Source organism: Centroberyx affinis, unplaced genomic scaffold, assembly GCF_046629955.1.
Source record: "Centroberyx affinis isolate AG114_WGS23_722 - 3 ecotype Tasmania unplaced genomic scaffold, CSIRO-AGI_Caff_v1 ptg003032l_1, whole genome shotgun sequence".
Lineage (NCBI taxonomy): Eukaryota > Metazoa > Chordata > Actinopteri > Beryciformes > Berycidae > Centroberyx > Centroberyx affinis.
In genome coordinates, this window is record NW_027281125.1 from 245,111 (window position 1) to 368,947 (window position 123,837).

Below are 123,837 nucleotides of genomic sequence, written 5' to 3' on the forward strand. Positions count from 1 at the left end.
AAAATACCAAAGCTATGCCTCTGCATATCCATGAACCTGGTCCAGATACCTTTCCCCTCTGCTGCTCTTTTAAAATAAAAGTACTTTGTGGAGCAGCTGGAATGAACAACGAACGTGTTTAGTTGAATTTGAGGGTAAGGGAACCTTTATTGTTACTGTTTAGTCGATCCTGTTCCTATCATCCAGAGTTTTTCTGCTGTAGGCTACATCCTGTCTTTGCAAAGTACACAACACTTCAGCTTCAGGAATCAAGGCTAGGCCTACAGTGTCCATGCTCTACAATTCTCTGAATTTACTGTACTGCTTTTCCATCCAACTCTATCTACCTGCCAGTATGTACGCTACATGTACTGAATACCATATGAGCCAACTAGGAGTGTAATGGTTCAGAAAACTCATAGTCCGGTTCATATCATGGTTTGGGGGTCACGGTTTTGGTTCAGTTCAGTATACACTGTATATCTGGTGCACTGGGGAGGGGAAATACAATTGCAAATTCCAATTTACACAATGTATTTATTTAAAAAATCTTAAGTTTTCCTGAATGAAAACTGTTTTCACTGAAAATTAAAGTCCAGTATAAATAAATCAACAGAAAGTAACTACTCCTCTTTGTTATTTTAACATAAAATATCCCTGCATTGTAGGCAATGTAGGCCAACATCAACATCAATTGCAACATAAAATGCAACCTTCAGAGGCTTTACTCCAGGGCATCAACATAAAATGCAACTTAAATCATGTACTGAAATCTTCCACTACTGAACAGGGCTACAAATCTTTCACCATGAACACCCCAAGTAGTGATGCGCGGGTCAATCCGAAACCCACGGGTCCCGCAGGTTTATCCGCAGGAGGGGCGAGTTGGGTCGATTGAAGATAATATTGAGAACGAACAGGCGGGTTCGGATGTTGATGTGTCGGATCGGGCGGTCGTGGGTTAAAAAAACCTGACCCGCACATCACTACCGCACATGTTTTGGTTCCTGCTCTGCACCTGTCTGAACTCGCACTGAGAGATCGCTTAAAAGCTGCGGGAAGAGCAAGTTGTTTTGGTCCTACCGGCTCGCCTCCTCTCCTGGTGCTGCCAGTGTGATTGCAGAGTGACGTGGTTGGTCAATGTATAGAAATTGATCCAAATCCATCTCTAATGCGCCGATGTGCGTGTAACGCTATGTCTGTCATTTGGCAACTCACAGACCAGCAGAGCCTGAAAGTGAAACTTAAAATTACACAATTTGCTCCATCCTCATGTGTTAGTAATCCAGCTGTGAAGTCATCGTAGATTGACATGCAATTCTGACTAGGGCTGCAACTAACGATTATTTTCATTGTCGATTAATCTGTCAATTATTTTCTCGATTAATCGATTAGTTGTTTGGTCTATAAAATGTCAGAAAAAGGTGAAAAATGTCGATCAGTGTTTCCCAAAGCCCAAGATGACGTCCTCAAATGTCTTGTTTTGTCCACAACCCAAAGATATTCAGTTTACTGTCATAGAGGAGTACAGAACCCAGAAAATATTCACATTTAAGAAGCTGGAATCAGAGAATTTTGAATTATTTTTCTTAAAAAATTACTCAAACCGATTAATCGATAATCAAAATAGTTGACAACTAATCGATTAATTGTTGCAGCTCTAATTCTGACAACTGATTGGACAGATACTCTCCAGGGAGGTCGCACCCATGTGGGGGGGACACAGAACCGAATGAACCGTGACACGCATGTGCGGCCCAAACCGTGGGTGGCGAACCGAATGGTTCGGATTTTTTTCAGATCCGTTTCACCCCTAGAGCCAAGACACATTCCTGTATATTTATTATACTTGACAAATAACTGATTCTCGTTTTATTCTGAAAACATCTTATTGATGGAAGAGGTTTTTTTTTCACTGTTTTCTCAGTGTGACCAAATCCTTCTCTCTGTCATTATTTACATCTTCCTTTCTTTATTCTCATTCTGTTGACATTTTTCACCTTTTGAAACAACCCCGCCCCCCATCCACACACACACACACACACACACACACAAACACACACACACAGACGCATGCACACAAACACCATCCCTCTAATTTTCAACCCTGACCAAGAAATACACAAAAACATCCTTCAAAGTATCAATGCTCACCTGTCTGTATCTCTATCTCTATGTTTATTTTATACTGCATTTCTCTTTGACGTATTCAGCCTCCCACCAGCCAGCCTTCAAAGCAGTGGAGACTGGAGAAGATTGCAGAGCAGCTGCAAGCAAAGTCAAGAGGAGGTGGAGGTAAAAGACAGCAGACAGGAGATGAAGATGGAGGTAGAGATGGCAGGAGCTGAACATTTAAAGTCACACTTAAAGTTTCTCTTTTTTAAATTTACGGTCAGTATCACATGCATTCAGAATATGGTTACATGTCATAATGGAAAGGCTATAAAAATAAAACATTTAATATATAGATAGTTTAAACAGACACTCAGTGGAGATTCTGTACATAGTTCCAAATGGGAGATCATATCTGCCAGAATTTGTGATTTGAGATTTCTGGTGCATGTCATATGTTAAGTTTTCAAGTCAAAGTAATGTTGAAAGATCCATTGAGTAAAAGATGGAATCTAAGGAGTTGACCAAAGAATTCCTATTTTCAACATACTATTAAATCCATTTATTCTCTTGAAATAATAAAGTTTTATGCCACTTAGGCCTATATCAGACTGAAAATGTATCTGATTAATTTATTTAATAAAGATTCATATCCACTTCAAAAAGGGAGTAAACTCTGTTTCATAAATATCAGGCTTATATAAGCGTTTTATTGAAAATCAGATAGTCATCTAGCTCTGGTATGATGGAGGTTTTTTTTTTTTTATTAATTCTTCATTTAAAAAGGCAGTAATGTATCCCAGAGTTTCCCTACCATTGAATAGGTGTGGTTGGTCTGTCTGCCTTAAAGACCTGCCATTCCTAAAAGCATTTCATTAGTCTGGATTTCAATGGAGAGTTTTAGTGTCCCATGGTCTAAATGCTGTTTCAGAGGCTTTTCCATCCTGACAAGAATAAAACTATAGTAGGAAACACTGAAAACTTGCCAATTTCCCCTCGGGGATCAATAAAGTATTTCTGATTCTGATTCTGATTTTTTTGGGATGAAAATGGTCAAGTTTGCCTATTCTTAGGATGACGTCTTTGAAAAGCACCACTCCGCTCCTGTTTCCCTGCGATATGCTGCACGCTGCACGCTGCACCCTTCCCACATAGAGCCCTGAAGCAACCCATACTGTGAAGCTTCAGGGTGAAGGCTTGCATAATGTGTGCTCAGTATGTTACATCATTGTGTTGGCGGAAAGATAAATAGATGCTGCTATAGGTTTCGGTAGTAATTGTTCTTCTTATGTGTGTGTGAGCAGGGCAGAGTGCACCACGGAGGAGGCGGAGAGGGTGGCAACCAGCTGACATCTTGACAGAAGATTTTCACACCAAGAGAAAATAAGGTTGCACAGTGGCAGGGTGATGAATGTAGGCGTAAATAGATGCTGCGCTCACACAGCATTTACATTTACTCTAGCATACCTGTAGGTGCAGGAACACTGGGGAGTACACACAGTTATGCACACAGAGATACAAAAACACACACACATACACACAAGCACACATACCGTAGAGCTGAAACCGAGACAATCTCACCCAGTGCCATGACAAATCGACACCTAAATGAGGCTTAATGTATGCCACAAGAATTGCTACAAAATACTGTAGTACTGTAATGTAAGAGAAAATGAATGAGTTTCAGAGTTAGCTTTCTCTGGACGTTTACTCAAAATGTTAGTAAATACTGGGTTAGATCAATATTTTGGTTTGCCAATCATGGCCGATATTGGACATGTGCTGTCCACCTCTGATATGATGGTGAGGATGTGATTTTACACAACACTGAATGTCTACATTATGGTCAATTTCTCCATCAAGATAAAAAAAAAAAAAAGTTACGCCCGACACCAAAATGAATCTTTTAGTTTGATAACATTGATTGATGTTGCACAGTCAAGAATAACAGGTCATTGATTAGGCCTATTCATCAAAATCCTTACATCCTTAATGACGGCACAATCTAACAAAGCAGTGGCCTACTTTAATGTTGTTATTTTTAGTTTACATAAAAAAAAGAATGTGCAATGACTTCACATGAACATCCCAAATTTGATATATTATCATCAGAATCTCTTTCCAGCTTCTTTGCTCATTCAGTTTATCTGTCTGACAATTCAGCTGTGACTGTGCTTAGCTTAAATTACTCCAAGGCACTGTGTAATACATGGATGGTGAAAATGAGTAATAAACTTTGACTTATCAAGGCCAAAACTTCAACATTGGCTTGTGCAAATAATGCAGTTTTTGTCATTACAAATGTTCCCATAGAATTTAATAGAAGTATTTGCAGGGAGAAAAAAGTGCTATACTTACAGATGCTAATACTGTAGCTCTGTGCCAGGAGCAAGATGATTTTAATATGGTTTGATAGACTCTGTTTTACTTGTTTTCATTTACTCCAATCGTGTATTGTATACTTTCTTACAGCAACTTGCAGCCAAGCACAGTCACAGTCACTGCCATCCTAGGTGAACCACACCATCTGTAGAAACTTAAGAAGGCACCTTCCCAGTCCCTCCTGGAAAAATATGATGACAAGGAGGAAATGCACATGGCAGGCGGGCAGAGAGAAAAGGAACTGAAGAAGAATGTCCAGAAACTTGAGGGAAGAGTTGAAGAAAAGGAGGGCACTGAGTCCAGATCAGTCTTGGTTTCCAGAGTTTGCTGCTAAAGTGGGCGGAACTCTAAATATCTTTAGAGATCTGCCTTGTCGCTTATGGTTTACCTCTGGTAGCTCTTAGGCAAAGATAGCTGTGCATTGTTAGACAACCAACCTCCAAAAAGCCAATTTAATAGAATAATGAGACTGTTTTTGTTAATGAGTCTTGTAGCATAACTTTATCCTTAATCAAATGTTACAATTTAAGACAGCATGGAGGGGATCCTTTGACTCGGAAGGGATGAACTCTAAAGCAACTAATATTGCATTTTGTTAGGTTGACCACCATGCATTTTATAATTTATCCAAAGGGTTTTGAACAGGTTTCATAAGACTAATTGTGGTAGAATTTTCTCACCACACGGTAACTAATCTTGCAATTGAGAGAAAAACACGAAAATCACCAAAATTGGAGCCACAACATGACAACAGCGATATATCACTGAGCAGGTGCATGTATATGAACCAGGACAGAAATGGATTGTCTGTTTTCCATTGCATAGTAAGCTCTGATGGTGCAGGCGTCTCTGCGCACAGGACAGAAATAGGTTAGGCTACTGTATGTGGTGATGGAAAATGACAAAATGTTACAGAAGTAGGTTAGCTCATAGCAGTAACACTGCTCATTATAAAATACCACCAGGCCATACGGGCTGGAGTTCAACCAGTCTGAGTTATTGAAGCCTTTCTAGTACAGATATTCCTGGAAACCTTACTCGATGTATCATCAGTAGCTGATATTGTGTGCCAGTATTCAATATCTTTAAATTTGATTTGATGACAAGAATGACAAGATTTGATTTTCATGCCAAAACACTCAAAGAAATAACAATTACTCAGTGTTTGTCCCAGACGTATTTTTGTCAGGGAGGAAAAGACTCTGAAACTACATTAACAACAGAATGTCCGACTTTATAACACATCTGGAAAGCAGTACAAGACCAATTTCACACGTGAAAGCATGAGAATGAAAACAACTGTAGACCTATGACAATCTGCATGACTGGACTGATTTCAGCGCACCAAGAAAACACTTTAAGTCCTCTAAAACCTAAAATACTTCATTCAACTGTATTCCAAACATTTTAAGGCCTTGAATGTAGATATGAAAAGCAAACTGACTATAGGTTGAATCACTATGTTATATCAATTGTCGATAGAGAGCAGCAAAACAGACACTTATTTATATGAAAATGTCACAGATTATTACTCTAAGTATTGGTCAGGACTTGCAGAAACCCTGTCCCTTTGCTAGCATCCCTGTTTCTACCTGTCACTGTGTATCTGCCTCTGTCCAGACTCAGGCCATTCAGTGTGTCTTTGCCAAGTTCCCATAAACAACCAGCTTGTGTTGTCAACCTCACTTTCCAGTTAGCTTGTAAGGGGTCGTGGGCCTCTGCCAAAATCAATGGCGATTGTTGCAGGAAGGTGAGAGAGCTAACCACCAGCCTTATGTCCATAATGGAGACTAGAGGCGATTCTTTTATTACACAAAGGACCCTGCTTGCCCTCATCAAAGCACCTGATTGTTGGTAACCAACCCAGCAGGACTTGAGATGAATGCAAATCATCGGTTTCTCAAATTCACACACTCCCGCTCTCTTATTCCTCTGATCCTCTCTCTCCCCGTCTTCAATCCCTCCCAGCTACTGGCAAGCTGCTGATACTCATCACCATTCACCCCAGTGGCAGGTCTCCATTGTCAGGTATGTAGATGCTTTTGTGCTCATTATCCTCTGGTATTTAAATCCACCTGCCAACTAAAAGCCTCGGGCGGATCGTCTGGAAAATAGTGTAGAGATTTCTCTCTCTTTTCCTGTTTGGGAAGTCGGTCCACATATTTCATCTTGTTTTCCTTTTGCAGAGGAGAATATGTATGACTATGTGTATGTGTGAGAACAATTTAGTGCCATGGATAGATTTGTGTTCATGTGTGTTTTTGTGGGGTGAATGTGTGTTTGCATATGCAGTTTGTCCCTCTGTGTCTTATTACTTTGGCTTTAAACAGTTTTTTGGCAGAGTGGGAGGAGGAGGTACTGTATATTGCAGGTGTAGCACGAGGTTTACTCTAAAACCAGACAGATTTCAGCCAAAGCTCAGCTTGAGACATTAATCTATGACCTTAGAAACAGGTAATTGCGAGGCAGATCTTTGCTTTGGAGGGTGAAAACTCAAAAACAAAACTCTGTGATGTTGCTGTGTTCTGCTCAAATATTGACCCTATGTTAAGACAGAACATAAACAAGCATGTCATTTGTGATAGGCTGCGACCAGATTAGTGCAGGTTTTCTTATTGGAGCTGACGTTGTGACAAGTGGTAGCTTAATGGATATAATCCTAATGTGTCCAAATACTTCCTGAAATGTTGAATGAAACTATTCATTCAACATAACTGAAACCTCCCCTCAAATTAAATCTGACAGTCTGCAATTAATTCACGGTCACCAAAGTAAAATCCAAAGTTAAAAGATCATGGACCCAAAAAGGTCAAACAAGGTGTCACTGCCCATCTATGGAGCCAACTCTGTGTGTGTGTGTGTGTGTGTGTGTGTACGTGTGAGTGTGTGTGTCTGTGTTCAACAGTCCCCCCCACACATTACTACCACTGTGCCACCTTATGTTAATGTCATTTCAACCTTTGTTGCACTTGCTGAATATCAGTGTAAAAACACCTTTGGCAGTTTTGGGGGAATACGCTCCATCTCTTTCGCCTCGTCCTCTCACAATTTTCTACAGCGATCAACAGCAATACATTCCATTTTTGCCTTTTTATATTTTGGCCAGGCTTTCTGTAAAATATGGGAGATTATTATTTTTCAAGAACTGACTGTAATAAAAAACATTTCCAAGGAGAAATGAAAATATTTCAATGCAAGCTCACAAGACTGAAAGAAACATAGGTAGTAGTGCACATCAGTATCAAACATGTTCATCATTTTTCAAGTGGTCGACCATGAAAAATTTGACATCTGGACACTTGCTGATTTAATGCTGAACGTATCCTTGCGGGATGTGTGTAACAGCACTTATTTTTTTAAGGGTGGGATGACAGATTTTACTTTATTTTCTTATCCTATGACACATCCTTGTTGAAGGTCATTCACCTGACATGGCCAATCAGCACTGTTTAGCTACACTGCTGCAGAAGCTGTGAATAATGAAATTTGGTAATATTTGCAGATCCAGAACCTTGAAAAAATTCAAGGTTCTCCAAATCACTTTTCACTTGAGAGAATCATTCAGATGGCCGCACAGATATTCCATCTTCAAACTTGTTTTCTTCCCATACTATCAATTATCAACTGAGACCAACTTTCATGGAACAATCACATCAAATTGGTGCATGTGTGTGTATCATACATACACACATCATACAGGCTACATCACATGTATAATACTCATATTAAGAGTTACCTCAATAGTCTCAAAATGTCCCTCCTTTACTGAATTCCTTCTGAATTTCTAACTTCTTGTTGCTGTCCTCGTGAGGGAGTCCAGATGTGCATTAGTCAGTCTGTTTCTTCGTTTTTGTTTGATAATGTTCATAGTGGAAAATGTCACTTCAGATGAGTAAGTACTGAGAAAAAAGGATGTCACCTTTTGCGCACACACTGCTTCAGACGTGTGTCCGACACCAGGATCCAGAAATGGGCAACACCTCATCTTAGTTCACCTTGCAATGTGTCCATATGCCTGCAGCTCCACTATCTCACTCTCCACACGGTCAGGACAGAGGGCAGCGATGATGACTGGGGTCAGAGACGACACTGGCACATGAAAGGGCTTCTCAGTGAAGTTGAAAAACTCTTTGTACTCCATTATATCCTTGAATCTCGACTCAAAACTCCAGCTTCAACTGTTCCAACACACCCACAAATGCATCATAGCCGAAATGTTGCAGTATGTCTGGATGGGCTGTGGTGATTGCTCTGTTTTGGGGGGAAATGAACAAACTGTCAGGTATGAACAGTGCGGTGATTTTGTTTTGGAATGCTGTGACCACACGCTGCATGTTGCCGGGAGCTTTTGCTTCTCCCTCGGAGCTGCAGAGTCGCTGTGTTCAGGTGGCAGGTGATGTCGGTTAAAGAAGCCAGCTTTAATATCCACTGCGGCTCCTCCGGCTCTGCCTCATCTCTCCCCTTGCTTGCAAGAAATTCACAGATTTGAGGGAGGAGACGGAGAAATCTCTCCAGAACAGCCGTCTCACTTTTGTGCAATATCAAGCGGCTGCATTCTGTCTCGTATTCCTCCGGTAAGTCGCAAAACAGCCGGTGATTCGGTGTCCTCGCAATAATGAAGTTAACCAAGCGTACGACTTGCTGCATCTGTAAATCACAGTCTTTGAGTTTAGCTACAAGTGCTTCCTGATGAATGATACCATGAAAAGAAACAAAGTCAGGAATATCCTTTCTCTCTTTCTCATCAGGTCTAACCAGTCCCTTCTCCTTCCCTTGCATGTTTTTTGATGTCAGATTTGACCAGTCCATATTATTCTCGGCACAAAAGTTCACAAGTGCTTTCAGAATATCCTCTCCTTGTAAAAATATAAAAGCTCCTCTCTGAACAACTCGTTTTGAGGGAAGCAGACCCAAACAAATAATTGGGCAATGTCACTAACATCAGTGCTTTTGTCAAGCGCAATACTAAAACGATGTCTTTTATGTGCTTTCGTATGGTCGAGTCTAAGAGTTGTAGTCGTTTAATTTGCTTTAACATATCTTCCTATTTGTTAAAGTCAGCATTCAATAGCAGAGGCCAAAAAACATTCTTTGACAAGCTCTGCATCTGTGAAGGCCTTCTTCTTTCACGCGAGCATCCAAGCAATCTCACGTCGCCTCTGTCGTTTTCTCCGCCACAGTGCTAGATCTGTCCATCCTTTTTTTTTGTTGTCCTTTTGAGTTACACTGTTTTATTCTTTCTGCGGGGGGCTCTGGCTGTGGCGGATACATTTTGTCAAAGTGGGCATGGTGGGCCTGGAAATGCCGCTCTGAATTTACTCGTTTAAAAAACAACTGACCGACTGTCTTCTGGCAAACAAGACAAAGTGAGGTAGTCCCCATGAAGCACAAAAACAAATCTGTCTGTCCATTTCTCCAATTTTCTGTGCTCGTCCTGAATCAACCTCATCTTTCTCTTAGCCACCGGAGCCTGTTCTTCATTAGCTTGCTGTCTTTCTCTGCCATCCCCCTGATTTTCCTGGTTCTGCTGTGGCTGTTCGTTCATATCTGTCACATTTCTTTCCAGTTCTTCCCCTCCATCTTCACCGTCAACAGATTTACGATTTCTCTTTATCAATAAATCGATCCATGTCGATCAGACTGCAAAACTAGCTCGCTGTAGCAAACTGATGTAGCTAGCAAGGTGTCGGTCTTTGGTCTACTTTGGTCTTTCTGTTCATGCTGCAGCTCAACAGCTGTTATACTGCCACCTACTGGACAGTCTAGTGATTCAGGCGTGATGACCACATTAAACACACTGAATTTAAACTGTATGATTGTACTGCATTATGAATGGAAAATAGGATTATCATCATGAGCCAGAAATTAAGGGCTCTTGGGGGCCGCGCAGTGAGTACCACGGCTATAATGGATACGCACACAAACACCTCTTTTCATGACACAGAAAAGCCTTTACAGGCCATTAACACAAGGTTGCCACTTTACCGACCCATCCAATACATTCCTCTACAATCCCATATCACAACCACACAAGGCCTAAACTCACAGCTCCAGTCATAAACATGCTTGGCTTTTTTCTACCTGGGTGGGTAGGTTCAGAAAGGCAATGCAAAGGAAAAAAAAAATCCTTTCTAGTCAAACAGTGGCTCCAGTAGGGCTGGGCGATAATTCAATATTATCGTTTATCGTCTTTCAGTGGAATCATATCGTGATGATATGAAGATATTTTGATATCGTGACACACATTTCTGCTGTCTAAATTGAAGATGACAAGCAAATTTTACTTAAAAACTCTGATAAAATGAGGTATGGTAGGAATATTATTTGAAAATTTCAGTTTTGTTTGACATCACACCTAACATTACCATTCGGATCAATGAGATGAACATTCATTTGATTTTTTACGTGATTTTGCATAAATGAACCATATCGTGATATATATTGATATCGAGAAAAATCCTTATGATTATCATGATATTGAGTTCAACCATATCGCCCAGCCCTAGGCTCCAGTATGATGACTACAGAAGTATAACAGCACAGTCTCTGAGCGCATTGTGCACAGGCACACAAACATTGCTCACCTGACCAATAGGTGAAATATCAATATACAATGTGCTGTTGCCCACCCTACAAGTTATCATGAATTAGGGCTGCAACTAACGATTACTTTCATTGTCGATTATTTTCTCGATTAATCGATTAGTTGTTTGGTCTATAAAATGTCAGAAAAAGGTGAAAAATGTGGATCAGTGTTTCCCAAAGCCCAAGATGACGTCCTCAAATGTTTTGTTTTGTCCACAACCCAAAGATATTCAGTTTACTGTCATAGAGGAGTAAAGAAACCAGAAAATATTCACATTTAAGAAGCTGGAATCTGACATGGAATTTTGACTTATTTTTCTTAAAAAATTACTCAAACCGATTAATCGATTATCAAAATAGTTGGTGATTAATTTAATAGTTGACAACTAATCGATTAATCGTTGCAGCTCTATCATGAATGTCATTTTTCAAACTCACAGCATTGCCAATTCCTGGCTACACACCACAAACATGATTTTGACAATTACACTCATTCTGCACGGCGGCAGCAATAACCAAATAATAAATAAATGTCTTACCTGCTATTTGAAGACTCCAAACGAGGCCTTTCGTTCAGGTGTGTTGCTGATGAATCCGGTCAGGAGTGGCTCAATATCCAACCGGTCAAGAGTGTCACTGTATGTGCAGTAGACAGAGCCAGGTGTGTCCGTCGTAAAGTTCACGTCTTGCCACGTCTTGAGGCGGTGAAGGACAGAGAATGGTCGCTCAGAAGAAGATGGACACTGGCAGACATAAATAAATTCCAATTAACTTTGCAGCCATTTCCATTCGGTAAACCGGCTCTTCTGAAACGACCTCTCGGAAAAAGTATGTTGGGTTGACACAGCTCATCAAATCCCGTTCACGTCGTGGCAGTGGAAGCTGGGTCGGTCTGCTGCTCCGGCTCCGGTGTGTTAGCCGCCGACCCGCCACCTCTTTCGGCCGTGGAGCAGGTGGCGCTAACGTTACTGCTGCTAGCAACCGAAGCTTGGTCTCTACCGGCAAAAGAAACTGTTATAGGCCTATCACCACTTGTAGCACCTTTGTTGTCCGAGGTGCTTCACATTTTTTATTTCCTTTGGGGAAAACAGAATAAATGCGTTTTTGTGCCATTGTGATTATTTGCAGGAATGAGGTAAGCTAGCTAACCGTAGCTAACTAGCCATGTCTGGACCGTGTGCACAACCACAGACTTCTGACTGCATCCCATGTCATGTGACAAGAATTTAAGATTAGGCCTACTAAAACAAACAAACTTTTGATATCTATGTTCTTCTCCAAAGCAAAAGTATTGTATTGATGTAATAATAATTTGTTTTCTTTCGGTTAATTAAAAACGCTAAAGTAATTTAATTTTCAATGCACTCCTCCTGTCCGCCACTAGAGGGTGCTGCAGCATCCTCAGCACCCTGCTTCCTGCGCCACTGCTGCTCAGGCACATGAAAGAAATACTGTAGTTATGTTAGGCACATAACAGAATTTAGTAAAGGTATGGGTTAAATTTAGGATTATGGTTAAAGTGAGGATTAGGTTTAAATTTAAGCACATAAAAAATAATTGTTGATTAGCACTTGAGATGCTCCTTATAGTCTACTAGTGGTTGGTTGAGAGACAAATCTTGTTGACATGGTGCCAAATTTTGGTCTAATCAAGTGTTTTTAATTCATAGTAAAAAAAAACTTTTCTATCAGTTTTATTTTAGTGAGCTTGTAAGGGCAAATACTACACAAAACAACAGAAGTTTGACTGTCCCCTCTTCAGCTGCCCTGTCATTTTTCAAGATCTGTGTAAAGTTGGATTGGACTGGGCTGTCAAATCTAATGTGAGGATGATGTACACTGCTCCCATCTAAAAACTGAACAAACATAGCCATAACTCTGTTATCAATCACTGTTACAAATCTTATCTGTGGAAGTAAAAGCCATGATAATACTTCAGATATGCGCTGAAAGTGTAAAATATTAAGGACATCTTGCATTCTATGATCTACACAGAGCAGGCTGAAGCTATCTTTATGTTAAAGGAGATATCCCGCTAATATATGGAAAACCTGTGTACATGTGGAGCATATTACTAATTCATTGATGACAAAACTGGTACGTTTTTTTTTTTGTATTGTTTTCAAAAGGAAACTGTAGAGATTCACTCTTGAGGCATTTTCAAATACACTGAAAGGTAAATGAGAAATGACTTACAATCTCATTATGTAAACGTACCCATCCCTGGATGGAAGTTGTTGAAAGTATATGAAAACAGCAGCTAACCAGTCTCTCACACATGGGCGAGCACAAGCATACACACACACACCATATGGCACAATAACCAGGTGCCTGACAAAATAATGGAAACTCCACGTTTATTGTGCAACTGCAATTTCAAAATACATTTATCTGGGGGGGTTTTGTCTGAGTTCTATGCAAAGTCCTCTATCAAAGTGAGAATGAAATTATGTAGATTTGTGTGAAAGTTTAAATTGTTCAAATTGTTGTTTGCATAATTTACATTCTCTTTAAAACTTAAAGGATTGGACTCAAAAGCCGTGCATAAGAACACCATTACTCTGTATTCTGATGGATACACTCTGAAATCCCATTAAGTCCCGTTAAGACGTACTGATGCGACCTGATCTCAGCTTTGTTGGCAAGAAAGACAGAATTAAAACTTTTTTTTTTAATGAAAAATATCCAGAACAAAACATAAATACAATAGGAGAGGACATCTGAGTCACATATGCTTTTGTAAGTGCAGCAAATGAAGCAAAGGGGGTGAATACTTATGCAAACTACAGTTCTCTGTTATTTTAATTTAATACTTTCACGAAAATGTATTTAATTTCTTTTTAACTTTGATAGAGTAGAACTCAGACGAAAAAAAAATAAAAGTAAAATGCTGTATATATCTCCTATATATCACCAAAGCAATGCCATTGTGGACAGATTCTAAGAGGTCACTTTAATTTTTCAGTGGCCAGAAGGAAAGACAACAGACACCAGACTGAGGACAGAAACCAGAAAACAGCATACGGTAAGGACAGAAAAAGTGTAGATAAGAGAAACAACTGCTGGATACAAAAGTTAGGAAAAGCATATTGGGGGGCAGCCATATTACGCTAAAACCAACCACATTTAAGAGCTTGCAAATTGCAGGGAATTGTCTTAAAATTGCATCTGGAAATAAAGTTAGGCGCCTCTCCGCACACGCACAGTCCTACTGGCACTTAAAGTCAGTAAAGAGTAAAATATGAGAGAGAATTATGCAGAGAGCTGGGTGAAAGTTTCAGGACAACAATCTAATTAAGCAGCAGCTGGAAGTAGCTTTTAATTAACAGAATCTTAAAATTCACTTCACTGGCTCTTTTTTCCCTCTCTGCTGGAATGAAAATAAGTCCGAATGAATCTCTTCCAATTACAGAGCGATCATTACTCACGGCTTTGTGTATCAAACGTTGAGCATCCTGCTGTGTTTTTCAGTCCACATCCTTCATTGAAGGTGGAATTAGTATTGGGTTACAGGCTGAGGACCAGCAGATACGGGCTGGTTTAGTGCTGAATACCACATTAAACCCTTAAGTAAGGATTTGTAATTTAGATTTTGGGTTTACTATGGAAATCAGTGGAGAAATTGGACAGAAAAAGGTCACAGAAATCCTACGCGTTTTAAATAAATGCATTGTTTGTAAAAATAAATTGCATGAAGTTAGAGCAGAGTGATTGAATTCAGTTGATTAATTTGATTGGTTAAAATGCAACATAAAGCATGCAGTATAATAACTATCAGGATGGCAAGGATGGAAGCAGCTAATTACATTTTCTCATGTTACTGTAATTGAGTAGCTTCTTGTGTACTTGTACTTTTTTGAGTATTTTTCAAAGTCTTTACTTAAGTACATTTTTACTTAAGTATTGTACTTAATTACATTTTAAATCACATCCATTACAGAGTACATATTTTGTGGCACTCCATAAGCAACAGAAACTGGACCAATGTAAATTTTCAAATTGTGGAGCCATTCACAGTGAGAAGAGTAATCTGGCTTTACTTTGTTGTGCACTTTATTTTGAAATTTAAACATTTTTTCAGTTAAAAGAATTTAGTTTAAACTCTGTTTAGAATTGCTTGGAAAAGTTCACATCTAACAACATTCTATTTTCTAAGAAGTCATTCAGTAATTTTTATTCTGAGTACATTATAAATGAGCTACTTTTTACTTTAGTAGATTTTTACACCAGACCTTTTACTTCTGTTTAAGTAAAATATCAGCAAAGTAACAGTACTTCTAATTGAGTAGGAAATTCTAGTATTCTTTCCCCCCAATGCAGGATGCCATAATAAAGTCATTTGCCCTATTTCCATTAAATCAAGTGGTGATTTAACACTTATCAACATGATATATCCAATACCTCACTTCACTATACTGATGGAGAGTCCAAACTAAACCCTAAAATCCCACATGAAGAGGAACTTTGACTTTTGAAGTGAGGTTCCTGACCATGTACTTCTCTCAGGAGAAGATACCAGCCAAAACAATTCACAAAAATCTCAAAAAAGCCCGTAATTATTTGTCTTCATTCTGCAGTAAAGGCTCCATGAAGGGTGGCCGACTCAACCTGCTCTCTGGGGCGTAATATGTGGGGGCTTCCTCTCAAGGTTACATGTATACAGTGTTCATCTCCACCACAGATTAGCATGCGAGGGCACTCAACAAGGCACAAGATCCTATTAAGTTACAGCAAGTGTGGAGATCAAATCAGTTTATCACGGTTTCCTTGTTTTAATTGCTTCCTGCTCAAATTCAGTGTAATGAGTTGCTGAACCCAGAGCAGTTAACACAATTCAACAATGAGATGCAGTATTTCTGTTTTATCAGGGGAAATAGTCATGAAATGAGCGGAGTCCCATTACAGTACATTGAAGGGTGCCGGTCTCTGCTTTGTTGCCAAGACAAGACAGAATTTAAACAGTTTTGAAGGGAAAATGTTGTGCAACACCCATTCAGTCTGAATGATCTAAGTAATGCATGATATGAAATAAACATTTTTGCCAGTGGCACTTCAGCCCACATGAGGCAGAGGAGGTAAATACTTTAATTTTTTACTAGAATTTTATATTTTCAAATTAATTTCTACAGTTGGCTTCTCAAGTTCATAAAACAAAGTACACAGATCTCAGGCTGTTGTCAGGCTGCTCAGGGGTTGAATACTTTTCCCAGTCCACTGCAGATACTGCATACACACACACACACACACACACACACACACACAGCTAATGCCCCTGTCCTCCTCTGTTGCTCGGGGCCATCGCTTTGGTCCTCCTGCCTCCTGACACACTTATTGAAGATAAAACCATCATTGCAGTTGGGGCCTGCTGCTTCTGTCTCCACCCATTTTCTGCTTCACATCTACAGGGGTGGCAGAAAATCAATAATACCCTTCACTGCTGTTTTTTCAAAGTTGAAGCATGCCATTTTTTCCCAGAGTGATCCATTGAAATAGGAGATTCAATGTGTGGACACTTAAGAACAGGGCATGACACGAAGTCCAGAAAAGGAGCACTAGACCAGTTGGCCAGTGAGAATGGGCAGCAACCTAGCACAGCCAACACATTTAGGCCCTGTATCTCATAGCACTTATAAACTGACCATAGCAGGCTGGTGAATGCACAGCTACTCGTTCTCTACTTGGGTTCAGATGCTCTGAAACAAATGCTATTTTTAGGGCTTTGCCAATTCCCAGTTTAGTCCATATAGGCATTTTAGCATGTGGAGCTGTGGAACTATTGAACATGTTTGTGAAGTACAATGAGATTTGATCTTTTACCTAAAAATAAATGGTGCAAAGTGTAATGGTTTCTTGGTCTGATTACATGGAGATGAAGCAGTATTTGGCGTGGGGCCATCAGATGAACCGGCATGTGCAGCCAAGACAGATGGACACATTTTTATGTGAAAACCTCATAACCCCGATTTGGGTGATTTTCATGTTTTAACTTTAATTGAAGGTCTACTTGCTCCTCTATGGGCTCAGAAAATTCTGTAACTCTTGGGTTTATGAAACATTTTCAAAACTAATTCAAAAATGCATGATCGTCAAGCCAAAAACAAGGTAGGTTTTCTTAGTGACTGTAAAGCTGACATTTTGGAGATACAAGTTTCACCTGACAACAGCGATTAGCATGGAGCACCGGAGCAAATGATCTACCGGGGACACATGGATGATTTTGGTCTTTATATTCTCATCTCGTAACGGCTAAGTTGACCAACAGGTCAACTTTAGCAAGGTGACTTTAAAGGGAAAAAAATAATTTAGCCTGAACTCTCCCCTTCATCCATATTCCTGTATGCGGGCGTGTGATAGAACAGAAGTTCCACACGACTCAGGTAGGTATTGAGCAGGTAGACACACAATCCATCTCTCTCTCTCTCTCTCACACACACACACAGAGGGAAATAATTATTACAACCATTTAATTCACTTTGGATTTGTGGAGAGTCAGTCGGTCTAGTCAGGTCAGCAAATGAAAGGCTCAGGAGCCGCAGTAAAAAGTATTGTGCAGAGGCATTACAACAGGACAAACAGACACACAGAAGGAGGATTATGTCATTAATCATACTGCGCCGCTGCATAATGAGGTTTCAACAGCCGCTTTTTAATCTCCGGGAAATTAATCATCTAAAATTAAACAATTTTAAATTGTCTTCCAGAAGTTTCAGTTTGAATCCCAGAGAACCTGGATCGTATTCTCAGCTCCGTCTGCCACAGCCAATCAGAATACAAAACCTTTTGTTCAACAGCAAGTAGGGAAGGTCAAGGCGTAGACATTATCTCATTTTATTTGCACTTGGCTATCAGTGTTCACAGAGAGATGTCAGAAAGTGCAAGAAAAACAATCAAAAGTTGTGTGAAATTGATAACTTCCAAAGCAGAAGAAAATGTGGACTTCCCTCAACCATAACATACATCACTCAAAGTTTTTAAGACAATCTGAGGCACCATGTGACAGTTATATATGTATATAATACATTATCATAACAGGAAATAAAGAACTGTTTTGTGAATATCTCAATAGGAACTCACCATCATTTACAGTGCACTGGTTAAAACAAGAAACCACCTCGAGGATAATTCAATTTATTAGATCTAAATAAAGTCTTGAATATATTTGAAATTAGCCATCTGTGTTAAAAGCATTTCAAAACATTATCAATTACGCATACACTCGCAAGCTGGAGCGGCCATTTTTAGTCGAGAGCCTAAAGAAATAAATAAGATAAAAAGTATTTGTGCAAGTTGGAGAGCGGGGATCGATTCACCATCACTTCACAAAGGCGTAATTCGATGTGCTGTCATAAATGGAAAAAGGCAACGTACGCAGAAAGCACCAAACCAAACGCAAAAGATAATCTCTTTTTCAGAATACAGCCTAAATAAATGTAAATCGGCTCAGTTGACAGTGAGGATATTATCCAGTAATATTTATTTTATGATGAACAAAAACACTATTAAAAAAAACGAAACTTTTTGTCGGTCATGAAATAAATCTTGCTTAAAAATATCCTGGCTGTCAATGGTAACGCTATTCTTTGATAGGTGTGCAAATGACCTGACCGCTCCTACAAACTAGAAGCGGGCTGCAGTCAGTCCAGAGTCTAGTCCTTCAGTAAAAGAAGGTGCCGAAGTCGCCCCTGCCGTTCCGTCTGAACTGGTTTCCCTGGATGGAGACGAACATCTGCTCGTCCACCGGGCCCTCCACGGCTCGGCTCAAGGACGACTCCTTGTTTCTGCTCAGCTGGCGACAGAGACGCCACTTCCTGGCCGAGGTGGCGGCTACGTCTCCGTCCGGACCGCCGCCACCGCCGTTGCCGCCGTCCTCCGTCAGCTCGGCCCGAACGCCGGCCGTCGGGGTCGCCGATGTCGGGGAGAGACGGCCGCCGGTGGAGGTAAACTCATCTGCTGCGGTGACGTGAGGATCTGCAACACCTCCCTCCTGTTTCTCCTCAGCTGTCTGTCCTCTCTCTTCCTCTGCAGGCCCTGGAAGAGATTCTGTACAGCACCAGAATGCCTAAATAATAATAACAAAAACAGTAATACTAACTAATAAGATTGTGCATTCTGACTCCTAACCTCCGGCTTTGTCCTGAGGCGCTTGGTCTTTCTGGTCTTCTTCCCCGTCGCTGGGTTTGACCAGGATCACCCCGTAGCCCTCGTTGTTGTGGATCACGTTGTTCTCCATGGTGATGGATGGCATCACGTCCAGCTCATCAGCAAAGTCCTAGAGAGGAAGAAAGCACAGCAGATTTGAACACACTCATCTATTCTGGAGTGCAGCATATAATACATCGGAGACAATCATTCATTTGAATTTCAAGATCAAACAAGTAAAAAAAAAAAAAAAGGGGTTAGACCAATATAACGGCGTTATGAATATAGTCCATCTCAGATACGATGGAGGTTCCTCCCTGACCACAACTACAATAAAAAGTCTGTAAAACCTGCAATGAAATTTTAGATTCTTTGTACATTTCTTCATTTTATATACAATAATTATGTTTTTCTGTCAATTCATTATTAATTTAAAAGGCAGTAATATATTCCAGAGTTTTTCTTCCATTGACCCTAAAAAGCTGCAAAGTCTAAAAGAATCATCATGGTTTTCATGGCGGTCAAGTGCCTAGAATTAAGTGGAATATTGCTTTTAGTGGATTAACTGGGGGAAACCCTGAATAGTTGCAATTGTTTGGCCTGAAAATGGTTAATATTGGCACAAAATACCATCTGACAGCCTTCAAAAACCCATTATCAATCGAACCCTAGTAATTTGTAGAGTTCACATGGGCTGGTAAGCTCTATGGGAAACTGTTCCAGGAGGCATGCGGTCTTCTTTTACCTTGATGAGGATCCCATCCTTACAGTGGTGGATGCCATTGCCTACCAGACTGCAAACGCTGCCGGGGTAAATCTCCACACCGGCCCCCTGCACACAACAACACACCGCAACATCACCAACCACATACACAACCACATAGTACATCTTTTCCTGCACCTCCAGCCCTAATATCCATGCACGCATCCCTCACACTATACCATAAGCTCACATTATAATCAGAATATTAGGTAAGGTTTAGGGCTTGAAGATTCCCGTTTAGTGGAAATCGCAATCAGAAATTATAGCTGCTGCGCAGCAGTGTCGGGGCCGGGCATTTTGAGAAGCAGAAGAAGAAGAGGAGAAAGAGGAAGAAGAGGAGGAGGAGGAAGAAGAGGAGGACGAATGAGAAATACATGAGGGTCCATCAGCAGAACTGCCCGGACCATAATTATCATTAAAACATCTTTGAAATCATGCCTCTCTAATCCACACAGCACAATGCCTGAGTAGGCATTAACATGTTTATTCTGCAGCACCCGGGGCTCGAACTCACAACCTTTGACACCAATGGCAAGTCTTGATCGAGTTGAGCTGCCTGAGAAGTGGGATAATTAGAGGAGGCTTCACAGTAGAACTTAGCCAACCACCAGGGTGCATGATAACAGCTGTCCATGCATTTACAGGCAGATTTCAAACTGGTGTCAAATATTCAGTATTCAAGACAAAATTCTGAGAATTTGCATACTTCATCTAGACAACATAGAGATGTCTGTAAGTTATTTCAACAAAGATTGATTGCTCCATAAGCCAAAAACTGATGTTTGAAGATGCTCTATTTCCATTGACTGCAATAGTTTACATGAGGGCACAATTCAAAATACTGTCAAAAATTTAGTTTTTGAGATAGAATTCTGAAATTTAATACACTTCATCTACCATGACTGGAAAATGGTGTCATTTATTTTCATGAACATTGGATATTAATTTAGTGAGAATTTGCAGTAGATGTTTACAGTACCATTTAAAGTAAAACATTTTTTGCAGTGTAGCAAGTTTGGTGTAAGTTGAGCAAAAAAGGAGAGGAGAGAGGTTTAATTAGTTTTACAGTTTTTGATAAAAATAGAGTGATGGACTTCATAATTTGCACTAGGTTGAAGTTTACAAAAGTTTCTTCACACTTGGGCCTACATGGAGGTTTAAGTTGCAAAGCTGTAGCACATATGGCTGATTTTCAAAGAATTTTCAAAGTTTAGAACTTTAGTGGCTGTAGCACCACCATCAGGACTATTGGCCCCCAATTCAATGTTTATTTTCATGCATGGGAAGACAGACAGATGGAAGAAGAAGAAGAAGCATAATAATAATCATAATAATAATAATAATTATAATGACATTGGCAAATACAAGAGGGACCGGCAGCAGAGCTGCCCGGCCACTAATAAGTTTAAAAATCGAATTGAGACATGAACGGGGAATACCACAGAATTGCACCGTTTTGAGGAAACAAAACATTTTAATGTAACGTGATTTTGAGCAGTTTGTCACTAAAGACAAAAAGCATTTTAATTGGAGTTAGATTGATACATCAGGCAACACTGGCCTTTTATTAAAAAAAAAACCCAGCAAGCCCTTCCCTTAATATGGAAAGCCCGTACCCTGAATTGATGCTAATGAAGCGTTTTGATTCCACGCATGTATAAGCATGAATATTTTATGCGTGAATAAGTTTTCATGCTTGTGGAATGAAAAATGGGTCAAATTTAGGCACTGAATATCATTGTAAAGTATTGGCTAGCAGCAGCTTCAATCCAAAAATATCGGTACTGGTCTTCAAAAACCCATATCAGTCAAACTCTAATGTCAAAAATCTAACTGTTTACTAAAAATTTACCAAAGTACATGAAGGTGCGGTCACTTTAAAGCTGTCCAACAATACTGTGACCAGCTCTGAGCAGTGTTGTGTGCTGGAAGCTTGGGCGTATAGTGTGTGTTTATGTGTGTGTGAGTTTGTAATCTATACCCAGGCCGGTTCGGGGTCTGATTCTTTCATCACTCCCTCGGGCTTGATGGGGTCGGGGTCGGGCTGTAGCATTAGGACTGCAGACAGACTGACAGGCGCTCAAGCTCCACTGCAGTAAATCTGAGGTCGTGTTGATCTTTAAAAGGTGGCCTTATTTGTGCCTTAAATTTAATACAGCAGTATTTTTTTTCTCAAAACTTGTATGCTTGTAGTTTTACTCCAGTATTTTGTGATGATTTATGATTTCAGCCTGGGCATCAGCCTTCAGGACAGATGGTGACGGTCGCAGGGTGTACACATTTAAAATAAATAAATAAATAAATGAATAAAAATCTGGTCTGGCTCGGGCTCTCAAAACACTGCTAATGCTCAGGCTGGACCAATGAGGGCTAAGGTCGGTCTGGGCTTGAATTTTTGGGCCCAATTCAAGCTTGTGTGTGTGTGTGTGTGTGTGTGTGTGTGTGTGTGTGTGTGTGTGTGTGTGTGTGTGTGATCATCCAACAGAGTTTTGTCTAAATGCTACCTCTACACAAATGTTTTGGTGTATGATTAGAACCACCAAAAAAGGTGTAGCTACTGCCGACACATTCACACGAGCCCTTCATCACCCTCATCCTCACCTTGGAGCCGTAGAGGTCACACATGTTCATGGTGAGCTGGGCGGACGTTCGGACGATCACGCCGGTGGTTTCACACTGCAGCACGCAGTTCTCCATCTTCAGATTCCCCTGACGCACACCTGAGCACCAGACAGAAAAATACAGCAAAGAGTGAGAGTGAGTTCACAGAGCTCCACGGCTGTGCCCAGTACTGATCCAGGAACAGTTTGGCCTCTGAGGTGATGAATAAATAGTGAATAGTAGTGTGAATTGAATTTAAGACCAGTTTAATACCAAAAATAAAGAAACAAAGCTGTCAACACCAGCCTATTTCTGATTGAAGCTATGAGCAGTATAAGAAAAAGGACACCAAGAAATTAATTCCAGGTGTTATTTTGTGTTGCACTTCATTTTTTTGGTGTACCCACTTTCCCTCAACCTGCTTTGTTTGCTTCTACTTTTCTTCCAACGTTTCCCAAAATGCCTCTCGACAACCCCCAGAGACGGGGTGCGAGCTTGTTGCTTTCGATCAAACATGAGTGTGTGGGGAATAACTCTAGCTTGCTGGCCTGCTAATTTGCGAACACTGGGGCATGTTTCTGATCGCAGCTGCGCCCTTTACTCACAACGCAACATGTCCTGTGGCTGCATTGCATTCTGGTCCATTGAGGCTACTGTCAGTGGAGAAATTGGGTCTCTTTGCCTCTTCTACGATGGATTTCTCCCTGTACAATTGTTGAAGATTGGAGCAAAATGTTGAGTCTGGAAAGAAGTCCCTTGCTCTTCGATTCTGGGGAACTGATATCAAAACCTGACATTTACTGTTGATGTTTTACATAGCCGAAACATTTTCTGCTATTAAACTCCATTCTAACGCCCCGCATGCATAGGGAAGCAGCCACATTTCAGATTAAAGGACAGTAAACAGAGTCAGCGGGTGTAGTGGGGCGGGCTGAACTGAAACCCAGGTGACAGTCAGGGCAAAACCCTAAGACTCCATAGGCGACATCTCCAAGCTCAATATTATGTTTGGCCATAGTTACTCCATCCCACCATTTTCAGCCACTGATGTATGACTGTTGGCCACTTTTAGCTCAAGCCTTCAGCGGATCCTGAAATTATTGATGATGGCCGATGAATGGGCAGCAAGGACGGCAGAGGGGCCAGGGAGGATAAAGGCTATCAGCCGAGGACACTGAAGTCACTGAATATCAAATGTCTTCTTACAGAACTTACAAAACACTCTTTTGTCTTTTAGCAGTCCTCGACAACCAACTTCTGTATTTATCCCGCGCAGATTTACGTTATTTGTGAGTATTACAGAGCATGCGCGCCCCTTATGAGTGATAGTTACCAGGCAAATAACCTACAGTCTTTCAGCAAACTCCAACATCCTCCGTCAATGCTACTGCCGCCTGGATCGATGGCATGCGATTCATAAATTATAAATCCTTTGCGTAGTAGACGTATTGCGGAAACTGACAGGAATGAATCGCCGCCTCAGTAATTTATGGGAGTAATAAAGTATTACATAAAGCTGTCCGGATTGTTCATTGGAATCACTGACGTGCAATGCACTAAATTACATTACCAACGTTGTCCTGCAATACTAATCCTGCAATACGCCCTGACAGGGCTTATGCCAGCTCTCCGCAAATTTACAGTTTCCTATAGCTTCAATGTCAGGTTCATGTGCATAGCCGTGTATGCTAGACTCAAATGGACTCACAACAGCTCCATCTTCTTCGCTTCCCCTCTGGGTTTTGTCTATGGAGACATGAGTTTCCCCCCATACTTTTACATACCAGTTTCCCATAATTTCCATACAAATTCAGACCTGGAAATTATGAAAATCATTTTCAGTGCATTTCCTTACATTCCAAACCTATGCAAGACCCTTGCAGAAATAACTCATAAGTCATGTCTCTAGTCATGTCCTAAAGGGCGATGTAGCAGCCATACTCACACAGAATGCCTTCAATAGCATCATGCTGAATGAACTTGACGTTGGAGATTTTGACGACGGCTCCTGTGGACTCGACAAACGAGTCACCCTTGTTTTTCTTCTCAATCACCACCTCATCAGGAGGCCCGAAGCCTGGCCAGACAGAGGACACATTAGAACCAAACACAGCAGGAAACAGGGAAATATACACTGAACAAGGTACAAGGAATAAGTTAAGTCAGTCAGGGTATCTGCAGGTTTCAAAAGCCAAATTTAAGACTACCACACCTAACTTTGTTCTGTATCCAAGAGTTGATGTGCAATGCAAAAAATGTGTCACTGCATGGTGAAACAAATCTCCAATAACTGTATTTAAGACATTTTAATATTGCTGAGGCCTTAAATTTAAATAATGTATTTTATATATAATAATATAATAGCTTATTTAAGCAAGCTTTTAAAAAGTTAATTCTGGTGTTGAGAACTGTCCACATGCCATGTAACTGTAGATCAGAAACAGTAGTTGTGCACCCATGGGTGCAGAAAGTGTGGGAGAGAGAAATGGGACAGTGGTACTGACAACCAGTGTATGACAAATGGTTGTGATGACAGTACAGCCATAGTGACAATCATGCGGTTAACCCAAAACACAGAAAAAGTAATTTTTCCCTAAATGTGTGCTTGCAATTGGCAAGCCTGTGCTGATTTAATGAGTAAACTAGGGTTGAAGGGCACAGTTCAGCGTACACACACACACAGCCTTTGCTGTTCTTTTGATAAACTCCTCCATCTTCCTGACAGTGTAGTTCAACTATCTCAGAAAAATTTCCCCTAAACTCCTACTGATTCTGATGAAAAGAACACACAAATATCCTCAGCTTTGATATAGCTAACAATATTCTTCCAGAAAGCAGAGTGTGTGTGTATGTGTGTGTGCATGCAGTGGTGCTGCTGCTGTAGCTAGTAAAGCTAGACCAATATATCATGCCAATATTGGCCTTTTATTAAAAATGTGGTATGGCCCAGTCAGTGGTGTCCACTTCTCAAATGATGGATATGATGCAATTTGTTGTAAAACTAGTGCAGTGCCTGCTCAAAACATGCCTGTTCGGAACGGGCCGATTTCTTGGCCTCCAGGATTGCTGCTTGCAGCTTTCTCGAGAACCGCTCATCCAAACAACATCACACTCAACACTGCACGTCCTTGGGTCCCCAGCAATACACCTGCCAAGTGTGAAGTAGATCGGACGAACGGTTCTCAAGATATGCGAAGGACACACATACACACAGAGATTCCTTGCTTTATCCTACTATAAAACGAGGAAAACTCTATCTGCATCCATTTTGCTCCTCAATGGGTGGGCCAATCAATCTGAAACTGCACATGGGCATTGAGCATTGGCATAGGCTGACGAAGCTGATTTTTCCATTTTCCCAAATTTACGCTGTTTATGTGCATTGTTGAGTCTGCACATAGTTGTGGCGCGCGCATCCCCGGGTATGGACTAGTAGTATGATGATTGATGCAATACTACACTGGTTGTCTATAGAAAGCCCTAAACCAATTGATTCTATTTGAACATTTTGATCAGATTCCACTATGTAATATTCATTTTATTATTATCTGGGTTTCAATGGAGATTTTTAGTGTCCCATGGCCTAAATGCTGTTTCAGAGGCTTTTCTACCCTGCCAAGAGTAAAATTTTTTTGCAAATCTGTGGCTTGAAAATGGTCAGATTTAAAGATATTAAATATTGGTGCAAAGTATCTGCAATCAGTATCAGCAATCAGCAGCTTCAATTTGAAAATTATTCAAAATTATTCAAAAATCCACATTGGTCGAACCACCAGTTTGCACACACCACTGCGTGTCTGTGTGGATGCAGTGGTGCTGCCAACTGTAGCTGGAGTGTTTTTTGGTAGAGGGGAGAACTGTATTATGGTAATCTTGGCAGTGAAGCCTTAATTGAGCTGCTCCTCTCCTGTCTGACTGAACCGGCTCTTTATCTCAGCTCCCAAGGCTTCCCTCATATCATACTTATTCATATGAGGGAGAAAGACAGAGGCAAAGAAGTAGAGGAGGAAATAGGGGGACTGCATCAAAGAGCATGAGAGAAACAAAGCGATAGATGTTATGCATGTTAGTCATATGTGAGTCTGTAGGCAGCGTGTGACTTAATTACTAAAGTAACTAAATATTAAAGTCATATTCGGCAACATTTTATATAAATAGATGTCCTTTCTGCTTCTCTCCATCGCCGATCAATTAAACACTTAACTTGGTTCAAGAAAGCTTTTACATTTGCTGTTCTTAACACCACTGCATTTTAAATTCCTGCTTTATTTGAAATAAATAGAAGTAGAAGTGGATACTTGGTATGAGCAGCGATAGCAGAACAGACCAAAAAAAAAAAAAAAAAGACACACAAGGATTCCAAGGACTACCACTTTAAACATGTCTCCCTGTCATGACTCATTATCGTTACCAGGCATTTATTGTTCCATCAAGTGTAATTTGCTGCCCGAGGGATTTTCTTTACCATACATCCCTCTCTCTCCCACTCTGCCCAGCCTGCCTCCATCCATCTCCAGTGTTTTACAGAGGTGATGGATGTACTTTGAAATGGAAATGAGACATATCGGTGCCCCGGTGGCTGGCCGGCTCACGAGCAGACTTGCCTGAAGACTCATGCTAGGTTCCAGTGGATACGGGATTTTTGCATTGATAAATATGAATACATAAAATTGTGATGGCAAAATGTTGTGTTGGTCAATTTGATTGTTAAAACAACCATCGAGCTTGTCGATTAATAATTTAGGAATTATAAAAAGTACAAGCATAAAAATATAAACCGTTGATTAAGGTGATATAACATTTTAGGCAAAAATCAGCCAGCACTGCGTCTTGATATATCTACATGGCACCAATTCATGTTATTGTCTCAATCCATGTCCAGCAGGGTCAGGGCTCTATTTTTTTTCTCCAAACCAAGATTGTGTCTGGTTTTATCAGCAAAGGTCTCAGGTTTATCTCAGTGGCCTCAAGTTCTGGACAGAGAAGTCTCTAGTTTATCACACAGACCAATTCCTTGTTCAAATTGAAACATTCAATTCTGATATTTTTTGATTGAAGCTGCCGATAAGCCAAAATTTTGCGCCAATATTCAATATATTTAAAGTGGCACAATAATAATCATGCATAATTGTGTGGAAACTGCTCAAAATGTCTCATTAGGATCAATTCATGTTCAGGGCTTCCCATGGACACGCAGCATTATACCTTCTACAGTGATGGAGTCTGGCAGGAAGATGGAGCTGGTGACGCTGTAGTGTCCCGGGAGAACAATGACCGTGTCGTCCTGATAGCACGAACCCACCGCCAACACCGGGTCACTGTGGAACTAGACACACACACACACACACACACAAAATAAAGGACAGACACAAGAAACACCTCAAGTCAGTGGAGCACCTCACACCTAGGCTTTTCTGGAACCAAGACCATTATTCACTAAACTTTACTTTGTTTAGTTTGTCGATGACATTAATGGCATTAGTATGTATTGCTGTCCCTCAAGGTGTTTTTCTGATTATTGTAACCAAAAATGTTTGCACAATTCACAATTAATAATAATCACAATTATTGAAAAAAAAAAATCTGAGTTTTGGGTGTTTTTTGGAGTAAAATTGTGAGAATTGGCAAAAATTACAAGGAAAAAATGGTATTAAAGTGATACCAAAAAAAACTTTTTATAACTATCCCGCATTAAAAAAAGAATGACGTATATAATTGCTTCCTGTGATAAGACGCATCCTGCATATCACAGAAACACTTTAAATAATATTAAATAGTTTAGTGCTCATCCTTTTTATTTTCTTAAGTTACAACAAAGGAAAGTTACAACAAAGGAAAATAAGTTTATTTAATAAGGCTTTCAGCCTTATTAAATAAACCTTCAACTCTACATCAGCACAGTTAGCACCAAATAAAATCAGTCCATACAAACGAAAAGTTCAGGATAGATTATAAAACTATAATAATGCAGGTTAGATGAAAGACAAAGTGACTCAAATTCTTCCCATGTGTATGTTAAATAAAAAAAAACTCTTATTAGTATTAATATTATTTTAAAAGAACAATTCATAATGTACGCATCCTCCTCCATCTTCCCCCACTTTTAAGCTCCATTGAGTTGTTGGTTGTAGTAGAAGACGACAAAGGTAAGCAAGTGATTTGATTGGACCGTTTTATGTGGAAAAAGTGTGATGATTGGCCAAAATTACAAGTGCTCTGTTGAATTGGCCATTTCATGCAGAAAAGTGTGCAAATTCACAAGTTTTTGTAAATATTGTATTGATTGCATGAATCTGCATTATTACGCTCTTAAAATCTTAAAATTGAAGGGTTTCATAGTAAGATTATCTTGGGCAAAATGATCTCGATATACGTTTGCATTTGTTGTTCAGCATCCCAACAAGTCGCGGTTGTCCCGGTACTACAAATTAAGGGTGGTGTGATAATCCCTACTTGAAGGTGGAGGTATTGATTAAAAAGCTCTTTTTAGAGGAAATCTATTGGCGTGAGAACAATTGTCAAAAGTACAGAGGATGTCCCAGTTTCCCCTTTCCGTCCCTTCCCTTCCCCTCCAACCTTGTGTCCTGGTAGTGCGGGAGGGGATGAAAGGAGCGGTAGCAAAAAGTTTCGGGATGCACCCTTTAATTCCCTAGTGTGAGCGGAGAACATCAAGGGCAAAAAGCAGGCCGAGCGAGATGAAAAGGACAGAAACACAAAATCCCTGAACCATAGGGTAAACCATGAAAAAAAGTGTCTGACTCACAAACACACGAGTGCTCCTGATGTCTCCTGAAATACTGTGATTCATGGTGAACACAAATCTAACATGAAGGGGGTTTTTTTTCCCGTTCTAACATCTTGTCTGGTAGATTTCACACAGTTAACACGTGCACACACACACACACACACACACACACACTTCCAAGAGACAACAGTACACAGCAACACAGGGGACTGAAACCCAAGAAAGAATAGACGCCTAAACAAACTCCTTACAAATCCCTGATCATGAAATCAGCAGTGCTGTAGCTAAAAGCCTGCATGGGGCAGACTTTTTCTTTAGTTTTATGTTTGTGATATCCTTTCAAGAGATCGGAAGCATTCATTTTAATGCGAAAAGGTAAAGATACCCATTTCTACCCTGAAGGGAAATTCTTCAAAACACTTCAAATCATCTTGTAATAAACAGTACAAAGGAACAGTGTGAGCCGACTTGACTGGAGTGCGGTTGTTGGCTACTTGGAGTGAAAATGCATATGGATACAGCGGCTCCTCCAAAAAGGCAGGGGTGAGCTTCAATATTTCAAAACTTGAAGGAATTCACTTAGAAACATTTTCAACATCAAATGGGTGGTTTTCAGCCCCCCCTTTCAGCCCAGCAGGGTGGGGTGGCAACGCTGAGCACTAAAGTTAAGTTGGGAAGCACAGCATGCATCACACACGATAGTAGAAAAGAGGAGGAAAGTCTTTCACCTAAAAAATTTATGATGCAGTTTGTTCAGTTTGGTAAAGGAATGCTGAAATTCTAAAAGGGGCCTTTCGTTCAGAAGTTCTTAAAATGTTATTCAGTCAGAGTGGTGAAGAACATGCATTCAAATCATCCTTGTTGCCGACTTGCCGGCTTCATCAAATTAGGACATGAATGGGAAAATATTTCAATTTATTTTACTGTTGCCAGTAAAAGGAATGTAGTCATCGGACATTGTTTAAAACATTTAAAAAGTAACTGTAATAACTAAAATGAACTAATATGAGCGGGTCCTACCTGGACTTCGGTGTCCTCAGCAGAGCACAGAGGCAGCAGTCTGTCGTTGAGGAGGGACTGGAGCTGGCTGGCAGTGGTGGAGGCTGAGACCACATGGACCACCCTGATCCCTGATGGCCTGGGACCCCGAGCCTGGACGCACTGCTGCCTGGCATTGCCCCTGTAGCCAAGGACATACCTGGTGGTGGAATAAAGGAGAAAATGGTAGAAGTGGTGAGGGTGGAAGAGGAAGGGGTGGTGATGGTGTTGGAGGTGATGGTGAAGGACACAAACACAAAACTATCTCTGTCAAGGAGTTCTTTTGTTTGCTATAGAGAAAAACAGGGACAAAGCTCCTCATCTCTTCATGTTTGTTCAGTATAAAAACAATGTTCTCCAGCTGAATACTCTGGAATAGGGCTGGGCAATAATTCAATATTATCATTTATCATCTTTCAGTGGATATTGTGATATCGTGACACACATTTCTGCTGTCTAAATTGATCATGACAAGCAAATTTTACTTAAAAACTCTGATAAAATGAGGTATGGTAGGAATATTATTTGAAAATTTCAGTTTTGTTTGACACCACACCTAACATTACCATTTGGTTCAATGAGATGAACATTCATTTGATTATTTAACGTGATTTTGCATACGTGAACCATATCGTGATATATATTGATATCGAGAAAAATCCTTATGATTATCATGATATTGATTTCAACCATATTGCCCAGCCCTACTCTGGAAACATTTTAATATCAGTGTTGAAGGTAAAGGTCCCTAAAGTTTTGAAAGGGCAAAGAAATACAGACACCGAATTCCTTAGGACTACAATGAAAATATTTTTCCATTAATACTGCCTTTAAATAAGGCATTTATTAATTTTTCAGCTTTTTCTTTTTTCTTTCTTTATTTTTCAAAGAATATAGTTGAAGAATATAGTAGAAATATAGAGTTCCTACCTTAACAAGGGGTTCTCAATGATGCGCAGCTTGCGCCTGAGTGTTTCCAGCTGTTCGTAGAGCTTCAGGCCCTCCACCATGGACACGTTGTCCAGCTCCGAGTCCGAGTCGCTGCTGAGGCCGCTGCGTAGCAAGGAGAACTGGTGGAAGCACTCGGAGCAGCGGACCAGTAAGGACTGGTACTCTGCCACCAGGCCCGCTGGGACTCGGTCCTCCAAGATGTCGTAGTAGCTGGAGTTGGGGATGAAGCGGAGGAGTGGAGGAAGAGGAGCGAGGGAGCAAAGGTGGGAGCAGTGGGGAAATGAGGAGGGAAAATGTGAAATAAACAGAAGTGCAGAGGCGTGAGATAGAGGAGCAAAGGAGAGAAATCAAAAGTAATGAAAAGAAAAGCAGGAGAAGGTCATTAGTAGCGGATGAGATAAGAGGCAGCAATACTGAAAGAATACAGATCCTCACAATTTCATTGTCTGGAACATACAGATCAGATATGAAACGTGTTTGGGTTTTGGGATACAACAAAATAACAGTGAGCATTGAGTGAGCATTCAGGTTCTCCATCGCCATCACTCCTTACCCAGCAGTAACATCAATTTAAAGATCTGTAGCTGCGGCATTGCCATATTATGATCTCCTAGTGCATAGTGTCATCTTGTGGTGAAAATAACAACTGCACTTTTACTGCATAAAAACATTTGGCTTGTTTATGTACAGCTTGTCAGCTCATACAATTGATCCAGAGTGTTCTGATGTGTGGATGAATGATTTGCCACACTCCAGTTTCCTGCTCCATGTGGATAGTTTGATGACATAATTTGGATTTATGGGGCTGCTGGACCAAGCCATGTCATTGCCAGATCAACACCAAAACACAAAGCTGCACTCACAGTCTGAGACGAGGCTCCACGCAACGAACAAAATAGTCAAAATCATCATCGTCATCTTCCTCATCCCACTTCCTCCAGATGTGCTGGTAGAAAAACCTGTAAACAGAGGAGGGAACAGAGAAGGGGGTCGAAGAGAGGAAACAAGAGGGGCAGGATATTTTCTCAAACGGTGAAGAAAAACTTCAGAAAGTAGGCTTTCAGAAAACTGAAGGCCAACTGATACTGGTTGGCTGGTGTTTATTCACTAGAGTGATTATTCATGCACAAAGGACAGTTCATTACATACTGGCCTATATTAACACAGGGGCCTTCAGGACTGAAGCTGCAGGGCGACACCTGCTAAGGATTCACAAGGCTCCCTGCTCCAGTCTGCACTTTGGTTTGACAGACATAGTGGGAAGGCAAATCAATTAATTTGAGTGTGCATAATTCCTAAATGTCATTTTTTTTTTTTTAAAATAACATTAAAAAGATCATTGTGAACTTAGTGTTATGTCATCTGAATATACCAAGCTCCTGCCTAACATTAGCTGGCAAAGGCATTGAAAACAAAATGCGAACGTGGCCAAAAACTAAACATTAAAAGGATTTGATTTCAGTGATTCTTTTGGAGACTTTGCTCTAAAATCAAGAAGGAAAACCTTGTTAGTAAAACTGCTCTGTGGGCCTAAGCCTTGGCTGGAAAGTACAGTGGCTATAAGAAGGGAACATTTTCCTCTGGCATAGTCATGGTAACAGATGTTGGTAGTCATACACTATTCTCAGCTCTTTCTCAGCGTTATTGTGTTACATAGTTAAGCTTACCATTTGCTGACACAATTGTGGGTCTGAACTGCTGCTAGCTAATTTGGCCACTGTGCTGTATTTAGTTTAGTTTTTATTAAATGAACTTCTTTGTTAAGAAATTGTATTAATTCTGCATCTAGCTGCACCTATGACAGGTGGATGTAACAAAAAAATAGGCTAAATGATAAAAATAGATGTGATGAAAATGCATGTGAACTGAAAACAAGAGTGACGAAAATTGAGTGAGAATTTGTCAAGTTTGATAGATCTTTGATAAATCCAAAGACGATTTGATTGAAGTGGAGGTGATTAGATAAAAACAGAGCCATTTTCATTATTTATCATCACTTACTATCATTCATTATTTAAACAACAAAATTGCCATTTATTGTTTAAGGTATGCCCTAGAAGGGTGGAACTAACAAAAATCACCTGATTCATTTATAAGTGATGAAAATGAATGTGAATTGAAAAACAGTGTGATGAAATTGCATACAAATTTTAAAATAGTGATAAATTACCAAGTGACTTGATAAATTGAAAGGCAATGATTAAATAACTGGTGATTTTACTTTCATTTATCACTCGTACTCAAAATTGGCACTTATCATTTAACGTGGCCTCAAGGTTGTTTGACATTTAGGTATGAGAGTGGAAGTAACAAATACTACTCTCACTAAATGATAATCAAAATTTAGGGTATCACAGTGGCAGTACTAAAAATTACTCCCGCCTAACAATAAACAACTTTAATGGAAATTTTGCAGTGCGAGTGAAAGGAAAATTTGACGTCACCAGTTATTTAATCAAATCGCCTTTGAATTCATCAAGTCACCTCACAATTGATCGCTCTTGTTCAATTCACATGCATTTTCATTATGCTGTTGTTTTAGTCATTTCTACACCTGGGGTTCTGTAGAAATTAATTTGACAATGATTTAACAGATGTGCTCCTCTGACTTTGCTAGAGGGACACTTACTGCTGGCAATAGAATATAAGAAAATTAATAACTGCTGCTGAGCCTCTTTGACTACACTTGCATGCAGGCTGAATTTGTATTATGTACCCAAATGAAATGTCCCCCTGTTGCACTGACTGTATGAGTGAGTGAATGCCAACTGCTTTGAGGTAGGGCTGCACATAAAAAAAAACATGTAATAAAAGATAATTTAGCTACAGGTAAACATAGCCAGTTTAAGTTGTTTTGATGCTGATGGGTGAGAGCTGTTGATTACAATGCTCTTAAGGTACTCTGCTGTTGTCATTTGCAAAATCTTAGTCTATATCTGACTACTAACCTCTCATCCCATTATATGAATCACAGCATTACAATATCGTTACTTTGCAGAACAATGAGAATGAGTGCATGCATGCATACATATACTGTGGACATACAGTATGTATAGCTAAGTGTTTAGATGAGGTGGGGTCAGGGAGGTAGCAGACCATGAAAAGGCCGACTCGGTAATTGTTGCAGCCTACAGTCTAAATCTACCTCATTTAATTATGGAATACCACTGCATTTTAGTATTCAAATGTTTGCCATCTGCCCCAGGGCAATGCAGTTTGTATTAGGGCACATTCACTATTATATCTTATATACACAAATAAGACAGTTTGTACTAACCCCCAATCTGTGATGTCTCACTGATAATACAGACACTTGAGAAATCAATCAAGTGTCAAGTGACAGGACAGTGCAGGGAGAGCATTTTCTACGGATAGAACTGTTTTCCCTGCCTGTTAAGCAGCCAATCTAAGTTCTTCATGAACACCTGAACAACAATGTGAAATCTACCATCCACTTTGTATCTGTTCCCAGCACAATGAATTTGCAGTAGAAAAGTATATTTCCTGGAGAAAGTGTTCGGGCTATTTGGGAGCAGCTGCAGGTGTGCTTGCTTCAGCTTGAAATGAGCTCGATCAGCCTGAGTAACTGGTAATTTAAATGATGTCTGTAGTGTAAAAAACCGAGTCTGAATGGAGGTAGAGCAGAAATTTAGAGAGCTCAGCAAGTCCAATCATTGAATAATTTTATATAAAGGATAATTTTGTATAAGTATGCTTGACATACTATGTAGCCAGATTACTTTTTGACTGCGTTGACAATACATTTCTGCATCTCAGCAGATTAGTTGTAGATTACATTTAAGTTATATTTTGTTGTCATATATCATGCAGTCCATTCCAGATCAAAACGTTTACTTACTGCGTTTGTGAGTCATGCCGTATGTAATTAGATTTTTTTTTTTAAACATTTACTAATTTATTAAAAATACAAACTTTACGTTGTCAAACCTATCTTGAAATTAACTGCTGTCCCCAGCTCACAAAGATGCCCTAAATAAAAAGACATGGATGCAACAATAAAGTCTGCAAGGCAACATGTTTTTGAGGGATTATTTTCTGGCGGAGACTTCCATTTCTTCCTGTAGGTCTCAGGTGATTGACAGGAAGCAGAGTGTGACGTAATGGCTGATATGAAACACCCAACTCAGGCACAGTGAAATAATGATAAAAAATTAAGGCTTAATTTTTTCCATTTTCAAGTCTGTGGAAGTTGTTTCTCATACTGTACAAGAATGAAGAGCAGCAAATGGCTTCTTCTGAAGGGAGGAAAATGAGCCCTAATCTCTAACTATACTGACTGCGTGAAGACATAACCAGAAATAATGTAAAGAAGGGGGATTTGATAGATGATTCACACAAACATAAAAAACAAAACACTGGTATTATCCTTTAATGGTCTCTATAAGAAAGCAGATGCTCTGCAGGCGGTATTGAGGAGATAAAGGAAAGGTGCAGTGCAGAACAAAGTGATGGCCTGCTAAGAGAAGAGTAGTAAAGCCAGTTTCTCCAGTATGATTCTGCCCTCAGGGTCCCTCCCTGACAAGACTAAAGACCGTCAGTAACGCCCACTGTGAAACACGCATACACTCTATGCACTGAGAGTCACATGAAACCCACACAAATACTAGATTGCACAAGACAAACACCATGACCCCACCGAATTAACACCTTTTTGACTGACCAGAGTGTAAAACCTGCAAAATAAACCCTACAATTAATGACTACATTGCTGTTAAGAGAGTGGATGGTAAAGCAGAAACTGTTGAGTTGACTTATACCATGTAGGGAGAAAACCAAAGGAGAGAACCATAGTTAGTGGAGACGTGTGGCATTCCACTGTGCAAACTGTCAGATCATCAGCATCTTATGTAATCAGCTCATATGGGTTTGTAATAGATAGAGGTAATGGAGAGATCATCAGTTCTGTTTTTGTAATCAAAGTGGAGAGCTGACAGAACACATTATATTTCTGCAAGTGAGTGCTGTGAAGCCGCTAAAAGAAAGTGTTATGCATGTCCAAATTTTGCAAGCTTGGAGCCAAGCGATACCTGAGATGTTCAATGGCGAGGGCGGTCTGGTCAAAGTCCCCAGACTCTTCGTAGACCACCTGGAGCTCCTGCAGTGCCACCTTGTGCTGAGTTGCCTCCAGCAGAGCCTTCATGGCCTCCTCATTGAGTTCGCAGCCCCTGGCCTCACACTGCAGAGGCAGCACCAGACTCACACTGGCCTTCAGATCCTTGTACTCCACATCTTGTACCTGAAAAGATGCCCACGGGTTTAGCAAAAGCAACGTCACCTGAACTGAAAAGCAACTTAACTTAAAGTGGACTTAAGGAATTAACGTGAAAATTAGGTTTCAGCTGATATGAGTTTTTGAAGGCCAAACTATTTTTGCATTACCAATAGTCAATATTTTGTGCAGTGCAGATATTCAATAAAATTTGACCATTTTTATGCCCAAAAAGGAGTATTAAGTGTTTCCCCATGAATATTATTCTTGTCAGGGTAGAAAAGCCTCTGAAACTGCATTAAAACCATGGAACATTAAAACTACATTGACACCCAGTATGATGAAGATGATGATGTTGATGTTGATGATGATGATGATGATGATGATGATGATGATGATGATGATGATGATGATGATAACAACAACAACAACACATCATGCATACTTGTGTGGAATCTTGAATCTCTTATTAGAATCAATTCAGGTTAAGGTCTTCCCATAGACAACTGGTGTAGTATTGTTCAATTCTACAATAAATATGAAACTGCATCATATCAGAGGTGGATGACACTGACTGGCTGATATTTAATAACAGGCCAATATATCAGTCTAATACCTAGTGAAAATAGTTAAGGCCTTAAAGCAGTGCGGTGAAAACCCCACGGAGCCACAGATGCAAAGAAAGGTTAATTTGCACTAGTGTCAATAGTCCAGTCAATAGTGTTCGCCGGCTGAGAAACCGCCTCACCTCCACCAGAACATCGAAGACGTCAGTAGACCACAGGGCCTGCCAGTCACATGGCTCCACAACCTTCTCCAGGTAGTCTGCTGTGAACGCCTTCACCTCTGATGGCTTACAGTCACCTGGAAACAAACAGAACATGCACAAACAAGGACCAAGTCTGAGAAGGACAATAGTCAACAGTCAGGGCTAAACCGACAGTAAGCAGAGCAAGTAAGCAGAGCATGTGCTGAGAAAATACTTACAAATGCCAATCAAGCTGCACATGAGCTGCTTTTCAATTTTCTAGGTAACAGTATTCATTTATTTTTAAGACTGTAGGACAAACTATTTAAGAGGTAGCATTGTAGAAACACAATGGTTTGTTTCTGCATCTTTGCAGTGTTATTGGACTCTTGCAGCATTCATGTCATGTGGGAATAACCATTTGAATTACCGGTACTTGATGGCTCCAAGTAATGATTTGGAAGTGTTTACTTGTTCAAACTCGTTTGAGGCTGTCAAGATGCCATGACTGAGGTTTTCTATTGGTTGCTCCTGATCAGCTTTTACACATTTAACACACACACATGCACTAACCCTAACCCTAACCTAACTATATCTGAATTAATTTGCAGCATACCAGATATTGTCGTCAACCACAAACCAAAAATCCTGCAAGTATTTGTGTCCTGCAACGGCATTTTAAGAGCTTTGATCGCAGTATTTACCAGCTGTATTATGCGTATGACATGAAAGTTCTCACAGTGTGTGTGTGTGTGTGTGTGTGTGTGTGTCACACCAAGCATGTAGTCCTGGTAAGCCTTGAACCTCTCATAGTACAGGAGGTGGTTGGTCTGGAAGGTGTCAGGAAGAGATGCTTGGCCTCCTCCAAGGCGCTCAGCTCTCTGCAGCTGGGTCCCTGGCTTTTCAGTGTTGAAGTGGTCTGTGCCACTGTCATCATCATCCTCGTCATCCTCTTCGTCCTCCTCCTCATCATCATCTTCGTTGTGAAACAGCTCTGTCGGGATAGAGAAATCAGTTGACGCTAACCACGTTAAGTCTAACGTAGTGTTTTGAAATACGAGGAATTGACCTGCATTGATAAACTGTATTTGCGATAGGCACGACTAACGTTGAGTGACAAAACAAAGGTACCGTTAAGCTAGCAGAGCTAATTTGATTAGCTACAGTTTGCATTACCGAAGCCCCGATATGATATTTTATGGAGAGAGCGCCACACCAAACTGCATTTAAAAACTGACAGTTTAATATTGCCTTGCTTGTCAGCACAGACACATACTAGTAAAACCTTTCACGAATCGTTGTTGTCTTTTGGTAAATTCGGCATGCTGCCACCAAGCAGTAAAAGAGTGCTTTACACTACTCGCTACCGCCAACGGCGGTTTGTTCAGCTGGTCATGGGGAAGAAAATAGTGGGATTAACAGCGGAACCAATTGCAAATGTTTTTTTAATTAAAGTACGTGTTCTTCGGTCATACTGCATGTATGTCGAATATAAGAGTGGATCCTAACGATTCGTAAAACGTCTTTAGTCATGTTACACCAAGTATGTACATTTGCCGTTAAGCAAGGCAACATTAAATTGCCAGATGTTTGAATACAGTTTAGTGTGCATAACGTTACTATCAGAAAGAGAAACGCAACGCTACTGGGCTACCGACAACCCAGTTACATTAGCTAACGTAGTTAGCTAACGATAGTAGCAGCTACAGTCCGCAGGCGGTAACAATGATCAACAATAATTTTAAACAAACCTTGAGTTGCGCTGTAAGCATTCTGTCCCACAACAAAGTCGGTGTTGTTGTTTTCCATTCCGAGTTCAACATAAACGTAGGACTCCAAATCAACCTCGAAGTTGTCTGTCATCTCGTCTGCGGGTTCCTTCGTCCTTTCCGAGACTGCTGTCGGAACCGTTTCGGCAGATGTGTTTTCCCGTGTTTCTTGCTCCATGAAGAAATAAAACGAGTTGCTTAACACTTTGCCAAGTAAACCCCTGAGAGCTGAAACGCCGATTCCAGTGTTGGCGTCCTGTCTGTTTGGCACAAACACGAAAACTCACTCCACCCAAGTACTTTCAAATTTTCCCCGGTCCACGGCACCGCAACCAATCAACAGAGACGTAATGATCAGCGTCGAGGCGCCATAACTTCTTCTTCTTCGTGTATTTTAACGGCGGTTGGCATCTAGCTTGAAGTTGCATTACCGCCACCTACTGAAGATGGAGCAGAGCGCGTATATCGTATAGCTTCATACTGAAAGGAACAGTTCACCCAAAAATGAAAATTCTGTCATTATCTACACACCCTCATGCCAGTGGAAACACAGGTGAGGTTTGTTAGTCCTTATAAACACAGGGAGGTTGCCAGCACAACTCTGTAGCAGCCTTCGTCAAAAAATCTGAACACAGGGTCCGGTTCTTTAGAGCAGTGGTTCTCAAAGTGGGGTCCTTGAGGGGGTTCCAGGGGGTCCCCAGCAAAAAGGGGGATAATTTATTTTCACTTTAATTCCATCCATAAGTAACACAATGACAGAATTTATGACTATTTTGGTCATGGGTTTCATACACTTTCTGTAATAAAACATCTAAAAGCAAAAATCTTATCAGATGGGGGTCCGTGGTCTAATTTGTGTCAGTTTAGGGGTCCTTGACGTGAAAAAGTTTGAGAACCACTGCTTTAGAGTTCCAAAAAGGGAAAAAAAAAATGACCAGACGGTTTGTGCAGCATAATCCAAGACTTCTGAAGCCAAACAACCGTGCTGTGAGTGGAAAAGGCCTAGCCTATATTTACACCATTACGCAGCACAAATCTTCACTACAGCCGTTGTTTTCGAAAACGTTCACACTTTCACATGCCAAGACCTCACATTCACATTCACACTCTGAACACGTGAGGTCTCATTAAATTAATGAGAGATAAGTGTGCAGGCTGAGAGACATACGCATGGAGGGAGGGAGGAACACACACAGCTAATGGGCTAATGTTAGACCGCTGCTTTTCCTCCTGAGAACTGTCTAGTGTCAGTGTGCGAGATAGTAAGCAACTCTAAATATCTGCTGCTAACAAATTCTGACATAACATTTCACATAAAGTTAAGTAAAGAGAACGCACACAGCGAGGTGCAGACTTGTGGTAGGCCTAGGCCTGTTCAGTCAACAGAAAAAAACACAGAACTGTTCTGTTTTTGCTTAATGCTTTAATCCATCATGAAACATTTTCGGCTACATGGCCTTCATCAGGGACCACATGGCCTTCACAAAGGAATGTAATCACTTCCTTAAATAGTTCATCTGTCATTTCCATTGGTCATGTGACCCTTACAATACCCCACCAACCTCCAGTTCCACAGTCAGAAGTTCAGTACAATCAAACCCATTACATTATTTTCATTACAAGATAGAGATTCATGCAAATAATATTCAAAAATACAGTCCTTATATAGAAAAGTAGAATCACACATAGCACAGCACACAATTCCATGTAGATTATATCCACAATCTAATTCAAGTCCTATCTTATAAGAATGGTCCGGTGTCTACATTCAGCCCATGAGGACTCAGTGTTCCCAAATGGGAAATCCAAAATGACTCTCTCTTAAGAAGTGCCCTTTCCAAATCACCCCCTCTTTTTGTCACTTTTTCAACTCCAATATATTTTAGAGAGGAAATCGGGTGATTCATCACCGTAAAATGCGCTGCTACAGGATAACTGTCCTTCTTATCTCTTATTGTATTTTTGTGGGGATTTTGTGTGGATGTGTGCGGACGGTCAAAACTGGTTGAACCATTCACACACAGGAAAAAATAATACAAATCAAAGGGATCATCTCATGCAATACAAAGCCATGTTGACATGTGGAAAAGCATACACGGGGAAGAACATCAAGGGAGCTTAAACAAAGAATAGCAGATCATAAACCTACAATAAGATGTAAGTAGGACAGTTATCCTGTTGCGGCGCATTTTATGGAGATGAATCACCCAACTTCCTCTCTAAAATATATTGGCCCCATATCCTGTCATTTGCTCATTGATGTATATGGACCCTGGAAGATGTAATTTGATCAAATGTGTGTTATTGTTTATGCAAAATTCAAAGGAAATTAGTAATAAGCATTGATAAAGGTCTTGTCCATTATATTGGACACTAGATCTGGACAGGTTTAAGGTACAATAAGTAAGGTTTTTCCTGCCCCATAGCACAAAATGACCATAACATATTTGTGGGGGGTTGATAGGGTTGTTGATCAATACCAGCAACTCAAAGACTACTTGGCCAGGTGCCCAGATTTCTGGCTTTCAAAACTCACTGAAACTCCCCACACAGTGCAATTTCTACACAAGCAACGGTCTGTAGTACCAAGGGTCAACTCCTCTTTTTCCAGTTACCCCACACTCTGTGTGTGGTAATATCAAATGGGACCCGTGACTACGATTTACTCAAGGGATTTTCTCCCAGTTGACCTCGCCTGTGTAAAGTAGGCTATACAAAAGTTTAATAGCCATAGTGCAACAGAAACATTGCTTACATATTGTGATCCAGCCCAATCTTTACACCCACTTTGCTTTTCTTCCACTAATGAAACATATTATTACTTATTTCTCTCTATTTCTCACTATGAAGCATATTATTACTTATTTATCTCTTTCTACATTGTTTGAATCAATTCCGTAAAAAAGAAGGTAGTACAGTCATTCCTGTAAAACATCAGCTGCTCAGCATTAACTGCCTGAGGAGCTTCTCGGTTTCAACTTTTTTAAAACTCTAGTTGAACTACTTAGCTGCGAAGGAAATTTTCAATCAGTTAAGTTATTAAATATTTCGAATACAGTTAGACCGATATACAGGGCTGATATTGTCTTTTTATCAACAATGGGATCTGGGCCAGTCAGTGTCGTCCACCTCTCATATGATGCAGTTTGATTGATTACATTGTAGAATTGATCAATAGTACACTGGTTGTCTATGGGAAGACCTTAACCTGTATTGATTCAAATGAGGCATTTGTATCTTACCATTAGTTTTAGTATTATTATCCTGGGTTTCAATGGAGAGTTTTAGTGGTCTGAATGCTGTTTCAGATACTTTTCCACCCTGACAACAATAAAGTTTTGGGGAAACACAGAATACCTGGAATTTTATAGCATGAAAACAGTCACGTTTAAAGACACTGAATATCGGCACAAAATATTGACTATTGACTATTTAAATCCAAATATATCTGTGCCCAGCCTTCAAGAACTCATATCAGTCTAACTCACAAAAGTCAGTAGAAACAAGGTTGTGACATTCTTAAGCGTTGGTGGTTCACCTGCTGTTAAGGCAAGTATTCCTCCCATGAGCTTCCACAAACGTTTGGATACTTTGATTAAAAACCTTTAATGGCAATCATTCTGTGGTCAAACACAACCTGCTTTTTGCAGTTTTCAAACAAATAATTCATACTGTTCTCCAGTAGGTGGCAGCAAAGGTTCACTCCTAGTAAAACACAACAACATACTATTGAACTAGTGAGTAATCCTTCAAAATATCTAGCATTCCTCCATCCATCAATATATTCCTCTGTGTTCTATCTATCACTGTTTGTGATACTGTACCGTGTACTATATATATATGTGTGTGTATTGTATAGGATTAAAAAAACAAACAAACATCAACTCATGTCTTTTAAAGCTTTCTCTAAGGCTTTGTGTTTCCCCTTGCCCTTCGCACATTATATTATAGCTTAGCTTAGTTATAAGCAATGTTTTGATTGATCTTAATGAGTAGTAGTGTGTTCTATCCTTTCAAAGGACAGAAAATCATGCCGGTTATTGTTACCTTGATACAGAAGTTCATCTTTTATTTTTCTCTATCATTGAGATATTTATTAATCATTTTGTCCTGAACATCCCTGGCATAGACTTTGACATTTTTTTTTATTGAATATAAAAACTGCATCCATTATATGTCTTTCATCAGATATTATGGCACAATATAGCAACTTTTCAGAAACAATGTGCTGATCTTGTGTATCATTACCAATGTATCATTGCCAAATTGGTATTGGTAATGAAACAACCAATCAAAATTTCTAAATACAGCACTAAAATTGCCATTGAAATTGCCATAAAGCTGCCATTGCGAGAAACACTGAAAGCAGATCCAGCAGGTCTCCCACCAGATCCTCTCCGGTGCCACACAGTGTAAAATGTGGTGTAGAGGCTGGCAGAGGCTGCCAATCTTCTCAGTGATGATCTGCATTTGTTTACAGTAATTATACTAATGTCTCAAAATTAACATGGTAATGATTTATTCATGTTAATATGATACACATAGCGCTTTATACGAAAGCCCTTGGCATATTTGCTCTACTTCTGTGTGTGTGTGATCATTCACATGAAAGCATTCCGTGTGCATTTTGCATGCATGATAATGATGATACTATGATTAGAATGGTGTCAAGATAGAAACCAAACAAATTTAGGATGTTAATTCAAGCAAAATTTAAAAGCAGGATCCTAACTTTAACAGCCGACAGGCTCACAGGCTCTACAAGGTAGATTTACGAAGTCTAGAGCAGACCGGTGCACCCATTCTTCAGAAAGAGCAACTAATTATACTGTGATGGCCCTTCAGCCTCCACCTGCATTGTCATCAATGCCATAGCCCTCATTTCCAGTAATATCAAAGGCTGATATGCGGTGGGTAATCAAGCTTGACTGGATGTAACTCTCATCATTCAGTCAATTCCAGGAATGAGATAGAAATAGAATATTATAGCTGGAGGACCCAGGGTTGTTGGATCGAAATGGGCTTATCTGAAACAGAGATGGAGAAAAATTGTCTCATCTCCGCTCACTGACAATGATCTCACATCGTGTGATTTTTTTTTTTTTTTTCAGCTTAGTTTTGGCCAGGCAATGTTAAATTCAGTCAATATTCAGGAATGTTTTATGGGCTGGCGTTTAATTTCTAAAACTGTCAGTGAAGTCAAAGCCAATTTCAGTCATATTAGATAAGACATGTGATGTCAAGTCATCACATTAGGTTTATTGATTGTTATGACAAGAAAGGAAGCCCTCATCTCACTTTGTGTTTGATCTCATTACATTGTTCCTCTCATATTTGGAAGATCATAAAAAGTTTACACTGTTGTCATTGAGTCCATACTGAGGTGCACGATGAACACATCTATCTTCTCTTATATTTGAATAACTTACAATATATCAGACATTAAGCTATGATATCCTATATCTTCCTGCCCATTCCATGCAGTTTCTCTGGTTGGTACATTTAAAATCCTGCAGGCCGGTTAAAATAGTCACCATCTGTCTGACGTTGCTGACTCCTCTCACTGGTTGACTGAAGGTATCTGCGTCATTGCAGAAACAAATAGAGATTCTTGCTGGAGTGTAGGTGGATTTAGACTGTGTAGATTAGTTTATTCATTCCCTCTAATTGGGCTGTAGGCCCAGCCAATTCTGATGACGACTGAAGATCAAGTTATCACTATTAAAAGGTCCTATAATATATTGGTCCATATGGTCAGACTAGGCCAGAATCAGTAAAAACCAACAGGGAGGACCATCCTTGGTCTGTCTGTGAACAGGTAAGACAAGAACTATGGTGCAGGGGCTTCATTTACAGAAAGGTCTTACGATGATTCATGTTTGATTTTACCCAGTGCTGTAGGCAGAAAATTACTTCACAGTAGTTCTTTGTAAACCCTGAACTTGATGTGGAAACAGTCATAGCTCTGCTTAGGTTCACATCATCCGCTGTTTATGCCAAAGTATTGCAGGCTTCAACCCCCACAGTGGCTTTAATTCATATGAAGTGGTGATGATATCATTCTTCAAAATGAGTTTCATCTTAAAAGAACATTGATAGGGTCATGACAGAAGTTTAAGTCTTCAGAACCTGATATTAAGAGGGCAATTATTAGTGCTGTGCAGAAACGTGTCATTTGAGGTGTGGGGAATCCAAGATTCATAAGACCAAGGTGCCTGACATAAAACACAATAAGAAATACAATAAGCAAACAACTCATTTCAACCACGGCTGCACTGGCTTTATTTATAGGATAATGACTGTTGAGCTGCGTTCACCTGGCCAGTTAATTGCCAAGCATGTTCACAAGCATTCAAAATGAAGTTATACTGTATTTGCAATTTATATATTACAGATACGTGAGACACAAGTATGCTACTTTTGAATAAGTCAGGCGTTAATCAGGCGTAAACCCAACTTGAAAATGACCTTAAGATCACTCAGATTAAATCCAAGTACATTTTTATAAATGAGAACCCAGGACTACAACATACACTCTGGATTTTCATTTGAGAAAGGGGTAATGAAAGATTACTTGTGAATTGCGTGGGTTTTTTTTTTGTTTGTTTGTTTTTTTACTTATTCTTCATTCAAGTGTCTTCATTCCCGAACCTTCTTTGACAGCAAGACTCATGGTGGTTTGGCCATGGTTAAAATGAAATCTCTAAAGAGGAAAATACACACACACAGACACACACACCTGCGTATCTGTGGCTTTCTGATGAACCTAACCTTCATCTTCCAGTACTTAGTACCTTAACAACGTATTTTCTTTTCTACAACGCAATGTCTGCTCTGGAGAAAAGGTGGCATAAGCACACCAGCCGATGTATGTTTTTGCCAGCTTTTTGAAGCCACAGTGCCATACAGATGGAGCAAAGTCTGTATTATCCGCAATCGACACTATGTGGAGTGACACTAGTGGAGTCGAGTTCTTTTCACTATTTTCAACACCTTTGATGTATTGTGAATCCATTAATTTCTATCTATTGAAACTGGGACATTTGGTAATAAGCTTTGCTCTATCTAAATGTTATCATAATGACTAAAAATGTTGTGCTTGGGGATGCAAACACAGGTTTTTGATGGAAAACGATAAAACCACAGAATTTGACGAGTGATGTTTAATCTTTGGGACGACCTGAAACAGTTGAAGGGCTAGTAGTCTGCCTGGACGATTGGCCATTTCATAGTGGGTATATCTGGTTAGTTAAAGCTGGGGTAGGCAATTTATTTTAGAACCATTTTGGTTGTCGATGTTCTTTTTACATCCCGACAGCTATCGATAAATCAAATGCTCTGAGGAAAAATCCGCTCTCTGTGGCTGTCCCAGGCCCTGTAATCAGCCACTCCAAAACCTCAGCATGACCCGCATCTCAACAATCTCTGCCTGTCAATCACACGAGCCAAACAGTCTAGTCCTGCCTGCCCTGCAAACTGCAGAGAGGAAACTAATATATCCACAGAAGAGAGGAGGTGAAACAGCCATCATCCAAACTGAATACTGGGACTGGAATAAAGTTGTTGTGTAAGGAAGCCAGTTATATTTTCCCCACTGCACAAGATGTGTTCATCAGGAAGGAGCCACATTCAGGTCAGTCAACCGCTGTTAGGTAGCTACTGCAGCTATGGCTTTGACACTGTGGGAGCTAATCTGCAGTATGTGGCATTGTTTCTTTAAAATCGGTGGCCTCGCTATGAATTTTCCCCTCATTACAGCCCTTGCTACTTCACACAGAACTGAAGGTGTGACAGTCCCGTTATTTTTAAAGAAAATAGCCCTCTAGTTCTTGCAGCAATGTCTCCAGCATGGAGACATTGCTGCTCCTGTATTCAAAATGTTTGTTATTGCCCAGATTAAGTTTAAGGTGTCCGAGGTCTATTGTCTGAAATTGTTGTGGCCTCAATCTCATATTGTTAAACCCTGCTAATATCTTTTTTGAGACACAGAAGAAATCAATACAGGAGTAACTACCATAAACCCTTGGCATGAAAGTAAAATCTTTTGCTCCAGGGTGATAAAAACGGCACCAGTCCAATCTCATTTTCTGTACCATTTAGTGACCTAGATTTCTTGGGAGGGGGACCCTCATCTGCAGGGAGTTTATCCAATTTGATATTTAGCACATAGTTGAACTCATCAGGTATTATAATAATTCCTTTGGAGTTATCAGCATGTTGTTAAAGAAAACAGGGCAGTTCTCATTAGGTGCATATACTGTACATTTGAGAGGGTTATTTCTGTGTCTCCAACTGAACCCACCACCATTACATACCTCCCTTGCTCATCAGCTTTCTCTTTTTCTTTTGCAAAGTCAACAGATTTATTTATTTATCATGCCCTGCGCATGAGGTGCTTTAAACCTGGTCTACCCATTCCCCTTTCAATTTCTCATGCTGACTCACTGATTGGTCACTTTGGTTTTACACTGGTCTGTTTGGTCAAATCCAGTCACTTTGAGAGCAGTCATGTGATTTTCCTGCAGGAAGTGAACAATAAAATATAATTACTGTCATTGTACTTTTGTTTGTCTTTCCTTTGTCACAGTCATGGCAACAGCCTTACTAAACATTAGCAAATGTTTAATGAATGTTATTTGCTGCAACTTTAGATTGGGAGCTGCAAAAAGTCTACAACTGTTTAATAGATTGTTAATAAATATTCAAACAAATATTTTATCATAAATGAATAAAACCTGTGTAAATACTTTGTCGAGCATTTAGATTACATGTACACTACATTAGGTAATGTTTGACAAATTATGTATTGGCAAAAGTATTTTTGACTTATAAATCAAATAATAATAATAATAATAATCAAATACATATATTTAACTGTCATTATAAATGATGTACTAATTTGTTATAAATTATTAAGATATCATTGATAAATCATTCATAATAATGAACTGATGATTAACTCCACATGAACTCATCATTAATTCATCAGTAATTCATTGTTTATTAAGGTTTATGTTGAAACTAACACAGTTTGAGTATACCATATTACCAGTGCTGCTGTTCCAACACAATTTGCATTGTTATTACATAAAATGTAGATCTAGTCATACTTGAAACATACTAAAAAATAAACCAAAAACATTGAACTTGAACCAGGTGGAAAAATGTTTTGAATTCCCAAATCCTCAGATGGTTGCAGGAAAGCAAACACAGCATCAATTTCCTTTGTTACCAGTAATCTGCTCCCAATTACATAAGGGCAGAGAGGTGTGGCTATCCACCCATCCACTGGGATTGTGCACATAAAAGTAACATATCTTGTAGGGAAAGTCGCTGCCTTGATTCACAGTGTAAATGTGATACACCTACAGTAACCTCAATCCTGTCCACAAGGGCCCTTGTGTCTAAAATTAAATATTAACATTTCTAAATATGCCAACAACCTATTTTTTTTTATACAAAAACAGGAAAATAGTAATCAGCACGGTTCTTGTTTTACATACTCTAAGATTGTGATATTGAAATACAGCAAGTGACTGTATTACGTAGTTGGCTTATTCATCTTCTTTCATGAAGGATCTCAAATTCACAGCCAACAGGGACAAATCCTTGCCAATAGTCATCAGCTCTCTGCTCTCTCTCTCTCCCTCTCTCTCTCTCATCAGCCTGCACAGTGATCCTAAATTCTTTTAGCGTGAGGATTGCATCGACCAGAGTTTCAAAGACTTCTTTAGGGATATCCTCAGCTGCACTGGGTATGGACATTTGGCCCGGATGTTCTTACCCTTCAGTTGTCCGATAACCTGTTGAACTTGGCCCCTCCTCTGTAACTCTGGGGAGTAGTCATGATCAAAGTGTATTGGCTTGCCTTGGAAAGTAACCAGCCACTCCCAAGCGAGGCACAACACAACTTTAACTGCTTCAATTTCTTTCTGGGGTCTGTTTGTTTGGCTGTGAGAGCTCGGTGTGCCTTTTCATCCAAATATTGTTATGTCTCAGTCTATTTTGCAGATCCCCACACCTGGCAGTGAGCTCAGCCTCTCGGTGTACAAGGTATCACAGCACACTCTTCTAGCGCATTCCTGTATCCCTTGCTTTGCCGAGTTGTCTCCACTAATTCTTCCCTCTGCCTTCCCTATCCTTTCTTTCACCTGCATTATTGCCTTTTCAAGTTTGCTGACAGATACCTGGGTGACAGTGTGGGCTTCTTTCCTCAAGTTTTTTTTTTAACTCAGCAAGGATTGTTGCAGCATCATTATTAGCAGTTTGGCTAAAGCTTGATTGCCTCGAGCAGCTGTCCCAGCCTCTCGCCTACTCTCTCTCTCTCTCATTGTTGCCTTTAGATATGTTTTTACCCGATCTTCCCGATGAGCTCATCTTATAGACTTCTTTTGAAGACACTCAGACCCAGGTCTGGTTTATGCATTGTTAGCTGATTTACACAAGGGTCTTGCAGAGCAGCTGTAGGTGCCATCTTGTGCCTCGTGCCACCGGTCCTTTGAGTCCTTCTCAAATGTGATTTAGGCACATTTTCAATCCATATTCATCTTTGTATTTATTAATGATGTAATTGGATGAGAGGAAACACAGCCTAATGTTGTATTTAACTGCAATCTGTCTCATCAGTCATTTTGCCTGCCTATAAGACGCACTCAGTTTGGCCTCCAAACCAGAAATCACAAACAGTCACCATCATTCTCTGATTGGGCTGTCCCAGAGACAACCTTTGATCAGTGTTTTCTCTCTCTATAAGAATCTTCATTATAGAGAACTACAACACTGATTCAAAAATTGACATCAAGCCAGGGTTTGCTGGCTGTTCCTCGATCTAGCCTAAAAACTAAAGGAGACTGTGCTTTTGAGGTTGTGGCTCCTAAACTTTGGAATTCTCTCCCTCTGGACTTAAGATCTGTTGACACTGTGGACACCTTTAAAAAGCAGCTCAAGACCCATTTGTTTAGACCTACCTTTGTGTAATTTTGTATTTACTTTTGTTTTTATGGTGTGTTTTTTTTTTGTCTGTTTTTATTGTGCTTTATGTCTGTTTGTATGTTTATGCTTTATTTCCTCTGTGAATCACTTTGTGACGTCTCTGCTCTCGAAAGGTGCTACATAAATAAAGTTACTTACTTACTTACATCAATACAATGCTTTTACTATATATAATTTTCTCCTTTGCTCTCCTCCATTACTTCAGTTACTTTGTTCTGTCCTTTTTTGTCTGTGTATCTGCTTGCCAGTCGATACACTGTCTTTTTTTATCTCATTGTTCTTTCTCAATATTGCTATGAGTCATTTTATTTCTGCTTGCAATTTAATGTTTTAAATTGTAGTTTGCCTTTTGCTGTGAAGCGTCTTTGAGTGCCTTGGAAAGCGCTAAACATAAAATGTATCATTATTATTATTATAGATGTTTTAACATTGTGAATACAATGTAACCCTTGTCAACAGTAAACTTTGTGTCTTTTTAGTGAGGATTTCTTTTTACACAGAAAAAGTGGTTGACAGACGGCACAAAATGGTTGACAGTTGCCCAAATCTGGTTGCAGAAGGCAACTGGGCAACCGTTACTGTCGAGCCGTGCTTAATATTGTCTGTTGTGCATACAGTGCTGTAAAATGCCTTCAAAAGACAAAGGAAAATCAAAGAGAGAGAGATGAGAGAAGCAGCCAGAAGGAGGGTTATTTATCCAGCTGGATAGAGACAACAGGTGAGACAGGATGCTCAGAGGACCATGTTAGTCACGGTGGGGTAGAATACAGGAAGCAGAACTGGAGATGCTCTTTACCATAAGTCAGCCACAGGGTTATGAAACCAATCAAGATGGTGTTTCATTCTAAATTATGCAAAATGCAAAGATTAATGAAATACTGATAAAAAAAATATCATAGCAGTTGTAAAACAGCTGTAAAAATAATGTGAAAATTATTACATATAGCTAGTATATTTAATTCCAATTAAAATGTAGCAGAGACAGAAAATGCAGAGATGGTGGAGACTGGAAAAGACAGAAAAAGAAATTAGCTGGAGCCAGACAGAGAGCAGGTGGATGTGGAAAGAAACAAAGAAGATGAGACAAAACGAGTAGAGATGGAGACAGTAAGAGAAATGGAAGCAGCAACAGAAGAGGTGGAGAGGGAAAGACAAGTGGAGACAGAGGGTGAAGAGGAGGGAAGTGAAGAGGTGAAAAAACAGGCACAGACAGAAGATTCTAGTAACAGAGAAAAGTCAGCAGAATTTGATTATTTGCTTCAGTTAAAAGTCCAACAGAGCCCATGTACAGAAGTACAAAATTAAATGCAATCAGGCTTATCTTCCCTTGGACAACAAAGTTGGAGCATGTCAACCCATCATGAAATTCCCCAAAAACCACCCAGGGGCTCTCATTCCAACAGCACCGGTATGATGAGAATCCCTGGTTAGAATATTCTCCAGAAGTTGATGCAAGGTTCTGCTTCAGCGGTCCACTTTTTTATGAATGAAGACAAACACAAAAGCAGTGAACTCCACTCACTTCTCCTCCCTCACACAACAAAATCCTCAGCCCAGCATAGTGGACCAGGATGCTAGTTCCCTCATAAGCTCTTCACCTCTTTCTCAGCAGCTTTCCCCTCCATTTGGGGTTTGCCAACATCATTCAATCCTCAGTGCTCACTGCCAGCATCTAGCCTTCTTCTCTCTTATGCTTTCTCCTCCCTCCGTTCACAGGGTTCCCATGGGGGGGTCTGTCATGCTCGGGAGCTCATGAATATTAAACTCGTTCTCTTTCAGCAGGTTCATCACCACCTTTTCAAGTTCTTCACCTGTATGCGGACTGTGTACACATCTGGATGAAGCGTTCTTCTACTGTCATCTCATGAACATATTGTACAACAAATGATACCTGCTCAATATGGGCCAGGTCAGTTGACTCATCAAGTAAAATTGGAAAGATGGAGGCCTCGTCTATTTCTTTTTGGATTACTTTTTTCACATGTAGTCAGAGCTCAATTTGAACAATTTGAAAGTAGAGACACCTTAGCTTTTTTTCGTGAGGCTTGTTCCTTTGAGTCAAGGTGGAGCTTGGGGATGCCATCATACTGGCTGAGGAGCTCCACCAGCTCTAAAAAAAAATGTCATCATCACTTCGAAAGGCCATTTCTTGTTCTGCCATGTACAATGTCAATTAATCCTTAATCTCTGTTCTTTACACTTTACACCTGTGCCTCAGTGCTGCAGTGCTCCTTGATTGTTTCTCTAGCTTTCTTCCAATGGTTTACCCCCACTGATTTCCATCCTGGTCTGCTTTTGTGTTGTGTCTTCATTCATGAAAGGTTGACAGCTGAAGCAGAACCTTGCACCAACTTCTGGAGAATATTCTAACTAGGGATTCTCATCATACCAGTGTTTTTGGAATGAGCGCCCTTGCTGGTGTTTTAGGGAATTTCATGATGGGTCTCTTTGTTTGCAAAGAGAAGATAAGCCTGATCGCATTTAATTTTGTACTTCCGTAAATGGGCTGGATCTGTTGGATTTTATAACTGAAGCAAGTGATAAAATTCTGCTGACTCTTCTCTTTTACTAGAATCTTCTGTCTGTGCCTGTTTTTCCACCTCTTCTCTTCCCTCCTCTTCACCCTCTGTCTCCACTTGTCTTTCCCTCTCCACCTCTTCTGTTGCTGCTTCCATTTCTCTTACTGTCTCCATCGCTACTCCGTCTCATTCTCTTCTGCCTGTCTCCACATCTTTTCTGTCCATATCCATCTGTTTTTCTGTCCTCATTTCTCTGTATCCATTTCTCTTACTGTCTCCATCTCTACTCTTTTTGTCTCATCCTCTTCTGTGTCTGTCTCCACCTCCACCTTTCTTTCCATGCCCATCTGCTCTCTATCTGGCTCCAGCTCATGTCTTTCTGTGTCTTTTCCAGTCTCCACCATCTCTGAATTTTCTGTCTCTGTTACATTTTAAATTGAATGAAATAAAGGGAATGAAATATACTGTCACTAGTCTCATAGAACAGCACCTTAAACAGTCACTTTATAATGATCATGTCAGGATCCACAATGAAGCTATAAAATTCTGTCATATTTTATATCATCTTTCAGTAGTTTTGTAGCTGCTATGCTATTTTCATTCTTCTCATTATCATTAATGTTTGCATTTTGCATAATTAGAATAAAACAAACTGAGTTTGAACCCTATGGAGTTGTATTATATCGTACTCTGCTCTATTATAAAGAACATCTCCATCATAACATGGTCCTCTGAGTGTCATCCTGTCTCACCTGTTGTTTTTATCTAGCTGGATAAATTATCGTCCCTCTGGCTGCTTCTCTCATCTCTCTCTCTTTCATTTTACTTCATGTCCTTTGAAGGCATTTTCCAGCACTGTATGTACAACAGGCAATATTAAGATAGATTAGATTCGTTTATAGATATGACGTTTCATTTTAATAAACATCGAGATGAGTCAGTGGCTGGCATGTAACAGTTTGCTAACAGTACACCTGCTGCAGTTAGATGTTTTCCAAGAGAGGCTTGATCATGACCAGAATTGGCATCAATGTTGGGCTGGTTACTCACAGACAAAAAAATAACAAGGAAATATGGTAAGTATAGCTGTCTAGTGTAGACGTACGTTAATTTAATTCATGCTAGCCTAGTCACATTTGCCTTATAAACAGAAATCTAAAATGTTTTTACTAATGTCTATAACAAATATTTTAGCAACTGTGTTCACCAATCATTACACATTCAGCTATGAGTGATGAGTGCTGAGATTTGTAATTTGACTTTGATTTGATTTTTTTTTTTTCTTTTCTATCAAGTACAGAAATAATAAAAACTGTCATAATAAATATATTAAAATATAATCATGTTATATCACTTTGGCCAATAAGTGTAAAGGGGCAGGGCCTCGTCTATCTGCACGTTGATGGAGAAATTGGTATCTCTGCATATCACATCACATCTGCCTCTTTTGGAAAACGATGGATTACCTCCTGACTGTTGAATGTCGGTGCAAAATGTTGAGTCTAGAAAGAAGCCGTTGCTCTTTGATTCCGAGGGACTGACACCAAAACCTGACTTTACTGTTGATGTTTTTAGATAGGCTAGCTGAAATTCTTGCGCTGGAAATGTCTTACTGTGACGTCACAATGTCTACTTTGTGCCAGTTATCCACGGGAATTGGAAAAATACACCAACAAACAACAAAATGGACACAGAAATGCAAGGTACATCGCAATAGCTGTTTCTTAACAGTTTTTAGGGAGGATTTTCCTTAACGGTAGCTATATGGGCATTCTTCATGGCCTTAATTGATCTCTATCAGCCACCAGGAGTAACTGCAACAACATAGGTAGAATTTATCTCCCCCTGTCCCCTTGAGTGATGGTGGTCTGTAATTAACGCAAATAAAGTCACATTTTAGCCATCCATCCAGCTGTAGGCTATTGGTTTGCGTTTGTCTGGCTGTTGTCTAGCTTGGTTGCCAGCCTTGCTAGCTAGTTGGACAGCTAAATAAAACATTAATGTATACTGAATCAGGAAGCACTTTAAGTTTCTTTTTATTCAGAGATCAAATGACAAATTTCATAATCTCATTTTTAGAATGGTGAACATAAAACATGCAGTATGAACGGAGTGATGGGCTAATTGCATAGAGAGAGAACAGTTAATGTGTGTGAGTTGACAGATGCATTGAAGAGAGATTCATGTTTTCCATATCACAGCTATAACCTGCCTTATCTTTGCTATTCTTTAGTAGATTTTTTACAGTTTTACAATTTTAATTCTACTATAATCTCAGCAAAGTAACAGCACTTGAGTGGCGTATTTTGGTCCTCTTTCCACCCCTAAAACCAGGCAGCCAATAGAAGCTGGCTGGTAGTGATATAACTGGTCAGCATCACCTCCTCCTCATTCATGCCTCAGCTTAACGGCTAGAGTTACCATGCAGTCAGACTGCTCGTCGCTATCGGTCGGGTTCCTGCAGTGGACGCCGGCATACAGCAGCAACCGCTCGGAGCTGGTTTTCAGCAGCAACCGGTCAGAGGTGGTTTTTAACGGAACCGAACCCCCGCGCGCGGCGTACCGGCCGTTCTCTCCATCCACCATGGTGCTCCTCGCGCTGCTCATGACGCTGCTCGTTGCCGCCACCGTGCTCGGGAACGCGCTTGTCATCCTATGTTTCCTGGTGGAGAAAAAGCTGAGGAGCAGAGGAAACTTTTTCTTTCTCAATCTGGCCATAGCGGACTTCCTCGTCGGTATTTTGCTCTCTTCATACTTTCATATTGTCTCTCATTTGTTATGTACAGAAGGCTATATTCCAGATTTTTCTCAGAATATTTCAGTTAGGCTATTCCATAGGCAGGGATGCAGAGGAGGGTAAACCCACCCAAATTCAATTTAGGCTACTGATCTTTCAACGCTCATAAATGTGACATGATTCATAGCACATCATATTAAGCAGAATGAAACTGATGTAGCCTAAATTGTTGGAAATAAGGACTTTTACTTTTCTCAAAATATAATTGTTTTTTGTTTATATGGTTATTGCCTTATGATGATCACCGATTCTCCCGTTTTTTCCCACTGCATCTCTGGTAGCCTACTGCATGCTTTTCTTTTTCTTTTTCTCTTTTTTGTAATTGTCATATCGTACATACTTTCATTATTTTATTTTTTCCCCTTGTGTCAGTATTTTGTACTGTTGCTATTTTACAGTCCATCACAATGTTGTAATCAGTGCGGTAGTGGTAAATAAAAAGGAGTATAACCATAAGGCAGCCTAGTCACCCACCAATAGAAACAAATAATTGTATTCCTTGAAAGACTCTGTATCCTCATATAACCCCTATCAGTTTGACAATAGGTGCTATGATGTAGCCTATACTATAAATTCACAACAGAAAGATTTATGTCAGCCTTTTTAGGTGGTACACTTTGTAAACTGTATTTTATCATATTATATTCTGTTTAATACCCCTCATTTGCTCTATTCTTATTCATGTTCCTTTGCTGCTGCAACCAAATTTCTACACAGGGATCAATAAAGCTTCATGTAATCTCTCTCATGTGTATGCAACTCAATATATCATTGTCATATTGTCATTTTAACAGCATCTGGTCCAGGGTTAAACTGCTATATCTAATTTTAATCAGATTCCACACAAGGCTGTATGAACATGTTTTGTTATTATTATTATTATTAGTAGTAGTAGTAGTACTACTGCTACTACTAGTAGTAGTAGTAGTTGTAGTAGTAGTAGTAGTTGTAGTAGTAGTATTGTTTTCAATGATTTCAATGAGGAGTTTTAGTGTCCTATGATCCTAAATGTTTCAGAAGCTTTTCCACCCTGACAAGAAGAAAATTCTGGAAAAATTCGGGAAAACAGTGAAATAGTCAAGATATTGAATATCAATACAAAATGCTGACATATATCGATAATATATCAACAGCTTCAATCCAAAAATACTCTCATCCACTTTCAAAAACCCATATTGGTTGAACCCTATACTCTGACCCTGTGTGTGTGTGTGTGTGTATGCAGGTCTATCCATGCAGAAATATATCAGTGTGCATTGTTTTCCAGGGGGATTTTGCATCCCAGTGTACATACCATATGTTCTGACTGGGGAGTGGAGGCTGGGCAGGGGGCTGTGTAAGCTGTGGCTGGTGGTGGACTACACACTCTGCACAGCATCCGTCTTCAACATCGTCCTCATCAGCTTCGACCGCTTCATGTCCGTCACCAAACCTGTAAGGGAAGCCATGCTACGCTCAGCGACTTGACACTTTTACTCCACGCACAGTCTAATGCAAATGTTCTGAATCACGGTCCATGGAGGTCAGAGAGTCTGCAGGTTTCTGGTCCAACCAAACACTACAGCAGCTCATTTCACTGATTAGCACACCTTCAACCAGAGTGGAGGAACTAATCTGTGAAATGAGCTGCTGTAGTGTTTGGTTGGAACAGAAACCTGCAGAATCTCGATGGCACGTGATTGAAAACCTCTGGTCTAATGTGTAACCAGGCCACTTGCCTATAGAGATAGATGGATGTCCTGAAAGTGAAACCATTTAAAAAAAAAATCAAACAATAACATCTGATTTGGGTAAATAAAGACAATGAAACAAGCAAACAAATTGCTATGGGAAAATTCTCTATCCAGTCAGTCAATTTGCATATGATTTGCATAGATTTCATTGGTCTAAATGCTGTTTCAGAGGCTTTTCCACCCTGAATACAATTCTCAAGGAAACACTGAATACTTGAAATTTCTTGGCGTGAAAATGGTCACATTTAAAGATACTGAATATCACCACAAAATATCAGCTATTGGCAGCTTTGAAAATATTAGTATTGGCCTTCAAAAACCCATGGTCAAACTCTGATATCAAACTAGCTAACAAATGTGAGGGAAAATGAATTTCTGTCTGAACAGTAGGCTACTGTAAATGAACACCACCACCAACAAAAACACTCTCCATTTGACATTTTGCCTTTCTCTCCACAGCTGAGCTACCAGTCGCAGAAAGGCATGTCTCGTGGAGCTACACTGAAGATGCTGAGCGTCTGGCTGGCGGCCTTCCTCCTCTATGGGCCGGCCATTATCAGCTGGGAACATGCCACCGGCCACAGTGTGGTGCCCGACCATCAGTGCCACGCCGAGTTTTACTTCAACTGGTACTTCCTCATGACCGCCTCCATGTTCGAGTTCTTCACGCCCTTCATCACCGTCACCTACTTCAATGTCAGCATCTACCTGAACATCCGCAGGAGGAACCTGATGAGAGGGGATGAGAGGCTGGGCGACGAGGGAGGGACGCCGCCGGCTGGAAGGAGGGTATCTGAGATGGAGGAGCTGAGTGCAGCAGGAGGACGAGGAGCAGGAGGAGTGCAGCAGCAGGTCTTCTTTGTCCGAACCGTTGCAGCTGAAGCCCGGAGGGTGAGGATCGCCGAGGCCTCCGGCAGCAGGCCGGGCAGCTGCTGCGTTCCCCCCACAGCTAAAGTGACAGTGGCGGTGAACGGTGGGGAGCGCGGCAGTGCCGCAGGGTCTGAAGACCTCCCTCCGCTCCAAGTGGGAGCAATGGTGGAAAATTTCCAGAATGTTCCTGCCACCAAACTTTATCCCACTGAACACCAAGAACCTCCACTGGGTGCTCACCGCCGCCGTTTGGACAGCCGCCTCCGCCTGTCCAGGGATAAGAAGGTGGCCAAGTCCCTAGCAGTGATCGTGTGCGTGTTTGGTCTTTGCTGGGCGCCATACACACTGCTGATGATCATCCGGGCAGCCTGCCATTCCCAGTGCATCCAGCACTACCTGTATGAGATCTCCTTCTGGTTGCTGTGGCTCAACTCCTCCATCAACCCAGTACTCTACCCGCTGTGCCATACCAGCTTCAGACGAGCCTTCAGTAAACTGCTCTGCCCCATCAAGATCAAGGTACAGCCGCAGTACATGGAGCACAACTTTTAGCTTGACCTGAGAACAAAGACATTTGGATTACCCATCAATATATGGGATTAGCCTGCCAATGAACAATGATGTTGGATTCAGCTATTAATTGAAAAATAAATGATGTGATGTCACGTTGAGATATTTCCAGCGCAGCTACAATGGAGTTTGATAGCAGAAACATTTTCAGCTATGTAGAACATCAATGCTAAACATCAAGTTTTGCTGTCAGTCACTCAGAATCAAAGGGCTTCTTTCCAGACTCGTCATTTTGCACTGACCTTCAACAATCATACAGGCAGAAATGCATTGTAGAAGAGGCAGAGAGACCAATTTCTCCACCGACAGTAGCCACAATAGACCAGAATGCAATGCATCGACAACATATGTTGCATTTTGAGCAAGGGGCGTGACTCTCACTTCTTCTCAACAGAAAAACATACTATGCTATCGATTGCTATCGCTTTCTCCACCTGCACGTATAACCCACAGCTGAATGGAATAAGTCCAGGCAAGTTCTCTAGGGGCTGTCGAAAGGCATTCTGGGACATGTAGGAAATCACTAACTGAAAGTAAAGGTAGGTGAGGCAGGTTGAGGGAAAGTGGGTACACCAAAAAAAAAGTTACAACACTTGGATTTTTAGCTGCGACCAGCAGCTAGTATAAGTCACTCTGTCGGGAGGTTGGTCCCAAAAAAGTCAAAACCCTTTACTGCACATGTGCAATTGCGGGACACAGTAATAAAGACTCTATGAGCCTGACTCCTGCATCACTTTGAATTTAGCTCAGTTCCAAAGATCCTGGGATCTAATGATCAATTTGACACTACTATTTTTTCCCCTTCCAATCGTCCTGGCTAACCTGGTCCTTCTCAAAGCACCAAGCTGGTCGCAGCATCACACATTACGTGCTTGTTGCTGTAATGGTTGTGTTTGGTGGTTCTTAGTCGATAGGAAGTATCATTGGAACTAATTAGGACAAAAGTGCCTGGTATTTCACATCATTGTGTCTCTCAAAGTGATAGCAAAACTACTGGGATTTTAGAGTGTATTGGTTGTATAACTGGGCAACTAGCGGTATTCGGTTTTATTCTGTTGTGTTCTCTGTTGGGGAGGTGGTACAGTTGGACCTTCTTACCTCTGGCCTGGGCAAAAGCACTCGGAGGGTAACTTTCAAAATATAATCTAGAAGCGTTAGATTACGGCTTCAAACTGAAATTGCTAACGTAAGACTTAATGATGCCTTTAGTTGAGCTTTTAGCTCAGACTTTAATTTGAATGTCATTATCATCATCTACTAGCATTATTTTGTAAGCTGTGTGAAAAGATGTTAGGGACATTAGTCTCACAATCTAATTATCTTTTCCCCTTTCTTTTGTTCCCCGTTTCCCATCACATGTGCTCTTTTACTCCCCAGCCCAGACTGGAAAACTGTGCAGTATGGGTTTAATTCAGACTCAGATTCAGAGAAGTCTGGACTGAGATCCATATGTTTGAGCTGTTGCTGTTCAGACTTGGACTACTGAGGATCTTGTTCCTTCTTTGGATTATGTGTGAATTTATTCAAAACCTTGCTTTATTTGTTCTTCCCATTGGAATAACACAAAATGGTGGGCTGTGGACTTTTCTCCTTTACCTGTTTTTCTACAGAAGAACTGCCTTTAAACATGCAGCATCTGTTGCTAGGATGGACAGGACACATCACCTGGAGTAACATGGAGGGATGTTGGCCTGGCTGGATTGTAAAAAACAACTTAAACACCACTATACAGCGCTTGAAGGAAAACACCCTTAAACAAACACTGTTAAAAAACAGCTATTGGTGATGTACCTTGCATTTCTGGGTCTGTGTTGTTGGTTGGTATTTTTCTTATTCCTGTTAATAACTGGCAAAAAGTAGATGACATGGCATCAGGTTGAGATATTTCCAGTGCAGCTACAATGGAGTTTGATAGCAGAACATTTTTCCAACCATCTAAAACATTGATGGTAAACATCAGATTTTGGTGTCAGCTCCTCATAATAAAAGAGCAAGGGCTTCTTTATAGAGCGATATTCAATCATACAGGGTGAAATCCATTACAGCAGAGGCAGAGACACCAAATCCTCCACTAACAGTAGTCTCAATAGAACAGAATGCAATGCAGCCACAAAATGTGTTTTCAACAAGAGGCACAGCCACGATCATGAACATGCCCAATGCTCATGAACAGTGGGCTAGTTAGCTGTATTTACACACATACGGCCACCTTTGATTGAAAGCAACAAGGTCACGCCCCTTCTCTGGGGGTTGTCGAAAGGCATTCTAGGAAATCTAGGAAATCAACTGAAGTAGAAGTAGATGAGGCAGATTGAGGGAAAGTGGGTACACCAGAAAAGTAAATTATAACACTTTCTGAATCAGGCCTCATGCGAATATAGAAGAAACTTATGGGAATGGACACAACAGGAGCTTGTCTGATGGCACTGGTTTAACAATGCTGCTTGGAAAAGATTGAAAAACATTTTGAAGAGAAAACATTTTCCTTGTGTACCGTATGAAGAAAACAAAACGGCTGCAGAGCTTGACGGACACTAGCTCTGCAGCCGTTTTGTTTTCTTCATACGGTACACAAGGACAAATGTTTTCTCTTCAAAATGTTTTTCAATCTTTTCCAAGCAGCATTGTTAACCAGTGCCATTGTAATGTTGGCTTGTGCTCTGCCTCAAAGGTGCTCCGTATAGCATTTATATCATCAAGTCAATTTTGATGGTATACTTACCATAGACTAGTGAGACCATGGTTGAGGTGATCGGTAGCCATCTCAGTGATATTAGTGCTAGTGTTGACAAAATTAAGACCATATTTCCTTAAACCTTGTTGCTCCCTGCTCTCCCTCCCTGGTGTCTTTTGCTTTACTGAAGAGTATAAACATGTTGGACATGATTTTTCCTTTGGCCTTTCACTCCTTGCACCATCTGCCACTACCAGAATCTCTGAAGGCTTTAACGCCATTTTCAGCAGATTTTCCACCAGATCTGACCCAGTGGCACACTGTTAAATGCAGTGTGGAAGCTGGTAGAGGCTGCCAATCTTCTCGCCAATGGTCTTGTTTATTTACGATAATCGTACTAATGTCTCAAAATGAATGAGGAAGTAATTTATTGATGTTAAAATGATACACACAGCACCTTTAATTGTACTATGTGCTATGCTACATGGAAATCTCTTGTTCATAGTCTCAAATGATTCTTGCATAATACAACCATGTATTTGGTGATGAGTAAAGAATAGCAATTCATACTCACATTCAGTTTAATCAGGATAATTGAGGAAGTGAGTTGATCTGCATGCAAATTACTCTGGGGAAGAGACATTTTTTTTTTACCATTACTAAAAAGCCCTGTTAAATCCAGGCAGACCATTCTGACAGTATGCAGTAATGTATTCTCCATAGGCAGCCATCACAGGCATTTCCTTGCAAATCCTGATTTGAACTATAGAAAGGAGTTTGGACATCTCTAGTTGAAAGCTGCAAAACTATTGACAAAGCCTCTAAACCGATACTAGTCCGAGAGGACACAGCAAGTCTACTGAAGCTGTTGGCTGGTATTAAACAAACACTGCCAAGGTACTGAATCTCAAACTGCCGGTACTGCAGTTAACCCAGCACTCTGCATATGTGAGTATATGTATGAGCGATATGCAAAAAGGCAAATTCCACCTACCTTGTGTCAATTGGTAATCTTCTGGAAATCTGTTGGAAAAGTATTTCGGTCATCCACCCATTCAGTTTCTCCTGACACGAGCAGTCATGCCAACTGTGAAATCTAGTTCAGTGATTATTGTAGACTACAGCCGTGGGTCCTGCCTCCAGCCTTGAGTCATCACACCTTTCACCATTAAAACAACAAATAAGTTCATAAGCATTGAACTGTGTATTGTGCCCACATAGCTCTTCAGTAGATTGCATGTGCCGAGTGAATCAGTGTTTAGTTTATAAAAAAAAATGCTGCTTTTTTTTCCATTCTCCTTTTTTGTCTGAAATTGCTCATGACTCATCCAGCAACCAGGCCACGCTGGATAGAGGCTTGAATGAAGGTAACTGGATGAAAAGCGATGGATCCTAAACATGTACTGTTCACACAAAGACCTTTTCATAGCTGGAAATGGTGACTAATTTAAAATATTTTCAATCCTTTTGCCAGACAAATGGGGGTGGAAATTGAGATTACTTTGCGTGGCACATTCTCCAAAGAAGGAGCTGTGAAATAGAAGGTATAGACCAATATTAAGCTATAGGTAATATGCAGCTATAATACAGACAATTATAGGGCTCGCTCAGCAGAAGAGAAATACAAGACTATGCAAAAGCATACTGTCATAAATATACAAATTCATTATTGAGAAAGGGGTAGATTAACAATTACGTAACACTATAGGCTTCAAAGTCAACTCCACAGTTCCATAACTGCCAAGTTCACCATTAAATCCAAATGAATTAGTGAATACTAATGTAATGATCCTGGAAGCTGAACCATTCAGTTAGATCATTCTAACTGGATGGATGAATGAATGAATACATCTACCAGGTGTTTCAAAAGTAGGTATACAATTCTTAATAATGAAAAACAAAGCTGTATAATTGTAGTCACTTTTAACTCATTTAGTCAGTCAATCGTCAAATTGTAATGCATGACCTAAAGTGTACCTGGAAACAGAAAAAATATTTAATAATACAGTGAGTACTAATGTATATGAGATTTTATGCTGTTGTTGAAACTACTGTTGTTAAGGCCATTCCAATTAACGATTACATTGATAGGCTGTGTGTGTACAGTAAACAAGATGCAGACATGTAGGGTTAATATCAATTTGTTTATTTGTGCAAATGACATTGATGATAATTGATATTTATTCTGCTTTTTTCCTCTTTCTCTGATTTACAAGTAGGTTATACATACAATACATGACAGAGATCCAGGGAGGGAGAGGAATAGGTAGATGCTGCCTCCAACAAATCAACACAACATTAACAGCTAAGAAATAAAGATGTTAGCAGACACTGTTGAAAGCTGCAGCTACCAATGCAATAATCTCTCATACACGCACACACACATCATCAAGCACTCAGTATGGCAGCTTAACTACCATGCAATTTCCAGAGGAATCACTGCCCACCCCCTCTACAAACAGATCAACTTGAAGGGTCAGACTGCTCTGTTATTCACTAGCCGGCAACAATGACACAACATTACCAGGCAATGGATTACATATTTCAGCAAAGCAATGTCAATCTCAGACACCGGAGCTAAGCGGTACAGCTGGTAGGACGCTTCATCCGCAGCCTCGCTTCGTCTTTGTTCCGCACATGCAGAATGACTTGGACACCTGGCGTTGGCCTATGCACAGATATGCTCTACTTTACTCCCTTTGAACACATACGTCTGTCCACTGGGCAGAAGACAGCAGCCAGAGATAAATGGACAAATGAACAAGAAGCAAAAAGAGTGATGGCGAGACGTATCCGACGTATTTAATCAGAGAAGGGACGAGAGCGTGAGTTATATTTTAAAATACGAGTCCACACATTTTGACGAGAGGCAGGCAGCCAACACCCCCGCCATTCTTAACCTCCTACAGATTCTTCAAAAGGTCACTTGTACTCTCCTCGCTGCCCATAGACTTAGACTAGCAGAAGGATCAATAATTGTGGAAAATATTGCATGATTAAATGGAAGGATAAAAAATGTTTGCACCACAAAAGTCTGAAAGGGGGTGAAAAAGTGGTCATTCTTAAGTGTTCGTGAGGAACCGTGCTCATTGTGTCATGTCTGCAGTGCCATAGCATGCGTCTACACCTGGTAAGACTTCCCCCAAGCCATCCTGAAGAACAGCAGACTGGCTATTAAAAGACTTCTGGCTATTGAGGGGGAGGACTGCACACCATGACACTTCTATTAGATTCAGCAACCATCAGATACTCAACTCAAAGGTTTTCAATACGAGGAAAGAGACCTAAGACCCAGTGGACGAAGACTAACAGCATGGCTATGGGGATGCTACCAGTGATACAGTAGCAGACGGCGGGTTAAAGTTCATCTGTTTATTAAACTGAGTATCTCTCGGCTCTCTCGGCGCGGGGGGCTCCCTCTGGATGACGAAAACGCTCAAGTAGGAATTCACGAAGGAATGATGCCAAAGACTTTGGAAGTGCAAGGTGAAGATAAGTGCAGTGTTGTCGATGCACCGGTTTCTCAAAATGTAACATTTCAAACCTGTTCTAGCTAAAAAATAAAGTCATGAAATGGTCCTGGGAGGCAGGGGGGAGGAGGAATTGATGGGGGGGGAAATAAAAGATAAAAGGAGAAGGAGGGATAGGGAAAGATTTAAAGAGGAAGATAAGATAGCTCTCGGCGGCATAATCACATCACACTTTTATTTATTTATTTTTTTAAAACCCTGACCTACTGGATGGGATACCTTGGTGCGAGTGTGTTTTTGCAAGTGTGTGTGTAAGTTATATATTCACAATCTAGTTATATATCTAGAGTTTGACCCCCAAACCCTTTCCATCCGCTGTGGTTTTAAAGGACCAGGCCCTCGTAGGCAGGGCCCTCGGACTCGGGGGACTCCCTCTGCAGGCGCAGATGCTCCAGTGTGTTGTGGAAGTGTTTGTTGATCTGCTCGGTTTCCTCGCTGGCCTCCAGGTTGGGCAGGTCCTCCCTGATCTTCTGGATCAGCTGGTTCAACACCTGAACCGTCACCTAGATGGGTGGAGGATCAGGGACAGGGTTAGAGGAGAATTGCTGCTCATAACGCAATATTTAGTAGAGTAAGTCACGATTTGGAAATGTTTACATGCTCAGACTTGTTTGAAGCCGTCAAGATGCTATGAATGAAGTTTTCTGTAGACTTTGGTTGCTCCTGATCAGCTTTTACACACTTAACATGAACTTAGTGATGATAATACATTTAAATTTATGCTTTACAGCAAATCAAACATGGATTGTCAACCAAAGAATTCAAGCTGAAAGCTGAGGTGAATGGTATTTTCTAGTAGGAAGCTTGTATCTGCTGACTTTCTCATATGAGGTGAGTGCAACATTAAACCAAAAAGTAATCTAAAGAACCAGGCATAACCGGAATTAATGGTCTGCTGTGGTAAGGGGAAAAAAAAGAATTTCACCACCATTGATGTGAAATGACAGCTGTAGGGCTGTGACGTGCTCCATAGTTCTTGGTCAAAACAATTGTTTAAATCAACAATTCTTAATTTAAAGCCAATTTAAAACAAGATTTGAAGATGCCATTATGGGCTCTATGACTCAATGATTAATTTGCAATTAGCACTGGATAAACTTCATGTCACTCAGGACAAAGAACCATCTGAATATCACATGAAAACAGAAATTATCCTTTTAAACGACACATATTATTGTCATATATCATCTGAAGAATGATGTAGAATTATTAGGAAAATAAAGATAAGAGTATCAGATGACTTCCCCTGCTGGGGGAGGAGAGAACTATTGGCTGAAGACATTTTGCTGCATAAAACAAGGAGGGTTGAAGATAGTAAAGAAAATACATTAAAATCAGATGGTGTGTTCTGAACTCCCTGCTATTAGCAGTAGAGCCATGCAACACCACATGCACACACACAAATAAGTGTGGTGAGGCAGATGGCTGGGATATGTGGGAGGATGGATGACAGTTACAAAGCCTTCAAGGTGGAATGTGAATGCAAACATTAAAGAACACAGAAAACTATTTGGCTGTAGAGCTGATGGCCATGCTTGATCATTTTTCTAACGTTCTCCCTCTACATTTCTTTAACAGAGTGGTCAAATGTTATGTGCGTGTAGACGTTAGCTGCCAAAATGTGATCAGCTTGCTGGGATCAGTGGGTTAATTGTGGGGGGCTGGAAGCTGCATTGAAGCTGCTCTAAGCAATTTAACACACTGGTGGCCCCAAATGGCAGTGAGAGGAAACTGTTTGAATTCGGAGGACTTCAAGGTGACGTCAGTAAACTAAACGTCTTCTTAGTGTGGTGGGTGGAGGTGGTGAAGAGGTTCAGCCATCGTTGGTGAGTCCAGCTTTCTCTGGACGAAGTGCTGCTCACTGCTATTTAGGAGACTCTTCTATATTTAACTCTTAAGTTTTGATTTGTCACTTCCTATGTGGAGAAGCTTACCCACCAGTGACCAAACAGGCACCCAAATTAAATTTGGGCAAATAGGGTGAATCCACAGCATCCCAATTAGGGAGGATGGGACACTTCTCTGTTGCAGCCCCACTCTGTGATTTAGGCTAAGATGGCTGGATCTTTACATATAAATCCTGCCTAGTGCAGCTATAAGACTGAATGGATTAAAATTTGGCCTTTATTAACTTGGTGTCAAAAGAGTGAGGAAAGGAACTAGTTTGCTTGCACACAAGGGGTGGAAACCTGCCGAAACCTGCTGAAACATCACACTGAAATAAGATATTAGCTGGGGGAAATGTTGCTTCTCTCATTTAACACTATTCCCTATTTAACTACTCAACTATCTAACCCTTTTCTTCAGTTTCTGCTTGTTGAACGCCCATACCTACCGCCGTTGGCCTAGGCCACTTTCTGTGACACACTGCTCGCTAATGAATCCTGTAATATCTGTAACAGACATTTACTCTCTTTTATGCTTGTAATAATCTTGTCTTCTATGCTTGAATATCCTTGTTATTAACTTTTATGCCTTGTTTCTGCTAAATGTTTGTATTGTTGTGTATATTTGCTATTGTCTTTTAACCTATCTTTTCTCCCTCACAGCCCCCCCCCCCCCCCCTCCATCAAGAAGCTTATGCCTCTTGTCAGGCCATCATTGTAAATAAGAACATGTTCTTAATTGATTTCGCCTGGTTAAATAAAGGTTAAATAAATAATAAAAAATTGTACTGTATTTTTGTATTTGAATTGTATTTGTAGCTGAAAGCATAAGGTTTTTATCAACCAGTAAAAAAAAATTGAATGGTCGAGTCACCAAGCAAGAGCTCTTCGCTCTATGGCTAAGTGAAACTGGAATTGGTCATCTCTAGCTATTCAGTCATTATAGTCATTATATTGTACTGTGTGGCCAGATGACAACACAGAGTCCGCAATTAGCTCCTCTCCCGTTATTCAGGCAGAGGAAGGCTGGAACAGGGGGGCATACAAATTTAAGCATACTGCATATTGGCACAAAATATCAGCTAGTGGTAGTTTCAATTCAATAATACTGGCCTTCAAAAACCCGAATCAGTCAATCCCTAATCTGAGTGCATCTTTATACACGTAGAGAGAACTGAAAACAAGAAGAGCTGTTGGTGAGGGAAATGACAGCGAGTGGGAGTGAACCACATTTAGCAGGAGGAACGCCAATGAAGGGGACTAGATGGAGAAACCGGAGGAAATCAGGATGACACTGTAACGTTGGGAGCCAGAACAGCGAGGGAGGAGGGATACTCATGGTTTCTCACCGCATCGTTTTCCCTCTCGTAGAAGCAGACATATCTGTTGAGGATCTCAATGAAGAGCTGGACCTGCAGCGACGGGTCCATGCACTGGTTGGCGATCTTCAGCGCTTTCTTCAGACACTCCATCACCCGCTTACCGTCACGGATCTGAACCCACAACAACCCACAACGTGGAAACACAGATTGAAGTGCAGTGTCATGAGCAAAGAACAACATATTTCACGTTGATGAAAAATAACTGACAAATAAATATAAAACTTCCACACCCATCATCTGCAGCTTGCATTTTACATACAGGCTACATGATGGTTATAACTGTGAAGCTGTATAACCACTGGAAATCATTTGACTTAGAATAGCTTCACCGCCGACAAGCGGCTATTGATTTATTACTGGTGCTTCAGTCACTGTTGGCACTGTGTTGGCATATTTGACTCAATAGACCCAGATGGCCATTCTGAGCTGAGGGAAATACAGCGATGTGTATCATGGCAGGAAACCTTCAGTGCCCCTCTGAGCCACTCAGCCACAGTGACTCTTCAGCATTATTCATCACTGATGGAGCAGCAACCTAACTTCCCTGGCAATCCAATGCATATACTGTATGTACATATCGTGACTGACTTCATTAGTCATTAACACCAACACCAGGATTTGGCTCAGTTTGCTTCCAATTCAATCAGTTAAGGAAGTGGATTTTCTATTAAATAAAAAAACTGGACTCTCTTAATACAAGAAGCTTCTGAAATCCAATCTGTATCCAAAATGAGAGTGATGGCTTTATCATTATGTCAACTGTATTTTCAATTTACATTTTGAATGGCGTGAACTTAAAGTGAGTAGACCTCAACCCTGAAACACACACACACATACACACACACACAACTGTGTCTTCCCCATTCTTCTGTGTTACTTCAGGGACAGATGTTGCCGTCATTGTGAGCTAATGGTGCCTCCGTCATTTTCAGCAGTGTGTCTCCCGCAGGAAGTCTCCATCCTGAACGTATCCTGGATTTGTCTGAATCAGACAAATGTGGGCCACGCGAAAAGCCTTGCTATCTGCACTATGTCACACAGCAGCAATCAAACACCATTCAATTTCAACTCACACAAAGATAGGAACAAAGACTTCATTGCTGTTGAATTCCTTTCTTGAGTACTGCCTTCAATTTCAGAATGGATAAAAACCACTTACTGACGGCCCATTCATTCATTTGTGGAAGGGAAATGAATTACTTGTGAGGCTGACGAACACACTACATGACTGAACAGACTGAAAACGTTGGGCATCACATTTAACAACTGTCAATTGCAGATTTTTGACTTAATACACACACTTGACGACCAGGAAACACACACTACCCCAGTTCTAACACTACGTGAAGCACAGATTTTGCAAGAACAAGAAACAGAGTATTTTTCTTTCCACACGTCCTGTATTTTTTTTTCCTTCTCTGGTGCTTAGCTCTCGTTGGCTATTGCCGCCGTGGCTATCTATCTCTGTTCAGATTTGAGTGGTTGACCAGCTCACACTACAGGAGGATGTCAAGACGACTTTACACCTAGTAGGGTGCATTGTAAGTTTTAATTTGTATCTTATGTGTACATTGGAACTATTTCAGTTGGTGCGTTTTGTTAAAATTTGAGTAATGCGTTAACTCGAACTTTGTTTGAGTTAATGTTCAAACGAGCCTATGTTTGAACTTCTCACTGGTACAAAAGACTGCTGGTCCCTCACACACTACAAGATCATCTGTAGAAGCCCTGAATCACAATTGTTGTTAGAATCAGCCTAAAAGCCGTGTAGTGTGTGCCCAGCCTAAGTAAGATTGGAGTAGGACCAGGCATGTAGTAGGGGGTAAATGCACCTAAACTGAATTTACCCACCTTTTTATTGGTAGAGTTTACTCACCTTTTTACTAAAATCTTTAGGCTGACATGAATCTTTATGATATAAAGTTATAGTACACATCATACAAGTATCAAACTGATCAAAGTTATAGGAAGATAATGTCTTTTAACAAACATGCATAAATAAGTTATTTTCTGAAAGTATAAGTGATTTTTGTTTCTGATCTCAGGTCACAGTTTACCAACCGTTTTAGTTATCACTACTGTATGATGAGTAAGTAAGACTACTACCACACACCTCTTCGCCATTTTTGTCAGTGCTGCGACCGGACCAGAAGAGATGGGCGCAGATACTGACGGCTCGGCACTGGTCGGGCTTCTTCAGCAGCTTGGAGGCCGCCAGCGCACACTGAGTCCTCAGCGGCTCGTGATTTTCCTCGCTGAAACACCGCATTCGCTCGAAGGTACCGATGATGAGCGTGATGGCCGCCAACTGGGCTTTGGAGTCGCTGATCTCATCCTCGTACAGAGAGAAGGCCTGGTGAGGGGGACGGGTTGGGAGGGAGGGGGAGGAGGTTAAAAGGTGGGAGCCAGAGGGATAGATTGGAGACGAGATGCATTTCCTTTTATACACTGCCCTAAATATGTCCCTATAATATCAGAGATGTGTGCTTCCCAAAGTTTTCCCTCTGGACTCTTTCGCCTCATATCCCTCAGTCAGTATCATTGTAGATTATTTAGAAATACAATGCCTAATTAGCCTTTGCTAATTAGTGGAGGGCCACTTAGCTGTTCATTATACCTGTGACATGAACTCGTAGGCCACAGTCTCGTGGTTTTCGAAGCCAATCTCGCCTGCAGCCAGCGCCCCCTGCAGGAAGAGTCGGAGAGGCAGCTCGGCGAGCTCTGCCTTGATTAGCGCGCTGATGGTCTGGTGGGCGAAGGAGAAGATCTTCTGACATTTCTTCTCCCACTTGTCATCCTGGTGAGAGTGGTTTAAAGACACAGGAAGGAGAATTAATTTTAGGAGGACACTGTATGATACAGTAAAGAGAGGAGGGTATAATGTAGAAGATGTAGTATATAGAGGGTAAGCATGTACCGATGAGGAGTTTTCCTTGTATCTGAAGGCCAGCTGGTAGGCAGCGAACACCAGAGGAGGGAGTGTGTAGCGGATCCTTTGGTTTCCTCCAGCACCAAAGTGTTTCCGGGCTGTGTTCAGAATCTGATCACAAGTCATCATGTTAACTTCAATGAAAACAGGGCAACAGTGAACACACTTTCCCCCACCAATGATGCAGTCGCACTTTGGGCCAATTCAGTTGCAACTCATACAAATGTGAAAAAGGTTAAAGTTTTAAATCTGTTAGGTAACAATGCAAATGCATTTTGTAGGCCCATCTGCATTGTCTGCTTGTCATTTCTGGGTCATTATGTGGTGCCATATATTGGCTGATTGCACAAACGAAACAGTCACACTCTGGGCCAATCAGTAAATAAATGACAAGAGGCCCTTGAGCTTCCTAATGCTAATATTTGCTAAGCTAATTAATGCTTTAGCAAATATTTCTATGTCAACATACTTGTCTACACATAACACATGGGCGGTATTAATGTAAACTCTGTATTTTAAAGCATTAAGGAGTTATACTAGTTTCAAGAAAATCTGTTTTTCTTCATTAATATACAAATTTATGCAGCAAAGTGGCCTACAATCTAATCAAATCATCTTCTCTATAGCGGGAACATGTGGTGTAAGAACGAAGTTACTATCATGTATTGTTCTTGAGTTATTGTGTTCAAAAGAACTTGTCTACAGACAGACAGATGCCAAGACAACATAATGTCCCACATTAGTCAAACCTTAGTATACTGTTTTCCAGTATACTAAAAATGCAACATGGTGTACACTGATGGTCCGAGAAGCAAATTTGTAGGATAGCTGATATGTGCAATTGTAACTGTTGCAATCAGTGCAATTTAAAAAAATCTGGAATGCAGCTGTGGCATGCATCATTTCCCAAAGTTTCATCAGAATCCAATCAGTGGTGTTTGAGATATTGTGTGTGATGGATGGATGGATGAATAAACTGATGAATGGAGACTGATCACATTTCATCATGGGGGACAAAAAAACAACTTTTTCTGGCCATAAAATAGGTTGGTTTGAATTTTGAAAAAACTTCAAACTTCACTGAAAGCTGAACATAGTGAACAGACAAACATACAATCAACCATGGAAAAACTAAACGTAGTTGAGGAGAGTTCTCACCAGGTACTGTTGGTCAGGGTCGTCAGAGTGCAGCAGGTGGATGAAACGACCCACAAGGCTCTGCTCCTCAGCAAAGTCCTCGGGGTCGGGGTCTTCTGCCGGCTGGTCTGGCTGGTCCTGTATCAGCGTGGACACCAGGTTCAGGATGGCATCCACCTAGAGAGACCGATGGAAGGGGAGGAGAGAAGTGGAGTTAGTGCTTTAATACTAAAGTCATTTTGAAAGAGGAGATGGCTGGGGAGTGAGAAGTGGACAATGCAAAAGAGTGTGTGTCTCTATCATTCATGATCTTTCAAGGAAAACAGAAATGACCTCACTCAACACTAGGCCATCCTGCCTTGCTCCATGCACTCACTGTAAGTCTCTGGGTAAGGGAGTCAGCTAAAAGGCTAAAATGTAAAATGCTGACATCCTAGTGTGGGCGTATCAGCGAGTGATCCCACCTGCTCCTGTGCCACGATGGTGGTGTTGTAGTCCAGTGTGTTGCTCAGCACATAACAACTCATGCTCTTGCGCGACTCATAGTCGAAGTACTCAAAGAGCGGCGGGAAGTGCTTGAGCTGCAGCACCGTCAGGATGTTGTTGTAGGTGTCCACCGGTATCTTCAGCAGTCTGGTCAGCTCCTTGGACACTGCACTGCTGGTCGCAATGCTGAAACAGGGAAGAAAGGGGAAAGGAGGACATTTTTTGGTACAATACGATTAAATGAGACCAAATTCAAAACAACTGGTAGCTTCCATCTCACGTCGTGGTATTCTTAGTGCTAGTATTTCTCAAAATTAAGACCACATTTCCCATAAACCCTGTTGTTTCCTGACTCCTGACTTGGAAGTGATTTTTATATCTGACTTTCACTCCTTCCACCATCTGCCACTGCCAGAAACTCTGAAAGCTTTAGTTCCATTTGCGCTGGAAGAGCAGCAGCCTCTTCCTCTTTTGTGCTGTAAAGCACAAAATCCAAGATATTGCAGCTGGCCGGTGGATGAAAAAGTGGATACAGTGGATGAAAGAGTAGCTCAGCCCATACATAAAGTTTTGTTCCTAGTTGGATGACCAGGAAAACAGGTCCTGGTGACAGGGGTTGAAGGTTGAAGGTAAACACCCCTTTGCCTTCATGGAATCATTTTTGGTGGAGGGTTGTGGAGCGGAGAGTTTCCCCAGAAAGCCTGAAGACGACTGCGTACTCCAACCACTTGAGCCAACTGGACTCGCACACCATAACTGCACACCTACACCATAAAGAGACCAAGAAGCTGGCGCTGAGTGGCAACCTTCTACAGAAGAGGGCTTCCCTCACCCTGGTGAATGAACTGGCAGGGCTGAAAAGGAAGTTATAGCAGGCTAATCCACTTAAATGATTACCAGACTAGTCAGCACTACATACTTTGGGCTGATTGTTTGTATTGGATGCCTCTTAACATTAGCTATCCAGCTTGTGCTTATTAGACTTAGTGGATATACTGTAATTGCAACACAATGATCAAGTAGGCAGGGCTTGAGGTGTCTAATAATTTTACTGGCTACTGTTTGTATGCTTATTTACCACAGATTATATTAGCAGACTTTACTTCTAGTAAAATGACACTATAATTTTGTTTTTCCTTTCATGGACAGTTATCGTTTGCCATGCCTTTTTTTTTTTTTTTTTACCATGGAAGACTGGGGATTTTCTCGGCCAATTGAGCATCTTGAACCCCTGAATTGATTCTCCTCCATTACTCTTGGGTAATAGAAGGTCTCTTCACAAAGCACTCCCAGCACTGCAAGCATGACCGTCAGCCAGAGTACAGCTCTAACAAGCTGTTTGTCTTATTCTGTCTCTTTCCCATGGCTTCTCCAACATTAGTGTTGTGTATTTGCACATGAGCCTTCAGTCAACACATCATGTATGGGGGTTGCAAGGGCATCTACCTATGCTATTCAACAACAGCAGGTACACGCATCCACTTTACGCACAAGTGACATTCATCATCAGAAAAGCCTGAGGGTACGCGCAAAATCAAGAAGTGGCGGACGTGTCATTAGGACCAAGAACTAAAGTAGTTCTAAAATGTTTTGTGAATGAGGCCCATTATTTATTATTTAAGTCTCCCAAATGACTCCATTCTGTGACATCTTGTTACCCACCGAAATGATATTATAGCACAGCTGCAAGTTCAATTAAACCAGTGTTGTGCTTAACCCTGGGTTTTAAAAATTCACTTGTCACAGTGTATTTGAAAAGGCTGACTGCCTGTGACTGCTTGTGAAATGACAAGTATAAGATGTTTTCAATGAGATAGGAACAAATTGAGCAGCTCGAAGGATAGTGTTGGGCCATATGAGGAATTTAACTTTAAATATATGTTATATATTATATATATATATATGTATGTGGCAGCTACTGTCAAAAACATGTTTTTGTTTTTTAAATTGGTGTCTATTTTGTCCTTTTGTTGACATGTTTTTAAATTTAGAAATAAAGGTTCGGGTCTTAATGAACAGAATATGCTAGCTAGAGTAGTTTTAGTGTAGGGGATACAGGGTAGATAAATTAACCCATTTGTAAAATTCACTGATATGCCATGACTTCAGGGACTTTATTTAATTCCCTGTCTGGAATGTATCAATCACAATTTCATGATAGTCCAGAAATCCCACAACCAGTGACAATCTTGTCCACTGCACTTATTTAAACACACTGTAACCCTTAATCCTAAAGCATGTCAGGACTTACTGTTCCAAGTTGAGCTTGTTGAAGATCTCCACGGTGCTCTCCAGGACCTTATCTACATAGTCGACGCGGTCGGGGTAGCACTTCATGGCCAGGTTGATGAGAGAGACCTGAAGAGAGACCACGTCCTCTGATGGCATGTCCTGGCGAGACTGGAGGAAACCATAGGATGAAAACGTCAGCATGTGGAAACCAATGTTTGTTTTCAGCTTTAACAATACCAATATTTTTGGATTGAGGCTGCTGATAGCCGATATTTTGTGCTGATATTTATTACCTTTAAAATGTACTACTTTCATGCCAAATAATTCCAAAAAGTAGAAGTACTCAGTGTCCTAGATGTTTAATCTTGTCAGGGTGGAAAAGTTGTTACTATTCTCATTTAATAAGAAATATAAGTAGTTACTGAAGTGGTTTACGATTTTCTCATACCCCTCGACCAAACTAAAAGTCAAATATGTTGCTTTGCTATTTCATTTAAAATGCTATTTTGACACACATTTCACCTTTAACAAATATTGCGCCTCCTGCGATTTGAAAATTGTAGTAGGCCATATTGCGATTTCGATAAAATTTCGATTAATTGTTCAGCCCTACTGCATGTGTTCCATTTATTCTGCTTATTATTTTGGTTGAAACTTTACTGAATGTTGCTTTACCCCGGTGTTATTCTCAGCAAATGTTTTCACAGTGAAAACATTTCATCAGTGAATGTGTTAGTATTCAGGATGACCTTAGGTGAGCTCATTCTGTTGCCTGCCACCTAATGAAGACTCAGCAAAGGAAATGAGGGGAAAAAACTCACAATTCTTGAACTCTGCATTGACACTTTCTTTCTCACTTTCAAATTGATAGCTGTGTTGTATGACACGGTGTTAAACCTGTGTTTATAATCTCCTAAGGGGGCTTCAGGAAAAAGGCTGATGTAAACTACCTGAATTACAGTGGCCACTTGCTGAGAGAAGATGTCGAACAGCTTGATCTCAGCCGGGATGCCAGGGCCATCTTCTCGGTGAGCAAACAGGGCTAGTCTGAAGCACAGAGCAGAAAATATGAGACATCAGAGTGCATTCCCATTGTTAAGGAAAAACAACGGCGGTGGCAGTCTTCTTCATCTTCCTTGAATGCTGAAGACCTTTGAAGTTGAAGAGTCATCCTTTTTCCCATTAGATTTCCACAGCAACTCTCTTTCTCACCACCCTTTCTTTTGACAACATTTCCATATTCTGTGGTGTAATCAAAGCTGTTCCAAAGTTGTATTGTACCAGCGACAGTCATAACAAGCAGGCCAAGACTGTGAAATCTAAAGAATGGATACCTCAAAGGAGGTCTCCATGCTACGTTTGAGGTACAAAACAGCTGTATGACAAGTAGAGGTGAATTACACAGACAAAAACAGAATAAAAAAGTCATGCTATTTTATTCCATGGTTATATGAAATGTGGAACTGGCTTTTGGTTCACCATCATTCTCTATGCTAAAGCATTGCACCATAAAATACAGATTTTTCTTTCAAATGCTTTCCATACCACCCAGCCTAATTTGAAGCTTCATAGCAAATTGCATAAAACTAGTTCATGATCCTCTTACGCTGTTCAATATCATCAATTTGTGATGTTCAGTGTATTCCAGGATGTGATGTTTTGTAATCACAAAAATGATTGAAATGCTTTCCCTCAACCTGCCTTATCTACTTCTAATTCAGTTAGTGTCTTCCTAAATTTCCCAGAATGTCTTTCGACAACCTGCAGAGAAGGGCCGTGAACTTGTTGCTTTCAATCAAAGATGGGCGTATGGGAATAAAGACAGCTGGTTAGCTAGCCAACTTGTTTGTGAACACTGGGGCACGTCTCTGATTGCGCCCGCCCCCCTTACTAAAACACAACATGTCTTGTGGCTGCACTGCAATGTAGTCTACTGAGGCTGCTGTTAGTGAAGAAATTGGTATCTCTGCCTCTTCTATGATGGCCATGTCCCTGTATGATTGTTGAATGTCAGTGCAAAACGGTGAGTCTGAAATTTTATTTGGCCAGTTATCCGTGGTAATAAGAAAAATACATCACCAAACAAAATGGACCCCGAAATGCATGCATGTACTTTGCCAATCGTTGATTTTTGAACAGTTTTAGGATGGATTTCCCTTTAATCTGCTGTCATATGTGTATAAAGTATGATTCATATGCTACAATGGGATATCGAAGTATCTGTAACAGGTCATGGATGAAATATATTCTTGGATAAGGAGAGTTGGCATCGCCTGCTAATCTGGGCCTGTATTGTGACTGTTCTCCATGGTAAAATTTATTTTTCAAATTCATTCAAGAACTACCCTTATTGCTAACATCATACGGCATAATGTTCTTATCCTGGGACATGCTACATTTGGAAACAACTTCATGAGAAGTAAATAATATGGGACATTTAAACTATTCTATTTTTAAGAACCAATAGTTCTAAACTGTACTGTTTATGTGATTGTGATCATTACGGCATGGTTAATGATTTGGCTTTATCATCACCTGTGTGCATAAATAATGACAGTAAATACAGTACAAAGTAGGCACTGTCAATCAAATGGAGAAAACTGGGCATAACTATGTTTCTCTTTAGAATCTAGCTTTATTTAATTTGGGTCACATATCTGCTAATATTTACAGTGATAGTGGAAGTAAGTTGTACCTGTCGATGAGGGCGATGATGATGTTTTTGACGTTGACGTGCTGATGCAGCTCAGCACAGGAACGCAGGAATGGGTTGAGGGTCTGAAGGTGGAACTCATCTGGGAAAACCTTGAAAGGACAGGATTAGTTTAGTGTCTGGAGTGGATGCATGCTGATGGCTTCAGACAAGTTTAAATACTGTTATTCTCTGCAGTAATAGACAGCCAGGCTGATGGCGGAGACGGCGCTTTTTGTAACCTTGAATGCCCTTAAGCCACGTTAAACCTCAAATATATGGAAACTGTGATTTAGTAGATTCAAATAAAGCATTTTAATTGTATGTGTGTGTGTGCGTGTGTGCGTGTGTGCATGTTGGAAGCAGCAAAGTGTAATGAAAGCAGTAAAGTGTATTTGTTATACAACACAAAACTATCCAGTCCACGTTCCTATTGATATCTAATGCCAGACTGCTGAATCACAGAGCGACAATGAAGGTCTGGAAGCAGGCAGCCATAGCTTGATAGTGACTCAGCACGACAGCAATAATGCGAGGCCAGGCTGACATGCCTGCTGCCTGCAAACTCTCTGATGTAAAACCTTAATAGAAAAAAAAAACCTCCCATGAACCAAATCAATTCTAATGCCAATGATGATGATGCTGAAGACCTCAGTTATGAGAGCTGCTTGAATAGAAATATCCCAAAGCACATGTAAGGTTGGCTAATTGGCTACATCGCTTTCCTTGAGTCGGTATGGATTTCTTCAAACGGGAACAAAGCAAGTTTGACAGTTTGTCACGGCAGCTGGTGCAATCTGAAAACTCTGGCATGACCACTAGTTGGCACATTCTAAATATTTCAAAGCGCATTTCGTCTGCCTCTCACCGAGAGTAATGTCATCCAATCCAAAAATTACAGATATAAATTGAAATGTAATATGGAATTGAACTTTGAAATCAAATCAAATGGGACCCTACCAAAGTAGTTTCTTTGTTTAGCAAGAAACTTTCCATATAAGATTGAAAAGCACTCAATCAGTGATAGCATTTATAGATCATGTTATTTCATTTACACAAAATAATAATTCCAGGTGAAACTACATGAGGCTGCTGAAAGTGAAGAGGCATTTTGAGAATCACTTCACTGATATTTTGGCATGCAATTCTAAAAATATGGCCCATAATCAGGTCAAAAGTAATCCGACAGTTTTACAGTGGTGTAAAAACATTGTGAAATAGATGCAGGCCTCAGTTTAAATGTGTGTGTCCAGGCCCTAATAGTTGCCTCTCAATGCGGTTTGGCATCTTTCAGTTTTTGTGTACAAGCAAGCTACAGACATTTATCTGTACAAATTGTATAACAGAAGGAGGCAAGTGTCTTATGATTTTATGAAGAGGATGAAAACATTCATGCAACCTTCAATGCTCACTGCTGACCCCTTTTAGCTTATAATTCCTCAGGTGATTGGCAATGCCCCTCAGTGCCCCTTTAGCACTCTATCTCAGTGTTTCAATCAGAGAAGGGCACCTAGACCAACATTATCTGACACTAAAGAACAACAACAAGTTGAGCAATACTAATACATTTCTGAAATGCTCTTTTCATTTTTCTGGTGGATGTATTTTTTGATGCTCAGAAAGCTGAAATATTCACTTCAACCCAGCTGATGGAAACGCACCTAATTCGCAGTTTATTTTTTGCACAAATTTCAAACATTTGTGCAAAATTTGCTTGACAGTTGGATGGAAACAACTAATAACGTAATTTCCCTTGAATACAACCCGCCCAGTCTTATCTGGCACCGCTGTTAGGCTCAAGGTAATGCCCATGGTTTGGACCACAGACGTGAACCAAGTCAATATCTACCTGAATGATGCACTCCATTAGATACTCCTGAGCCAACGAATCTCTGCAGTTCACGACCTGCTCCAGCACTCCGGGAAGTACGATCTGGGAAGAGGAAGACAGGATGAAGAAGAGGAAAATACTAGCCAGTTTTAACCAGACATTTTATGGCTGCCCAAATTACTGAATTAAAGCACACTCCAGCCCCAAATATGCGTATCTAGAGGTGAGAGCGTGGATGGGAATATGGTGCTTTAACTAAACATGTTAAAACGTGCTTCAAAAGGCTGAGGCAGTGGAAAGCACAGACAGATAATACGGGAATGCTTCTGAATTTTAATACCTTGCCTCTCATTATGTTCAGATTTATACATTCAAAAGAACCCTGTTGCTTTGAGGGGGTGAAGTTAAAATAGGCCTCTACTTTGGAGACCAAGAATTTCCTCGCTCTCTCACATGATTATAACTCACATGATTATAAAAGATTACCATGAAGGATATAAAGACTGCTTTACTGTTAGTGTATTGTTCTGTTAGTGTTATTCTTTTATCCCATTTGAAAAAACAGAAGAAAAGCTGTGAGAATGACGAGGCTATGAGCTAAACCTGAGGTTGTGCCTTTGCAGGCACAATATCGACAAAAACACTACCAAGAAGAGCCGAGCTGAAAGAAACTGAAGAACCCTTTAAAAATGAAGAGATTATAGGCTCGCAGAATGCTGATCACAATTTTGCATATTCAAATGCACTTCAGTTTCCATATGACAGCATTAATAGCCCTCAACACACAAGGGATAAGCTTAGTTCTAAGTGGCACTTACGGGAGACTAATAAGGGTGACCTTCCAGCAAAGCTTTTTGATCTGACACTAGCGAGGAAAATACAACAGCGATGGGTTTTTCTGTGCTCCATATTCATTAAAGAGGAGATACACCTTTAGTTAATTAGCATTATAAGATGGACAAGAGCGTTTCAACTGCTGATAATAGAACTGACTTAATCTCTCTCTCTCAAACACACTTGTCTCACTATACTTATGAGGACCTTCTATTAATACATTCATTCACTAACCCTCACCACCACATGCCTAGCCTTAACCTAAACTTAATCTTAACCCTAAACCCAAATCCTAAACCACCTTTAACAATAACCTAAACCTAATTCTAATGTTAACCCTAACCCCAAATCCTATCTCTAAACCAGCTTTGCTCTAGTCTAAACTAACCTTAACAAACTTTACCTAAACCTAATTGTAATTCTAAAATTAATCCTAAACCCAAATCCTAATCTTAGTTCACCCCTACTTAGCCCCTTGAAGAAGTGAGATCCAATCAAAATGACCTCACTTTGCAAAAATGTCATCACTCTGAGGTTTAAAACTCAAACTGGTTCCCCAAGGAGAAGTGTACCACACACACACACATACCTGTTTGTACTTGTCCACATTGACTCCCTCCAGCTGGCTGAGGCGAACCAGATTGGTTCCCACCAGGATCCTCAGCTCTTGCCTTTCCTTCTCCCTCTTCTCTCGGTCTCGGCTGTGGCCCTGATGCTGCATTCGCACCCACAACTTGTTCATCTCCGCAAAGTTCAGCAGGACAAAGTCGATGGAGTCGTTGATGTCGCCGGTCATCTCCTCCGTTCCTCTGTGGGGGAAAATGGGAAAGGCTGTAAGGTTAGAACATGGATGCATGTTAAGAATCAAAACTATACAACACCTTTTCCAATGAACACCTCTCATTTACACATCCTCTAAGACAAACCAGCGTTGCTTTTCCTTTACTATTTATGGATACAATTTAACACTGAACTCTGCTATCATTTGTGATCTGCAAAAAATCTTTGTGTAAATGTCCACAGTGTTTAGCATTCATGGCAACGGAGGTTATTATTAGAACATCAAAGTGGGCTGTGGGTGTGGAAAGCCAGTAGGGAGGTATTCAGTTCCAGCCATCAGGGCATACAGGGATAATATGACCAATATGACTACAACAGCACCCTGAACAAAAATGCTGCTTGCTAATAATTTAATGATAATCTAAAATGGGCTAGGTTGAAAGTAAAACAATGTAAATCTGTGTTGTAAAGGGGAAACTGTCAGAGAAAAGATTCTACAGTTGCGAAGAGGCAATTCACCAATATCAAAGTAGCCTAGCCTACATGAAGCTGACATCAAAACACATGTAACTTAGCAAAGCATCAAAGAGATCTATTTATGTATTATCTATTTATATATTACTTGATATTTTTCTTGTTTGCCGTGGTATCATAGTAGTATCAAATTTTTAGATATTAAACTTAGTATTGGTATCAGAAAATTCTGCTATCATGACAAGTACACTTGCTTAGAAAAGTTAAAGAGAATAATACATTCATACATTAAAAAATTCTAGTAATCAATGGAGGTCTTTGGCTTGGTTCATGCTTTCTGTGTGGCTAGACACGCAGGAGCCACAGATGTGCTGAAAATTCAGCTCTCCATGTCACCCAATATGAAAAAAAAACAGGTTCAGCAATTTCTTACAGTTCCTCTATATTCAGCCAATTTTGCCACATCACTCACGTCATTTCAAATTGCAGGTGTTTTATGGCATTGTGCCCAACTCCAATGCACCCAATCATTTTAGACACAATTACATCATTTTGACAAGGCGCACTCAATCACATCCATTTCAGCATGAACCAGGCTTTAGCAGTGTAGCACTGTGTGGGAAGGGGATAGAGTTACCTCTAGCCTAACAGAGGAAGTCAAATATGCAAAAGTAAGTAACTGGAGTTGACACTAACAGAGTCTACAGACAACAGCAAGAAGTAGGGATGGGATGATATGTTTATCTGTTTATCTCTATCTATATAACCCCGATACAATACGTAATAAATAAAAGTCTAATCACAACAAAGTCTGACTGTGCAGAATCACATTTATTTCTGAGACACAAATCTTTCTAGCAATGGCATTGGCTTGCTAGAATGTAAACAACAATTTAAAAATGTCATTACAAAGTGAAAATAGTATAATTTGGATGGAGAGCTTGGGAAATTGTGATGGTCAAGCTGTCTCATTTGTGATGACTACAGCAGAATAAAATGGAGCCAACATTATGATTCATTTTTCTGCCCCATGATATGTATCGTCACTTTTTTGTATTGCGATATATATATTTCAATATTTCGTTCCATCCCTAGTAAGAAGTGTAGTGCCTACTCTAGCAAGTGAGTGAAAATGGCCCCCTAAAAAGCAGTTCAGAAAGCAGAATCAGCATTGAGACACAGGGACATTATAGGGCAAGTGCAGCAGGGTCATAGAGGCCTTGGTGGAAGTAAATCTACATGAAACAAAGCCAAAAAAAAAAGAGGAACCTGGGAATTGAGCAAATACATCACCAAAAGGAAACAGTAAGAAGAGCCAACAGACTGAAGCTGAAGCAGGGACAATGGATGAACTGGTTCAGTGTAGAGAAGAAGTGCTTTGAAATATGGAGACGTCTGGGATTAGATTCATTATTGGAGCAACCTATGATGTGCTGCCATCACCCCAAAACATCAGCCTGTGGCTGGGTGAAGACCAAACCCTCATGTCCCTGTGTTCAGAAACAGCAACTCTGAGCTTAGTCTTGTCCGTGGACCGTACCCTTTGTAGCATAACCAAGTCCCTGGCAGCAGCAACTGAGAGTAAATAATAAAATCCTGTTTGTTTAACTATTAGGATAGAGAACCGTCAGCATCAACTTGGCTTTGTATGTGAAGGCGAACCGGTCATGGAAGATGTATTAGTGAGTAGGCACAAGTTATGGCAGTTAGGAGACGTTAGGGATTAGGAAATGTGAATGGACATAGGCCTGACCTAGTACTGTGGTCCAGCAACCAGCGATCAGTTTACTTTACTTGGAAGACACAGTAGATGAGGCACATGAAAGGAAGAAGCTTAGCCTTGCTTACTCTGGCTGCTCTCCGTCGTCGGGGAGGATGTTGCGGGTGCACTGCAGCAGGTAGTTCCTGAGGAAAAGGCCTCTCAGCGGGTGCTGGACACCACGGCACATCTCCACCAGGTCTTTCAGGATATCCTTGCGAGACTGGGGGAAGGAGCGAACGTACACCACGCCCACTGTGATCAGCAGGTAGCTGGGGGAAGAGGGGCAAAGCAAAGAGTGTCAGTTTGATCAGAAATTCATCATACGTGCCAGAACTGTTAGATGGGATCAAGCTTTAATGGTCCTAGTGGGGAAACTCAGTCGTTGCAGAAGCAAATAGTAATAGGATATAGCAAAGAATATAGCAAGTGAGAGGTGTCAAACTTAAAACTTAAAATAGCAGCACTAAGTAAAAATACATAAATAAGCAATATACAGTATAAAGTATATATCAAAATCAATAGATAAAAGCTCATGGGTGCATTGGTCTTGCAGAGTAGGACAGCTTCTCTTAAGAAAAACCAATACAGTAAACAAAATCTGTATCTTAAAACCAGGGTTGGACAGATATATTAGTTTGACAATATATGTGGCCGATATTGTCAGTTTAGTTAAAAATGTGATCTGGTCCAGTCAGTTTTGTTCACCTTTGATATGATGGGTATAATGCAGTTTGACTGATAATTACTGTATTATTGATCTATACTTAACTATAACCCATGTCAGTCAAACCCTACTTAAAACCAAACAATTAGGCTTGATGGCAGTTCAGTTAAAGTGGTACTCACAGTCTAGGGATGATGTTGCCTGCGTACTGGACCAGCTCATAGAGATCAGCCACCTTGCGTCCCTTGGCAAACTCATCAGTCAGATAAACCTCTAGGTAGTGGAGCTCGTCAGAGATGGCCATGTCTGGACGGACTGTTAGGGACTCTAACAACTCACCAGAGCTGACAATCGCTAAACCACACATTGCAATAACTGTTAGCTGCAATCAGTGTCTAATATTGATTGCATATCATAGTCTACGCAGCATATATAGTGCTTACGCTGTATTTAAAAGGCAGCTAGTTTTCACTAGCCTGCAGACTCATGCAGTCCAGGTTTAGCTGTAAAATACTCTCATATTTGTACACATTTTGGTAGTACCCCACTATCTTTAACATAAGCAAACAGGGTTGCCTTCACACAATATATAGGCAATATCATTACATTGTAAAATGATGAAATGTGGTTATTTTAGCATGTGCCAAATAACAGTTTCTTTGTCAGAGATCTTTCTAAAAAGATACTCCACTCAGCCATTAGAGACAAATGGAAATGTTTAATTCACTAAGAAACAACACAAAGTTTAGCAGTGGCTTCTTTCCAATCAGAGAGACAAAGGACAAAAAGGTCAAGAAAGAAAAGCAATGTGGGGAAAAAAAATCCATATTTACATAGGAAATTCATTAGTATATAGCCTTGTAACTGTTCTTTTGTTTTTTATATATATTCCTATATGCACAAGCTACACCTGTAGAGGATACAGAGTTCATAGTAGCTCTTTGGAGAGAGCATGGAGGTCCTCAGCTCCCCCAGCATGTTGGAGGCATGCTTCAGAGCATCCATCAGCTTGTTCTTGTCCTGTAGGCCATACAACAGGGTCAGGTTGGAGACACATGGTCATGGCAGTGTACCACTACTTTTTAGTAATACTGAAAACATCTCACAACTTAATAACAGTGTCATGCAAGTAAAACACTGGTAATGCAGCTCTTAATATTTGAGATTTTCTTTTATAAAAAATGTGTGTTTGAAAAAACTTTACAGATTCATCTACAGAGTGAATTATTAAAGACAATGATTACAGCCCTTCAATGTTAACATCACAAACAAAGTGGGATCATCCTACCAGGCATCGCTTCATCTGGAAAGACTGGACCTTGACAGCCTGCACAGCTTCATCGAGAAGCTTCTCCTGTTCGTCCTGGGGAGACTGCTGCGTGGTCGGCTGAAACACCAGGGAAATGGAAACATAACTGACGTGGATCTTTGCTTGTATGGATCTGACAGCAAATGGCTAAACCAAGAAATTCATTTGTTCCCCCAATGTACACTATGGATCCGTCTTCATTCATTCATCTGTCACAAGCTATAGCTCAGACACTGCTGATCAGATGTTGATGAAACTTGGGGGAATTATTCATTTCAATTATGCGTTCTGGTATATCCAAAAATACACTGATTGACCCAAGAGGCTACAATTACAGGTCAAAACAAGATGAAATTTTTTTTACCAATTGATTTCATAGGAAGTGATCGGTTTGTGTATTCATTTATATATTCAAGGTGTCAGTACAAGGATAAATGCTGATATCACTAAATTACATTTTGTAGTGAGTGTATTAAGTTTTACTCATGGCCTTATTACAAAGGGGTGTGTGTATGTGTGTGCATGTGACAAATCCAGTCACAGAGAATCCCTGCGAACACATGCAGCATTTTTGAATTCAATGAAATCTCAATTTCTGTAATTCATTCAGATTGCCTGTTATTCCCACTGTCTCCTTCCACCAGAATACACTGTGCTGGGTGGAACAGTGAACCGATTCTTAATAGTTGATATTTTACTGAAATAAGTGCTGCTTTGTGTGTTTCAAAAGTAGGCATAGATTTATACATACATTAAATCAATGCAGACAAAGGACTGTGCAAGGTGTGTGACAGCATTGCAGCGAGAATGCAAGAATATAGGAACGATGGGAAAAACAATTTGAACACTTATGCAAGTGAGAACAATAGTCCTACTAAGGTGTTGTTTCCTGGTATTAAAGGTCCCATATTGTCAAAAACCTGTTTTAACACACAAAAATCAAAAGGTTCTACTAATAAATGCTTAAATTGAGAAGGTAACACAGTATCACGGTTACGCATGACTCTTAGTCTGTGTGTACAAGGGAGACCAATCAGTCAGACTTTGTCAGAGATCACATTACATCCATTTCTACTTCGTTTGCCCATTACTAGCTGAAGAGAGCAAAGACTAAAGACTCGTCTAGTGACAGAAGTCATGAGAGACCGTCTGAATGAGGTGACAGAACTAAACACACCGTAACACTGCCAAATGAAGCTAGAGAATGCTGAGCTATCATAAATTAGCCACTCTTTCTGAACAGCAATGCACTGACATGTCAGTACTGCCAACCAGCACACACACGGTTCCTGCATTATAAACCGTTAGCATCAAAGGGAATTCGGGTAACGTTATCAAAACAAGCTAGAATTTGACACAGCAGAGCAGGACAGCTAACGTCAGCTAGCTACTAAACGCTAGCCATCTGTACTATCCCGATAGACATGCTGGTTAGCTCATTAAACCAAGCACAAGTTGGAATACCAGTGGCATACCTGCATGGGGAATATGTTGTAGATGATCTGAATGAAGGTTTTGATTCGGACATTTAGTTAGTCGCAAGCAATCAACCGTTTAGCAGCTTGTTAGCTAGCAAGCCGCTGGCTAACGTTACCTCGGTAGCGTTAGGCCATAGCACCATTCACAAACAAATTTGAAGTCTCATTTTAAGTTTCAGCCGGAGGAAGACGCTTCTCGTTAGTTGTTGGAATGACCAAAATTTAACACACACAGAAATCCGAAGGAAACGTGTGCATGCAATGCATAATATTGTCGCTATTTAGACAGCTACTTACCATGGTTATCAGATGTGTGTCAGTAGGAAAGGCTGGCCTGTCATGTGACTCAGACTAATGCTGCCTTCACGGTCTCCTCTCAGCTCCTATTTCCGGGGACAGACGGCGTAAATACGGATGGTCGCGCATTCAAAAGCTTTTGGTGGGAAATAACTAAACACACCCTGTCGTAAGAGGTTTTTTCTGCCTGTTGTTTCATTCTAGAAATCAAGTTGCACGGAGCCACTTTGTGCTGCGACGGCAGAATGGAGAGGAGACAATTGGCACCAGTCTAGGCATGTAGGCCTAATTGATGTTTTAGATATGTCTAGTTGTTGTATACTTCACTTTTCCATGAGTTTAGAGCATGGATTTCATAGTCTCTGTCCCTTAAACCTCGCATCACCAAATTGCCACTTTCCCGGCCTGTGAAGACAGCATGTTCCCAGCGACCCTGCTTGTCCCTTGATCTAATGTGACCCGCTAAATTGTAATTTGTCAAATGTTAATAACGATAACAAATTGTACATAACGATTTCATCTTGTGACATATGAGGTTGACGTGGACGGTTTCTCCCAGTGGGAAGTTCGTTTTTACCATAAATCCGATATACAGTGAATGCGGCATGAATGCATAGATAAACATGACGTACACATAGACGTGCGTACGTACAGCCAATCAGACGTGAGGAACGTGATGACGTGTCGTGGCGTTGGACAAATCTCCCGCCAACTGTTTCTTTTCCTCTATCTCTTGTCCAGAGTGGATAACCAGTCTTCACTTATATTTCTGTCTCGGCGCTCTTTCTCGCAGTCAAATATGGAAAACGAGATGTTCTCTAAACTCGCTGCGAAGATGGGTGTAACCTCTGCGAGAATTATTCGGTGAGTTTGTAAGATTATAATACACCGTACTCGCATGTATGACTCGGGATAGCCCGTGTTGTGTGGACAGAGCGGTACGCCAAACCCCGTTCAGTAATTTGGCAGAATAAAGTGTACTTGCTATTATTCACCACGTATAACATAATTTAAGACCTTTTACGAGCCGCTAGGTCTTCTGGTTATTTCAGCATGTACCGTAAACGACCCAGAAACATCTTAACTGTTAGAATTGTTTTGCAGTGCGCGGTAGTAGCACTCTCCACCACGGTGTAAGTTAACGTTGTTTTGGTGGAGGAATATTTTGGGGAATAACAGGTGAACTAACTCTAAAAGTTGAGATTTTATTCAAACACGAGATGTAGACCTCTAGTTTATACCCTGTATTGGGTACGTGCGCCCAACGAAACATGAAAGGTTTTAAGTCCTATTCTACCAGGGTGTGTAACTTGGGTACGTTTGCAAAGCGATTTAAATGTCAGATTTTTCAACGGAGTTTGGCGTGATGTCCTGTCCATACTGGCGAGCGTGGCAGTAGCAGCTACAGTAAAGTTGTTTAATTCGTTGGTTAATGTAACTAAGGCATATATAGTATGTCACAAGCAATATTGGGTAGTAACTACAACTGTAATCACCAGGATACATAGTCAGAGTACAAAAATGAAGTAAGCTAACCTTCATATTAAAAGGTATGCACTGTGATTTCAGCTGTTGTTCCAAGCCAAGGATCACATATATTGTGGGATTACATAGCGAATAAATAAAGATTTTTGAATTTCCCTTTATTGAAGTATCTTATCTGACTCAGCCCCCTACGTGCAGCATCCTCTTTCTTTTGAAATAGATAAGCTCTTGTAACTATTTACTACCCACTGAGCACCAGAGGCAAATTATTCAAAGCTGTCCCCCAGGTTGTGGCATTTCTCAACATAGTCTTTGTCAAATATGTGTTTTCCTCATCAAGTAATATTCTTAGTTTAAATTTGTAAATCTTGGTGTCAGTAAATTAGACTTGTTGGAGTTTTGCTCTCTGATGTTCCTATATCTTTTCACATTTCAAGTGAAAGTGGATCTCTGTGTGATTTCTTCGGTACAAATAACAATTAACGGGAAGAAAACTTGAGTTCTCACTGTAGGAATCAAAGTTTTAACGCTTTTTGATATCTTTGTATTTAAGACCTCTCTGTGTTATTATTCATTACCCAGCCCTACTCAGATATAAGCCTCCATTAGTAATCAGTGATTGGGAACTGATACTACAATCTGTAATGGCCAGAATTGCATTTTCATAGTTGCATTTTCTCCCAGCTCTTCATACTGTGAACTCTCTTTCTCCTCCACAGCCAGGCACAGGAGTATGTGCGGTTATCTGCGGTGAGATGCACGGCACTCGGTAACATCACAGCTACAGGCAAAAATGTGATATGCCTTGAGTTGGCAGCAACATCCATGAAGCAACCCCTGGACAAAGTAAGCCGTTTTCTGATTTGATTCGACACGTTAAAATTTCATTTCACTACCTCATTTCCATTATAAACTAGAGATCTTTGACAACCTTATTTTTTTTTTTAGGATATTGCATTGATATTATATTGCATTGGACAGCTCTATAAGCAATGCTGTACGCTGTCTTTAGGAATATGTCATCAAGCTGTCTGGGCTGAATAAGAAGCAGTACCAGAGCAGCCTGAAGGCCATGGAGTGTCTCTTGGGACTGGAGTCTCGTCTGGGACTGAGGGAGCTGGCTGTTCAGTATGGCTGCATGGAGGCCGTCAAATTGGCAGCACAAATACTTGAAAGGTGAGAACAGATCGTGCGATTCCTAAAAATGGTCCAGAGCAGTGATGTCTAGTCCTGTGCTGTGGAGGGCCAACACTAGGCAGTTTTTCCTTCCAACCAATCCAGGTGATTTTTCACTAATTACTTCCTCCCTCTCTGCTTGGCATACTAATTAGTGAAATCAGCTGCAGTAGTATTTGGTTGGAAGGACAACCCGCAGAGTCTCGGCCCTCCATGGCGCATGATTGGACACAATTGTTGCAGAGCATATGCTGAGTGGGTGCACCCCAGATGTCTGTGCAGGTGCGGCACTTTGTGCCAGGTGGGTGCAGTTTCCACTCCATTTAAAGCTGGCACATGGCCCACGGTTGTGCCGCTTTGCCTATCTGAAAGTTTGGCAAAGTCGGCGAGGGGTATATGTGCAAACATGGAGAGTGATGATGGGTGGTTAAGCACTGTGAGTTTGGTACCAAAACACAAGTGTTATTATGAGTTTCCATTACTTTGTTTAGAAATAAGAAATGTTGCTGAATATTGAATTATATAAGGAGGCTGAAATGTTTTTACTTTGTTCTCCTCCATTGACTATTGTTTACTATAGTGAAGATAACGCCAGCTGTCAGATTATGCTCCATTTAGACAACTACCACCCATGCTGCGATACGTAGTAAGTGGTGCAATACCCAGCAAGGGTACACTTTAGGGAAGCGGTTCCCTCTGCTCTTGCCGCTATGTAATCAGTGGTGCAGCAAAGGGTTTTGGAGCACACACACTGTACAAAGATATTAGGATCACTTCCATGAACTACAGTGACCATGTGAATCAAGTGGAAAACCGTGATGCCTTGTAGATTTAACCTACAGTATTAAAATAATAATGCTTGACATTTTTATATAAATAAATGTCCATTTATCTACCTTCTATCGCTGATTGATATAGCTCAATAGTGATTCATCCTATAGTCAGTTCATGAAAGCGTTTGCATTTGCTGTTCTAAATATCCGGTGTCTGTTAGCTCTTTCAAAGGAAAATCCTCTGTCACACAGGAAGTGATGCGTCTTACATTTGTAGTGTGTTTGAAGTAAACAGAAGAAGAACTGGGTAGTAAGCATGAGCAGTGATAGCCACCATGGCTGAACAAAGAAAAGAGCGCCACCTGCAGGAAACTCAAACTGCATCAACAGAAAATCCAAGGAAATGGAGGTCATTGTACTGGACACACTGTGTGTCAGGTGATGGAAAGTGCAGTAACGTATAGTATGAAAATTTCAGCATCTTTCTAACCATAACATAGCAGGGAAACATACCACTGTGGCATCGATGGAGAAAAGTTGCCTTCTAAACCATTTCAATTTCATTATACTGACACAGCCTACTGTACTAGGGATGTGAATCTCCTTTTTAGACAAATTTAATATGAATCTCAATATGTAGTGAACAATTCAATTCAGGAAAAATCTTTGAGCAGCTCAACAATTCTATACAATTGCATTCTTTTTTTTCTTTTAAATTAATCTGATAGGATTAGATTCAGTGCTATAAGAGCAATACAAATTGTACCTTATTTCGGTTATCTGGAGAATGAACAATCCAATTCGGCCTTACCTAGTATGTGTGTTCTGATTGTCTGCATTCTGCCTGTATTGTGATCATTTTTGGCTAAGCAGGCGAGTAGGTAGAAAGATGGCAACAAAGAGAGAGAGAGGGGAGGATGACATGTGACAAAGGTCCTGATACCGATTCAAACTCAAGATGTCACGGTGACATGGTTTGCGCCTTAGGCCACTGAGCCGCCAGGATGCCCAGAAGGGCATCTTCAGCAACTCACGGGTAGGACTTGATTCCCTGCTCTGCCATCTGCTTCAAGATATCTTCATATTTTGGTCTGTTTCTATAGCAACTGTCCGGCCTGGACAGGGCTGTCGACCCACACTGCAATCAAATATCAAGTTTCTTCCAGTGACAAGAAATGTCCATTTTGCTTTGTTACTGTGTTTCTCACTAATGTGAACACAGTGTACAGACTGCATTTCCACCTGGCTGACTCATCGCCTTACCGTCGCAATGTGTTCTGTGTGTATTCACACCACAGCATTAACTTGCTTTTCCTTATCCAGATAAGATATTGAGTTACAGATCAAATTTGAGATTTCTTTGGGGCTTGACAAAATACACTGAACAAAAATATAAACACAACACTTCTGTTTTTGCTCCCATTTTTCATGGGTTGAAATAAAAGATCTAAGACTTTTTCTATGCACACAAAAGGCTTATTTCTCTCAAATTTTGTTCACAAATTTGTTTAAATCCGTGTTAGTGAGCACTTCTCCTTTGCCAAGATAATCCATCCACCTGACAGGTGTGGCATATCAAGATGCTGATTAAACAGCATGATTATTGCACAGGTGTGCCTTGGGCTGGCCACTCTAAAATGTGCAGTTTTATCACACAATGCCACAGATGTCACAAGTTTTGAGGGAGTGTGTAATTGGCATGCTGACTGCAGGAATGTCCACCAGAGCTGTTGCCCGTGAATTGAATGTTCATTTCACTACCATAAGCCGTCTCCAATGTCGTTTCTGAGAATTTGGCAGTACATCGAACCGGCCTCACAACCGCAGACCACATGTAACCACGCCAGCCCAGGACCTCCACATCCGGCTTCTTCACCTGCGAGATCGTCTGAGACCGGCCTCCCGGACAGCTGATGCAACAGTTGGTTTGCAAAACCAAAGAATTTCTGCACAAACTGTCAGAAACCGTCTCAGGGAAGCTGATCTGCGTGCTCGTCATCCTCACCGGGGTCTTGACCTGACTGCGGTTCGTCGTCGTAACCGACTTGAGTGGGCAAATGCTCACCTTCGATGGCGTCTGGCACTTTGGAAAAGTGTTCTCTTCACAGATGAATCCCGGTTTTCACTGTACCGGGCAGATGGCAGACAGCGTGTATGGCGTCATGTGGGCGAGCGGTTTGCTGATGTCAACGTTGTGAACAGAGTGCCCCATGGTGGCGGTGGGGTTATGGTATGGGCAGGCATAAGCTACGGACAACGAACACATGTGCATTTTATTGATGGCAATTTGAATGCACAGAGATACCATGACGAGATCCTGAGGCCTGTTGTCGTTCCATTCATCCACCGCCATCACCTCATGTTGCAGCATGATAATGCATGGCCCCATGTTGCAAGGATCTGTACACAATTCCTGGAAGCTGAAAACATCCCAGTTCTTGTATGGCCTACATACTCACCAGACATGTCACCCATTGAGCATGTTTGTGATGCTCTGGATCGGCGTGTACCAATTCCTGCCGATATCCAGCAACTTGGCACAGCCATTGAAGAGGAGTGGAGCAACACTCCACAGGCCACAATCAACAACCTGATCAACTCTATATGAAGGAGATGTGTCACACTGCATGAGGCAAATGGTGGTCACACCAGATACTGACTGGTTTTCAAAAAATGCATATCTAGTCATGTGAGATCCACAGTTCAGTCCCTAATAAATGTCTTTTTTCAAGATAAAACTGCACATTTTAGAGTGGCCTTTTATTGTGACCAGCCCAAGGAAACACCTGTGCAATAATCATGCTGTTTAATCAGCATCTTGATATGCCACACCTGTCAGGTGGATGGATTATCTTGGCAAAGGAGAAGTGCTCACTAACACGGATTTAAACAAATTTGTGAACAAAATTTGAGAGAAATAAGCCTTTTGTGTGCATAGAAAAAGTCTTCGATTTTTTATTTCAACCCATGAAAAATGGGAGCAAAAACAAAAGTGTTGCGTTTATATTTTTGTTAGTATAAAGTTCTCAATGTCCCCTATATTTTAGGGGGGGGGGGGGGGGGGGGTTGACTGAGCCTTCCAGACTGCAGGGCAAAAAAGTCAGACCGGGGAGTGGAGAAATTGGTTTCTCTGCCTTTTCTATGATGGATTTCTCCCTGTATGAATATTGAACGTTGGTGCAAAATGGCTCTAGAAAGAAGCCCTTGCTGTTTGATTCGTTTACTGTTTATGTTTTTAGATGGCTGAAAAAGGGGATTAATAAAGTGATATCTTAAAATTTCTGCCATTAAACATTGTAGCTGGGTTGGAAATATCAACGTGACGTCACATTGTTTTTCAGTGTTAGTATTTTAGGGTGGATTTCTCCTTTTTAATATCTCCCTTACCGTCTTTTCCTGTGTGTTTTATATGTGCGTTCTGCCTGCCAGGTATGAGGAGAGCCTCCCTGCTGCCCAGCAACATGATCTGGACCTTTCCAAACCCCTCTTCACCACCGCTGCTCTCCATTCAGCCTGCAAGTCAGTGGATTACACTCAACATCTTTAGGTTAACGTTTGACTTTGAGGTATTGATGTACAAGAACCAGATTCAACTGAAACCCTTGAGATTCAAGGTCATTGCAAATGCAGATTCTCAGATAATTGAAATATTGAATCATGGCCTATTCAAAATATGAATCATCAGTATTCTTCGTCTGACATTCACAAATTCGCATATTTTCTTTTCATTTGTGTGTATAGCACAGATCTTGACATTTTTATAATTATTTTTTGGTATAATGCTGGAACTCATATTTTCTACTTAATATGCTCTTGACATGTTTGGAATGTTTAATCCCCTTATTTATTGTATTCTTATTTATATTCTATTTTTCTTATTACTATTTACTGCTGCAATGACCCAATTTCCTAGGGAGATCATTAGTTTCATCTTATTTTATTTCTTATTTAATTTGTATGACTAGTTAAACAATCAATTGGATAATCAGTTTCTGTTGTGTATTGAATAATTGATTGTTTATAGATGCTAAAATGAGGCCACGTTCTGTTGGTGTCATCATTCCACCAATTCTCCCCCATGTTGTCTACATGCAGATGCCTGAAGATCAAAGTTGACAAGAAGCTGGCAGCGTCATCTGGAGCCAAGAAATCCATCTTTGACCGTCTGGTGGTCCAGCTGCAGAAGCTGGGACAGGCCATCTGCAGTAAGTGGGTCAGGGATTGTCACAATATATTATGTAGGATGGGTGAGATGTTTTACAGGTACAGGTTAGTCCTCTCAAAATGTCAAAAGATTTTGTGCTGGTTTTCATCATTTTAAATTAATGATTTATTTATACATAAAACATCTTGTCTCGTGCAGTTTAACTTTGATGCCACACTGCTCAGTCGTACCGTTGATATTCTGTGTTTGTGATCTGTCAAACAGAGGAAGCCTCTCCACTTCAAGAAGCAGCTAAAACGGCCCAGAAAAGACAGAAAACACTGACTGAAAGCATTGAAGAAGTGGATGAAGGTAAGTCATAGCTACCACAAAACACTTTGCACTGATTGTTTGTTTATTTAATGGAAAGACCCGGTAGTCCTTATATTTTGCACAGATTAGGTCAAAGCTATGATCCCTTAATAGCTAATAAACCCCTTTCAGACATGAAATCATTTACGGGTTAACACGGGTTAAAGAGTTTTAAGCTTTAAAAAAAAAAGTGAGACATGGATTGCTCATTCAAAAAGTTTTCATTCAAAAAGTTACAGCAGTTGTATGTTTCTCCTTTCTCTTTTGAAAACCTGCAACTCCAACCTTGAAACTTGTATTGAAAACTGCAGTTACTCTGTAATGTAATGTGTGAGAGGTTTGCTGTATGTGAGATGTAGTTGACAATTGTGTCTCTTTCACCAGAGGACTGTTCACCTTCATCTGTTAAGCAGCAGAGGAGGGATGAAGAGGAAGAGGCAACAGCACAAGACTACGAGGAGTGGAAGAGGAAAATCTTGGAAAACGCTTTGAAATCTACGCAGGCCGAGGCATGAGGGTTCCAGGACGTTCTTAAGGGAAAGGTTCAGGATTTTTAAAAGCTTGTCCTATCAGCCACTTACCAGGCTCCTTCTTGGGATATTGTTTTTCTGAAGATTTGTTTTATTGATTGACCAAGAGGGAGAACGTTGAGTGGACTTTTTCCACATGGATGGGATTTAGTGGTAATCTGCAAGATTTTTTGTTTATTTTGTCTCTCTTTGTTGCTCAGTGCTCATTGCTGTGGTGTCTCACTGCACTGCTCTTCCCAGAGATCACCTGTCAATCAAACAGTGTATCCAGCACTGTGACGTCTTTCTCCTTGGATTTTCTGTTGATGCAGTTTGAGTTTCTGTAGGTGGCGCTCTGTTCTTTGTCTGTTCAGCCATGGTGGCTATCACTGCTCATGCTAACTACCCAGTTCTTCTTCTGTATATTCCACACAAAGCAAATGTAAAAGCTTTCATGAACAGGGTAGAGGTCGAACCACAAATGTGTTTTATCAATAGAGTAGCAAACTGACATTTATATGAAAGTGTCATTGATCGTTTCCCACAAGGCCACATCTCCATGCCATTAGTCTTCATTCATGTTCTGGCAAGTGAGGATCATTTTTGCATTGACCATGACTGAAAAATACTTGCTGCAGGCTGGTTTGAAAAAAAGAGTCCCATCTCTTTTGTGTACATCTTTGATACCACCACGTTTGCCTCATGACCACAATGTAAGTTATCTTGCATACATTCACAGAGAAGACGTTAAATGGTGGTGGTTAAAGAATCCAAAGGTTGGTTTGGATTAAACGAAACGTGCGGGAAAAATAAAATGGTCAGGGAGCAATTAAAAAGTGTTGTTAACTCTAATTAAGGGGAAAGGCTCCTGTACCTTAAGTAAGACCCTCCTATACACAAAGTGAGGGATGTTCCTAATATTATTGGTTTCTTTTGGTGTGCTTGATAACCACAGTGACATACTGTTGATCCAGCCTCGTCTTGCACAAGGGTTAATGTATAGTTTAAGGGGGTGAATGCCTTCAATAAGATGTTTGTGTGAATTTGGTGAGCATAATCCAGTCATATTGACTTTACTATCTAATTGTGTTTGTAGTGATGTAAAAAAAACTTGTTCTATGTGGAATACTGCAGAATTGTACATGATGTATAGGTTTCATTGGCATCTGCTGTAACCAATGCACAATGCAGGTGTTTGTTTTTTTTCCCCCTGTCTTTAGGTCATTTGAGAAACTACACCAAGAAATGGAAAAAAAACACCACCCACACTTGAATTTTCTTAATAAATTATTCCATTTTAATGTTCGAGTTATTATTTTCCATAAATACACATGGAAGGCGGAGCTCCACATGGAGCTCCACACCCAGAGAATAGTCTAGCACTCCACCACATTCAGGCTGTGTGACATGCAGGTTGACAAAGTGTCCTATCTAAGCCTTCACAGAAGGCAGTATTGGCAGCTGGTTTTCCAGACACAGTCGGCCCAATCTGAGAGGAATTCCTGTCCCGCTTTACCTTTCTTTGGGCTGTTATTGTTCCTGGCTGACATGGAACACAGTCAGTCCCTTCATTTCTTCCAGTTTCCTGTCTTGGTTCTTTGTGTAATTTATTTTCTCCTTGACAAGGCTTTTTGTGTCCAGAAAACCATCCCACCACTTTCAAGGCAACGTTATCTGTGACTCTATGACTACACACACATTACATTGAAACCAATGGCTTTGCCTGTGAATAATATGCTGTTTAGTCAATATCAAAGAACAGATCCAAATAACATTCAATTTTACATCACTAAGATTTAAGTCTTGTTTCAATAAATATTACTCTCACGCAGTGCCTTCATACTATGACTTCAGTGACTGTATTTGCATGCAGCCTAATGATCTGTTAATGGGACTAATTTCATTACTACAATGAACTGAGCTCATATAGCCACTTCACCTGACTGGCTCCAATCCAGTTGAAACAAAGTATTTTCCTTGTGCAGAAAAACTGGTAATTGAATGAATCAAGGCTATTTGTAAGTAAGGTTGGGATGATCAGGGTTCCCACACTCCTGGAAAACCTCAAAATTGTGTTTTCCAGGCCTGGATAAGTTATGGAAAATCATAGAAGGGAGAAAAGTTTTGGAAAAGTCATGAACTTTTATTTGTGAATTTAATTGTTTTCTTGAATACCGTCAAATGTGACAAAAACCTGTCTGGCTCTGAAACAGTCTAGACAAATTGGGGGAAAATATTGGTGGTTGCTGACTGTTAAAATAATAAAATCCTTGATTTTAAAGTGAAAAATAAACCAATGCTTAAAATTGGTCTCATTAAAATTTGGTCATGGAACTTTGAAAAGGGAAGTCATGGAAAAGTTTCATCAGTGAAAAGTTGTGGGAACCCTGGTTGTTGCACTTAATTCTATTTAAGTTGCATCCTAAAGCACATTGAGCACTGAAGTAGGGCTGCAACTAACGTTTATTTTCATTGTCGATTAATCTGTTGATTATTTTCTCGATTAATCGATTAGTTGTTTGGTCTATAAAATGTCAGAAAATGGTGAAAAATGTGGATCAGTGTTTCCCAAAGCCCAAGATGACGTCCTCAAATGTCTTGTTTTGTCCACAACCCAAAGATATTCAGTTTACTGTCATAGAGGAGTAAAGAAACCAGAAAATATTCACATTTAAGAAGCTGGAATCAGAGAATTTTGACTTACTTTTCTTAAATAATTACTCAAATCGATTAATCGATTATCAAAATAGTTGGCGATTAATTTAATGGTTGACAACTAGTCGATTAATCGTTGCAGCTCTACACTAAAGCCTCTGTGCGTTGTACAGTATAAAAAGGGAATCCCAGCACAACAGACGCTGTTAGCTATCACACACACACTAGATGGCACTTACTGTAGGCCCACAGTGACAGAGCAACGCGCCTCAGTAACATCCAGCAGCTCTACTTCCACCTTCCAACCTTGTGAATGTTTTATCCTAGTGAACACACCCCAGTGGAATGGGCAAGTGCAGAAAGGCCAGAGGCTAGTCCTCTTATGAAAACTGGTTGATTAATCCATCGTTCTGTAGATGCTACACAGTGTTGTTGATGGATTGATTCTTCCGAAATCTCTGCAGTCTGTTGGCAGCAGCAACCACGTAGAAATGTTTCTGCATGGGGAAGAAAATTATTTCTCAGTTTAGATCATCGTTGTATGTTTCTGTGTGTGTGTGTGTGTGTGTGTGTGTGTGTGTGTGCGTGCGTGCGCACGCCCCACCTTCCACTGGCGGTGGGCAGCTAGGTAGCGCTGTAGTTTGACCTGGGACTTGAGCTTGACCCGGTGCAGTTTGGCTTTCTCCTCCAGGTTATTCAACCAGCTGTGTTTCATGCAGCCAGAGGCACTCAGCCGACCACTGCAACACACACACACACACACACACACACACACACACACACACAATGATGACCGTGTTGGAGTACACAGTGGAGAGCCCTAAGTTTGCCAATACACCTCTGTTCTTCAGGGATCTGAATTGCTGTTCATATCTGATTTTTTGGATGACTGTTCATATCTATTCCAGGATGCATTGTCCAAAAGATGTGTGCAGAGTAACAGTAACACGTTACATCACATCTGTTTTTGCTGTTGTAAATAGTCTTTCCTCCTCTGGCATAGTTTCTGACTCAAAGTTACAATTATCAAGCGATGATTAAAGAGGCTTAGCCTCAAGCCTGAAGATCCAAAATCTTTCATTTCTCTCCAAAGCACTATAAGCCTGTCTTTAGACCTCAGTACAGCACTGAAACAGCTCTAATCAAAGTAAAAACCTGCTACTTGCCATGCAGCAGGGATCTGTGTTAGTCCTCCTTCTTGAATTAAAGTCACACTGAAATTAAAAATGACTTTTGCTATTTTAGCTCATTCTATCATACCATACAGCTATCTGACAATTTATCAACCCAAAAATTACAAAAAAATATATTTGATTGTATTTTTTATATCAAAATTATTTTATTTGGACTTCCTGGAAAACAGAAAATCTTTAGTGGTGACTTCATCATGTACCAAGACCTGTATGTAATAAAACTTTTGAATGATCCTTCCCCGCTTTATGTCCCGCCCTAACATCCTGTTTCAACAGGAAATACACCACATTAAGGATGCAAGATGCTCTCAAAATGCCATTTCCTTGTGACTTTACGGGTGTTTTCACACTTGTTCTGTTTCAGCCTCTCAAGTGGACTCAGTCCAATGACTCAGCATTTTTTTTGTGCATATGTGAACACACCAAATGAACTCAGTCCCCTCTTAAACGAACCGAACTCAGACCGCCCCAGGAGGGGGTCTGAGTTTGGTTCATTTGTGGTCCGTTTTGTGGTCCAATTGATTTCAATTAAGGGAACAGCTGAGTCCTCTTGTAACATTGTGAACACAAAGAGGACTGAGGTCATATGCAGCTGGTTCACTTTTTGGTTCACTTAAAAAGAACTGAGTTTGGTTCCTTTAAAAATAAATATATGTGAAAACACCCTAAGTGCAGCCTTTGATACTGTTGATCATATTATCCATAATTACTGCAATCTCTTCCACTCTTATGCAATTAACGCACTGCTTTACATAGAAATAAAACATAGTGATACAACTCAGCTAAATAAACTTGAATCGTGTATTTTAGAAATTAAATGAAGGATGACAAACTGCTGCTCAGTGCAGATAGAACTGAAATGCTCATTTAAGACCCCATTATCAGACTTCTCTTTTAATTTTAATGCCTGTACAGTTACCACAAATAATTCTGTCAAAAATATTAGGGTTCAGACTTCTCAGTCACACAAAGACAATCTATCCAAAACAGCATATTTTAACCTCAGAAAGACCTTGAAGATTTGTCATTCCCTGTCCTTTACCAACCTTGAAAAACTGATACACGCTTTTGTCTCCTCCAGAATTGATTACCACAGTGCATTACTATCCAGCTGATCCAACCCCACACTTCCAAATACCCAAATTATTCAAAACTGTGCAGCTGGAGTATTCATGCAAACCACAAAACACCACCACATTACCCTGGTCTTGATCTCCCCGGTGTTCTGGCTCACTGTCAATGCATTGATTAAGTCCTACTTTAAACAAGGCATGACATGGCTTCGCATCTCAATTTTCTGGAGGATTTATTAAATCCTCCTTAGAAGGCCACCCATACTCTCTGCTTACAGGATGTGGGACTGCTTGTCATTCCATATACTTGAAAGAAAACCGCTGGAGTAGAGCCTTCCTTCTCATAGCGCCCCCTGCCTCTGGAAATGAGACACTGGCTCAGTAATTAAAGCGGTACCATACCCATACCATAGCCATTTACTCAGCCCACCTTAACTCTCAGCTGCAGTGTGTCATTGTCTTACTTTTCCTGCAGACTGATCTGGTATTGTTTGTGTTGTACTTATTCTGTCAATTCTTTTTGATGATCCTTGTTTTCTTTTGTTTTTGAGTCCCTTGTTTTTCCATCTCAGCTACGAGGTTTGATGGCTGATTGCTGTCTGAGGGTGGGGTTTTTTTCCAAGTAGATTTTTCAGGCTGTGACCAGTAATACCACTACTACCTACTAATAATAATCATTCATATACACTCACTGAGCACTTTATTAGGAACACCATAGTGACATCCGCCTCAAGGTTCGACGTGTTGTGCATTCTGAGGCGCTTTTCTGCTCACCACAGTTGTAAAGAGTGGTTTATCTGAGTTACTGTAACATTTCTGTCAGCTAGAACCAGTCTGGCCGTTCTCCTCTGACCTCTCTCATCAACAACCATCCGCAGAACTGCCGCTCACCGGATGTTTCTTGTTTTTTTTGTTTTTCGCACCATTCTGTGTAAACTCTAGAGACTGTTGTGCATGAAAATCCTAGGAGATCAGAAGTTTCAGAAATACTCAAACCAGCCCGTCTGGCACCAACAACCATGAGATCACATTTTTTTCCCATTCTGATGTTTGATGTGAACATTAACTGAAGCTGCTGACCTGTATCTGCATGATCTTATGCATTGTACTGCTGCCACATGATTGGCTGATAGGATAATTGCATGAATAAGCAGGTGTACAGGTGTTCCTAATAGTGCTAATAAAGTGCTCGGTGAGTGTATATTGGCAAACAGTAGGGATGTAGTGATACACTCAGCAATTGGTTTAGTTCGATACATAATGTTGGGTTCACGGTTCAATATTATCACAATATTTGGAGCACAATCTAAATTAAGACAATTGTGACTGAAAAAATCCAGAAATAAAACGTTTCTGAGGTAAAACCACAATAAAACCATAAAAAAAAATGGTGAAAAATGGTGACTCAAGGTTTCCATAATTCAAAAGTTTTTAAGACATTTTAAAGGCCAGTTCAAATAAGATTTAAGACCAATTTTCATCCCTAAATAAGGCTGAAGAGACAAAAAAAAAGCAAGTATACATCTACAAAGAGAAACAATCAAATTTTTGCATCAGCAAATTTCATGTTACAAACTTTCGAAACCAGTTAAAAAGAAACAAAGTCCTACCATTTGGTTGGGATGAGCAGTCTGGAGATGAAGTCCTTCGCCTCGTTGGAAACATTTTCAAAGGCATCGCTGTCAAAGTCCCAGTTGGCATGGAGGATGTTGTTCATGGTCTCTGCATCATTATCCCCGAGGAAGGGAGACAGACCGCTCAGGCTGAAAACAAGCACAACATATTAGACATTAGGTTTTCTCTGTGTGTGTGCAATTCCTTTTTGTGAAGGTCAGCAGTTTATAAGCATTTTTCTACCTTAAGTATCTTAAGAATGCTTTGTGTGACCAAGTTTTCCTGAATCTGAGTTGCAGCACATACAGTAGATTGAGGTCAGTGGATACAAAAGGAGCAGAGCTGCATTCCACATAAATTGAAGCAAAACCCGCCCGCATGCCGCGCGACTCTAAATGGAGGATGCTAATGAAGTAAGCGCTGCAGAGCCAAGTGGGACATTGCCAGCCAGGTATTCATACTAGCCGGCCTGGCAGGCAGTATGACGTAGGCCATACACACACACACACACACACATACACACATACACACATACACACAGAGACACTCATTCTGGACGAGCCCTATATTTCCCCCAACAGCTGTCAGATTATTAGAGTTAATTGAATCAGTTAGTGAGGAAAGCCAGGTCACTGTCATTCACCACGTACAGTATGCCGCGGATGCAGCTGAGGCCACAACTGAACCGTTGGTTTTAAGGGGGGGGGGGCAGTATGGAGCAGTGCAGGCAACAATTCTATTCTTGTGTATGTGGAAATGGGGGCAGTATCTCACCAAGAGGGGGCAGATAGAAAGACTAGACGATCATGGAAACAGGTCTTGTAGAGAATAAACTAATAAATTACATCCAACTGATCTGAAGAATAAATCTGGCTAACTTTGCACCGTGTTTTAAGTCCATTTCATAGGAACTACTTTCAGGTGGAAAAACTTCCTCAGCCGAGAGGCTTGAAATGAGGTGGGATGTGACCAAAGAGAAGTGCTGTCTAAGGTGAGACATCTGGTATAAACAAAAGACTGCGGTGAGAGTTTTGGGTGAACATTAGCATTTGGAGAGGTATTTTTATCTTTTTTATTTTCAGAATCCAAATTTGTTCCAATGACACAGCTATGCTGCTGTGGTGTTTTGCTTACTTCCTTATTCCAATGTTTGCATTTTCTCATAATGTCATAGACACATTTGTCCAGTGGTTATACAAGTCTGCGTGTGTGTGTGTGTGTGTGTGTGTGTGTGTGTGTGTGTGTGTGTGTGACACTCACAGCATGTAGGTAATTACACCAACGCTCCACATGTCAGTAGGGAACGAGACAAAGTCGTAGTTGACAACCTCTGGGGCGAGGAACTCTGGAGTCCCAAAATTCACCTTCAGCTTCTCGCGGGGCCGGTACCTGGGAGACGCCACACACACACACACACACACACACACACACACACACACACACACACACACACACACACACACACACACACACACACACACACACACACACACACACACACACCAGATGATCATTAAAATTTAAAAGAAAAAATAATCCTGAATTGCACTGGTACCCAATGAAGTGAAGCTAAATGTGACTAATATGCTGTTTCTATGCTGTCATTCTGGGTACCTGGAGTCACTCACTGCAAAATATCCCCAAGTAACATGATTTCCTTGTGTCCTATATCCAGGTTAATGTTTGAGAATGACTACTACTGAGCTTCTACAGAGGTGTTTATGCTAAAAGGGCAAAATGTTCTAGAAACATTTTATCAATTTAAATGGTTTGTGCTCTGAGGAACCACGCAGATCCAACAGTTAAAATAGAAGTTAATCTATAGTCTTGGGGGAGAAATGTCAATATTCACTCTTTAAATGTGACCATTTTCATGCCAAAAAAAAATCCTAAAATCCATTGAAACTCAGGATAATAAGAATAAAAATAATAAGAATAAGAATCATACATATTCATGCATACTGATCAAAATGTCTCATTGGAATCAATTGAGACAATAAATGTGTATGTAGCAAACTGCATCATGTTCATCATATTGGAAGTGGATGACACCGACTGGCCAATATTGAATTTTTAATAAAAGGTCAGTATCGGCAAACCCTCAAAAATAGTTAAAGGTAAAGGTTGCTGTCAGCATGGTGTCAATGTGTTGCTCTAACTGCTCAACAGAGCGCTTTTATTTTGACAGAGAGCAGCAGAGGGGAAAAGAGTCTGGACCAAACTCATCAATATGCAGAAGTATAGCTTTGGTATTTTTTCACACTGTGCACCAGTGTGAAAGAAAAAGCTGAGCTGTAACAAACTGCAGTCAGACATTAATATAGGAGGTTACCAACACTGCTTTTTGGAGTTTGTCAGTCAAAAGAACATCACAGTGTGGCATGCCATTCATTTAATACACCAAAAAACAACCAATGACAACTTTATTTCTCATTATTTCAATGCACTTTATGAGGATGAATGCGTTCGTCAGCCATCAAGGATTACATCTTGATGATGTTGGAGCTCGGAAGCTTCCATTGGATGAAAACGTCAACGCAACACCAATGCAATACGACACTGTATTGCATTGGTGTTGCGTTGGCGTTTTCAACACAACACAATGCCAACGCAACTCGGCAGTGGAGCAGCTTTCATTGGTTCCAAAGGAAGCGTTCCCTCCGTGGCTGCTGGCTGTAATGGAGCTTGCCAGCTTGGGGTAATGCCACATCTCTATGATGAAAACTGGAGGAAATCGGCACTGGTTTAACATTCACAATGACTAGTTTCAAGAATGTTTTCCTTTCTTGTGAGCTTTCCAATGCCAATAAATTTGAAGCACAGCTTAGGCCAAGAAGGCCACGCTCACCGAGAAGCCCTTGAGCAAAGAAATGCTGCAACAATAGCAATTCTATAAATCTGGCTTTGTTTTCTTATCTGAGACTGTGGTATAAGCATTGGAACTTACTTGCGGGCAAGGCCAAAGTCTATGATCTTGATCTGGTTTCCTGTAGAGCTCACACACAGGATGTTCTCTGGCTGAGATGGAAGAAAGTAGAAACAACAGGATATTAAAGACATGGTAAAAAAAAAAGGTAAAGTAATCTTCACTGAGCATGGCATTCACATGACTGAGGTTAGGGCTACTTAAGGGGCTGGAGCCCCATTCAGATGGGTTTAGAACTGCAATGTAACAGGGGTAATAAATATTAGCTGAACTCTTGAGAGTCTCTCTGCATGGGACTAGAATTATCTGCTAAAAAACACAGAGGCTGAAATTTATACTGGGGTCAAAAGGGTCAAAAATCACTGACATGGTTGCTCCAGGTTAAGAGTAATGTATAGCTCAACTAATAATTGCAATTACCCTGGAGAAACTAACCCTGTGCGAATGGGGCTTTAGAATACAATATAAAATAGATAACATAAAGGACATGAAAACAGTCCTTAGTGCTGGGGCTTCAAGGTCTGACTTCAATATTAGATCTGTATTGCTTGTGGTTCAAACTGTGCAAATCTGTTCACTGAAATCATACATTGATATAATTTCCTTGAGATGAAGAACGTCGTTATCGGCGTTACCTTGAGGTCTAGGTGGAGGATGTACTGCTGGTGAAGGTACTGAACCCCCTCACAGATCTGTCTGGTGAAGATGATGGCATCGAGCTCGGTCAGCTGGTAGCTTTCATCCACGATGCGGTCAAACAACTCGCCGCCCTCCACGCTATCCGATTCACAGGAAACAATGACAAGAAACCACCAAAACCCACAACAAGAGCAATATAATGGGAAAGGAATCAGTGTTGTACAATTGTTGCTGTCAGGAAACTTACTATTCCATGACTAATGTTAGGTTTGTCCGTGACTCAAAGGCATCATAGAGCTGAATCAGGTTCACATGGTTGAGTTGGTTCATAACCCCAATTTCATTCTTCACTTCATCCTTTGTTAAGGGAAATCCAGAGAGAAAGAGAGAGGGGCAATTATATTAGTGCAAATGACCTTTCATTTTTGATATTTGCATATTTTAGGCAAGAATGGTGACTAGAGGATTGTTTATTGCCTCTCATCATGCAACTCTACCCTCAACCCTTTTTACTCCACATCATGCAGGTATTGAAAAATCTCAGTGGAGCTAATCTGAAATGTCAGAACTCTTCAACATTTATTTCTACTACTCTTGATTAAATAAGCCAAGGCTGAATTCAGAGGCAGAAATACACAATAGAGTGAAACTGTCATTATTGGTCGAGACAAGGTCAAATGCAGCGTTATATAAAAGTGTTTACTTGAAGAAGATTAAGATTTGTAATGCAAGCCAAATGTCGAAGGCCTGGAACGAGGAATGAGTTCTAGATGTTGACTGAAGAGTAAGATGAGAATGTGTTCTTTCAGACAGCATGAAGATGTGTGTATCTGCGGTCACACAGAAATAGAGAGAGAGAGAGTATGTGTGTGTGTGTGTATGCAAACACCACAGCTAGGATGTTGCTCACCAGTGACTCATAAATCACTTTCACAGGAACATGGAGTTGGTTTGGCTTGGGTGACAAGGTGACGGGAAGGAGGTAGACTTCGACTGATATGTGGTTTTGAAGGCCAGTACCAATGCTGATATTTTGAGATTGAAGCTGCTGATATTTAATCTTTAAATTCGACCATTTTCATGCCAAAAAAAATCAAAAAAACATCTATTCAGTGTTTCCCTGAGAATGTTTTTCTTGTCAGGGAGGAGAATCATCTGAAATAACATTTAGACCATCATGAGACACTAAAACTCTCCACTGAAATCAGAATTATGCCACTATTACTACTACTACTACTAATAATAATAATAATAATAAATATTCATGCATACTTGTATGGAATCTGATCAACATGTCTCATTAGAATCAATTCAGGTTAAGGCCTTTCCATAGACAACCAATCTAATATTGATCAGTTCTACAATAAATATGTAATCAGGTGGACGACACAGACTGGACCAGATCCCATCTTTGATAAAAGGGCAACATCAGACCCACATAGTGGTCTAACCCTAGAAGAAGGTATGTAGGTAAGGGGAAGGCAGTGTATTTCCTGCTGTTGTTCACTCACCCGTTCCTTCATTCCTCTGACTTTGATGATCTTGGCGGCGAGGGTCAAACCTGAGGAAAGCTCAGCGCACTTATGGACCTGACCGAACCGGCCCCTGTACAAACACAGAGATAATGTTCAAGTATGGGGTTGATACAGTATATTACTTATTAGTTAGCTGTATGTAGACCAGGGGTTCTCAAATGATGTCATGGCCACAGACCCCCATATTGTTGATTTAGTATTGAATTACAGAACTTTCTGCACTGTACATGGAGAGACAATAGTGAGAGTGAAACCTATGATTATAATAATCATTCTTTACATGCTCTAGGATCATTCCTAGAAAATGTAATTGTGGTGGAATTTAACTACTCTTCATTTTGCTGGGTAACCCATGGAAACTCCTCAAGGACCCCATGGAACTTATTGAATAGCAGACCTGTCCACACTGTAAGTGGTGAGAGATAACAGTGGTGAGAGTGAAACCGATTACAACAGAACAGTCACTGGAGTCAAGTGAATTGAATTAAAGTTCAAATTAAATTATTCCTTATTTTGCTGGGGACACCCTGGAACCCCTTAAGGATCCCGGGCTTCCTCCAGACCTCAGTTTGAGAACCACTGTGTTAGACAAGTCTTACGTCTGTGAATTGGACAAGTTGACAAGTGAATTGGACTCTGTGTGTATCAGGGTTCAAAAGCATTTTCAGACAGAGGCAGAAAGTTACCAAATGGCTCATACAAACATATCAGTGTCTCCTCTGAAATGGCATTGACCATGTTGAAAAGAAGAGGGGGGCATGCAAATGGAGCCCTCTCAACGCCTGCCCAAAATAACCTGAGGAGCAGCCAGAGTTTATTTGTAGCCTGACAGGGCTTAGACATGTCTGTGTTACCAGCTGTTCAGTTATACAAATATTTGTTGGAGGCTGAGATACTATGGAGGCATAAATAATCTCATTGGTTGAGTTAAACCTTGATGGGCGGAGCCAGAGAACCACAGTTTTCTAGAGCGCAAATTAGATACCTGGCAAATTTATCAAGAATAGCAAGAGTGCTAGGCTTCATAATATTAGCTTCCACCTCTCTTACCCCTGGACTTTTTCACTGTTTCAGTCTAACAACCAGAAAAACTATGGTACTTTAGATCCCCCCACTGAGGATAAACTCCAACCAATGAGATTGTTTCTGCCTCCAGAGCAGCTCTGCGTCTGTAGAACTAAAACTCCAATCAGTGTTCAGCCCTAGCTCGTACATGCTATCTCTCTGCCCACACTAGCTATCACCGCTCTGATTATATGTGAATGCCATACTGAGTTACCATTGGGGAGTGCAGGGCTAGCTAGCTGCTCTTGTTATTATCTGGAGGTCTGTGGTCGCAGCGCAGAGATGACTGAGCAGGTGCCAAGCTGACAATATATTGAAGCCATAGTTGCGATATAAATAGACCGTGGGCGACCCCAGTTAATGTGTTGTGTTTGGGCTTAACCATAGAGGACCAGAGGGGATTGAAGATATATGAAACCTCTGTGATTGTCACACTAGGGTTAGACTGATATATTGGTTTGTCTAAATTGGACCAATGTTGTCCTTTTAGTAAAATTGGATATAGGCCAGTCATGTTGTCCACCGATATGATGGATATGATGCAGTTTGATCGATTACTGTAGAGTCTGCGCTGGTTGTCTATGGGAAGCCCTCAACCTGAATTGATTCTAATGTGACATTTTGATTGGATTGTATGTGCTTGAGAGGAGCACCTCAATAAGAGCCAGGCTCTGTGTGTTTGTTGGCTCATTGGTTTGTTTATTGTGTGTTAACACTTTTTGCAATACACAGTGCCTAGGGGAATTATGGTATGTGTTCTTTAGGTCATGCATAGCCCTACGAGTCGAAGAGTTTCATTCACTCCAATCATGCATACGCACCCCAGAGGCTTTTCCACCCTGACAAGAATAAAATTCTGGGGGAAACTCTGAATGCTCTTTTTTTTTTTACTTGAAAATTGTTGAATTTAAAGATACTAAATATTGGTCCAAATTATCGGCAATCAGCAGCGTCAGTCCAAAACTATCAGTATCGGTATGATTGGCTTTCAAAAACACATATCAGTCAAACCCTACTTCACACCAAGATAGGGGCAGTATGTCTAGGAACTGAACTAGATTTTGTGATTTAGCCAGTAACAAGTGTCTGGAAAAGCATAACCAGGATGCCTGAGTTATTGTGAGCAATGCATTTTATTATGATGCACATTGCACAGACACCAGCGGACTGAAACAAGCATGGATGGAAATTTATGGGATGTACATCATAATAATGCAAGATGACATCTGGCTGACTGTTTCCAAGTGTCCTGTCCAAACGTTTCCACTCAGCACTGCCTCTGAGTCGAGTTTACATATTCAGTGTTTTTATCCCCAGAAGCACATCAACATCAGGAGTCATAGTAGACAAAGCAGCAAATGTCCCCTGTCTCCCTATACTCTCCAATAAAACCTTTTTTGGCAAGTATTTGACCAGTGACCTTTCAGCACAATGCTTGTCTGTTTGTGTTGAACTGGAAAGAGGAGTGCGAGGCTAATTTTGCTCTTTTTATACAATTGATTTGCTCAAATAGTCAGCACCTCCTTGGGTGTGTACACTTTTTCTATCACTTGATTGACTGTTATGTTTCAAATAACACTATGAGCCTTGACAGGATCATATTTTTTTTCATTTGGACAGCACCAGCCAAACAGAAAAGGATGGACTTACCCTCCCAGAACCTCATTGGGCTTGACGCTGTAATAGGAACCCATGGGAACCTGCTTGGCGCTGACAATGCGGTGTTCAAAGGGCGCCGGTGCAGGTGGACAGTCATCTACAGGAGAGGAGGACAAGGTAACAGGGACTGATTGTTGGTGTGTGTGTGTGTGTGTGTGTGTGTGTGTGTGTGTAAGGCATATGCTTGCAAAAAGCCCCAAAAGAACTGTGAAAAGACTAGTTTAGTTCGTGACTATCCATTAGTCCAAAAAACTAATTTGGAACTGAGTAAAATTAGTGAGTGAAATTATTTTTAATTATATATATTCAACACTACAGAGCTAAAGCATACAAATGAACTCCAAAATATATTTTCCACCACACTGTTCAAATTTTTTCTTATATTGAATTTAAGTACCATTCAGAGGTGAGGGGCCATTCAACATGGTACATATTACTTCTAGCTTCAATTAATTTGTCGTGTTTGAGGTTCTGTAGTTGTAAGAAAGTGTTGCACACTTGTAATAAAAAAAATCAGTCTTTGCAATTCATGTATGGGACATCATGTACAAGCTGACACAACTGAAGTTACAACTGTTCCCACCTAGAGAAGCTCACAGCAATCCCAGGATTTGTAGCTCTGAAAATTAATCTTATGACCACAGAACCTCAAACCTCCAAACACGAATACAAATTCATTCCCGCAAAGATTCAAAATTGAGCTTCACGCTTTCAAAACTAATTAGCCAGTTTGAACTTTTGAAAACGTAGCTTCAAGCTTTCAGATGGTTCTCTCTGTGTGGTGGGTGTGCCAAGCTTACCTATGACTGCAAACTGGGACGCCGAGGCAGCATCATGTCTGCTACCTGAGGGGGCTGGCGTCGGGGTGGTGGGTTTTTCTCTGTCCTTTTCTGCCTCCGGTGGTGGCTGAAGGTCCGGCTGTACAGAACACTGCTGTCCTGAATCCTCTCGCATAGTCTGAAGATTAACGACGTCAGTCTCTGGCTCTGTGTCCGCCGGGCCGGCAGCCACGTTGTAGTTCTGACTCAGTTCTGGCTCTGTTACTGGAGATAAAGCCTTCTGGTCGTTGGCAGGTAGCAGGGAGATGGCCTCATGGTTGACATCTGGCTTGGGTTCCTCAGTACTGGTGGTTGTCATGGGTAATGAGGCAGGTTTAGGAGCCCCCGTTTCCATGGTGACAGCCTCAGCAACCATTTCAGCAGCCATCTCGGGACTGCTACTAGAACACAGTGTGATCACCAGGGTTAAATCTTTGGGGAATTAATTGCACAAATGTCCTCCACAAATGCACTGGCTAACACAGTATGGGTTAAAGTGGGAAGGTTATTTTCTGAATGTCATTCAGTAGAGATTCCTGATTGCTTTGCTGAAAGTGAATTAGCTTTTCAGTGTCTGTGAAGTGTCTGCAAACTAGTTATGCTTTTGTTTTCAATAACTGTCACAGATTAGTTATCAACATTGAAACTGCTGTAACCTGCTTACTCCCCAACACTGCGGATGAATGTTACAGTGAAGCAAAGCAAACCCATCTAAAACATGGGTAACAGCAGAAACATATGTCCAAAATGCAGCATTTACACTTGTAATATAGTGCATTGTGAATGAAAATACATGCAAGTGCCTCAGAAAATGAATATTTTTTCATTGAAGATAATGAAAATGTGATTCCATGTGACAGAGCTCTGCATGTTGAGGAGATTGCCCTAACTAAATCGTTGACCTGCTAGAGAAGTGCTCTCCATTCTTGTCAGCTTTTTGAAATAAATGGAGTCCAGCTGGTTGTAGTGGTTTGGATGTAAACGTTCCCACTGGTTTCCTGTCAGAGCAGCAATTATAGATGGCAGAACAATTAGAAGAGTGCATTTGGGAGGGGAGGCGGGGGATGAGGGTACATTATAACAGTGGATGACAAAAAAACAAATGTATTGCTTGGTTCTCTTTGCAAACGATTTGTCAAATGCAAGGCTATTAAGTATCAGTATCTAAAACAGTACTAACTGCTCTAAATCTAATAGAACAATAGCTTGAGCCTTTCATAGCTTTTTCATAGCTTTTGCACCTGTAATCCATTACATTTACTGTCAGAAACACAGTAATCAAATTACAGATAGGCTACTTTTGAAAAAAAAAAAAAAAAAAAAAAAAAAAAGGAGCCAGAGTCTAATGCCACACTTTGGGTAAAACATCTCAATTTCGCTTAAAAAAGTATTGTTTTTGATTCAAACTCATTTGTGATGATTTGGCCAGCGCACAGGGAGTGACAAATCAAAACTGGAAATTGCACCCTGCACCCTACATGAATTCTGGGTAGTCAAGACCTCAAAATTCAAACTCAAACTCATACTGCCATTGTGTGTGCCAAAATTGCATAGTGCAGCTTCAAGTTTTGATTTGTCATGTCTTCTGTGTGGATGAAATTTCCCACCAGTGACTGTGTTCGGCACCAGACTTTAAATTGGGCAAATAGGACGAATCTACAGCATTTCAGTTAGTGGGAATGGGAACAGGACTTCTCTATTGCTTTGTGATTTAGGCTAAAACAGCTGGATTTGTTACATAAAAATCTTGCCTAGTGCAGCTGTAAATTGTGAGTCAGTACTCTGATGATCACTGTGTTCTCATAATGACTCTCCTGTACTCTTCAGTCCTTGGTAGTAAGAGTTCACTGGTAATCCTAAAGAGGGTTTTGATATTACTAGCTAGTAGAAGGTTAGTACATGAATTTCCTGTCGAGAGTGTGTGATTAATGCACTCTCAAGGTGCTTTCATCACAGATGACAAATGGCACACTCCACTCAGTGAGAAAACCCAGCAAACATTCTGAGGTTGAATAGATGTTGATATGACCACCTGCACCCCATTGAAAAAATGTGTAAATATAGTGAAGATTGAGATGACATTCGGAATTCTTGGCTGTTATCTGTGAACTGGGATCTAAATATCATTCTGATATCAGCTCAAAGCAGTTTCCAGAGCTGTTTTAATATGAATTTTTACTGTGCCACAACATCATATTTTGAACATTTTGCAGTCATTTGGGTTGATATTGAACTTGCCATTCTCCTGCACATCGCCATCTGTGAAATGTTTGCTTTGAAGTGACTCAGCTCAACTTAGTTTCTAAATGTTTTAACAGCCTTTCAAAATGTATGGCCAATATTTATCATCTGCGTCACATTTGAGATATTGTTGGTGTATTGTATATGTGGGAAGAAACTAAATAAGTTGTGTTGTTGTTGAGCAAGACTGTTGACAACTGGTTGTCAGCAGCACCCTCTGTCACTATTCAGTTAATCCCTCTGTTGGGGAGTGGTTGGGCTGCTGACTATTTATCTACATTGTGTGGCTGGAGGATAATATAAGAAACCAGAGTAAACGCACATGACTGACTTTGGACATCTGTCATCCATCACTATCATTATCGCTCACATAAATTACATTCTCACAGTCACCGTCTCAGCCAGTTCTGCTGACTGATACTACTGCTGCCATTTTGCACATCCTGTTAATGCTGAAATCCAGACTTTTGACACAGTTTTCATTAATACATTTCAACTTAATACGCACAAGTGTTGGATTTTTCTATAATCCCCATTTGATCTATTCTTATGCATATCCTATTCTTTTTTTTTCTGAATTCTGAACACTATTACTAGTTGCTGCTACCATGGCCCAATTTCTGCACAGGGAACACACATTTTTAATCAAATCTAATCTTGTCATAAGCATACCTCTGTATCATAGGGGCTGTGGTTTTAGCTCCTGTGTCCTCCTGAGGCTCTGGCATGAAGGTCTGGACTCTGGTGGGCTCGCGGCTCTTCAGGGTGACCTCCTTGGGCCTGCGAGAGCCTTTGGTGGACCCATCCCTGGTCAACCGAGGAACAGCCTCTTCCTGCTGGGCCGAGGAGGAACTTTGTGATGGACAGGAGTCAGGAGACTCAGAGGGAGGAGCTGGAGATGGAGCTTCATGATCTGCCAGCTTCACCTCCTCAGGAATCTGTTTGGTGTCTGCAGAGGAGGAGGAGATTGATGAGTGTCCCATTCACATTTTCACAGCATGCACGCATGTACTATTCTCTGCCGATAGTGTGACTATCTGTCGATTTTATATTGTATCTGTAGATTTTGAAGGCAAACCAATTCAGTGTCAGTATTGGGAGGCAGTTTTACTACATGTAATTACAGTATCTTAAAAACCAGTTGAAAACTGCATTTTGCAGTTGCTTGGTGGTAGTTCAACAAAATTCAAATTTGGATAGTGTTTTTAGTAGTTGGCATTCTGAAGGGTAGTTTGCTACTGCAACTACCAACTATTTTTGGGATAACAGATTTTTTTTTTCATCCTTTAATTTTTACACAAAGGGTACAAAGGGCATGTCACTGGAGCAGTACCCTTAAAGGCCCAGTTTGTAAAATTTTTTAAAGGTACATTTTTGCACCAGGGCACTGAGGTACGCCTTTCTCACAAGAGGTACATAACTGGCCACTTTGGATGTACAGTCAGTAATATTTTTACTGTCTCATAGCACAAAATAACCATAATCAATGATTGTCTGCAGGGTATGAAAGGGTTGTTGATCAATGGCTCAACAATTACTTGGCCAGGTGCTGAGATTTTAATTTTTTTAATTATTTATGTTAATTACAGGCCACCATAAACTGTGCCAGGAAACTTGTCAATGTTGTTTCCACTCCTACTGGTCCCCAATAGAGGTTGATAAAAGTCATAGATTACTTAATCCCCATTTTAACGGTACAAACTATAAGGGTACAAATATGTCAAGTATGGGGGGGGGGGGGTCTAATTTTTGCTTTTTTTCTTGTGAAATACTTAATAGTTTTAAACTATGAAGCAAATGAAACAACCTGGAAAGGGAAAATCTTTGGCTGAACTGTTCAACACTTAGCATATCCAGCCAGTGATGGTGGGTCATGAGTAGGCATTGCTTTGTTTCAAGGGGTCACAAGCCAAAAAGGTTGAGAACCATTGCCTTTGAGGGTATTACCCCAGTGACAAGACATTGTACCTTTAAAGGTACAATTCAGTACTGTTTTTTTCTGAGAGTGAGAGAGCCTCACCTTTTGCCGGTTCAGAACCCTCTTCTTCCACCTGTGTACCCTGATGGCGAACTTGTGGTTTTGGACTCTCATCTTCTGCATGATCTTTTTTCTAAGAAGAAAACCACATGATTCATAATCAGCCATGTTATAATGACGCCTTCTGTTCGACCAAGGAAACCCTCTACCTTGGCATAAACCTGAATGCAAACCTATTGGCCAGTCAGCCAATTGTTTTCAATCCAGAAGGTATTCCCATTTGCTGTGGATGTCACAAAGCCTATCCAAAACAGATGCAGATTATCTGTGGCATATCTCTTGATGGGAACTAACAACAAACATTGTTGAGGATTCATTCACATTTGGACAGAATCGAACATTTCAAAGTGATGGGCATATGTCCCCAGGTTTGACTATAACACAAATCTGCATCTACAGAGTTTTTAAAGGTGTGTGATTACAGTGTGAGTGTGTGTGGAGACGCATGTGTATGTCAGTGGGTGGGTGGGCATTGGTTGGCTGCCACAACTAACTAACTGAACATAATAATTTATGGTATGAACATACTGTATGCCATGTGTTGTCAAATATTTGTAATGATGAAATCGTTGATTTGTCATCAGGTATTCATAGCGTATCTGCCTAAGTTTCAATATGCGGTTGTCTCATGTTGAAAAAAAGCCCTGACAGGTCTGTTTCATCCTCAACTTTAATCCACTGTGGAAGCAGTCGATATCCTTATCTTGGCAAACACACTGCAGCAATGCACAGCTTGCATTGTTTCCAAACAGCTAGCCAAACAACCACACAGGTTAGCTCTACTGATTTTTGCTGTAAGGGGGTCAAATGACATTTGCTGGACAGGAGCCCAACTTCAAATCACACATGCTCATTAGGCTGGTATGGTTGTGCTCCTTGGTGGAAATAGCATTGACCCTATATGGTGATGACAGAGGAGGAAACAATTAAGCAGGAATCTGAAACAATCACACACGTGTCAATCCACTTACACTTTCCCACTAATTAGGACTGAGGTCTGTCACACATTTAATGAAAGCATTTCTATGACGGCATAGGAAAGTTATTTTAATGCAGATGATGCTTTCAGTAACCAATCTGGCCTTTCTCTTAATAGGGAGTTTTCTGTTAATAATGGCATATCTATTGTTCTTTGAGTATACTGGTGATGATAATGGTCAACACTAAATTGCTTTTAGAAGAGTAGCTGTAACTATCTACAGAAGACATGAAACAATTGTCATTGTCATTGTTGAATAGCTCTGGAGCTGGACCCAGCTGTCTGCCAGACACAGGAAATATTGGGACTTCAATAAAGGTCACACAGCAATGGCATCACGTGCCATCATCCCAGGCAGAGCTGTGAAAAAATCCTCTCAGTGAACCAACAGAGCAGCACTGTTGTTGGAACAGAATAACGTTTTCCAAGTGGTTGCATCACCTGTATCAAAGTCTGGCTGAGTGAGCTGCACATACACTTCAGGGTTAGGGTTATTTTAGGCTTGTTCTATTGAGAAAGTCATAAAAGTTATATTTGAAGCGCCGACATGCTAATAACACATAATTATAAACAGGGAGCATGTATTAACGTATTAATGTTTAAACAAACAAGACAAAAGTTAAACAAAATGAAATATCTCACAGCAAGTTTTCCCAATCTGGAGATTTTTCATGGTTTATGGGATACAGGCCAACTTATATGGGAAGATCTTTTAGAGATCAGAGACTTTGTTATGAAGCCCAGGAATGGACTGACCTGCTCCAGAGGAGTGCTGCTGCCAAGCAGGCCTTTGATCCTCCAGGGCACCACTCCTTTCAGAATAAACTCCACTACTTTGGAGCTGCGAAACACTTCGCCCACGTAGCCCAGCACCCTGTCCAGGGCTGACACCGAGCCCTCTATCCCCTCCAGCCTCTCCCTCTGCCTCTTCCCTTCCTGCTGCAGGTTCTTCAGCAGAGCTACCATCTCCCCGTACAGGCCCTTAACCTCTGACAGCAAGGCTGGCTCCCCACCTCCTGCACAAGGGGAGGCAGTCTTTGAACCATCCCCAGTCTGGAGCTCTCCCTCCCTTTCATGGATCCTTCGTATCTGGGTCAAGTCCTTCTCCAAGGAGCCCAGGCCCTGGCAGACTACCTCCAGCCTGCGGAGCACCTCGGCCTGGCCAGAGGCGATCTGCTCCACCCTGCCCTCCAGCTGAATCAGCCTGATCTCCACACCTCCCAGAGTGGTCAGAAGTCCAGTGGTGGAAGGGGGTTTCTTCACAGCTCCAGAGGAGGCTCCTGCATTGTCCAGCTTGCCCCCCTCATACATTTTGGCAATGCAGTTGGCCAAAGTGACCCTTTTGTTCATAGCTGTTTCAGGGTCAAAGCTGCAGTTCTTGGTGGGTAGGAGAGTGGAGGTAGAGAGGGAGTAGTAGCTGTGTTAGTCCACCTTGGTTTGTTCTTCATAAGCTCTATTTTGGTTGAAGCCCTTCAAGCTCTGTCTACCTTGGTACCTCTCCCCCACAACAGTCCCACTCCTCTCTCTCTCTCTCTCTCTCTCTCTCTCTCTCTGTCTCTCTCTCTCCCTCTCCCTCTCTCTCTCAGTATATCCCTGTCATCTATATATGCCAGAGACACAACACCCCTAAATAAACACCTCCTCCTCACTATCTTATCTCTCCACTTGTTTGTACCCCCCCCCTCTCCCCCCCTGCTCTTTCTTATGTACCAAGCCAAAAGTCACAGCCAAGATTCCAGTGGTGGCTTGACGTCACCAAAACATTTAAATTCATCACAGAAGGTCTGACTGTTGACTGGTGGGCATGCTAGGAATTACCTTTCTGGCAGAAGCCCAACTCTTTGCCAAGACAAGGAGAAATTATGTTTGTTGGGAGTTTAGAACAAAGCATCGCTGTTCCCTGCCAGCCGCCATCAGTTTGCTACAGCACAGGGAAATTAAGTTGATGATACAAGATAATGAATAGATTGTTTTTGTTGAAGAAGCATTATTAAATTTTAGAAAGATACATTTGCAAGTATTTCTGGCCATCTCTATAAACATACACACACACACACACTCAGACACACAGCTGCTCCAGCAGACCCACAATGCTGCACTGCATGGCCATGAGGAACGTGACTTGACATTGGAAGAGAGTGTCCTTTAAAAATAAACTGCTGCCGACAGCACAACAAATGATGAACAGCCTGAGCAGTGAAGCAGGAACATAGCTGGTTGACCCGTTGCTCCCATGCTTACTGTTTATTGGGGTCGGAATGTTTTCCTTGGAAAAACTCAACCAGTGATAGCAATTCCTGACATTTTACACTGCCATCTTGTGTCAGTCAGTGTTTATTGTTTAGCTAATGTTATGTAACCATCCAGTTCTGCATTGAATGACCTAGTCCGATTTTTAGGAGAATCCTCAGTACGTTTTTAAGGTCCAATAAAAGGAATCAAGCACTCATCCAATTATCCAATCATCACACTCCAACTACGTGCCTCTCTGCCTCAGTTCACTCATCTTTCACATAGAGCACTCATCTCCTTCATATCTCTTTCATGCTGGACTACTGACTGGGAAAATAACCCGGCCAACCATCAATATGAGCGGGTCAGTCCGAGTAAGTCAACCTACAAAACGGTCCTGGTCAAGATCAAGGTTGAGACCAGGAAATAACTCTGCTTGGAGTTAAAGTTCACCGCTTGTTACAGGCAGCGCCTCTTCGGCTTGTATTTCTAGCACACAAGTGTGTCGAAAAAGGCTCTCTAAACAATAGACTATACACAGTGCCATTTTACAAGTCGAGACATTGTACCCGTGACAACAGAGATGCTAATGATACCTCATAACATTACATTTTGTTCAAACACTGGTACAACACCAACTGCTGAACATTCTTAGATAGATTCCTCTACAACACAGCTAGTACTACTTATACTTTTATTTTACTACTTATACTTTTAAAGGTATTCTCCCATAAAACATGTACTATTACTATTGTAATGTATACTAAAGGTATCTTACATTCAAATACTAGTAGTACTTCAACTGTTTAATACTTTTAAGCTAGGCCTATATTATACTCATACACTATGATTACTCTTTTTTATACTTTTATTAATCAGACCCACGATGCCTCCAGAAGGACCAATAGGTTCTGGTGTCCCTGAACCACCCACCCACACCCAACATTGATGAAAACTGTGTTCATCTACTACACCCTCTACCTGGTCTGGTTTAAACCTAGTTCACAACATTACACCCAATAATTTTTAACCTCACTATTGACCTCAACAACTGTTTGCTAACAGGAAGGCTGCCCCCCCTGGCTTGAAACGGTCCGCCTGACCTCCACAAACCTGTTGTACTTGTCTATAATATCTGTCTTAGTGCCAGTTGTGCTTTCTGAACTGCTTCTTTAGGGATCAATTTTCATTGTAGTCGCTAGAGTAGGTGCTACACTTCTTACTTGTGTCTTTACATTCTGTTAGCATCAACTCCAGTCTTACTTTTGCACATTAAAATTCCTATTTGGCTAGAAAGCGGTAACTTAAGGCTTCCTTTTCCATACAATGCTACACTGCTAAGACTTCAAGGGACTCCTAGCTATAACTAACTTCTATACCTTAATTATACGTATCTCATCAATGGCCACAAAAGTTGGGGAATCAGCCCAAACACCACAATTTGAGCTTGCCTGCTAACACTAACCTCACTATGTTCTCTAACCCTCTTATCACTTTCTGTTTGAAGCCCTGAATCTGCTCTTTGTCTGTCTAAACTTTTGACAGACGTCTGTGATATTGTTGGAACTGCCTCTTCATGAATGTAGAATCTTTTGTATGACAGTTTTCCCTTTACAGTACAGATTCTTTTTGATTTGCGTTATTTTTCTTCCATCCAAGCTCATATCATCTATATAAAAATATAAAAAAAAGCAAAAAAGTAACAGTAAGATAAAATGCATGATTTACTTGTCTAAAACTCTATTTTACTTTACAGGTCAGCAGATTTGTTCCATATGGTATAATCTGTCAACTGAATATGATAGCCCAAGTTTTTTAAGAAGTAAAATAAAATAGTGTATTTAGTGGTAGTGCAATAGCATGCAGGTTCATTGATCTTGCCACTGCTTACTTAAACCATCCATAGTAGCCATTCTTCTTACTTTCTAAATTAATGGCAGATTTCCCATAGAGGCCGTTTATGGCAAATAACCAAGTTAAAGATAAATCGAAAATGTTATTTTTTTTATGATAAAAAAGTGTTTTCCATTTTTTGAAATGGAAAATCAAATATTTGTTGCAGCCATAATACATGGCATATGATGTTGCTGTTATTGAAGTAAGGCACATTATTGTCCCTCTCATCTACGTCATATAGTCACTATCTATAGTGAGTCAGATGTGATTCATTATGCCTCCTGAGCTCAGAAAGGCTATCGTCTAAAAAACTGGATTGTTGAGCAACAACAAGGAGAGAATAGCCAGCCACCATGAATGTTCTGAGCCAACACACACAGCAGATCCCTGTAACTGTAGCCTGGCATACATTAATCACACAGGCTTCAAGGCCAAACATAACCCATGTACAGACCAATACATGTGCTGTTACTGGGGATGACACAGCACACATAACACACACTGGCATCATCTTTTCAACCAGGCTGCTCTAACGGCTGATGGGAAACACCCGCTCACATTTTGTTTTCAATGATGAATAATGCTGCCAGAGGATTTCAGGCTGCAGCTCAAAGGGAATTAAATGGTTTGCTTATTTCATACGAAATGTTTGGGTTTTTTTGGTATATTTTCATATTGTATGTAATCATACTACATTCATTTTTCCTTTGATTGCATATGTTTTACTGCTGTCATTTTGCACACCCTCAGCCTCACTACTGTAATTTTCTCTCATATTTTTCATTCACACTTAACATGGTTACGTGTTGGAATTGTTGGTTGCATTATGTTTATATTGCTATATTTTTATTTATATCCCATTCTTCTTATTACATGTCGCTGCTGCAACAACCCAATTTACCAACAAGGATAATTAAAGTTCCATCTTATCATATCTTAGATGCTAAAATAGGGGTTATAGCTCCTTCAGCTTGCTGAAGTATTTCTGACAAGTCGTAGATGGGTGAGAAACTTTTGAATCAGAAACGAGATAGATAGTTACAATATTCTGAACAAGAAGAGATAAAGGCACAGTTGACTTCCTGCCAAGTCGTACATAAAGGCCGCTGGGACTTAGCTGGTAGAATTAAAGATGCAGGAATGGACCGGCAGATAACAGATAAAGGTGGACACTCTCCAGATCTCAGCTGTGCCTTGATATCTTGTCCATGAATATCATGAACCTGAGGGGGACAAGGAGCACCCTTGTTGGAGTTCGACGCCCGCTTTGAACAAGCTTGACTTAATGTCAAGAACAACTCTCTCTCCGATTGTATAAGGACAGAATGGCTTGCACCAGCAGGCCATATTCCCACAGCACCTCCTACAGGCACCTGACCATTCATTAAAAAGCACAATAATATAGTTGTGATTTCTGGCTTGGTAAGGATTCTGAAGGCAGTTCACTCTGAGTACAAACAACCACAACCATGTGTATGGATACCCTTGTAACTCCAGGTATTGGCTGGGGTTAACTTGGTGTATTTGCCCTCAGAGGAGAGAATTTGCTCCATGACAGGCGGTATTTGGACATACATCGCAGTAAACAACTGAGAGGTTACTAAAGAGCAGCTTTGTACATTCTGCAGTAATCTGCAGCCATCCATGAAGGGAAAATATATCATGGCAATTTGTCAACAATAGTTGAGTCTCCTCAAGGGTTATCTATTTAATTTTCCATAAGCCTGGGTGGCCTCAACCTGCCAGTTCAAATATTGTTAAAAAAAAGCATCTCACTGCCAGTGGGTTTATATTTACTGATGCAGTTAATTTTGGAACATAAATGTATAGTTTGGAGTTCATTTTTGAGCATAGAGTTAATTTTGTATAAATGCGCTCTGTGTAAATGCATAAAAGAGTTACACATTTTGGAGTTTTTTAACATAATTTCTTATTTATGTTGTGCATTATCAGGCATTTCCTTGTTTGTTTGTTTTTGTATGTTCACTGTGAGCATATGAAACAAACAACATGTGGTGGTATGCCATGGCCTTAAAGTCTGAATCTTGACACACTATCAGAAGCTTGGACCGGCTCTGACCTTTGAAGAGTGAACACTTCAACTGGATATTTTGGCTTCTGCATGTCCTGTAGTAAAATCGTTTCTTTTTGCTGACTGGTGACTCCTTTGCTTCTCTGCTAAAAGACAAAAACCTGACAAAAATGAAGTCTGGTAGCCAGCCTGGCAAGCAGCATAGTTTGTATTCTTCTACCTTGGTTAGTGCTATTCCGAGTGTGAGTGACAGGGTTTACGAGGGGGAAAAAGGGGTGGAGGTTTGTTCGTAACTCTGTCAGGGCTTTTGGGAAACCACCTCTCTAAATTCTCTAAATACCCTAAATTCAACATAGTGAAAATCTTAATGGCCAACCTTGAACAAACTTAGTTCTAGATAGATGGAGTCTGAGAATATTGTGAAACAAAACAGTGGACCTAACTTTGATCAACTGTTGTATGTATCTTTTGATATCATCACATGAACACACATACAAAGACTTTTAACTAGATCTCTTCAAGAACTTGTTGATACTGTATATAGCTCTCATTTGCATCCAAAATGCTGAACTGCAGAACGGCAAATATTCATTGGTTTGACTCACTGAGTTTGGAGGGGCGACCGTTCACCAAATTTAAGTTAATCACCATTTCGAATTCATTCACTGCTATTTTTTTGCAATCTACAGCTGATTTGTAAGCAGGCTGTATGAAACACAGCCTTTTATCCATTCTGAAGAGAAGTGTTGACTTGTCTAATACCTGTATACGACCTCTGACATTAGGAAGAAATATTCTTGGCTATAGCACTGTATCTCAATATCAGATTGGAATCCAGAGGGATCAGTGCTCTGTGAAAGGGTATAAAAGGATGCAGGCATATGAAACTCAAATAAGGTTGTTGCTCCACAACCTAACTCTAGATACAGTATGTGATGGCAATCATTTAGAGTGTATCCTCATTGCTTGCCTTCAGTTGTAGTGTGTTTTGTCTGTTTAAGTGCCGTGATTGGCACAGCAGGCTGTACAAGCTTTTGTCTCCTCCTCGGCTCGCATCTAACTGCATGTGTTCACAAATAGACAAAGAGACATGCAGATGAGAAGAGGATAGACTGGAACTGAATACGCACGCACTTCTCTATATGAATACACACTCATGTCTGCATGCATACTAACACACATGTGGTTGTACATACACACACACACACACACACACACACTACACATTAATTCCAATTATCTGGTCACATTGTATGGACAATCATGGTCAATACTTCTTGTAAATATTCAGTTTCATAACTCCCTCATGACTGAATGGAATAGATTCCTCATTCTTTGGCAGCAGTGTGTCAATATTAGCCATGTCCAGGATGGATAAAGTCAGTGTGAAATTATTGTTTAATTGACAGGCATAGCTGCAATAAAGGAGAAGAGGAAGTGAATCAATACCTAGCAACTGAATATGACAGCATTGGGGTTCTGCCGATATGGGTTTTTGAAGGCCAATACTGATATTTTTTGGATTGAAGCTGCCAGTATTTTAGCTGATATTCAATAACTTTAAATTACGCATAATGTAATTGCGTAGTTCATATATGGGGCATAGTTTGCTGTTTTCCTTCTCCAGTCACTTGGGAGGAAATGGCAAATGTTAATCAGCATGTTCTACTCTTCAGATTATACCCATAAATGATGTAATGAAACATTTTAAAGTCTGTGTGTATGCATACCCATCATTTATGGATTCTCTATGGATTTAACTAAAATACCAATACCTTTTTACCCACAGTGCAACAAATGCCTGTTTGATTTCAAAATGTCACAGCATCCCATGTGGTTCACTGACCTATGAAATACAAGACTTATGGCTTATGATCTACAAGG

At 40.6% G+C, this 123,837-nt stretch overlaps 5 protein-coding genes across 5 annotated transcripts; 2 read left to right on the forward strand and 3 right to left on the reverse strand.

Moving 5' to 3' along the window:
- Nucleotides 1-17,704: 17,704 nt before the first annotated feature.
- Nucleotides 17,705-39,135, reverse strand: shcbp1 (SHC SH2-domain binding protein 1). The gene is made up of 13 exons (XM_071537386.1): nucleotides 39,024-39,135; nucleotides 38,048-38,266; nucleotides 37,273-37,388; nucleotides 36,343-36,551; nucleotides 32,158-32,253; nucleotides 31,274-31,504; nucleotides 30,326-30,503; nucleotides 27,766-27,886; nucleotides 24,506-24,637; nucleotides 22,561-22,679; nucleotides 19,942-20,028; nucleotides 19,179-19,326; nucleotides 17,705-19,097 (listed from the first exon to the last, which is right to left on the reverse strand). Exons 1-13 carry the CDS (start codon nucleotides 39,133-39,135, stop codon nucleotides 18,712-18,714), a joined length of 2,154 nt encoding a protein of 717 aa, XP_071393487.1. The 3' UTR covers nucleotides 17,705-18,711.
- A 15,839-nt stretch (nucleotides 39,136-54,974) lies between these two features.
- Nucleotides 54,975-58,504, forward strand: hrh3 (histamine receptor H3). The gene is made up of 3 exons (XM_071537387.1): nucleotides 54,975-55,287; nucleotides 56,617-56,783; nucleotides 57,542-58,504. Exons 1-3 carry the CDS (start codon nucleotides 54,975-54,977, stop codon nucleotides 58,502-58,504), a joined length of 1,443 nt encoding a protein of 480 aa, XP_071393488.1.
- Nucleotides 58,505-63,329: 4,825 nt separating this feature from the next.
- On the reverse strand, nucleotides 63,330-86,977 carry vps35 (VPS35 retromer complex component). Its single transcript, XM_071537384.1, has 17 exons — nucleotides 86,900-86,977; nucleotides 85,104-85,202; nucleotides 84,739-84,835; nucleotides 83,998-84,121; nucleotides 83,238-83,420; nucleotides 80,725-80,944; nucleotides 79,320-79,403; nucleotides 77,474-77,583; nucleotides 75,729-75,825; nucleotides 74,798-74,946; nucleotides 72,525-72,732; nucleotides 72,082-72,237; nucleotides 70,912-71,034; nucleotides 70,612-70,791; nucleotides 70,108-70,347; nucleotides 67,962-68,105; nucleotides 63,330-65,229 (listed from the first exon to the last, which is right to left on the reverse strand). Exons 1-17 carry the CDS (start codon nucleotides 86,900-86,902, stop codon nucleotides 65,050-65,052), a joined length of 2,397 nt encoding a protein of 798 aa, XP_071393485.1. The 5' UTR covers nucleotides 86,903-86,977; the 3' UTR covers nucleotides 63,330-65,049.
- A 658-nt stretch (nucleotides 86,978-87,635) lies between these two features.
- Nucleotides 87,636-97,404, forward strand: orc6 (origin recognition complex, subunit 6). The gene is made up of 7 exons (XM_071537385.1): nucleotides 87,636-87,763; nucleotides 89,104-89,230; nucleotides 89,397-89,560; nucleotides 93,763-93,852; nucleotides 94,429-94,538; nucleotides 94,763-94,849; nucleotides 95,234-97,404. Exons 1-7 carry the CDS (start codon nucleotides 87,699-87,701, stop codon nucleotides 95,362-95,364), a joined length of 774 nt encoding a protein of 257 aa, XP_071393486.1. The 5' UTR covers nucleotides 87,636-87,698; the 3' UTR covers nucleotides 95,365-97,404.
- Nucleotides 97,405-98,374: 970 nt separating this feature from the next.
- Nucleotides 98,375-117,143, reverse strand: mylk3 (myosin light chain kinase 3). Its single transcript, XM_071537388.1, has 13 exons — nucleotides 116,550-117,143; nucleotides 114,797-114,887; nucleotides 113,449-113,725; nucleotides 110,518-110,936; nucleotides 109,709-109,814; nucleotides 106,970-107,063; nucleotides 105,706-105,815; nucleotides 105,455-105,596; nucleotides 104,841-104,911; nucleotides 103,154-103,282; nucleotides 101,890-102,042; nucleotides 98,618-98,753; nucleotides 98,375-98,510 (listed from the first exon to the last, which is right to left on the reverse strand). Exons 1-13 carry the CDS (start codon nucleotides 117,141-117,143, stop codon nucleotides 98,433-98,435), a joined length of 2,400 nt encoding a protein of 799 aa, XP_071393489.1. The 3' UTR covers nucleotides 98,375-98,432.
- Between the last annotated feature and the right edge of the window lie 6,694 nt (nucleotides 117,144-123,837).

Coding starts and splice junctions, on each gene's coding strand:
- shcbp1 (XM_071537386.1), bottom strand. CDS start 39,135: ATGACAGACAACTTCGAGGTTGATTTGGAGTCCTACGTTTATGTTGAA. Junction 32,254..36,342: donor CTCGCCATTGAACATCTCAG/GTATCGCTTGGC, acceptor CTCTGTTTACAG/GTTTTTCTACCAGCACATCT. Junction 22,680..24,505: donor TGCTATTGAAGGCATTCTGT/GTGAGTATGGCT, acceptor TCTGGTGCTCAG/GTGTGCGTCAGGGGAATCTG.
- hrh3 (XM_071537387.1), top strand. CDS start 54,975: ATGCAGTCAGACTGCTCGTCGCTATCGGTCGGGTTCCTGCAGTGGACG. Junction 55,288..56,616: donor CATAGCGGACTTCCTCGTCG/GTATTTTGCTCT, acceptor ATTGTTTTCCAG/GGGGATTTTGCATCCCAGTG. Junction 56,784..57,541: donor TCATGTCCGTCACCAAACCT/GTAAGGGAAGCC, acceptor TTCTCTCCACAG/CTGAGCTACCAGTCGCAGAA.
- vps35 (XM_071537384.1), bottom strand. Junction 80,945..83,237: donor GACGACGGAGAGCAGCCAGA/GTAAGCAAGGCT, acceptor TTTCCCCCACAG/AGGAACGGAGGAGATGACCG. Junction 72,238..72,524: donor CCATCGTGGCACAGGAGCAG/GTGGGATCACTC, acceptor CGGTCTCTCTAG/GTGGATGCCATCCTGAACCT.
- orc6 (XM_071537385.1), top strand. CDS start 87,699: ATGGAAAACGAGATGTTCTCTAAACTCGCTGCGAAGATGGGTGTAACC. Junction 89,561..93,762: donor GCAGCACAAATACTTGAAAG/GTGAGAACAGAT, acceptor TCTGCCTGCCAG/GTATGAGGAGAGCCTCCCTG. Junction 93,853..94,428: donor GCTCTCCATTCAGCCTGCAA/GTCAGTGGATTA, acceptor GTCTACATGCAG/ATGCCTGAAGATCAAAGTTG.
- mylk3 (XM_071537388.1), bottom strand. CDS start 117,143: ATGAACAAAAGGGTCACTTTGGCCAACTGCATTGCCAAAATGTATGAG. Junction 105,597..105,705: donor CTAACATTAGTCATGGAATA/GTAAGTTTCCTG, acceptor TGAATCGGATAG/CGTGGAGGGCGGCGAGTTGT. Junction 98,754..101,889: donor CTGCTCATCCCAACCAAATG/GTAGGACTTTGT, acceptor TGTGTGTTGCAG/TGGTCGGCTGAGTGCCTCTG.